The sequence below is a fragment of the Pinus tabuliformis genome, chromosome 8, assembly GCF_031772625.1.
Source record: "Pinus tabuliformis cultivar Carrire ecotype Pingquan chromosome 8, CPIR1, whole genome shotgun sequence".
Taxonomy (NCBI): domain Eukaryota; kingdom Viridiplantae; phylum Streptophyta; class Pinopsida; order Pinales; family Pinaceae; genus Pinus; species Pinus tabuliformis.
In genome coordinates, this window is record NC_142294.1 from 135,053,614 (window position 1) to 135,197,792 (window position 144,179).

The 144,179-nt window shown below is 38.2% G+C and overlaps 1 protein-coding gene across 2 annotated transcripts; it reads left to right on the forward strand.

The window, feature by feature from the left end:
- The first annotated feature begins 11,110 nt into the window (after nt 1-11,110).
- Nucleotides 11,111-73,030, forward strand: LOC149234478 (uncharacterized). 2 transcript variants are annotated; one of them, XM_089371847.1, is made up of 8 exons: nt 11,111-12,266; nt 12,844-12,960; nt 14,430-14,656; nt 14,840-15,051; nt 15,172-15,274; nt 15,388-15,758; nt 15,900-16,407; nt 71,765-73,030. In XM_089371847.1, exons 1-8 carry the CDS (start codon nt 12,062-12,064, stop codon nt 72,902-72,904), a joined length of 2,883 nt encoding a protein of 960 aa, XP_089227973.1. In that variant the 5' UTR covers nt 11,111-12,061; the 3' UTR covers nt 72,905-73,030. The 2 variants fall into 2 exon arrangements, with proteins under 2 accessions (XP_089227973.1, XP_089227974.1); XM_089371848.1 differs by lacking the exons at nt 11,111-12,266; nt 12,844-12,960 and adding an exon at nt 12,982-13,943.
- The last annotated feature ends 71,149 nt before the right edge of the window (nt 73,031-144,179 follow it).

Genomic DNA, 144,179 nt, shown 5'->3' on the forward strand with positions numbered 1-144,179 from the left:
AATACATTTTACCAAATACCGATACCTAAAATAATTTTAGGACACTCACATTTCACTTATATAACATATATACATAATAGAAAAATAAACATCTATCCTTAACATGTTGCCAGGGAATATTATTAAAGTCAAACTCATCATCCTTTACGCATAATTTTTTTTTAAAAGAGACTTGTACTCCAAACTAACTTTAAAATTAACACAACATTTTATACACAATACTTTCTCACAATTTTGATTCCATATTTTTATCTAGTAAATTAATATAATAGTATTATTTTAAATTTACATTCCAAAGAAACTTTCTAATTTTAATTTTAAAGATTTTTTGGAATGTAAATTTAAAGTAATATTAGTATAATTTACTAGATAATTAATTAGATATTTTACTAAAGCCAATGTTTCAGTGTATTACAATTGGCGTCAATAGAAATTACTACAGGGACATTCCTCTTTTATTACTCTCATTTCTTATTTCACTTTTATTTTTTACATTATTTTAAATTTTGATAAAATTTTCAATAAATATAAATATATAATATTTTTACAAGTTTTTTTTTATTTTTATATTATTTTGAAATTTGATAAAAATGTCAATAAATATAAATATATAATATTTTTATTAAGTTTTTGATTGGAAGTTAAAATAGATTTAAGGTTATATATATATATATATATATGGGGTAAAATCAAGGGTTATTAAAATCTAGAACATTTATGATCTTAATTTTATCTGAATTACCATAATAATATTTATTTTAATTTTGTTTTAAATAATTTGAATTTCATTTTTTTTATTTGATAAAGTCAAAATGTTTACATATAAAGCATTACAACATCTCTCATACGGAATTAGAAAACATCTCTCAACATAATAATTGATAAAAATAAAAATAAATTATTTTTCTAGTTGAATGTCGTGAATGAAACTTTTTATCATACTCATTGTTTCATGCTCTATTTTATACTTTTACCACTACTTTTTTATTCATTATCCTTTTTTAACGATCATAAAATACTTTTTATTTGTTTTAATAATTTTTTTATCCAAATTGAGATAATATTCTTATTACAAAAATCATATTAAATATATAATATTATGAAAATTTTAAATTAATACATGTAAATAATATTATATAGGTTGAAATATGTTATAGAAATTAAAATAATTACTATTATTTGACAATATATTTTTTGACTTATAGTAGTCTTGAGGGTTAGCTCAATTGGTTGAATCTTTGTCATTAAAGCGTCTTTATTATTGAGAGGTAACAGGTTCAATTTTCTCGACACTCTCGAGTTCAGGCTCCATGGTTGACGGTAGGAAGTGACCCCTTTAGGTGGATGTGCCTAGTACAAATATTCCATGGATGTAGTGATCACCAATCTTCGAGATCCATGAACCACATAGAAAAAAATGATGTATAGTACTTTATTAAATTTAATATGTATTATATTATATGTTTTGGTTACAAGTATACACTCATAATGAATTAAATATGGCACATGTGGCAAGAATTGAATTCCTATAGAAGGAGGATCTCAACATTCCTCCCAATCACCTTGAGTTACATTTATTAACACAAAAAATGTGTTATATATTTATATATATTATTATTATTTCTGATTATAGGAATCAATCATTTATTAAAATGATATAGGTTAGGTCCAGTATCACATTTATTGATTGTTGTTATAGCTTAAGAATATATTGAACAATGTGTAAACCAAATATATCAATAATTTGTGACTTCACAAGGTCCAAGGCATCTTGAGGCACATGGAAGTGGACCTTTATCCTAGAGTGTCTACACTTGGAACATTATCATAACAAGTCAACATGTCATTTTAACAAATACTCCTTTCAACCACTTAAACTAAACCTTTAACATTTATATTGTTTTTTATTTCAAATTTGTTTTTTTCCCAGTAATGGTGAATTGGTAATTTTGGAGGACTGTTCTGGGAAATATCCAAGATAAAATCACAATAACTGTCATTATTCACCTCAATATCAAGATATTTAAATTTTCCTACCCCTTCGGGCTGATAGGAATTACTCATCACGATTTTCAACATGTTCAAAATTTTGCCACATAGGTTAACATGTCTCTAGAGATAGAACTTGGGTGGAGGGGGAATTAAATCTACTAGCTACCACTCGAGCAATTGTCCTTTGGCTTAATTTAACAAAATATTAACCCAAAACCAATTCATTAGATATTAAATTTTTTAATGTTGTTGACATATCATCTTTAGTATCATATAATTCAAGGCTAATAACAAGTTTGCATTTATTCGAACAATCTTCTTACCTCTTAAATAACTAAATAACTTAATTCCATCATTACAATCTAAAGAAATTAAATTATAATCAATCAACCATATCTTGATACTTGTAGTCTAACTAATAGATGAAACGACCCCTTTTGAAGCATTTTTTTTTTTTAGTCAATTTTGCTTAAAATCTAGTGTATATTTTTAAAAATCATAAGCTTAAGTTGTTTATTTTTTAGACATCGAGTGCCTTAAGGTTTTTTCAAGGCGTTGAATCTTTTTATGCATTCAAAAGTGCATTTTAAATAAAAGAAATTGCAATGTCATTATAAACTGTATTGCTGGATTTTGGCCAAAAAAGTCATTTCTTCTATTAATTATATTGTCATTTTATTCATCTTTGTTCATACTTTTTAAAGATAAAGCACCCCCCCAAACCCACGAAAAAAAAAAAAAAAACAAAAAAAAAACAAAAAAAAAAAACAAACAAACAAACAAAAAACAAAACAAACAAACAAAACAAACAAACAAACAAAAAAAAAAAAACAAAAAAACAAAACAAAACAAAACAAAAACAAAACAAAACAAAACAAAAAACAAAAAAAAACCAAAAAACAAAAACAAAAAACAAAAACAAAAACAAAAAACAAAAACAAAAAACAAAAGACAAAAAAACAAAAAACAAAAGAAAAAAAAAAACAAAAAACAAAAAACAAAAACATAAACAAAACTAAGGAGTTGTCTATAATGCGACTTTTTGGAGATTCCGGTGACGGAATCCGGCGGAAGAAATTGAGGTTAAATCTTGATTTGTTGCAGTTAAAATGGTTTTTTAACTGCATATTTGGATTCAGCACCCTGGAAAACCCCTCTGACGCTTTCATTGTGCAGAAACTAGCTATCAAACTTGCGATTCCAATAAATTCCTGCCGGATTTCGACCGGAAAAACCCACCGGAAAGGCTTTCAAAAAGTCGCGTTATAGACAACTGCCAAAACTAATACCACATCACAAAAAGGCAATTAAATAAAAAATATCATAAAATTTTTAATTTAATATATGTAGTTAATAAACCATTTTTGCGCCCCCCCTGATCGGGGTGTGGAGAAAAGTAGGTGAGGGAGGCAGGCAGAATTATGATCATGGTAGGACAGAGGGGCTAACCCATACGTACGACGTCGTCCTTCCAGCCAGAGCAATGAACTGCATGTCAGCGCACTTCTCAAAAAACTGGAGTGGGGGAGGTGGAATGAAAGGGATTAGCAGTAGTGGCGGCGGTAGTGGAAGAGGGAGAGGGACAGATGTATTGTATTATATGAAGGTGGTGAAGTTTAGAAGGAAGGGTAAACTACGCTGGGAGGAAGAGGAGCAGGGTGCAGCGCAAATAGAAGGAGCTTCCAAGGAGATTAGCGATTCCGGGTATGTTAACTCTGAGACCCCTTCAATCCTTTTCTCTGTCATGATTGGTATAATGGATAAATTTAATACATTTGAAGCCTCTGAGGAAGAAAAGGGTTGGCGTGAAGTCGCTCTTCACTTAGCAATGCATTGTGAGGGTGAATTGGGTCAGAATCAGGGAAGGGTTCTTGATGGGTGGAGGAATTGTTGCCATAAGAATAGTCTGGGAAGAAACTTGGGGGGGCGTATCAACCAACCCACTGCAAAGGTAAAGTGGGAGACTGAAGGGAGTGATACAAACATCTTGTTCCTAGCCCAACAATTGATCTGAATGACTGAAGGCCTTCTTAAATTCTTGCATCCCGAAAACGACAAGCATTGCAACACCCAAACAAATGGCGGTGATTGTAGTAGGAGAAGAGGAATAACCACCAAGAAAATTGAGGAGGAAGACAGTTATGCTAAACTTCAAAAACTGACCTTTGCGAATGAAAATTGTCAACAGGATAAGGTAAAAAGCGGGATGGCGCACCCGGGTCGTGGAAGCAGAGGACGTCCGAGACAGGGGAATCAAGAGGACCGGCCAACAAATGCTGCAAGTAGCCAAAGCAGAGGGAGAAGATCTACTTTGAAAGTAGTGCAGGATGCTGCCAGAGCTTATAGGGAAGGCATGAATGAAGATATTCATAAGATCATTCAAGAAATGGAAGCTAGTGTGATGGAGGAACACTCTGATTCCGAGACAGAAGAGTGGGCAGAAGTGATCAGAGATCCGGGGAATATGCGAGGAAGGTTGACACTATATAGGCAGACTCTTCACATCTACTGGGTGTTAAAACACCTTCTTGCAAAGGCTCTGGAGCAGGTGGCGAAGGAAATGGCCGAAATTGCAAATGGCATGCCAAACCTGCAAAAAGAAATGAAAAATTTCTAGGTTATCATGATAAGGCAGAATAACAAGCTGGAGGAGATGCATCAGCAGCTATCTCGGATGGCTCATACGACTTCAAGTCAGGCTGAACCAATGGATACTCCCATGGATATGGACCCGAATACTAGTGGTAGAAAGGAATGATCCTTTAGAGTCTCTTATGTGCTTCAGTGAACCTTTTTGCTTTTACTAGTTTTATGCATGCTAGTAGCTTACTAAGTAATTTTAGATGTATAGTGCATATCGCCAGGATGGAAAGACTTGTTAAATTTTGTTTTTGGAATGCATATAGCAAACTAAGGTGGCCAACAGACCTGGTTTCCCTTCGGGGTAGGTTGAGGCCACCAACATGATGTATCTGGTCTCTTTGGTTATTATAAATAGAAAAGAAAGGCACTACCTACACTTACAAAAGAAAAATAAACCATTTTTGCGCCAATAGACGCATTCTACAACCCAATATGAGGGAGATGTATAATTCCTTTCATGCTCAATGTCGAGTTGACACGCGTCCCGTTTAAAATTAAAAATAAATAAAATTACCCTCTAAATAAAAAATGTCGGCTATAATAAACCAACCTAGATCCATCTCAACCCGAGATGTATCAAGTGTCGAGAGATGTCAAATCTCTAGAGGTGCAAACCTTTTGTTGAATGCAAAACTTGAGGAAAGGTTTGTACTTTGAGAGATTTGATCCCTCTCGGTTTTGTTTTCAGTTGTGTGCGACCATGGAATATTCGTTGAACATATAATTATTCTGATCATTTTAAATATGCTAAATATGTGTAAGATTAGTCTAGTCAATTTAATTTTAAATTTTCTCAGTTACCTCAGTTATTGAGATGATAGATCCTGTTAATAACTTAAATGACGAAATATGATGAAATGAATTTTTTGAATGCAAAGTGGCAATTTAATAGTGTTGAATGATAGAAAATGTGAATAATAAGGAATGTAGGCAATTACAAATAGTATTCATTGTGATCAATCTCAAACTATTTTCTTTTATTTCTCTTATTGTCACACCTAATAGTTTTGTCATCTTTTCATAAGGATTATATGACAAGGGTAGTTGAAATCGTAGACCATTCAAATCTTTAACTTGATCTATTGTAGTAAACATCATACCTTCTCTCTCTAGCTCTCCAATATTAATCATAGCCTTCTCTAAAGTCATTCATTGTGACTTATGGAGTATCAAACCCCAAGTATGTTCCATTGGTAGTTGTTTTCTATTACATTGTTTGAATGCAAAGTGACTAACAATGATGAATGATGGAAAATAGGAACGATAAGAATGTAGTCAATTACAAGTAGTTTTTAATTTCAAGAAGAAAACTTTTCAGGTAAGTGAACAATTTATTTAAGATGAAAATTCAAGCATCTTATTTATGCTTGAATTACTGTAACACCCTCAGTATTTTTTTGTGCTTACACTGAAATCAATGCATCTAATGTAAGCATTCAAATAGGATTAAAAATGAACATCTACACTGAAATAATACATCTACTGCAAGCAATAAAATAGGATTAGAAATAAATATCTACATTAAAATCATTGCATCTAGTGTAAGTAATCAAATAAATTTAGAAATCAACAACTACACTAAAATCAATGTATCTAGTTCAATCAATCAAATAGGATTATGAATCATCATCTACACTAAAGTCAATGCATCTATTTCAATGAATAATACTCTCTCTCTCTCTCTCTCTCTCTCTCTCTCTCTCTCTATATATATATATATATATATATATACCTTTATTTCTCCTTTGTATCTCTATCTCTCTATATACCTATCTATCTCTCCCTCCCTTCCTCTCTTTATCTCTCTCTTCTTCCATCACCCCCCCTCGATTTATATTTCTATCTTCCCCTTTCTCTCCTTCTTTATCTCTTTATCTCACCCCCAAACATACAAACTCTCTCTCCATATCTTTCTCTCTCACCCTCCAACTCCATCTCTCCCCCCTCCCTCTCTCTCTCTCCACCTTTCTCTCTCAATGTCTTTTTTCTTCCCTCCCTTTCTCTCCCACTCCAACTCCATCTCTCCCCTCCTCCCTCTCTCCTTCTTTATCTCAAGTCCTCTCTCTCTTCCTTCCTCTCTTCCTTTATCTCACACCCCCCTCTGTCTCTCCCCCATCCCTCTCTCTGTCTCTCCACCCTCCAAATCCATTTATCTACCTCCCTCTCCCCTCCTCTCTCTCTCTCTCTCCACCCTCCAAATCCATTTATCTCCCTCCCTCTCCCCTCTTATCTCTCTCCCCTCCTCTCTCTCTTCCTTCTTATCTCCCCCTCTCTCGCCCACCTCTCCCTCTCCCTCTTTAGATTTGTCACTATCTTCCGCTCTCTCGCTCACCTCTCCCTCCCCCTCTCTAGGTTTTTCACTATCTCCCTCCCTCTCTCTTTCTCTCTCTCCTCTCTCAATCTGTGTTTCTCTCTCTCTTCCCCTTCTCTCCCTCTCCCTCTCCTCTCCTTCTCACTCTCTTCCCTCCTTTGTCCCTTAGTCTCTCTCCATCTCTCCTTTGTCACTCCCTCTCTCTCCACCTCTATCTATATATGTCTTTGTTCTTCCCTCCCTCTCTCATTCTCTATCTCTTCCTTCCCCTCTCTCCCCCCCATCACTCTCTCACTCTCTCTCTCCATCCATATGATCGATAATTGTCACTGTGTAATCAATAATATATGTAAGGTCTAATATAATAATGCTTACAATGGAGATTATTATTATTATAATATATTCAAATAATAATAATCAATATTATTGATTATTATAACAATACTAATATATAAAGAAATAACCTGTTAAAAAGACAATAAGGTGTTAACTTAACATTATAGACAGACCAATTTCTTCTCATCAAATTGGTAGCTTTGTGCTTTACATTTTGCATTTTATATTTAACGTTTATAATTACATTACACTTTACATTTTACATTTACATATGTTTTGTCCACTTGGGGTAGCTCAATTGGCAATGACTGTGGAAATGAAGTCTCACTAAACTGGAAGTCTTGGGTTCAAATCTTGTGCTATCCCCTCCGATCGGGGTGAGAAGTTGGACATATTGAAGATGTAGTCCTACCAAGCTTACAAAAAAAACATTTACATATGTTTTAATTTGAATATTAATTAAAACATATGAAATCGAAATCTATTTTTATTTTTTCTTTTTTTCTATATATATATATATTTTTTTATTGACATTTAAAAAACGTTGACAAGCATATTTTCTTACATTACAGCTACACATCTCCCCTATATTGGGATGTAGAGCACCCCATGGTACAAAAATAAAATGGATATACATATTTGGTCAGTGTTAATTAAAAATATTATAAAACATTAATAATATCATTCTCATTGTGCTCGTTTTTTTGTTGATATACCTAGTTTAAAAAAGATATGGGAAGTAACATAGTTTAATATTAATTTTAAAATGAGATAAAGTAATTAAAAATAAAAATAAATTTTATATTTTCATTTTTTATTGTGCGAGAAATATGTATAATTTTTTATAATTTTTAAAAATATTTCAAAATAAATTTAGCCTTAAATTATTTAAATATGTAGGTTAATTAAATAAATTATTTGAATATCCATGTTAATATATCTATTTCAATATAAACTTATACATAGATAGAGAGAGACACCATAATAAAATATTTTATTACCAAAAAAAGGAGTTATTAGATTATTAAAATAAATAAATAAACTTAAATATTTGAGAAATGTAAAATTAATTTAATTCTTAATATAAAATTAATATGTATCATTTAAATAATATTAATGATAATAAAAAAATCAATGTGAGTTATAAATAAAATATTTTAATATATAGGTTTAAGTAATATTGACATGTACTTAAAAATATATTAATAACAAAAAAACATTTTAATGTAAACAATGTGGTTTATAAATGAAATCTCTATGTGTGTGTGTGTGTGTATAATTCAATTTTAAGGTCACGAGCAAGATAGACACCAAATTGGTGTATGAAACATCTTTATTTGTGGAAGAAGGGACCCATCTCCACACGATGATTTAACTGCTAAAGTCTACAAAGACATAAATACTCTACCCCCATTTGGATTTGAATGAATGACCTCTTAGGAGGAAACATATGCTCTTAACCATTAGACCCATAAAGGAATTAAAAAACATAAATTCTTATGGTTAAAATATTTATAGTCTCACTAACCTACATTTTTACCATTTTTCATGTGTGTGTATATAACATCTATGTAGATCCATCTTAATCATAGCAAGCGCCAAGAGGGATCAAATCTCTCTAGGTGTAAACCTTTTTTCAAGTTTTTTTTTACTAAAAACGAGGTTTGTACCTCAAAAGATTTGATCTCTCTTAGTGCTTGCTAGATTTGTGATTAAGATGGATCTATATATAACAAATATAAATTTATATTCACAAAATCTATTTGACTATTTTCTATTCATTTTATTAAGAATATCAACATGGTAATTTATAATTTAATATATAATTTTCTCCCCCGATGAAAGAAATTAACTTCCCTCTCAGCTCAAAGGCTAGAGTGAGGTTGTTGATACCAGGCTAGCCCACAGGTATACTCACTTAAGAGTAGACTATATATTCCCAACTTTCATATAAATAACCTATCATCTTCAATATCATATGACTGATTCGTGATAAATAACATTTTTTTTTCTTTTTTCCTTTTTGTGACTACACTGACTCGCTTATTGGAGGGAAGAAGAACAATAATCCATAATGCCATGCTATCATCGGGATTGTGTAAGGGATGTTATCGCTGGGATTGTGTGAGGGATGTTACCGTTGGGATTGTGTGAGCTTCGATTGAGCCTGAATGCCCCTTGGGATAGTTTAACTCCCCAAAAGTGGCTTCCATCCCAAGCCACTCCCCATGAGATTTGAACCCAAGACATGGTGGGGACTAAACCCCACTCATATCAATTGATCTACACCTGATAGATTATAATGGATAACAACTTTATACAACATCTAAAAAACTTCTAGACCTTTCAAATAGCCAAATAACCTAATATCATAAGTACAAACTAACAACTTATACAAAATTGAATCATAATATCAACCAAAAGCAATATCATATATTTAAAATTTCATATTCAAATAAAAACCAACTTATATGATGTTAAAATTTTAATATTATTACCTTATCAGGTTCAATATTATACAACCTATTCATAAATAATAATAACTTTACACCATACTTACATAATCTTCCACATCTCTACACCACATAATCTTCCACATCTTTCAAATAACCAGATAATCTAATTACAATGCAAATAAACATGTCTAGATCCATCTTATTTCTGAATCTACCAAGTGTCGAGAGGGATCAAATCTCTTTTCACTCTAAAAGAGGTTTGCACCTCAAGAAATTTGATCCCTCCCTGTGCTTGGTAGATACAAAGTTAAGATGGATCTAGGTTGGTTATATATATATATATATATATATATATATATATATATATATATATATCTTCTCACATAAGAATATCATTAGCAAGCCTATAGGGTTAGCTCAGTCAGCTGAGTCCCTATCGTTAAAACACCTTTGTTATTGAAAGGCCACAGGTGCAATTCTCTCGATACTCTCAGGGCGAGGCTCTGTGGTTGAGCTGACAATAAGTGATCCCTTTGGGAGATTTGTCCGCTACAAATATTTTGTGGGCCTAGTGGTCATCGATCTCCGAGGACCATAAACCACATCAAATAAAAAAGTTGTCAAAACCTGGAGCCCAAAAATTGTCAATAAATTGATTATTTCACCTCAATTTTATTTTAGTTATTATTTTTTATTTATTTTATTTTTAATTTGATGTAATTTGATTGAGTCAAAATGAGTGTTTATATAACATCACTAAGACATGATAGAATATTACAACATCTCTTCCATACTGGGTTGGAAAGTTCCTCTCAGTGGAACCAGCCTAGATCCATCTTAACTCTGAATCTACCAAGTGTTAAGAGGGATCAAATCTCTTGAGATACAAACCTGTTTTAGAGTGAAATGAGATTTGATCCCTCTCGATGATTGGCAGATATAGAATTAAGGTAAATCTAGACTAGTTTATCTATATATATATTTCTTCTCACATAAAAATACCATTACCAAAATCACAAATTTTCAAAATATAAAGCTCAATCCATCAACCATAAATTAACTATTTTATATCAACCCTATTCTAATTATCAAAATAATAATTTAATTTTAAAACTCATATCATATATATTTATTTCTAATTTTTATATAATTCATATAATAAAAATACTTATTATTACTAAAAATATTAGACCATATCTTCTAAAGTACCTCTACACCTCTAAGAAGCAAATTACTTATATAGTAGCCCACGATAAAATCAATGTCAACCCAACTAACAATGCTCCCACATCCTCCCACTCTTTTTCTTTTCGCTCTTGTAGAGCAGGTAATGATAAAATCAATGTGAACCTAACAATCCTCCCACTCTTTTCACGGGAGCGAAAACAACTTGGGGATGCCATCCGTTCCTCCGCTCTCCAGGAAGTAATTCGATGCCTGTGCACATTTGCAATGGCGTCATATATTTTGCTTATTGTGTTCTGTTGACTGATTGCATCACGCCTTCCTACTCATCGGATTTTTTTACAGCGCTATTTATCCCCAAATAAAAAGAGCCCAACATTATCAACAGTATCACTGAAAAAACAGCATCCAATTACCATCCCCAAATAAATAAAAAGCACAGCAGAATACATGAAAAAGCTGTATCCAAATACCTATTACAAAGCTTCGAAGTTTATATCATTGAGGTAGGATGGACATAAACAGGCATAATAGAAGTTCATAAAACCAAATGGAGAATTATTCATCCAGGTATAATCCCATACTGAACTTCAAGCTTCAAGGATATATGCTGTTTAAGTGGTTTTGTATGACTTGTTACCCACCATAAGCAATACTACGAAGAAGAATAGTCAAGTTCAGCTACCGGTCCACCCAGTTGATTGGTAGGTGGGAACAGACGGTCTCTTCTCCTTTGGTAGTTGGCTAATCGTGATCTAAGTATAAATGTAGATCGTCCAAATCTTGCCTGCGCGCATTTATGATGCAAAATAGTCCACAACTTTAGTTGCCTGATAAATCTAATCCTGACTACGTTTTATCGACATGTGAATGAGCTTAATCAGAGGGTCGCAGCTATATAGAAGGATTCGATCCTAGTGAAGCTTTAAAAATTGATGTCTGTATATGGGGATGTCCGGATATGCTCTGTACATAGAATTAGAGTACCCAATTAGAATGGAGTCCATAATTAGGATAAAAACGAAATACCCACATAGGATGAATTTCAATGAAATGAAGGGCTGTTTGAGATTTCTGCTGATATTAAGATCCTGATCTTGAGGCTGTTTATGTCCTCGAACTGGTTTTATGTTCCAGCATGGTGTTTAAGGGCATTGGCAAGCTTTTAGGTGTCAATGGCACCCCACAACATACTGCCCTGGGTAGTCCCGAGGGCAATTCTACTGAACAGAGTCTACTGAGAAATCAAGTGCCTGGCAGATGGCATGATCAGAAAGCTGAGGAGGAGAATTCTGGATATAAGCGAAAGCTTTTCAGCTTTCTTGGTAATTGCATTCCAGGAGGTGAGTACTGAAAAGTCAAATTCGATGTACCATTACAATTTTCAGATAGGATGGAGATACTCAAAAAATATTTTGACTCTGTTGAATTTACTTGCAAATAGGACATGCTGGCTCTCCTTGCCTATGTAGGGTGGATAATTGGCATGTTCATTGGTGCGAACGCGGATATGCTGTCTATCCTTGCCTATATAGGCAGGGATAATTGACATGTTTATGATTGGCTTTATTGAGAAGAGATATTGACTGTTAATTGATGCCAAAGCGGATATGATGGCTCTCATTGCCTATATCAGGAGGGATAATCTACATGTTTATTGCTTAGCCTTATATAGAAAACTTATCAGATGTCTTGAAATTGATACCAAAGCGGATATGCTGTCTCTCCTTGCCTGTGAAGGGAGGGATAATCGGCATCATCACGCCTTGGCAAGCCGACAACGTTTTATTTTATGTGCATCAATGAAAAGAGATGTATCTTTAAAAAAATATTCAATTATATTCAGTTATCCTATGAGTCATATAATCTTCACATGTTCCATGGATGGTTTGTAATTTTTTTCCAATGTGCTTTGAACAGCTAAGTTTTCAGTAGACATAAAATATGATGAGGAAGAGAAGGTGCATCAGTGGTTATCCACCATGGCAACGGCAGACAAGAACATGGTGTTTGAGTATGTGCATTCAACCGAGAGAGGTACCTTCTTTTATAATTCAGCCAATAGGGGGATAAAATATAGATACATCAAATTGAAAAAATTGGCATTGTATTCTTTGTTCGTGAGTCCAGTGTTAACTTCAACCTCTGATTCCTGTCCACACAAGACTGCCCTTAACCTATGTGCATATCAATATACTAATTGACAAAGTGGCCCCTGGAATTTATTGGTTAGTAGGCTTATTATGGTCTTCACCAGGATCAGAAATTCAATACCTGAAATAGGCAAAACTGAATGAAAATGTATCATTAGTGTTGCATAAAGAACATTTTAGATCTTCCTTTTTTTACATTAATGACACCACATTAATTCGTAGTTTAAGAAAGTATGCCTTAAATCATCTTTGCCAAGGTCTGTCCCCTGCTTAACCAATAGATTCAATAATCACAAAACATAAATCTTTATGATGGTTCTCATCTTGATTTTCTTCATCCAATTGCTTAAATCTGCACTTAGGTGGTTTTCCAGCTTTAATCATTGGTTATCAGATAGTTATCAATGGGCTCATCTTTTCTTGCAGAGGCCCCAGAATACTACATTCTTCTCTTTCATATTTCCTTTCGTAAACGTATCATTTATTAATAATTAGTGTATACCATAAATAAGTAAAAGGATACCCTTCTTTTTGAAAAGAGGTTAAAAGAGATTATTACTGCATTAAGTTATCCAGAAGAATCTCACTGATTTGACAATCATAATTTACATTGGGACACCAACAGATATGCTCTGAACCTGTCAGGTTGTTTATGTAACAGTAAACCAGTCTGTGTCTTCAGATACTTTAATTGCATATACCTTCATTTTCTATTCCTCTCCATTCGTTAAATCATTCATCTTTCCTTTTTTTGTGTTTGGTGAAAATTATGGATGTTCATCTTGCCCATCAAGAGAAAGTCCAAGGTCGAAGTTCCAACATATCAGTAATACTTGCATAAGTTCAATGCCAATGAGGTCTCACCAGGTAAATCTCATTTGCCACAAAATATTTGAATATAAAATGGTCAAAATTTTAGCCCACTTAGTTCGTCTTTCTGTTATATGTATGATAAAAAATTATGTTAACGACGCAAAAACATATCCACCATTTATGTTCCCTGCCTGGTTACATGCAAAATCTTTGTCATCTTGATTAGTTATGTTGGCTGAATTTGATAATTGATTTTTAAGATGCAATTATTCTTTTCCATCTGATTTTCACATGGTCACAAAATCCAGTCTCTTGTCTATTGTATTGTAACATTTTCTATACCATTTAATGCCTCAACCAAGTAGCTGCAGTTAACATGATTTGCATTCCCCAAGAATTTTTAAAACTAGGTACACAGAAGGATAAATCTCTGAAATGGGAGATGAGGAAATAGTTAATTGTTCCACCAGAATCTTCAGCATGAATGTCGAGGAATCCAAATGAAAAAAATCTCAGAAACGCAATTCTTCTTATGTGCAGGCCTCAGTTTTAAGGAAGCAGATGAGCGGCTAAAGAAAGTTGGGCCAAATGTCCCTGTGGGGAATCTTTATTCACCTTGGTGGGAACTCTTCCGCAATGCATTTTGGCATCCCTTCAATATCATTCTCTTTGTCTTGTCTGCACTTTGTTTTGTAGCAGGCGACAAAGCCAATGGAAGCATTATGGTTGTTATGGTCATCGTGAGCATTAGTCTTCGGTTTTACCAGGTAATCAATCTATGGTTGAATGAAAATTGTGACTCTCAATCTTCTAACACTGCTTTTCAGTTAAAGAGCTATAAACCATTTGTATAGAATCTGGGGCAGCTTATTTGGAGATTGTTTGGCATCATGATATTCCTCATAATTTGTTCAGCAATACATAATATCATGTACTGTACCTGACATCAGGAGTTCAGTAGTTCAAAGGCAGCTTTGAAGCTATCTGAGCTAGTCAAAGCATCGATAAAGGTGCAACGATGTGCAGGAAGAGTTGTCCAGACAGAGTTGCAAGTTCAAATTGATCAAAAGGATGTTGTGCCAGGAGATATCATAATTTTCAGCTCTGGGGATCTTTTCCCTGGTGATGTTCGACTGTTATCATCCCAGGCTCTTGTTGTGAGGTATAGTGGACTCATTCAGCATTTGTAGAATTTACATATTTTGATCTTCCATTTGGTTTTCTTCTCTTACTGAAATTTATTTTTTAAAGACATAATTGACCCTACTACTCTCTGCTGCAGTCAGTCTTCACTGACAGGTGAATCTGGGATCGTTGAGAAAACGGCAGACATAATAGAAGAACCAAATACTCCCCTGCTGGAGCTAAGAAATATATGTTTTATGGTAATATTCCAAGCGAAAAAGAATTTGGACTCTGTAATTTGTCTTTTTTTAAGTCATTGGTCTCGTTATGAATTTTGAAGCTCAATTGACGTGTGATTTTATTTATTTGGCAGGGAACGAGTGTAGTTTCTGGCTCTGGTACTGGAGTAGTTGTGTCCACTCGTGATAAAACTTATATCAGCACTATACTTTCTGCTTTAGGAAGACAAAGTCCACCAGATGCTTTTGAGAAGGGTGTGAAGCGTGTTTCCTATATGCTCATTTGCTTTATGCTTGTCATCGTCCCTATTATTATCACAGTGGATTATCTTACAACACATGACTGGGGACGCAGTATTCTTTTTGGTATTACTGTGGCAGTTGGGCTTACACCGCAGATGTTACCATTAATTGTGAATACCAATCTGGCAAAAGGAGCATTTGCTATGGCGAGAGACAAGTGCATTGTGAAAAGACTAGTTGCAATACAGAATATGGGATCTATGTAAGTGCTAGTTCATCCCATTCAAAGTTATAACAATTTTGGATATCATCTATCACCTGATAATCTTTAAGGTCATAAGTCGATGAGACAATCATCAGACCTGCATTTGCTTAACCTGTTCTTCATTATGGTATTATCCAGGGATGTACTCTGCACTGATAAGACTGGTACACTTACAATGGATCGAGTAGTGATGGTTCATCATCTTGACAGCTTGGGCATGTCCAGTGATAATATTCTGTATTTTACATTTCTTAATTCATATTTTCAGACTGGGTTCAAGAACCCTTTGGATGATGCAATCTTAGCATATGTTTACACTGGTGGGTATAAATTTGAACCAACAAAATGGATCAGGATAAATGAACTACCTTTTGATTTCAGTCGGCGAAGAATGTCTGTCATACTAGAGGAGATTAATCATAATCATGTCCATAGAAATAAGCAACCACTCGTACAGAGAATTATGGTGACAAAAGGAGCGTATGAAGAAGTTCTAAAAGTGTGCAGCTTTTTTCAAAAGGATATTCATGATGACAGTCTGGAGCCCTTATCTTCAGAGGAATATCAGAGACTCTTTAACATGGGTGAAGAATTGAGCAATGATGGGCTGCGTGTTATTGGCGTCGCAAAGAGGAAGTTGAAACCAGTATGTTCAGATTACCTTAAAATCCTCAAGCAGTTCTTTGTATTGCTTTGTGTTGCTTAAGCTCTTTCTCTCACTCTCTCCAAAGATTGCTAATGGTCTGTTAGTTTATTTTGTGACCTTGTCTTTTCTTTATTTCTAAATGGTCAACTTTCCTGAAATGCTTTTTAAAATTATTTTAGCTATTACGTGGATTCCTTTTAGCACATTTTCCTTACCTTTTTGTAAATTAAAAATCTATTTTTTATACTAATATACAGAGTAAACAAAATTTGCAGTTCAGTTTCGGGTCTAATGATATTCTTGTGAGACCCGTACTTGTCAAAAAGACTTTTATTATACTTTCAATTCAGAAGTTGCCCTATTCTGCTATCCGTTTCTTAAAAGTTTGATTTCTGGCCTTCATGGAGGCAGAAAGCAGACAAAAAGATTGGATGAACATATTTCTAAGGAGAGAACTTATAATATCCAGTAAAGCTAGCTTTGTGCCTTTCATAACTATACCTGCAGACTGAGAAACTTGGAAAAACGATATATGAATGTTTCCAGATCATAAATAAATCCAGAGCAGACTGAAAAATTAGCTGGTGCTTGTGCGTCTTCAGTGCAGGATCAGAGGTGAGGTGTCCCTGGATTGGCCGTCCTAGAAAACAGTGTCATTCTTCCCGATTGCCTGGTGGATGATACTTCAGGAATCTGATCTCTTGAATTGGTGTGTGCAGGCAGTGGTTGATTTTGACACTATGCTCCTCGATAATGTCATACCATGCCACGTAAGCTCACCAGCAGCTGATATAAGCTGGCCACCTTCAACAGTGATGATTTTATGGCCTGAAAATCTTGGTGCAGGGCATCCAGATTTCTGTTTATAGTACAGCTATTACATTGTTTACCATCCATTGTAATCCATTGGATGCCTTGAAGGCAATTCCCCAACCTCATGTATATTTCGGGCCTTCTGGTGAGAACTAGGAGGGGCCTTGATCCTGCTGGCCTACTCCCAACTCTCTTATGGCATTACCGTCTTGTATCTAGTAAGCTGTTCTCTGAAGGTAATGTAAATGGAGGCCTGCTCATTGCTTCAGGAAATGTCCTCATAATGAAGTTAGTTCTCCTAGAGTTCCTTCTTCTTTTATTACTCTCAGAAGTTTCAGTCTCTTGGACAGAATTCCTTTTTATTCCTGAGAAAGATGCAGAAGAGTGGCCTCCTCTGCATATGGCTCTACCTCTCCTGGAAGTTGGAGAGTGCCAAACAAACTTCCCACCTTTCAGAGGTGGAGTGCACAAGAAGCAGATAAAGAAAGTCAACCAGACAAGGGATGATGGAAATCATCTGGAGATAGGCAAAGAAATTAGAAGAAAACAAACGGTTGATGGTCATATCAATAAAGACAGGATATATGTTCTAGTCATTACTATTTCACCCACCTCAAATATCTATCTCTCCTTTAAACCATGTTCAACTCCAATTCGAGAACATAATTGAGCCATTCAAGGAGCTACTCATCAAGACCACATGTATCCATGCTGTCCAAGATTCTTGTAGTTGTGATTTGGTCCGCTTTGCAGTTGATGGCTTGAAACAACATCATTGCAGCTTCTGGGTTAACCCACTTCGTCATTGTAGAAAACTCGTTGTGCTTCTCAATGTAAGATCATTGTTTATATTTTGTCAAACCTTTTGGATAATGATCCTGATTTGATCCTTAATCTGCTGTAGTTGACCATCCTGCCTAAGATCCCACCACATGTTCTATATAACCATTTCTCCCCATTTGGCCTTGTTGCCACAAGATCTAGCAGGCCTAGTGCAAAGCCTCACTAGCCAGATCCAGATTCCAGACCTCAGGTCAACAAGAGATCGACTACCACTGTCACCTCAACAGCTTTTCTCCAGCTATTTAGTGGTATTAAACAACAAGGGAGGCTTCCCTAAAAGGATCACCTAAGAGATATTCAATAAGAATGGCTCAAAGTGATGGATGAGGTCTAATTATTGGGATATAGTACAAGAAAAACCTAGATGGTTGATGTAATCTTTACCAAAGTTCAGAAACTCTATTCTTAGACCAATTATGTGAATTATAGGGCTGTTATAAGATAGGGTTCAGCATATTTTCAATGATAGGGCATGCAATGTCATATAACAGCTGGAAGTAAAAGCGTTACAAAGATAGATCAATAAAGGATTAAGACTTTCAATTAGATATGAATGATCTAAGGTTTACAATGGAAATTTTGTGGCTGAAACATGCATAAAACAAAGAGAATGATGATGTCAGCCCTAGAAATAGGGTTTAACATGCAAATATTGCTAGATTTTGCTTCTAGACAATTATTTTGTGCAATTCCTATTTGAAGACTAATGACAGATCAAAGGAAATTATTTTTTTAGCAATTCATATAAACCCTAACGTTAACCCTAAATATCTAGAATTTAAGAGAAAAGAAATAAGAGAATAGGGTTTGATCAACACCACCTAGACTAGTGCCTTGCTCTAAATGGACAAATGGAGTGTTCTAGGGCAAATTGAATGAGAACAGCTTTGTTGAAGAGGGTGAGATGACTAGTGTGAAAATTTGGATGCCCAAATTCCTACTGCGGCAACTGATTAAGTTTGTCCTACTTGTTAATTTCTGAATCAAGTTACTTATTGTTTCCTACAGTGAATATCGAAACTAATACACTGCAATTTACACCATTTAAATTATAAGCAGAAACAAGAAATTGAACAAGAAAGAGATACACCACATCTACAAAGTTATTTTTGGACAAATGTCCTTGGAAAAACTTAATGCGGGAAAATTGGTGCAGCAGCTGAGGGTTTATTATTAAGCAACAGTAATTTCTAAATACAATCTCTGGATGCCTTCCCGACAATCCAGTTACAAAGAATATCACTGACAGAAGGATAAGTGAGGTTACCTCACACTATCACTGGAAATCTTGGCCGATCTAGCCACTGAATGAGCTGCCCTTGGCTGCCTCTGTACAATCACTGCGTCAGCTCAATGTCACATCCTATGGGGACAACGTCACCCCTTCCGCTGATCAATCTGCTTCTCAGGAAATTCGATTTTCGCCTCCCAGACTCACACCTCGGCTTCCGGCTTCTGCAATTAGTTCCTTTAGCTGATTTTTGAATTGCCTCTTGGCTTCTCCGCTGCCTCTGTGTGGCCCTGTGTCAGCCTCTCTAGCTCTGCACTGCCACTGCTGGATCTCTCTGTGTCTTCTCTGTTGAGTATTCTCCGACTTGGAAAGATCTCCCTTCAGATACTATCCATGCCCCTCTCTACAAAATATCACTATCGAAAACCTCTCTAGCAGCTGCTCTGCTTCAGAAAACCGAACCTCTGATCTTCTCTCTGTGTGTTCTCCAAGTGCCCCTCAAGCCTCTTCTTATATCTTTTTGTTGGACAACCAACAGCCCATATTAACTTCTAATCAATGGCTTAGATCATCTTGGCTTGATCCTCATTTTCTTCTAGAAGTTTCACCCACAGTTAGATTAATACCCTTTAATTATTTAATTTCCTAAGTTTAGACTTAGGGTCCCATTAAAAATAATTAATTATTTTAATAAAATTGTCTCTGGGTGGAATTTCCCAAAACGATTTCTAGGTATTGGAGAATACATGTGTCTAAGCCTCCCTGCAAATTTTGAGACTTACAACACATCTGATGCTACCAGAAATCAACACTCCCTCTTAGCGAGGAATGTGCTCTAGCAATGCACCCTGCTGAAGCATCACCCTGTTCTGTAACATCTTCTGCGCTACTGATGTCTGACATCCTGTCCACCAACTACTGTGCAAATGTTTCATCTGTACTGATGCTAACCCTGTCACTGTCAACATTACATCCACTGCAACTCCCTCTCAAATTCTGCATCCGTGCTGTTGTTGGCACTGCCATTGCCAATACTGCATCTGCACTGCACCCTTCTCCAACTACTGCTGCTACTGCATCAGCAACGGAAAAGCATCCCAAATTACTGAACAAGTGCTCAACATGATGCATCTTGTTGTTGGAGTTTGACTGCTGCTAGTCTCTACGCTAACCCTCTGAAGCCTCTGCGCTACTGCTGACATCTGCTCTATGCCATCTGCACTATTGCCAACTCTGCTTTGCGTTGCTCAGTATCTGGCCCTACTAGCAACTACAACTGTCACTCCGGTACTCCTCTGCGCCAACTGACACTGGTCCATCCTGCTACTACTGATCTGGGCTCCCGTAGCTAGGAATTGATCCGAGAGGTGGTCTGCTCAAGGATCCTGCCCATTTGCAGTCCTTTCGAACTATAGCTCTAGATCACCCTACTTCCCTCCTGGAAATGCCTGGGCTGTCATGGTGAACTCCTCCTCCTCGATCTTCGTGGCTGCAACCTTCAGATCATGCTTCTCATCTTTGTCCTTCTTTCTGAGAGGACACTGTGTTGCGTAGTGACCGAATTCACCACACTTAAAGCATTTAATCTTCGAGACATCCTTCTTCCTCCTCCGTTACTCCTGCTGCCCCTTGGATGCGAGGGCTGCATTCTCTTCCTCCTCCTTGGGCTTTGACCCATTACTGTTGCTTCCGTCAAGTTTACACTTGACCAAGTCTCTCCTCAGCTCCTTATTGGTTCACTGATTTGTCATCATTTTCACTAGTCTTTGTCATTCATTAAGCCATTACTTCCAACCATTCATTGCACCATTTCACTCACTTGCCACCATTTTCACTATAATTCTTTAGGATGTGTCTCTATATGTCTAAGTGGTTAATTAACATCGTTTTCCTTTATTTTTAGTAGATTAAGAAGAACTTTGCTTGGTTTTACTAATGATAGTTTCGCCAGTGCACTTTTCTGCAACTCAGTCAAGTTTCCGCAGCTATCTTCATGGTTGAGGTAGTAGCACCACTCTAGAAGGAAATACGACACATGGACATTGTTTCTAAAAGTTTCAATATGGATTTATATTGGTCAAATACCACCTAGGTCATGTGAAAATTTCTGAATCTCGACACAGAAATCCTACTGCAGTTATTGGTTTAGCATCTCCTACTTGTTATTTCATTCAACAAGTTATTTAATGTATAAATAGTGATGAAAAACACTATTGTAGACTACGCTGACATAAAGATCACAAACTGAAACACTAGATGACACAAACACACAAGGGACACTGTTATTTTTGGACAACACGTCCCCGGAAAAACCCAATGCGGGAAAACCGGTGCAGCAGATACAGGGTTTGTATTATTAAGCAAGCAGAATCTGAGTACAACAGGTTGCCTCTCACACTGGCTAACCTTTCAGAGAAATCACGACAGCAAGAAATACATACGAGGGTTTACCTCATTCCTCAAGTCACAGCTGATCCAATGAGCGATCTAGCTCCTCCCGACAGATACTGCGAAGTCCCTACTTAATCACTCAACATCTTGCCTTTAGAAGACTGCGTCACCCCTTTTACTGGATCGATTTGTTGGAGGAAAACTGTTGTTCAGCCCTCCCAGCTCAGAACCTCGCTTCTCCAGCAAAACCTTGGACTTCTGACGAATACTTTGCACTACCACTACAAGAGACCCTCGTGGCTTGCGTCAGCCCCTCTTGGGCTGCGTAGGCCTCTGCACTGCCTCTCTGCCATGTACTCTTTGGCTCGAAACTCCTTTCCGATCCAAATCTCTTCTTCTGCCCTTCTCATTGCACCTCAGATCACCTATTCAATTTTCTCAGCAAACCTCTCCCCAGAAAAATCGAACTCACTGATCACTTGGTGTATCTCCAACTGACCCTCAAGCCTCCTCTTATACTTTTCCTGTTGATGAATCAACGACCAAAATTAAGTCCCTAATCAACGGCTAAGATTAAAACAGACTTGATCCTCGTCTCTTAGAAGCTTCTAATCCATATTTATATTAATACCCATTAATATTTTTATTTTCCTAAGTTTAGACTTAGGAACCCCATTAAAAATATTAATTATTTTAATAACTCACAATCTAGGTGGAATTTCTCCAAACAATTTCTAGGTCTTGGAAATCTTATGTATTCTAGCCCCTCTACAAAATTTCGGAGCTAGAGCACATCCGATGCTACCCAAAATCAACACTCCCTCTTAGTGAGGAATGTGTTATAACAATACTCCCCAATGAAGTACAACATTGATCCATGACATCGGTCCTCTGCGCTACTGATGCTTGGCCTGCTGCCCTTCATCCACTGCACTGCTGCAACTTGCACTGCTGCAACTTGCACTGCTGCAACTTGCACTGCTTCCCATGACACTGCCACTGTCACTGCCACATCTATACTGCAGCTCCTCCTTAATATGCTGCATCATGCTGTCCATAGTAGTGCCACTGCTAACTATTGCACTGCAACTTAGTTGTTGAGAAGTAAGCAACTGAAAAGGTCACCCAAAGCTGACATGTTGGTCAGTCTGGATACCCCGTGATGCTGAAGCTACCTCTGCTGCTAATCTGTGTTGACCCTCTGATGCTACTGTGCTGCTGTTGTATCTGCTCTGTGCCTCCCGCACCGCTCAACACTCAATTGCGCTGCTTCAGATTTTGGCACTTTAGCTTTGCCACTATCGCTCCATCATCCCTCGCACCAACTGACTCCCGTCATTCTGCTACTGTCATTAAGGGCTCCTGTAGCCGTATGTGATCCAAGAGTTTGGGCACCTCAAGGATCCTGCCTCTGTGTAGTCCTCTCGACTACAACTCGATGTCGCCCCACCTCTTCTCTAGAGGTGCATGAGCACTCATGGTGCAATCGTCATCCTTGCCTTCTCTGTCAGCTTTCGCTGGAGCAGCCTTCGAGTCAGACTTCTCTTCCTTGCCCTTCTTCCGAGGACACTGTGTGGCGAAATGTCCCAGTTCCCCACACCTGAAGCATCTGACTTTGGTTATATCCTTTTTCTTCCTCTTTTGTTGCCCTTGCTGTCCCGATGATGCGAGAGTTGCATCCTCCTCCTCCTCCTTCTTGGCTTTGACTCCTTTGCCGCTACTTCCTGCCTTGGTTAACCACCTGATCTCTTCTTGTCGAAGAGCTGTCCACATCTCCTCCCAACTAGGAAGAGAAGCCCTGCCCAAAATTCTCTGGACAAAGGTCTCCCAGCCTTCAGTGATTGCATGCAGGGCAGTCCTGACCATGAACTCAGGATCTGGTGTAGACCCCACGGAAGTCAACTGATCTCGAATCCTTTGCAACCTGAGAAGGAAGGGATCGATTTCTTCTCCCTTCTGCATCTGATATTGTCTCAGTTGGTTCTCAAGCAACATCTTCCATTGAACGGAAATTCCCTCATACAAGGTGGTGAAGGCCTCTCACATCTCCCTTGTTGTGTCCTTTTCAGCAATATGTGGGACCACATGATCCTTGACCCCGTCCAAAATCATGCACTTCGCCTTCGCTTGAGCCTTGTATTTCTTGAGAGGATCAGCATCGACCGAAACAACAACCACTTTCAAGGCATAATCCTTGATGCGATTCTTGTCCAAGACTGCTAGGATCCTAGCCTTCCAGATGACAAAGTTGGATGCTCCATCCAATCTGTCCTGATCCCTTAGTCCATTAACTACCATCTCTACTCAAATGAGTGTCGAACATGTTCCTTTCTCCCTCTCTCGATGCTGCCCCAACATGACTCAGGTCTGGATTTCTTTGGCATTAGAAATCCTCTAAGGAACAAGTTCCTTCTAGACTCCCTCTGAGTCTTGATTTCCTTCACGGAAATCCTCCCGCCAAATAATGTCGAATCACCCCTTCTCCAATCCTCCTTTGCTGCTGCTCAGCAACCCGGACCTAGATTTCTTTGGCAAGAAATCCGTTAAGGCAATGACTCCCTCTACCTCAATTTCGTCTCCACAGACACTGTTCTGCAACAACAACAACAACATCCCACTAGCACCACAAATCGAATCTACACTGCTCCTACTGCCCCGACAACTCACTGATCTGAGCCCCTCAGGCTCTGCGCTGGCCCAAAGAGCTGACGCAGTCACTGCGTGAGCTCCTCTCAGCTACTGCATCTCCTCCTCTTGGCTCAAAAAGCTGATGCAGGCATTGCGTGAGCTTTTGCGTCACTCCTCTGGTACTACGTCACTCCTTCAGCTGCTCTGCTGGCTCTGAAACAACGTTGTCACTCGGGATGACTGCCTCTCTGCAACAAATTTGTTGGATCTCTCGGCTGATGGCTTCAGTGTCCTATGATCTGCAATGCTTTGATACCATGTGAAAATTTCTGAATCTCGACACAAAAATCCTATTGCAGTTACTGGTTTAGCATCTCCTACTTGTTATTTCATTCAACAAGTTATTTGATTTATAAACAATGATGAAAAACACTACTGCAGACTACACTGACATACAGATCATAAACTAAAACAATAGATGAGACAAACACACAAGGGACACTGTTATTTTTGGACAACACATCCCCGGGAAAACCCAAAGCGGGAAAACCGGTGTAGCAGATAGAGGGTTTGTATTATTAAGCAAGTAGAATTTGAGTACAACAGGTTGGCTCTCACACCGGCTAACCTTTCAGAGAAATCACGACAACAAGAAATACATGCGAGGGTTTACCTCGTTCCTCAAGTCACAACTGATCCAATGGGCAATCTAGTTCCTCCCGGCAGATACTGCGAAGTCCATACACAATCACTGCATGGGCCAATGTCTTGCCTTCAGAAGACTGCGTCACCCCTTCTACTGGATCGATTTACTGGAGGAAGACTGTTGTTCAGCCCTCTCGGATCAGAACCTTGCTTCTCCAGCAAAACCTCAGACTTCTGACGAATACTCTGCACTGCCACTGCAAGAGACCCTCCTGGCCTGCGTCAGCACTGTGTGAGCCCCTCTTGGACTGCGTAGGCCTCTGTGCAGCCTCTCTGATGCTATTGCTGCCTCTCTGCAACATACTCTTTGGCTCGGAACTCATTTCTGATCCAAATCTTTGCTTCTGCCCCTCTCACTGCAACTCAGATCACCTATTCGATTTTCTCAACAAACCTCGCCCTAGAAAAATCGAACTGACTGAGCACTTGGTGTATCTCCAATTAACCCTCAAGCCTTCTCTTATACCCTTTTTGTTGATGAATCAATGGTTGAGATTAAGTCCCTAATCAATGGCTAAGATTAAAACAGACTTGATCCTCGTCTCTTAGAAGCTTCTCACCCATATTTTTATTAATACCCATTAATATTTTTATTTTCCTAAGTTTAGACTTAGGAACCCCATTAAAAATATTAACTATTTTAATAGCTCACAATCTGGGTGGAATTTCTCCAAATGATTTATGGGTCTTGGAAATATTATGTATTCTAGCCCCTCCACAAAATTTCGGAGCTAGAACACATCCAATGCTACCCAAAATCAACAGCTCACACGTGTGGACCTCCAACATTAAATCAAGGGAAAAACACAACATTTTTGACCAGTCAACTTCAAACACATTTTCTGAGCAAATGAAAGCGAATTTCAGAAAACAAAAACATGAGTTTTGTTCAGCACAGGCCCAATTAGGTTCTCTACGAATAGTTTTCTCAAATTCGTAACCATTTGAGATATTTTCGAAGATCTTAGGAGCCTTATTTTGCAAATTACGTGGATATACGGTTTAATTGTCATTTAATGCACACTCAACAAATTCGTGGCAAGAATATCATTATGAACATATTTGGGCTCATCTTTTATCCTAAAATCCTTCAAAACATAATTGATTTTATTCTCAAATTGATTTGTTGAGATCTCATGGCATATTTCATGCAATGAAATTCTGAATTTCTAGTTGCTTCAAAGATCTATAAAACCACTGCAATCTATTTGATGAGGGGGGAGATTATTGTTTGAAAAACTTTGTTTCGCAATTATAAACTTTGTTTATTTCTATTTCCTTGTTGTGCGATTCAAATGTGTGAATAATCAACTCGTGAAGGCATTGTTTTAATACCTGCTTCTCGTAGGAGGCCACCCTCGAGACAATAAGGTTTGCTTCTGATTTTTAATCTAGTATTTCGTTTTATGTTTCTTGTAGAATTTCATTAGCTTAAATTTTGATTTATGTTGTTAATTTTTCATAGCAGATTAATCTAATTGATTTCATCATTGTGAAGATTTCTTATGCACATGGACTAAGTTTAGGTTCATTTAGATTCATAACATAGTTTTACATTACAGTTTTGAATGGAGATGATCTTTCTTTCTGTTACGAAGTAGACTCTTTTACAGTGTGCTTTCAATTTCAGCAAGTGTGATGTGATTTCATTCAAGCAAGAGAGGTTTTATTTTAGTGTGAGCAAGTGTGATTTCCTTCAAGCAAGTGTGAGTTTATTTCAAGCAAGTGTGATTTTATTTCAAGCAGGTGTGATTTCATATTCAAACAAGTGCATGTAATTTCATTCAGAAGCAAAAGTGTGGTTTTGATTTCCTTTAAAAGTAAAGTGTGGATTTTTAAAACAAGCATGTTATTCATTTCTAGAAGAATGTAATCTTTCTTTTAATAATAGGCAATAGAACCAATCTCATAACTATTAGGCAAACATGTGCATTTTGGTATTTCAAATTAACTTAGAAATTATGAGTGATAGAGACTCCTAGCACATACAATGCACATACATTTCATCAGTTTACTAGCCCTAGTCGATAATTCATGTAAGTAATTTAACAATCAATTAAATTACCAAACATTTTGACGTTGTTTCTGGGGAAGTGTATATAGGAGTCTTTTTCTTTTCATTACATAAAAAAAACTTCAATCACCTACAACCCCCACTATATCACGTGGTGCAATAAGAGCCACAGATCCACATCATGAATTCTTACTTTTGCAGGTAGAACAATAGGTAAAAAAGAGGTTGAAGAAATCGATATAGATGATGACAATGAGGAAAATCCTTTTGGATTTCCCATTCAAGAATCTAATGTCAATGCTCATATGAAGAACATCCCTCCATCCGTACTTCCTAACTTTAAAGTTATCAGATCAAAAGACCCGGAAACTTTTCTTTTTGAATTTGAAATAATTTGTAGATCTTATGACTACTCATTACACATTCAAAAATTGAATTTGTTTCCGGCAACATTGAAGGATAGAGCTCTTAGATGGTTCATGACTTTAGTGTTAGGATATTCCAACACATAGGAAATAGTTAAGTATAACTTGGTCTAGTGTAGAGTTAGGTAAAGCGTGTTTCTTTACTATGTACTTTTGTAACTTACAATCCGACAGTCACGATATGTAGTGATCTGACGGTTCATTCTCTCCTTGGTATTACTGACACTTGATCCGTGGCTTAACACCCGATTGGTCCATGATCTCTATTTAAAGAGCATGGAGGGTCATTTGTAGGGTAACCGTTCATGAGAGAAGCTTATGTAAATTTTCATTCTTTTATTAATAAATTGCCTGAAGTGGCTGCATTGGCTCAGGCCGTGGACTGTTTCCCTTTTTGAGGGTTTTAACCACGTCAACAATATTGGTGTATTGATCTGTGATCTATTTGTGAGCGGTGTCCTTTGGTGTTCTGTTTGAGGAACTTACCCTGTAAATTCCTACATGGTATCAGAGCTATTTGAGGGCCGCATCCGTTGGTGATCCAAATCTGAAGCCGGTAGAACTGCATCCGACTGTCGTTTCCTAGATCTACTGTTATTGATTGTTTTCTGGTTGAGAGGACTGCTCTATTGTCTTAGGAGCATCTGTTCCAGTGAGGAACTCCTTTCGTTTGATTCGAAAAGGTTTCCGGTAGCCCTAGTACGTCATTTTTAAGATCTAGAGGTATATAGTGTTTATTTGCAGTTTTTAGTTATTTTCTCTATATTTATTTCGGTTTATTTAGCTCTTTGCTTTTTTTTTTATTATCGGATCTATACCTTTCATTTCTGCGTATGCTCTTTGCCCTGCGACTCTGTGCGATCTAGGCAAATTAGAAACAGAAAGGAAGGATTTTTCTCACGCATATGCTCTTTTCCGTCGTGCCTTAGTGTGATCTCGGAAAACCAGAAACACTGAAGAAAATATTTAGTTTCCGGGTAAAGCTAACTTCAAGCCGTAAGGTTTTGTTTTTTTTTTGTATGTCCGTGTTGGGTTTTGTGTTTTTTGTTTTGTAGGCAAAAAAGAGCTTTCTCAATTAAGCAGGCACCCCAAAGCTTCAGTGACAAAAAAAAAAAACCCCTTCCTCTTTTCAAAAAATTACTAACATTTTAATCTAGTTCACTTGGTCCAAAGCTACTTTATGAGAATAAAGGTCTTGAGTTCAAGTCTTTCTTTTTGTTGAGCTAATTAGATTAAGTTTGGAAAGGGGGCGGATTTTTTTTAAATATAACATTATCATTCATTTCCGCACATTCCCGCACTTCGTCGGCATCTTCAACAACGTTTCTTCAAAAAGCCATAACTTCTTCATCCGGAAGCCGTTTTCAGAGCTGTTTTTTTTTAATCAGCCTAATTTTTCGAGATCTTTCCATTGGAACACTTAGTTTCAGCATCTATAGCTTCAGTTTCTGTTAAAATGGAAAGTCCATACCAAGTTATTCTTGACAACACCAACTACTTCCAATGGTGCCTCTACATTGTGGATTTATTTAGAAGTAAAGGTCTTTACAGAGTAGCCTCAGGCCAAGAAACCAAACCGAAAGATGAAGATAAGGCAACCAAATGGGAAAATAGGAAAGATCAAGCACGTGGGTTGATAGGGATGTCTATTTCTCCAGACCTTAGATTCCATATCGCAGAACTTGATACTCCTAATGAAGCAATGAAATAGATCACTAAAGTTTTTGGAATTAAAAATGAACTTAGAGCCCATCAACTCGAAAATGAGTTTCTTACATTGAACCCCAATAATTTTTCTTCCATTGAAGATTTTTTGTCCAAGTTCAAGACCCTTAGACTTCTCTTGGAAGGTGTTGAGGTTAAGAAAGAAGATGGTAACCTTATCTATTCCATTCTTACTAAGTTGGGACCAACTTACTCTGTGTTTGTTTCCACCTTCCATTCTACAAGAGAAGTCTTCATTTCTCAAGGACGAGACTACAAGTCCCCTTCCTTTGATTCCTTTTGTGATTCTTTAATAAGAGAACAAGAAAAACTCTTACATCTTGGTCTTCTTAATCTTGGAAACTCTTCTAAGAAAGCCTTAGCCGCCCAGCAACAACCAAATTCAAAGAATCCTAAGAAGCCATATCCTAAAAAGAATGGTCCTAAACCAAACAAGGGTCCTAAGCCATTTCAGTCTCAAAATGAAAAATCATTTCAACAAAATGATAAGGCAAATAAAAACAAAGGGAAGAAGACTGATAGACATTGCCACTTTTGTAATCGAGATGACCACTTAGAATCCAAATGCTTTAAGAAGATGGAAGCCTTGGAAGCAATAATGAAGAAGCATAACATCCATTTGGAGCACTCAACAACTTCAATTTCATCTTCCGGAATAGCACTTTATGCATGTGGTTGTCAAGCATCTCGGTCTGGATATTCACTAAATGTATCTTCTTCTCATTCTCATGAGTGGCTCATTGATTCTGGAGCTTCTTATCACATGGCCAAAAAAAAAGCCATGTTTTCTTCTTTAAATGATTGTAACACCAAAAATATATATGTTGGTGATGATAGATCTCTTAGTGTTGTAGGGACTGGAACTGTTCATATAGACAATGGTCAATTCAATGATGTATTAAGTGTTCCGACCTTATCCTGCAACCTTCTATCTGTATATCAGATAACTCATTCAGGTGAAGGTAAAATCGTTGAATTTTCACCTCACGATGTTGTAATTAAGGACCTAAGAGATCCTAGACAGATTTTGGCTACTGGCATTGTTGATGATTCTACAAGGTTGTATAAGTTTAACAACTTTGGGTCATCAAATCTTCCCTCGGTATTTGTTGCTCATAATGATGAAGTGAGCAAACTTTGGCATGAGCGATTTGGTCACTTAAACTATTGCTCCCTTCAGAATCTATGTAAAGAAAATATGGTGATAGGTCTTCCAATAGTATCTTGCAGAGATGGTGTTTGTTCCAGATGTGTACTCGGAAAACATCATCGGGATAGTTTTGAAAAACGTGCCTCTTGGCACGCCTCAGCCCCTTTACAGCGTGTGCATAGTAATTTATGTGGTCCACTTCCAGTTTTCATTCTCTGGCTACAAGTATTTCTTAGCTTTCATTGATGATTTCTCTAGACGCACTTGGGTATACTTCTTAAAACTCAAGAGTGAAGTATTTAACATGTTCTTGGCCTTTAAGGCCTTTGTTGAAAAGCAATTTGGACATCAAATTCTTAAGCCAAGATCTGATAATGGCGGAGAATATGTTAACAACAAATTCATCAACTTTTGCACTGAGAATGGAATTCAAATGCAACATACTGTTCCATATACTCCACAACAAAATGGTGTAGCTAAAAGGAAGAATCGCACTTTAAAGGAAATGACTAATTGTATGCTTGAACCTAAATGACTTAGTCTTAATATTTGGCCAGAAGCAATTAATTGTGCAAATTACATAGTAAATTACACTCCTACTAAGGTTTTAAAGAATATCACTCCAGAAGAAGCATGGAGCTCAATTAAACCAGATATAAGTCACTTTCGTGTTTTTGGAAGTGAAGCATGGGCCCATATTCCAGATGAGAAACATAAAGCTTTAGAAGCTAAGAGTGAAAAATGTATTTTTGGTGGATATTCTGAAGATGTCAAAGGATACAGACTTATTCCACTTAAGTCCAAAAATGCTATCATTAGAAGAGATGTAAAGTTTGCTGAAAATATATTGGCCTACGAGCCTAGTTCAACGCATGTGCCACCTCTCTTTATGCCTTCTATTTTTGGAAATATTTCTTCTTAAGATGATGACAGCGAGGATGACAATCCTCCCCCACCTTCTCAAAATGCTCCTTCAGCTCCTTAGCTTCCAAAATGGGTCTGTGCTACTCGGGATGCAGCAGGTGCTCTTGCCGGTGATCCTACAGATCAGTGATGTACACGTTCTCAGTTTGATAGAGCCTCTTCTTTACTAGCTCAAGCTTTAGCTAATTATGATCCTGACACCTTTGCAGAAGCTTCAGGCCATCCAGATTGGGATGCAGCTATGAATGAAGAATATCGTTCATTATTGGCAAATGATACATGGGATCTTGTTCCCCTTCCAAAGGGACGAAAACTTGTTAGATGCAAATGGGTTTACAGAACCAAGTATGGACCAAATGGAAAAGTTGATAAACATAAAGCTTGTCTTGTTGCTAAGGGTTTTTCACAAGTTGAAGGCATTGACTATACTGAAACCTTCTCCCCTGTTGCCAAAATGAACTCTATCTGCCTTGTTATTTCCCTTGCTGCCTCTTTCAAATGGGAAGTCCATCAGATGGATGTTAAATCTGCCTTCTTGCATGGGGACTTGCATGAAGAAATCTATATGGAACAACCTACTGGCTTTATACAAACAGACTCCAGCCTTGTATGTCGGCTTAAGAAATCCCTTTATGGTCTCAAGCAAGCCCCTCGGGCTTGGTATGCCAAAATGGATAGCTTTCTTTTAGAAATTGGATTTTCTAGGTGTCATTCTGACAATACTGTCTACACCAAGAAAGTGGGCAAGTCTCTTATCATTCTTGTTCTCTATGTTGATGATATTATCCTCACTGGTAGTGATCCCAACCTTATAAACCATGTGAAGTCCAACCTTAAAAAGAAGTTTGAAATGACAGACTTAGGACACTTGCATTATTTTCTTGGTCTTCAAGTCTTGCAATCCAAGGAAGGTATTTCCCTTTCCCAGTCCAAGTATGCATGTGATCTTTTACGCCATTTTCACATGGAAGACTGTAAGCTAGCCCCTTCTCCCTTTCAGTCTGGAGCCAAACTTTCAGTCACTTGTACTTCCCCTGAAGTTGATGCTACCTTATACTGTCAACTTGTAGGAAAACTTTTGTATCTGACCCATACTCATCTTGACCTTTCCTTTGCTGTTGGCATTATTGCTCGGTTTATGCAAAACCCACATGAAAGTCATTGGAAAGCAGCTAAAAGAATATTTCGTTATGTTCGAGGTACAGTTCAGTTTGGGATTCATTACAGTGCAGAAGCATCTCCTTTATTGGTTGGTTTCACTGATTCTGATTGGGCTGGTGACCCTGATGATCGGATGTCTACTGCAGGTTATGTGTTCACTCTTGGTTTAGGACCTATTACATGGGCTTGCAAGAAACAAAGTTCCATTTCTCTTTCTTCAGCACAAGCAGAGTATTGTGGTGCCGTAGAAGCTAGTAAGGAAGCCTTGTGGCTTCTTCAGATCCTGTCAGAGTTTAGCTTTCAACGGTAGCATCCGACTACACTTTGGTGTGATAATCAAAGTGCCATTCAACTATGCAAAGATCCAGTCCAACATCAGCGCAGCAAACACATTGAACTACACATGCACTTCATCATAAAGCTCATTCACGACCATGTTCTTGAAGTGCAATATTGTTCAACAGATGATCAAGTTGCAGACATCTTTACAAAGGCTCTCACAGAGGCGAATTTTACTAAACTTCGATTTATGGTTGGAGTTCAGGAAGTTGTCACTAAGGGGGGATAGGCTCTAATGCCTCCTTCCTTCTCCTATTGTGTCATATTTGTACATCCTTCAATCCTATCCCAAGTTGTTCTTAAGGGGGGATGTTAGGATATTCCGACACATAGGAAATAGTTAAGTATAACTTGGTCTAGTGTAGAGTTAGGTAAAGTGTGTTTCTTTACATGTACTTTTGTAACTTACAATCCGACCCTCACGATATGTAGTGATCTGACTCTTCATTCTTTCCTCGGTATTACCAACACTTGATTTGTGGCTTAACACTCGATTGGTCCATGATCTCTATTTAAAGAGCATGGAGGGTCGTTTGTAGGGTAACCGTTCATGAGAGAAGCCTATGTAAATTTTCATTCTTTTATTAATAAATTACTTGAAGTGGCCGTGTTGGCTCAGGCCGTGGACTGTTTCCCTCTTTGAGGGTTTTAACCACGTCAACAATACTGGTGTATTGATCTGTGATCTGTTTGTGAGCGGTGTCCTTTGGTGTTCTGTTTGAGGAACTTACCCTGTAAATTCCTACATTTAGGAACAAATTTTATTAGAACATGGGATGTATTTTTGGAAAAATATAAAGATTATTGCATACACCATGACCTTAGAAATGAATTATTTAAGATGAACCAAAAAGAGGATGAAAGCCTAGAATATTTAGTGGAGAGATTTACTTATAATATCAAAAGATATAAATTGCATAATTTAGGATCAGACACATTAAAAACTCTCCTACTAAATGCTATAAAGGATGAATGGATTGATCTTCTTAACTTGGTGGGAAAAGGAGATGTCTCTCAATTGTCATTTCAAGAGATTTGTGAACTGTGCAAGAACATATCAAGAGGAAAAGCAAAGTATGGAAGATCCCCTCAGGATTTAGTTATGGAAGGAGTAAGTCGACATCAGTATTGGTAAGTCAAACTAAACTTAACAATTTGCTAGACATTTTTGGTAATTTAAATGAACAAATTGATATGCTAAGAATGCAAAACAAGCAAAAAGTTGAGAATGTTGCTTCATTTATATTTTTCCCTAAATGCATAAAGAAACATGCTTTGCATGAATGTCCACTTGATAACATTAAAATTTGTGAAATCTGTGCAGGAGCACATACTACTAAAGATTGTCCATCATTACCAGGGTTAAAGGCAGTTTACCAGGGAGCAAATCAAACACTGGAACAATCTTGTTATGTAGCTCCAAGAAGACCATGGCAGCCTCATCAACCTAGTATGATGCAAGATCTTATTTCACAATTTCAGGGTTATGCACAACAATCTCAAAGTAATTGGAAAACACCCTTGCCTTGGCAACCTTGGCCATCTCAATCCCAATCTCAAAACCAATCTTGGCAACAAGGTTGGCAAGGGCCTTATAGAGGAAATCCACCATATCCTCAATCTTTCCCTCACTATCCTCAATACCAATATCAATGTTATCCATACCATTCACCTCCACCACAACATCAATTTCACCATCAATTGACCTCAATTCAAACTTTCTCATTACCACCCACACAAACACCCCAAAGATCCATTCCCACTCCACTACCTGCACAACCATTTCGAATTCCCAACAATAAAACACCTCAATCCACTTATAATGTTGATCTATTGCAAAATGATTCACCAGCTGCCATTGAAGAACAACAACCAAAAGAAGAAGATTCAGATAAGGTCCAAGAATCATGGATGCCTGTCGATAAAGAGCAGTTGTTGGAACCTGAGATTGAAAAGTTTCATGCATGCCTATCACCAAATTCTATGAATGGAGATCACATCTCTGAATACTTGCATGGCATGATAGCAGGAAGCCAAGGAAGACAAGATTACATTGAATCTTGGTTCAAGACAGTCATCGGATCCCAATGCTCAATTCTTCAATATTTTTCGACATCATCTCAATCAAGGCAACTAGTCTCTCATATACTGGTACATATCAAAGAGTATATTTCAAACCTGCATATGAGTTTATCTATCATCTTGTTACACACATGGTTCCATTGGAAGTATTCATATACTTGAACGAGATTTCTTTTTCAAGTAGAGTAGGACATATAAAAAATAAAAAATAAAAAAGTAAAGAGAAAAATAAGTCCTATTGTGAAAACCAGCTTGCTGGCACAATTGGACATGAGCTTTGCTTGAAAACTAGGCAACTGGCGAGCAAAGTTCACAATAAGTTCTGCAATTTTATGATGGTTTCAATCTTTTATTATGGTTCTTCAAATCATTTTTGGTTCTATGCTCGAGTTGGCTGATGTGGGATTCCTTAAGGCCCACCTTCCAACAGATCTTGTCCCATCGACCTCAACACCTTATCTGGGATCAAGATCAAATATTATTTGGAGTGCCTTGGAACTTGCATACATCAATGGCAAGCCTCCTCGTTGACAACAATGGGAATACAACAATGTCTCTTGATTGTCAGATCTTGCAGGTGACTCGACTTCAACACATTCATTCGTCCCTGTCAAGATGCACTCAAGTACCTTGACACTCATTTACATTATCGGTGAGTTGTCTCACATTGGTTAATGGTTTTCCTCAGCGATCAGTGATCCAGTGATTTCTTTCCATGCTCGACTTCGACACATTCATTTGCATGGTAAGAATTGTACCATGAATTTTGGTTTTGGATGAAGACTATATGGTTTTATGGGATCAACAACAACTTGCAACAATACATTTTCATTGATAGCACCATTACAACTCTTTTTCATTCATTTCCTTTTCAAAGCAAATCAATAAAATTGGGCCTATTTCAGTCAATATGCATTATGTTTCATGGTTTCTACTTCAGCATGCAGTACACAATCCAAATCAGCGATTCAAGCTCGAAGAAAACAACTTTTTGCAAAAATTGACATTTTCTGCAACAGCGACGGAAAGTTGCAATTTCTATAGTTGTTTTTGTAACAACCTATTTTTACTGTAGCAGCTTGTTCCAGAGGCAGTTTTGGCACAAATATTGCAAGAGATTGGAGCAGAAATAAAAAATTCTGAGCTTTTGGGTTTTCTCAGAATATGGTAAATTGAGTAAGAAATGGGCAAAATTCAAAAAAAGTGCAATTTTCCAGGACTTTTCAGCGGGTTTTTAAGGTGGATTTTCATTTTTCACCATTGTGGACAGATTAGGCCATATTTTGGTATTTTTGCACAATAGCATCTTTTCTTCATCAAAATGGGATTCTGAAGGCATGAGGCGGTAAAAAAGGTAAAAATACACCATTTCCCTTTTGAAGCACTCAATTTGGCCTTAAAATGAGTTTGTGGCATATGTTTTTGTGCAATATTGGATGGCATGAAAAGTCATTTTCAGAATTTTCAAAAGCCCAAGATTCAAGAATCTATTTGCCGGTAGAATGGTTTTATTCCAACATCTACAACCCCTACTTCAGCATTTCAAGTTCTTTAAAAGGTAAACTTAAGGTAAAAACTTGCATAATTCTTTTTAGTTTACTAAAAATTTAAGAAAATGTGATAAATAACCACTTAAATTACCATTCTTACAAACTATCTTCTCCATCATTGACCTAGCCCTCAACCATGATTTTCATCATTAACTTAACCCTCAACCATATTTTCCATCATTGATCTATCCCTCATACCAAATTCATGCTCTATCCACAAGTTTTGTCATCAAGAAATAGTGTGCAATATATTCAAAAGTCATCATGCAAATATTATGAGTATGAAAGCTTGGCATGGCAGTGATCCATAGTAGAAGTCACCATGAATGTCTTACAGTCCCTGAGTTTGAAATATGATATCAATGGTGAAATGTTAATATACTAGCTTATGATGTGTTTAAGAGTTGGGTCCAAGACAAATTTGAAGGGTTTGGAGCAAAGGTTGATTGAAGACATACTTGTGAAGGAATGAAAGCATTAGTTGGTGGTTATCACTTTTATTGTGCATAAATGATAGACCTCATGTCTTATTTTGCGATGTTTTGATCCATTGTCTATTTCTTTAAAAGAGAAAATAGATGCATGCACTCCTTTCTTAGATCATTTGTTGAAAAAATAGAGGTCAATGAATTTGCTATGTTTTGACTCCTCTACTAGGCAAGAGATGGATTTAGCTAAGGTATGACCCCCATTCTGTGGCAAATGGGGTTTTCTTCTTATCTTCCTCGGCTATCCAAATCTGATGATAACCCAAAAAGTAATCTGTATACTGAAGTCTGCACAAACAATATGCCTATAAAATGGAGTATCCTATCGAGAGAGAGAGAGAATTATGAGTTCATCCCCAAAGATCAAAGACAATGTTGTTTGCACCTTTGTATAAATTGCTGCACATTTTTCTCTTCTATGGGTATGAGATCACAAAGATGTTGTCTTGCAAGAATATATGCAACAAACAAGAACAAAATTTGACTAAAAAGTGGAAGAAATTCGAGAGCAGGTCCTTTTGACATCATAAAGCAAATGTAACAAGAGTAAGCAACACAAACACTTTCTTTTCTTTACATAATCAGTACAAATCATTGATATCAACGCTCAAGCAGAGGACAATAATAAGGATTAGGCAGAGGATACTAATATCCTATTTCAACATGTATAAAGAAGGCTTTGAGGCACACCTCCAAACGTATGGCAATGAACATGATTCACATTACAAAGAATTGAGTTAAGCATTGGATATGTTAAGTTGTTACTCCTTTTTATTAATGAAAATCAGTTTGAGTCTGCTTCATGGTTTCTTGTAAGTGTATATCTGCCAAAATTTTTGATTCTTCTTCTTCATATCTTTCACTTCCTCTAGTTCACCTACTTTGGGATGATGTTAGCTGTTATTACTCCAAGTTACCACATTGCTTTAATCATTTCATCAAACTTTTATTCCTCTTGGAATCTCTTCTATGGGTTCATTGTCCCTTGGTTGAAAAATCGTGTACGATGGAGATGGTTTTATTGGTTCAACTCCATTTCTTGGACACTTTATGGTCTAATTGCAACACAATTGGGTGACATGGATTCTAAGATGAATACAATAGAAGGAAAATACAAAAATAGTATATTTTGGGAGAAGCTACTTCTTGGGAGTTGTATTTTACATGGTGTGCATTCATATTTTATTTTCTTTGATGTTTCCTTTTCCATTGAAACATTCAACTTTCAGATTTAGGCATCAAAGAAGGGGGTGCTGGAAATTAGCTTTATTCCATGGAGATGAGGCTTGGTGTGGACTTCAGTAAAGTGTAAAAAAATATTTATTTTATGGAAGCAATCAAGCAATTATCAAGGTTTCATTCTCTCATGATGTTAGCAAGGAGAAAGGACAGGTGATATAAGAAGAAATTCATTGATAAGATTAACCAACATCTTTTAAAGCAACACTCTCCAAGAATGAAATAAGACAACCTTGTGGGGATAAAAAAAGAGAGGCATGAGTTCATTTTTGGGATTCAATTTGCATGAGCACTGATCCAGGTGGATATTGGTGGCCACCCGTCTAATCCACTTGGACCCCCACCATTGTTTCTTTCAGTTTTTCACTTTCCTTAATTGTAGCACAATTTACAATTTTTGGCAGTTTTTCGGGTCCTGAAATTTCGGAGCCGTTTTGAGGCCCTAAACGACGTTTTTTTGGGAATACCACTGGTAGCGAATACAAATTTTTAACTCAGTATTTGCTGTCAGCAGTTATAATCTTTGGATAGATCTTTCTAACGAGGTACCGTGTGCATCAAACAAAGATCATATGCCAAAGTTACGACCCTGGGAAGTTGATGTACCAACGTACCCCAACGGGGCCCATAGTTTGGCGTTTCATCTCCTAGGGTTAGGTTTTTGGATGTTTAGGGTTTTCCATTGTTTCTCAATAATAAATAGGCCTTCAAGCCTCATTGTAACACAATTCAGAGGCATGTAGCCACCACATCTCTTCCTATAGATAAGCTACCATAGCCCGAGCTAGTCTTATTTCCATTCTGTTTGTAAACATATTTCAGTATTTGATATTAATGAAATGAAGTGTTATTTCTACTGCATCTCGGTATTTATGATTTATATCTAAAATTTGTTGCGTTTCTGTTTAAATTTGGTTTAATGGTATCAGAGCGGTCTTCTCTTTCTCTGTTTTTCTTTGCATGTTCCCAACGAGGTCGGGGTATAAGGAGTTAGGGTTCGATCTGGTTGAACTTTTGAAAGATCAGCCTCGCAAACCCCGACAACCATCCATGGGGGAAGAAAAGAAAGATGAGGGAGCAGGAGATCCTATCAAAATATTGCTCAAGGAGTCCCTTGAGAAACAAAGGAACGCGATGATGGATAACTTCGCCCAAATCCTTCAACAGTTGCCCACTAGTGGCGCATCTACATCCAACAACCACTCTGGAGGCGCCACTCCTTTTAAGGTACAAGTAAACTTTGACACTCCCATATTTGAGGGCCAAATAGATGAAGACACCGTAGATAAATGGTTAAACCTGCTAGAAGGATATTTTTCTGTTCATGATTTCTCCAGCCGGGAAAAGATTATTTTTGCTCTTCTCAAAGCCGTTGCCCACATCAAGGACTGGTGGGAAACCTACTGTGAGTAGAAGGATGAAAGTGCGCCCTCACTATTTTCAGCTGCACCCACTTGGAATTTGTTCTGGTATGCCTTCAAGGAGTAGTACTACCCTGTCGAGAGCTATGAGGGTAAATACATAAAGTGGACCATGTTGCGGCAGGGGAAGGGACCAAGACGTGTCAGAGTTTACCAATGTTTTTCATACCCTTCACACGAAGTTGGGTATCAAGGATTCTGAGAAACATTTGGTACTCAAGTACTACGGTTGCCTACACAGGTACATCTAGGATGAGATGGAGTTCTTGGACATCTCCTCGCTCAGCACGACGTACCGATATGTTGTCAAGATTGAGCAGAAGCTTAAACAGAAGAAGCGAGACTTTGGATCTGCGAATCCGAAATAAGGGAAAGGTGCCCCCAAACCACAGAACAAAGGACAAAGCCAAGGCGGGGCGGCCCAGGACAACCCGCCAAAGCCGCAAGCAAAGAACAACACCGTGAAGCCAAAGAAAGACACGGGAAAGTGGTGTGAGTTCCATAAGAGCTCCACTCACAACACAAGTGAGTGTTGGGCCAAGCAATCACTAGTGGCTGAGCTGAAGGCTTTTGAATCAGATGCATGTTCTGACTCTGAGTCATAACTGACAAGGGGAATGACAAAGGGAAGCAGATTATTGATGCAGAGCCCAACGCCATTATTGCCACCACGAAGATCCAGAAGGAGGAACCTGAAGACCCAAAGGAGGAGAAGTGCCTCTTCCACTCCCAGATGTGGGTAAAGGGTTCCCCGCTACAGTTCATTGTCGATAGCAGGAGCCAAAAGAACCTCATTTCGGCAGAAGCCGTGAAGTGGCTGGGCTTACCAACCACAACACCCCCACAACCATACACCATCGGGTGGCTTCACCTAGGACGAGATCTTTGCGTTAGCCAACATTGTTGCCTTCCATACAGCATCAAGCCCTTCACGGATGAGGTATTATGTGACAATGCTCCTCTTGATGTTTGTGATATATTATTAGGCCAACCATACTTGTGGAAGTGACATGCTATGTATGAGTGGAGGCCTCGCGCTGTTATTGTTACCTTGGGAAATAAGTTGTACAGGTTACCGGAGGTAGCACTGCCTACTGCCCTCTCTGTGATTACTGCAAAACAATGCAGTAAGCTCATTTCCAAAATCGGGAAATTTGTTTTCCCGATGACATGCCCTCAGGGAAAGAAGAAGACGATGGCCACGACCTCCAGACATGGCCCCTCCGCACGACAACAACAGATGGACAAGGTCGTGGAGGAGTACGAGGACATCTTTGCCTCCCCTGCAGGGGTGCCTCTACATTGTTAGGTCAAACACTCCATCGATCTAACCCCAGGTGCGTTGTTGCCCAATGGACCCATCTATCGACGCTCTGTTCTGGAGAACGACGAAATCAAGAGGCAGATTTAGGAGCTGTTGCAGAAAGGTCACATTTGGCTGAGTTCATCACCCTGTGGTAGCATGATCGTGTTGGTACAGAAGAAGGATGGAACGTGGAGACTCTGTATTGACTATTGGGCACTGAATAAGATCATTGTTTGGAATAGGTACCCGATCCCACGGATTGATGACCTTCTGGACCAACTCAAGGGGGAAAAATATTTCAGCAAGATCGACTTGAAGTCTAGATATCACTAGGTACCAATCGAACCCTCCGATGTGTGGAAGACTGCCTTCAAAGCCAAGGAGGGCCTTTTCAAGTGGCTGGTTATGCCTTTCAGGTTGAAGAATGCTCCTGCAACCTTCATGAGGCTGATGGATGACATCTTGCAGCCATTCACCAACTCATTTGTAGTGGTATACTTGGATGACATCCTGATCTTCAGCCAGAGTTGGGAAGAGCATCTCCACCACATCCGACAGGTTCTCCAAACATTGCGACAACACAAGTTGTGTGCCAATTTGGAGAAATGCAATTTTGGCATGACCCAGGTTTAGTATCTGAGATACATTATTGATGAACGGGGGGTGCATGTGGATCCAGCCAAGATCCAAGTCATTCGGGATTGGCCAACCCCAACCACTCTGACAGAGCTCCACAACTTTCTGGGTCTTGCCAATTTTTACCGTAGGTTCGTGTTGGGGTTCTCTCATATCACTTGGCCCTTAAGTCAAATCACCAAGGGAGGAGTGAAAGAAAAATTCTTTTGGTCTGAATCTCAACAGAAGGTGTTCGCAGAGTTGAAACATCACCTCTGCTCTACACCAGTGCTCACATTACTAGACTGGCAACAACCATTTGACATCGAGAAGATGCCTCTAGCTATGCTATTGGGGCAGTCCTTACCCAACAGGGGAATTTAGTGGCATATCACTGTGAGACACTCTTAGACATAGTACAAAAGTATCCCACTTATGATAAAGAGATGTATTCCATTGTGCAGGCTTGCCGACAATGGAAGCATTACATTTTGGGGAAGGAAACAATCATCCACATAGAACACCAACCCCTGCAGTTCATATAGACGCAAGGGAAGTTGCAGAATGATCGCCATTAAAAGTGGTCCACATACCTGCAACAGTTCCATTTGAATATCAAGTACAAGAAGGGCAACACCAATAATGTTGCAGATTGCCTCAACAGACCACCGATCATGGCGTTAACCACCGTGCTCAACTCTTGTGGGCACGAGACTTCTGATTTGCCACTTCTCTACAAAAACGACCAAGAATTCGGCCACACATACTAGACGCTCTTGGAGGGTCAGAAAGTGCCAAATTTTCACCTCCAGGATGCACTATTATGCGACCTGGGATACCTTTGTGCTCCTTCAAGTGAGCGTGCCAAGATGATTTGGGAAGTGCACTACAGTCGGGTCGTTGGACATTTCGGGGTCGAGAAAATAGTGGCAGTACTGCAAAAGTATTTCTATTGGCCGAATCTTCGATAGGATGTCGGAAAGTACATCAGATCCTGCATTGCCTGCGCCATTTCCAAACCGACCATCACGAAGCAAGGCCTCTATACTCCGTTTCCTACCCCTAGTCGACCTTGGGAATCCATCTCCATGGATTACATGTCAGGCCTTCCTTATACTAAGCATGGCAACGATTGTGTTTTTGTGGTCGTCGACAGATTCTCAAAGATGGCTATTATGGCGGCCTGCAAGAAGAATATCATAGTAGAAGCCACTGCTAAACTCTTCTTTGAACGAGTGTGGGTACACTTTGGGATCCCACATTCTATCATCTCAGATCAGGATAGCAGGTTCCTCAGTACATTTTGGTCCAGTCTCGGGTCGATGCTGGACACCAAGCTCACTAAGTCCACAACTTTGCACCCCAAACTGATGGCCAGACAGAGGTCGTCAACAGGATGATCGTACACATTTTATGCATGTACAACTCAAAGCATCCACACACATGGGATGAGAGCCTCCCCTATGTCCAACACAACTATAACTGGGCTCTCCATAGCTTGACTGACCACAACCCTTTTCGGTGGGCCTAGGATTCTAGACACTATGTCCCATTGATGTGGCCATACCATTTACAGCTACTCAGGCAGATTCGGCTCATGTCCAGTCCGAAGTCGACAAGGCAAACAACTTCATTGAGCACATTCAACACATTCACCAACAGGTCCATGACATCTTGGATAGAGCCAATGCTAAGTACAAGCAGCGACATGATCAACATCGGGTGCCACACAAGTTCTAGGTGGGCGACAAAGTTTGGCTACATTTGCAGAAGGAGTGCCTTGCTGGGCCCCACCATAAGCTTCACCTACTCCGATATGGGCCATACACCATCACCAAGGCAATAGGGGACAATGCCTTCAAGCTCAGTATTCCACCATTCCTTGGTCTGCACCCAGTGTTCAATGTGGACCGCCTTCGGCCCTACTTTCCACCATTGTTGGACACATCCGACATTGCAGAACAACTCACACCAACAGAGTTAAACCCAGATTGCATGGAACAAGCCACAACTGATCGGATCATGGACACACAAATCAAGAACACCTGACAACAAAGGATCCAACTATATCAAGTTGTCAAAGCAAGCCAACTCCTTCACCAAGGCAAGTGGCTCACCAAGGACCAAGTTCAACAGAAGTTTCCTCATCTCATGGAGGAACTCAACGCAATGGGGACACTTCCTAAGAGGGGAGGAATGATCCAGGTGGATATTGGTGGCCACCTGCCTATTCCACTTGGACCCCCACCATTGTTTCTCTTAGTTTTTCAGTTTCCTTAATTGTAACACAGTTTACTATTTTTGGCAGTTTTTCGGGTCCTGAACTTCTGGAGCCGTTTTGAGGCCTTAAACAACGTTTTTTGGGAAAACCACCAGTGATAGCAGTTGTAATCCTTAGATAGATCTTTCTAACGAGGTACTGCATATGTCAAATGGAGATTGTATGCCAAAGTTACGACCTTGGGAAGTTGATGTACCAACTTACTCCAACGGGGCCCATAGTTTGACGTTTCATCTCCTAGGGTTAGGTTTTTGGATGTTTAGGGTTTTCCATTGTTTCTCAATAATAAATAGGCCTTCAAGCCTCATTTTAACACAGTTCAAAGGCATGCAACCGCTACATCTCTTCTCAGAGATGAGTTATGATCTCTCAAGCTAGTCTTATTTCCATTCTATTTGTAAGCATATTTCAGTATTTGATATTAATGAAATGAAGTGTTATTTCTGCTGCATCTCGGTATTTATGGTTATATTTGTAATTTGTTGCGTTCCTGTTTAAATCCGGATCAAGGAAGCAAAGATATCAATGTGGGGGAGATGTTGGGTCACTGATTTGTCATCATTTTCACTTGTCTTTGTCATTCATTAAGCCCTTACTTCCAACCATCCATTGCATCATTTCACTCACTTGCCACCATTTTCACCATAATTCTTCATGATGTGTTTCTATATGTCTAAGTGGTTAATTAACATCATTTCCTTTATTTTTAGTAGATTAAGAAGAACTTTGCTTGGTTTTACTAATGATAGTTTTGCTAGTGCAATTTTCTGCAACTTAGTCAAGTTTCCGTAACTATCTTCATGGTTGAGGTAGTAGCACCACTCTAGAAGGAAATACGACACATGAACATTGTTTCTGAAAGTTCCAATATGGATTTCTATTTGTCAAATACCACCCAGCTCACACGTGTGGACCTCCAACATCAAATCAAGGGAAAAACGCAGCAGTTTTGACGAGTCAACTTCAAATGCGTTTTCTGAGCAAATGAAAGAGAATTTCGGAAAACGAAAACATAGGTACATGAGTGTAGCAGGGAGTGAATCGTGGTACATGAGTTACCTCGACCTTTGTTTTTCGACCCTTCTTCATATGCCTTTTGCCTTTGATTGATTTTTCTTCATAACTGCCTGGGGCTCCAAGGGATGAGAGCATGATGTGTAGGATATAGTAGTAGGTACCCATTTTTAAGGTTGGGCATTTCATCACTCACCAGGGGCTAGGACAATCATGGGTTTCTCAATGTGGAGGGGGCTCAGCTAGGGCCCATAGGAACCGAGGCGATGGCCATAAATAAGGGTTAGAGCTCATGTTTAGCTTTTGCCCATGTGCTAAATTTGTATGTCTCAGCCATCTTTTACATTTTGTGGTACATTTTCTGTTGAGAGCGGCCAAATTATGCTTTTTCTTTTCTTTTTATCTACATCAATCTCCGGGGCATCGTTCTGGGCCCGACCTAGAGTGTGGACAAGGGGAGGGGGAGGCGAACCCTATGTGGACCTAGTGGAAACATGTGGACCCGAATGGGAAAGGTGATGAATGGGGTTAAAATGAGCGGAGGGGAGTGATGTGTATGGTGTCGGGAAACGAGACCATGCTACCAAAATCGAGATTTCTCATGTAATGCCAACCCTAAAGCTAGTGGTCAATAAAGAAGATTCAATGGGACTAGGATACAAGGCTAACCACCAAATTGGGCAGAGGAGACAAGAGTACAAACCTAGTCCACTCTTTCCGCCAAACCCTCCCATCAATCCTTGCCCAAAAGGGTTCATGATAAATAAGCAAAATCACTCAACTACACCAATGAAAAGCCATACCTTCGGGGTTGGGAGGCCCACCTTCAAACATATGATCATAACAGATGGGCAAGGGACCACATGGTTGACTCAAGTGGCGGAGACAATGGCACATCGAGCCATCTGGTGGCTGCAAGGGGTTGTCGATTGTTGGTTGATAACCATCTAGGAGAAAATATTCTCCTATGCATACTACTCACAGATTGTGGGTAACATCTGGCTCCAACTAGGACATGATCTCTCTCGAGAGTGCACGAATGTACTCGAACGGGGAGGTCATGAGAACACCAACAATCTCTTGGGACCGCATACCTGTCACTTGCACATATCACAAGCTGAGCACACGGGAAAACATGTTTTTGTGGTGTCTAATGATCACCCATGCTAGTAGTAGGCAATAAAAAGAAATAAACAAGAAATAACAATTTTAGTTCTAAATGCAATTTAATCTAGCATGAGAATATCATATGATGTTATTTCTAATGCGAAAACCAATATGCAATGCATCCTACCTAACATGCATATGGTACAAAACTAATACTAAGTGTAATCATAAAGCCAGTGCAACCAACATATCATCAAATCAATATAAATATGCCTGCCTATATGATTACTCATGTAGCAAATCCTAAAGCGAGCATGGACATAATCACATGGAGGATGATGTGGGTCGGAGGTGGGAAAATATGATATACATTCGACATAAAAAGAAGTCCTAGAAGAAGGAAGATACATTCATCTAGAAGTGCGGAGCTTCCCTTCTAAGCACAAGATGGAAGAATGAACGACCGGGCTCAAGAACTCCCTATCATTGTTCAGGATATTATGCTTTGTGGATGCCACAAGGTCATGATGGGAGGGAAAAGGAGAATGGGGAAAGGAAGGAGCACAACAAACAGGTCGCTCAATGTGATGGTCAGGTTGGAGAGGGGTGGTTATGGAGTGATCATAATCTTGAGGGTGTGTCGGTGTAGGTAAACTTTGTGTTGCACGGGTTCACGAACCTGAGGGTTGGGGTTCTCATCCCCAAGAACCAGGTGCTGGAATGGGTACCTTTTAAAAGAACCTGAAAGAACTCGGTACTTCCCATAAGAACCTGATACTTAGTATCTTCCGGTTGGGTTATTTTGATGGGTTCGCCGAACCCCCAAAATGGGTGCATGAACCCCAAAGAAGGGTGCGTGAGGGGTTCTTGATGACATTTTTCCTTTGTCCAGAAATCCTTTTCTTCTCACATTCCATGTAATGGCTTGTCACCGGGTTAAATATGTTCATGGAAGTTCAAAATTCCAGTATCAAACAAATGATAGAGAAACGATTTAGGTATCGGATATCCATATGATATATCATATGGAAGATAATCTCCTCTTGCCCAAGAGTAGCTTACAAATAACTTAATAAGTTTAATGCATCCTTAATTAGCCAGTTCATAATAATGACATTTTTACAATTGAAGTTGGGTTTTAAAGATTGCCAGGTTAATGTAGCTAGATCGATGTACTGTAATTTTATCTAAATATGGTAGAATCATATTGGAAGGGCTATTATGTTATTTTTAGTGCAAACCCTATTCCCAACCTTCATAGTTTACTGGGATATAGTTAGTAGGTCCACTAAATATATAACTAAAGTGCTCATCATGAAAGGATTAGTAGAAAGATGGCATTATGCTACCTGGAAACATTCTCTGAGGGACCGATAATAATGAATTTCTTGGAGGTCAGCTTCACCTATAGGTATTCTTTGAATGATAGGAATTAAATCATCTTTTCTAGCATGAATATGTTGTCCCTATCATTAACTTTATTATAGACCTTAACAACATTGTGTTTCAATTTAATACCGAAGTGTATGTGTATTTTAAAGAATTTTAGTCTACCAGCCAATGTCATAGATGAGTATCAAATTGTTAGGTTTCAAGTTTCAACTTAAACAATTGCTAACATGCATATTGTTAGGTTTCAACTTAAACAAATGTTAACATGTAAGTTGGAAGATTTCAAAATTTATATATATTATAATTTATAAAATATATAGTATATATAAATTTTAATATACCCCTGTCGAACCCACGTACCTTGTTTCAAAAAGTGACGCACATGTCCCAACACCCGTCTCCGAATCCACATTTCTTATCAACACAGGGTAAACTATATCTGATGAGGAGCTCTTCCTTGAAACAATACTCAGGAGGGGAAAAGGGCTCATGGTCACTTGAGATCATATGACAAGGGATGAGGGAATCACTTTTTGATGACTCAAAGTGATGAACAAGAAGGAAAGGCGATTGGGAAGGTGAGGTATTGTATTTAACGAGATTCTTTTCTTGAAAATCATATTCTTAAGACTCAAGTGATTTGAATATACTCCCAGAAACATAAGGAAGGCATATAGGAGCAAGGGTTGTATCAATTCCATCATCATTAGCATCAAAGATAGGGTTTTCCTAGAAAGGAGAATTGATTACTTGCAATGGACCTCTTTCATGCAAGGGAAAATAATGATCCTCCTTCCCAAGGGTATCGATGGATGTGTCATCATAAATAACGCCGGAGTCAAAGGGGAGGCCAATCTCAACCTCATCCTCCTTCTTGGTGTCATAAATGGGAACACAATCAAATTAAGGACCAACAATTTCCCATTTTCCCTTTTCAATATGGAAGTAATCTCCAATATCAACTTCTAAGGGGCTAATGGGATCACCTTCCCCAAGGTTCTCAAAAGGAGAGTCATAAGGAGTAATATGCTTGAGAAAGGTAAGGTTAACCTCAACTTCACTTTCCATAGACTCATCCCTCCTAACACATGTGTCCTCAAGATCATACCTTTCATCATGTGGACCTAGGGAGGACTCATCTTCCTGATCATCTTCTAGATCGTGATGCTTAATGAAGGCTTCCTCTTGAATATTTAGTGTAGCACATATATGAAAATGTCGGAGAAAGCCATCAAATAATTCCTTAATAGATGAGATGCTCCTAGGTTCATGATTATGCAACCATGAATAATGACCATCGAGGGATCTCATGAATAGTAGCATAAGGACATCTTGGTGGACCACTTTCATCTTTGAAGTATGTGTGCTAAATCTTCCTATATGACCAATTGTAGAGAGTGGATCAACATCAAATAAGGGTACTCCACGTACCATCTTCCCTGTGACGTGATTGGGGTGCCCAGGGAGGCTAGTGATGTCCAAAGCAGGAAAATCATCAAAGAAAGACATCCTATTGAGATATACATGTAGATTATGTAGGAGTCGCCAAGGTGAATTTAAAGATGCCTAAAGAAATGCTTGTTTCACCCTACAAGCATTGACCTTAAAGTTCAATGAAGAACTAGGGCTTTGTTCTTCCAATGGAGTCGCCAAGAACGATATACAATAATGTTGTAAGGGAACGAGACACATGCCTCGTGTCCTTGACAACGATGCTAAAGTGTTACCGCTCAAACTAGCAGGGATCCTATAGAGAAACTACTAGGTTAAGGGGCAATGATGGAGCAATAGCCCACTATCACCTCAGCTAAGGATCCCTGCTCTTTACGAAGTTTCATCGATGGGAGGAGTCCTGGTATGAGAGGAATCATAAGAATGGATGGATCAATGAAAAATGTAAGGTGATTCCTAAAGCCTATTCATAAGAGAGGCTCAAATAATTGGCTTGCTTGCATTGAGAGCAAGGTGACTTCTCTCTAAGAAGGGTTATGAGGATACCTAGACCTAGGGTTGGAGGATATGCCTTGACAAGGGGCTTCCTAGGCTTAAGGATTCTTATGGAGAAATGGATTCTATGTGATCCTTGCGGAATTTGAGTTGTAGAGTTGTGGGACCACAAAGAACCCCAAGGACCTAGACTAGGTCAAGGGTATGGAGTTGATCAATCAAAGAGGGTCTTGGCCTAATTAGGGAAGAAAATAGGATCAAAGGACTAATTTTCTTTGAGGGTCGAATATAATGATCCAAATGAGGACACTAACCCAAATCAACCTAGGGCAAGAATTGGTCTTATGGCTAGGGCTTGCTATATCTCAGGATTCCATCATCGGATTTGCCTCAAACCAGGAGGACCTCTAGAGAAAACCTCATTGCAGAAGTGGACCAAAAATCGAGGTGTTTGGATGGCTACAAAGAAGTTCAATTGATACCCTAGGTGACCCTATAGGGTTAGGCCTAAAATTGGGACGAGTCAAGAAAAGAAAGGTAAATTTGACCACCAAGAGGATGTGAGGATCAATGCCTTGCTTAGGGGGCTTAATGGAGTCAAGATACACCTAGATTGAGGAATTTCGTGAGCTAAGGAGCCCTAATTCACCTTCGCTAGCCTACTCAAGGGCAACAACTAGGTTATTAGAGATTTATACTTCAAATTTTCCAAAGAGATGAAGTTTCAAGGTCTTTCAACCTAAGAGGTGCCTCTAGGAACATTCACTCAATCCCTCAAGAGCAACACATGCATGAAATAACTTATTCAAAGGTCCTAGAGGAATTTCGCATTACATTAACCCATACAAGAATAATGATAACAATATACATGCATTTGACAAGTAAGATAACAAGAATAGCATTAAAAGTTCACTTACATGAGAGAGAGAGTATATCCATTCATCAACTTTCCATTATGTTACCCACCACTTTGGGGGTGATATCCTCAAGAGAATTTTTTTCTCCATGATGAGCCTCAGCCGGCAGCCAACAGCGCCTTGATGCCTCCTACTAGCTCGTTGTGCCATTTCTCTGCCACATGGGCCAACCATGTGATCCCTCACACACCTGTATTGATCGTATGTTTGAAGGTGGGCCTCCCGAATCTAAAGGTATGTCTTGTCATTTGGTAATTGAGTATTGGGTTTACTTATCATGGATACTTATGGGTATGGGTTGGTGGGGGGATTTGGCAGAAAGAGTGGGCTTACTTTGTGCTCTTGTCCCCTTGACCCCTTTTGGTTGTTACCCTTGGATCTTAGTCCCGTGGGATCTCCTTTATTGGCCATTTGGTTCTAGGGTGGTACTACTTGGGAAACCCCGACTTTGGGTGCGTGGTCCCGCTCCTTTACCCACACATACTACTCCCTTTCCACTCACTATACCCCCATTCATCATTTCTCCCACTTGGGTCCACATTCCCATTTTGGGTCCACATAGGGCTAGCCTCCCTATCCCCTTTGCCCCCACCTTGGGTCAGGCCTAGAATGATGCCCTGGAGGTTGAAGCAACTAAAAAAGAAGAAAAAGCATAATTGGCCACATTTAACAAGAAATTGTACCACAAAATGCAAAATATGGTTGGGTCAAAAATAATTAGCACGTGGGCAAAAGCCGACACATGAGCTCTACCCCATCCATGGCCATCACCCTGGTTCCATTGGTCCTAGATGAGCATCCTCTATCACTCAGGAACCCATGATTGTCCCAACCCCTGGAGGGCAATGAACCGCCCTACCTCAAAAGGGGTAATCACTGCTATATTATACACATCATGCTCTTGTTTTTTGATCCTCAAGCAGTTAATTAAAGAAAATTCATAAAAAGAAAAAGGCATATAAAGAAGGGTGGAAAAATCAAGGCCAGGGCACCTCATGTACCACGACTGCTCCCTCCTATACATTATATACCCAGGTGTGGGCTTCCCCTTATCTAGCTACCCTTATGCCCCATTATGTGGCCCAAGGCTGCCCCTCTCATTCCCTATTCCATCTCACCTATTTGTCACTTGCCACCCCCATTAGAATGGTGTACCTTGGACATACTATCCCCTTTGAGGGCTGAAACCACCTAATAAGGTACTTGGCTAACCCCCTTTGGAGTTTGGAGGCACTAGCACATGCCAAACCTCACTACAGAAGGGCATGCCATTATGAAGTGCCCACTTTGTTATCCATGGTTTGTAAGCTCCTTTACCTGATTATTCTAATGACTGATTGTACTGGAAGCCTAGGGGACGCATTGGATCTTATGCAGGATTGCAGGTGGTTTCCATTTGGGTTTGGCTTCCCTATATGGGATCCTGACCCCCAGAGGTCCACATTGGCACATGTAGGGTTTTCATAGAGAACCATGGGCCTCCACAGTAGCAGACAACACTCCATGGATGTTCAAAGATTACTAGCGATCCACTTTTGGGACAATGGTGACATAATTGGTACACTATGCCCAACAGGTCCCCACACTCCTGGCAGATGCCCCAACACTTGTACGATGTCATGGCAGCATTCAGTCCACCACTTGGGCCTTTGCAGAGGATCTACAAGCATCTTCGATCCATATGGAAACCCATGGGGTCATTAATGTGCCCTCAGACCCACTGAGAGCACCACAGGTCCATCATATTCCGAGGAATTTATTCCTCAATATGGCACTTCAGTATGTTATTGAGCCTTTAGGGGGCCCTACGACATGCATTTATTTGGTCCCTTGTGAGGCTTGCTTTTACATTATGAGCTAGTATGGTGGGCTTGTCACCATCAAGAGTTATTATTTGCACATTATTTTATCTGTAGGGGCCCATAGGCTAATTTGAACTCATTAGGAGGCTATATATTGATGTTAGATACATTCATTTGTATCATCACTTGACTTGGGATCTCTCTAATCATAGAGAATTTTCACACTTTTTCCTTGGTGGATATTTTTGGAGATGGATGAATTTTGATGTATGGATTTGGGCTATTTCTCTTATCTTGGAGGTTTATTGAGAAAACGAAATGCTGGTTGGATATACTCAATAACGTTGTAAGTAAATTTTGATGCTATTATTCTTGTTGTTGTATACTGCTAAAATTAGGGCTAGTTGTTGCATTATCAAAATGTGGAATTGAGCATGTTTTAGCTAATTTAATGTATGGGCCAATGTTATATGAATGAAATGTCCTAGAGATTTATTTATCTTGAGAAGCTTTCATCATTTTCTTTGAAGTATAAATGCTTGAAGGTCACTTTTCTTTCTTTCCCTCAACATTGGATGAAGTTGACTTTCTGGGCCTCCTTGATCAAAGAAACCAAGTTCTTACTCATCATTATCCTTGACTCCATATCCCCAAGTGAACTAGGCACTGATCCCTCAAAAAGGGTGATCATTTTAACCCTCTTTTTACCCTTTTCCCCTTTTTCCCAAGTCTAGTCCTAGTGGGTCACCTAGGGCATCAATTTCTCGGCAATGGGCCCAAGGAAAAATTTCGATCTCCTCTAGGCTACTGGGCTGTTGGGTCCCCTCCCCATCCTCCAAACTTAAGGCCATTCTGACGGTGGAATCTTCGGGAATCTCAAGCCCTAGCTCTAGGACCGAATTTTGCCTAGGCATCGCCAAGGCTAGACACTAATATGATCAATTCAACCTTTTGAAGTAAATATTCTTGTTTGGTACTTTCCCTGCACTTGTCTAGGATAGGAACATCATTGGTTGCTATATTCCATCCCCGAACCTGGGCTAGGTCCACTTGGCCCTGTGTAGTCCCACTTCTCAATAAAGACTATTTGTCAAAGACCATTTGGGAATCCAAGTTTCCAAGGATTATAGGGATTGAGAAACTCCTTTATAAGCCTATTCTTTCTCCCTCAACCCTCCAATCCTCACCCCTTACCCTTGGTGGACCAAGTCCCTTGCTTAAAGAGCAAGCAAGTTCCATTTTTCACTCCATCCTTGGGAAAGGGTTTTTAGGGTCACTTCTCACCTGTCCATTGACATCTACTTTACAAAGTGATTCCTACACGATTGGGACTCCTCTCGTCAGTAAAAGTCTGTAAAGAGCAGGGAGACTTAGTTGTGGTGACAGTGGGCTAAGCCTCCACTGTTGCCCTTGACCTAGAAGTTGCCCTCTTAGGAACCCCTTTTAGGTCCCCTGCTGGTTTGAGTAGTAACACATTAGAAAGAAGCTCCAAAGACAATAGCGAAAATCCAAATATCATAGTGCATCAAGAAACTCCAAAAAGCTCATCCCAACAAAAAGTGCGAAAATCTTTCAAGAGATTCTAATCCAATCCAAGTGATGATGAGAGGAATGAATGAGTCTCTCATCAATTTACACAATCCATAAGGGAGTTGAAATAGCCTAATTGGCCTAATTGAGCCCCAAATAATAAAATAATGTGCAATAATAACATCCCTTGGTGACAAGCCCACCAAGATAGCTCAATAACATAAAAAGAAGCCTCTCAAGAGGGCAGAATAATCAACATAATGAGTTGTTGGGCCATTGAGAAGGCCTAGTGGAGTCCAAAGTGTGCCATGGCGAGAGAATGGACCCCAAACATAGTGGACAAGGGGTTGGCCCCTTGATATCTAAGCAAGTCACATGTGGTGTCCCCAAGTGGGTGTGGGGGCACTATGACATCCTCATGGGTCTCCAAGTGGATCGATAATGCTTGTAAACCATTTGTAAGGGCTAGGATGATGACATAAGCCCTCCCTTTGTCTTCTGCAGTGAGACACATCCTCATCTAGACCTTGAAACCTCTGCCACGTGTCGAGTCAGTTGGGCGTGGTGGTCCAGGTGCATCATCCTCATCCAAAAGGTGGAACATGAGAAATCATTGAATGGTTTTGGGGATCCATGAAGTACTGTTTGCTATGGTGGACGCCCATGGCTCTCAACGCTCATCCTACAAGTGCCAATGTGGCCCTCTGGAGGGCGTGGACCCCATATAGGGAGACCAAACCCAAATGGAGACCCACCTGCAATCCTGCATAAAATCCAATGTGTCCCCTTTCCCTCCAATACAACAAATCATTAGAGTAATCAAGTAAAAGAGCTTACAAATACTGGAATCAAGTGAGCAATTCATGGTGGCATGCCCGTCCATAATGGGCTTTGGCATGTACAAGTGTCTCCAAGCTCAATATGGGGGTTAACCAAGGACCCTATCAGGTAGTTTCAGCTTTTAAAGTGGGTGACATGTCCATGGTACATCCATCAATGGGTAGGTGGCATGTGATACAATGATGGAACAGAGTGAGGAATAGGGGAAGGATCCAGGCCACATGTCATGGTAATAATGAGGGAAGCCCACACTTGGGTACATGAGTGTAGGAGGGAGCAAATCGTGGTACATGAGTTACCTCAGCCTTTGTTTTTCCACCTTTCTTCATATGCCTTTTGCCTTTGATTGATTTTTTTTCATAATTGCCCGAGCCTCCAGGGGACGAGAGCATGATGTGTAGGATATAACAGTAGGTACCCCCTTCTAAAGTGGGGCATTCATCGCCCACTAGGGGTTGTGACAATCATGGGTTCCTCAATGTGGAGGTGGCTCACTTAGGGCCCATAGGAACCAAGGCAATAGCCATAAATAAGGGGTAGACCTCATGTTTGGCTTTTGCCCACGTGCTAAATTTGTATGTCCCAACCATCTTTTGCATTTTGTGGTACATTTTTTGTTGACTGTGGCCAAGTTATGCTTTTTCTTTTCTTTTTAGTTGCATCAACCTCTAGGGCATCATTTCATGCTCGACCGAGAGTGTGGACAAGGGGAGGGGGAGGCCAACCCTATGTGGACTTCGTGGACACATGTGAACCTGGATGGGAAAGGTGATGAATGGGGTTAAATTGAGCGGAGTGGAGTGATGTGTATGGTGTCGAGAAACGGGACCACGCTACCAAAATTGAGGTTTCCCGTGTAGTTCTAGCCCTAAAACTAGTGGCCAGTAAAGGAGATCCCACGAGACTAAGATATAAGGCTAACCACTAAATCGAGCAGAGGAGACAAGAGTACAAACCTAGCCCACTTTTTTTGCCGAATCCCCCCACTAATCCATGCCCAATGTTGGAAATACTGAGAGGGGGCGGGGTGAATCAGTGTTTCTTATTTTTTATTCTAGTGATTGCCAAAAGCATATATAGATATGTATATGTATACACAGAACACAGAGACCAGCAGCTGAAATAAATGCTTTTATTAAAACTCAAGACAGTACAATGAAATGAATACAATATAAGTATATATCTGACTATGAATAGTTGCCAAGCTCCAACTTGGACTTCAGTGAGGCTCCAACCTCCAGAGCACCAACTCTGTTTTGCAGTGGTTCTGCACTTAGGAGCACCTACCCCCAATGACTTCAGTCCTGTTCAATTCTGAGGCTCCAACCTCTTGGGCTCCAACCCAACCTTGGTATGAACTGTTCTGCTGCTGTTCTCTACTCACAAGCCTGCTAAGCTTTTGCTATTCTCCTGTTCTCTTGCTTCTCTGGCCTCTCCTTCCTCTTGTCTGTTCTTCGGCTTCCTCTCTCACAGATTATACCTGCATCAATCACCATCTCACTTTGTTTTTATGTTTTTATGTATTTCAGATGCCTCTGACTCTTCATTTTTGCTTTCCACTGCCTCTTTGGCTTCCTCCTCGGTCGCTATCGTTTCCTCTGACTCGCTTGATCTTTCAGCTTCCCTATTTGGTCATTATGGCTTCCTTTGTGCTGGCTTTCCATTCAACTTCTTGGCTTTACGGTCACTGTGTGTTAAAACTGTAACACAGGCCCATTTTTTCAATGATAACAGGCATCCACCGAGATTGTTTCGTTTAACGGACATGTTATGCTCCAATCGTAATCTCCATCGCCCTGATACACCCCATGTAACTAACGCTCAACCTTCTAATTCATCAGAACAGTTATCATAGGCCTTTCAGCCCAAAAACCCCGCGCAACCCAAAAAACTTGATTACACAGGAAATATGTGCGAAACAGTCGAAAAGATTGAAGGGGCAGACTTCAGGAAATATTACACCCGCATTTAAACGACATCGGGTCTGCTCCTCCACAACATTATCGCAATCGGCAATCGTGGCTTCCCGGAGTTCTTTATATAGTGACCTCATGACATCGCCGATGGTCGATGGGTCGATCCTCCTGCGGATGCGATATGGCATTAAACAGTAGTTGATATTCTCGTCGGGTCCGCAACCGTTCATCGCAATCGGGGTTTGCCCTTGGCGGAGCTCCGATGCGATATCGCTATCGGCGATCGCAAGTCGCACAGGGTCAGGTCCGATGCGATATCGCTATCGGCGATCGCAAGTCGCATATGGTCAGGGCCTTACACTGTATTACCTCCGCTCCGATTTCTCGATGTGATAATCGCTATCGGCGATCGCAAAGGGGCCGCTTGACACACTGTAACGCCCGCTTCCGAAGTGCCGATGCGATGTGCTAGACCCGATAGGATCCCAAATCTCTCGTGCATATATTTTCAAGTCCGGTTTCCGCTTGCGATAGTGTAACGGCATATATACGTGAGTTTTGGCCTCCGATAGTGTATTGTCGGGGATGCATAGCTTGCCCGTTGATAGTGTTAAGGTCGCTCCCGATAGTGTTTAAATGCATGCATATATATATATATATATATATGGGTTCTGCCTCCGATAGCTCCTCTTCTTTGGCATATATATATGTTATATATATATGGCTCCTTTGTTTGCTCCTCTTGCTCCAATGTGGCTCCTCTGACTTGGTTTGCTCCTCTAATATTGCCATATTGACATCAATGACAATCTGTGTCCAACAATCTCCCCCTTTGTTATTGATGGCAATATTCTTCTGCTCTCTCCCCCTTTGACATCAATGGCAAAGGAATGCATACGGACTTCCCCTGTCAAACTGCTCCTCCTGTCCTGCTACTTCTTTATGAATGAACTTGAGTAATGATAAAGAAATAACCCCCATCTTTTGACGCAAATGTTCAAATGCTTCTCAAGGGAGAGGTTTTGTGAAAATATCAGCGATCTGCTCCTTAGTACTGATATATTCCAGGACGATGTTTTGTTCGGCTACTTGCTCACGGAGAAAATGATACTTGATTGGTATGTGTTTGGTTCTTGAGTGCAGAACTGGATTTTTGCTGAGACTGATAGCACTTGTGTTTTCACAATAAACGGTAATTGGTTGATCTGTATATATGTCGAGATCTTTTAAAGCTTCCTTCATCCATAGTATCTGAGAACAACAGTCGGCTGCAACAATATACTCAGCTTCGGCTGTGGATAATGATATGGATGACTGTTTTTTGCTGAGCCAGGATACCAAACAGTCTCCTAGGAAGAATGCATTTCCACTAGTACTTTTCCAATCATCTATACTTCCAGCCCAATTAGCATCAGTGTATGCAGTTACAGTCAGTGTTGAGTTCTTTGGGTACCAAAGACCGAAATCAGAAGTTCCCTTCAGATATCTGAGAATTCTTTTTAAAGCTAATAAATGGGATTGTTTGGGAGCAGACTGAAATCTTCCCCACCATTCCTACTGCTTGCATTATGTCTGGATGTGTAGCTGTTAAGTATAGAAGGGCTCCAATCATTGACCTGTAATGAGTTGCATCTACTAGAGGGGAGTCATCATCTTTGCTCAGTTTGCAATTTGTGGTCATAGGTGTGCTCATGGGTGCACAGTCCTCCATTCCATATTTTTTGAGCATGTCTTATGTATAGATTACTTCCAACCACTCCCTTTTTGAAGCCTTGTTGTTGTAAATAGTGATCTAGTCTTGCATACCAAGCTCTAGGAGCTTGTTTCAACCCATATAAAGCCTTTTTCAACTTACAAACTAAGTCCTTTCCTGCTGTTAGATCAAAACCTTTTGGCTGCTCCATGTAGACTTCTTCCTTGAGTTCCCCATTTAAAAATGCTGATTTCACGTCCATTTGATAAATTTTGAATCCTCTTGAGCAAGCAAATGCCAAGAACATCCTAATAGCTTCCATACGGGCCACCGGTGCAAATGTCTCTTCAATGTCAACTCCTTCAATTTATGAATAGCCTTTGCAGACAAGTCTTGCCTTGTTTCTAATAACCTGTCCTTCCTCATTCATTTTATTTTTGAACACCCATTTGGTTCCTATTATGTTTTTGTCCTTTGGACAAGGTACCAGCTCCCATGTTTTGTTCTTCTCAATTTGGGACTTTTCTTCTTCCATGGCTTTTACCCAACAAGGATCCTTACTTGCTTCTGCAAATATTTCTGGTTCTATCATAGATAGGAGGGCAATGACTTTTCTCTTGGGTGTGATTGTTATCCTTCTTCGGGTCTGCACACCTTCATCTCTATCGCCAATGATCTACTCTTATGGATGATGTCTTTGGACATACTTCATCTTTGAAGGGGTATTAGGTGGTTCTCTTTCCTCTTCTTCTTCTTCTTCTTCCTCTTCTATTTCTTCCTCTTTAGGTTCTTCTTCTTCAATGAGAGAGTCATCTTCATGTTCTTCAATTTCCCTTTCTGGAAGATCTTCATCAACCTTTACATCAATGCTTTCCACTATTTTCTTCAGTCGATAATTGTAGCACTTGTAAGCCTTGCTCCGTGTAGAGTATCCAAGAAATATCCCTTCATCAACCCGAGAATCAAACTTTCCCGGCGAGCCATCATTTATTTTTATGAAGCACTTGCTTCCAAAGATCTTGAAGTACTTCACCAAAGCAGGTCTTCCTTTCCATAGCTCATAAGGAGTTTTTTCACAATTTGGTCTTAATTGAGTTCGATTCAGTGTATAGATAGTTGTTCCTACTGCTTCTCTCCAGAATTTAGGTTGTAAGTCTGCTGCTAATAGCATAGTTCTTGCCATTTCTTGGACTGTTCGGTTTCTTCTTTCAACTACCCCATTTTGCTGAGGTGTTCTGGCAGTCGAGAATTCCCTTTTAATTCCATGAATATTACAGAACTCACTAAACTTGTTTGATGTGAATTCTCCTCCTCTGTCTGTTCTGAGGCACTTAATTTTTGAATCTTTTTCATTTTCTACAAGGGCTTTTAGATTCTTAAAACACTCAAAAGTTTCAGATTTATACTTTATGAAATAGATCCACATCATTCTAGTATAATCATCAACAAATAACACAAAGTACCTTTCTCCTTGGAGTGCTTGATTTCTAGTTGGCCCACACACATCAGCATGGATGATCTCCAAGGGCTTCGATGTACAGTGTTCCTTTGTCTTGTGGCTGGTTCTGGTCTGCTTTCCATGTTGACATGGCCCACACACTGCGTGATTTGGTTTGAACAGCCTTGGGATGTCTCATACAGCTTTGATCTTGCTGATATTAATTAGATTTTTGAAGCTTGTATGTCCAAGTTGCTTGTGCCACAACCAACTCTCATCTGTCTGACTTAAGTAGCATTTATTTTCTTGAATCTTGTTCAGAATGTAAATGTTGTCTGATGTTCTCACCCCTTTTGCCACTAGTTTCCCTAAGGCAGAGTTCCTTATTTCATAGTCTTTGGTGCTGAAAACGACCTTATGTCCTTGATCACAGATTTGGCTGACACTCAGGAGGTTGTGTTTGAGCCCATCAACTAGCAGAGCATCTTGAGCTTTTCCTTTTCCATTGATCAGAGTAATTGTTCCTTTTCCTGCAATTTTGCCTGATCCGCTTCCAAAGGACACATTCCCTTCCTTTTTACTCAGTGAGACAAACTTCCTTCTGTCTCATGTCATGTGTCTGGAGCACCCACTATCTACAAACCACTGGTTTTCATTATTTTGAGCATATAGAGCCAAGCCGCATTTGTCCATGCTGGAGTTCTTGCTACTCGTCTTTTTTCCTTTGAGTGGGCAGTCTTGTTCATAGTGTCCATTATTGTAGCAGAAAGAGCAAATCAGATCAAATTTGGTCAAGGGATCAAATGAATTGAACGTTTTGATTTGTCCCTGCCTTTTGGGGGCATATGAGTTGATTATTCGGTCCTTTAGCTTTGTCTTTTCACTTCTGCGAGCCATACAATGTCTGGCTTGATGACCGAAGTTTTTACAGTGAAAGCAGTGTCCAAGAAAGATGGTTTTGTACTTGTTGAAGCAACCACGATTTGAGTCGATTTTCATCCTGGGAATTACTCCTCCCTTGTTCTTTGGATTTACGATGGGCCTTTGGTGGAGTACAGGTTTGTATTTGCTGTAGTGTCCATGATTCGACTCCAGATTCTTCTTTGGAGTAATTCTCTCTTCATTCTTGGAATCTGGGATGCACTTTTGATAACATACTTTTTCATCTTTTGGATTGCAGGAAAGTGCATCGGCATAGCTTTTCGCACTATTCTTAGTGCTTGAGGATTCTCCTTTGAAACCTATTCCAGACTTGTCATGTTGAGGTTTTTGATTTTTCAGAATAGTCTCAAGTATTTGAGAGCTTTTACAACCCTTTTTAATTTGCTCCAACTCCTTTCTCAGAGACACTATTTCGGCCTCACGTTCTTCGCAAGTCTCTTCTTTTTCTTTAAGCTTTGCTTCCAAGAGATCTTCTCTCCTTCTTATTTCCTCATTTTCCACTTTGAGAGAAATAATTTTGTTCTGTAGTTTCTCATTTTCTTCAATGGCGCTTATTAACAGTTCATCTACATTTCCTTCCAGCCTTGAGTCATCATCATCTGCGAGTGCCATGAATAATGCTTCTTGGCTTTCATCATGATCACTTTCCTCATCTGATTTCTTTTTGATGACCATAAACTCATCCTCATCAGACTCATCTTGCTTGGAGAAGAAGTTTTTCTTATTGAACCCTTTCTTTTTGTGTGCTATTCTTTTAGAATTTCCTTCATCATCACTGTCATGTTTATGAGGACATTTTGCTGCATAATGACCTATTTTACCACATTTAAAACAGATAAGAGGATACTTGCCTTTAAGCTTAGATCCTCTCTTTAGCTTTCGTACAAATTGAGCCAATTCGGATTCCACATCTGACTCATCACTACAGTCATTCCTTTCTTTCCCCTTTTTTGACTTTGAGGCCTTGAATGCTGCATATTTGGAGCTTGGTCCACCTTTCCTCATTTCATAGGTAGTGAGAATTCCACGGAGTTCATCCATTTTGAGGGTATCTAGATCCTTTGCTTCTTCTATAGCGCTTATTTTGGAGTCAAATCTGTCTGGAAGAGACCTTAATACCTTTTGAACAATGATACTTTCTTCAACTTTTTCGTCCAATCCTTTACCACTTCAGCTACTCGGAGGAGGTATGCTGCAATATCTTCTTCATCTTCCATCCTCAAACTTTCAAATTGTCTCCTGTGGGTTTGAAGCTTTGCCTTTTTGACTTTTGAGCCTCCATCGTACAAGCCAACTAGCTTCTCCCACATTTCTTTGGCAGAGGTACAGTACATGATTTTTGTAAACTCGGAATCAGTGATTCCACTAGTGATGGAGTTCATGGCCTTTGCATTTGCGATGTAGGCTTTCCTCTCGTCTTGGTCTGTTGGAAGAGTGGAAGTACTTTTGTATTCATTTTGAACAAAATGCCAGACTTCAGGTCCAAGGGACATTAAGTAGTAGGTCATTCTTTTCTTCCAAAAACCAAAGTTAGTGCCATCGAACAAAGGAGGTCTTCCTGATGCTTCATGATTTCTCATCATGGCTGCGGATCCTTCTTCAAGCTGTTAGGCTAGTATGAAGAAGCCTGCTCTGATACCAATTGTTGGAAATACTGAGAGGGGGGGGGGGGTGAATCAGTATTTCTTATTTTTTATTCTAGTGATTGCCAAAAGCATATAGATATGTATATGTATACACAGAACACAGAGACTAGCAACTGAAATAAATGCTTTTATTAAAACTCAAGACAGTACAATGAAATGAATACAATATAAGTATATATCTGACTGTGAATAGTTGCCAAGCTCCAACTTGGACTTCAGTGAGGCTCCAACCTCCAGAGCACCAACTCTGCTTTTCAGTGGTTCTACACTTAGGAGCACCTACCCCCAATGACTTCAGCCTTGTTCAATTCTGAGGCTCCAACTTCTTGGGCTCCAACCCAACCTTGGTATGAACTGTTCTGCTGTTGTTCTCTACTCACAAGCCTGCTAAGCTTCTGCTATTCTCCTGTTCTCTTGCTTCTCTGGCCTCTCCTTCCTCTTGCCTGTTCTTCGACTTCCTCTCTCACTGATTATACCTGCATCAATCACCATCTCACTTTGTTTTTATGTTTTTATGTATTTCAGATGCCTTTGACTCTTCGTTTCCGCTTTCCACTGCCTCTTTGGCTTCCTCCTCGGTCGCTGTCGTTTCCTCTGACTCGCTTGATCTTTCAGCTTCCCTCCTTGGTCGCTGTGGCTTCCTCTGTGCTGGCTTTCCATTCAACTTCTTGGCTTTATGGTCACTGTGTGTTAAAACTGTAACACAGGCCCGTTTTTTCAATGATAATAGGCATCCACCGAGACTGTTTCGTTTAACAGACATGTTATGCTCCAATCGTAATCTCCATCGCCCTGATACACCCCATGTAACTGATGCTCAGCCTTCTAATTCATCAGAACAGTTATCATAGGCCTTTCGGCCCAAAAACCCCGCGCAACCCAAAAAACTTGATTACACAGGAAATATGTGCGAAACAGTCGAAAAGACTGAAGGGGCGGACTTCAGGAAATATTACACCTGCATTTAAATGACATCGGGTCCGCTCCTCCACAACATTATCGCAATCGGAAATTGCGGCTTCCCGGAGTTCTTTATATAGTGACCTCATGACATCGTTGATGGCCGATGGGTCGATCCTCCTGTAGACACGATATGGCATTAAACAGCAGTTGATATTCTCATCGGGTCCGCAACCGTTCATCGCAATCGGGGTTTGCCCTTGGCAGAGCTCCGATGCGATATCGCTATCGGCGATTGCAAGTCGCACAGGGTCAGGTCCGATGCGATATCGCTATCGGCGATCGCAAGTCGCATATGGTCAGGGCCTGACATTGTATTACCTCCGCTCCGATTTCCCGATGCGATAATCGCTATCGACGATCGCAAAGGGGTCGCTTGACACACTGTAACGCCCGCTTCTGAAGTGTCGATGCGATGTGCCGGACCCGATAGGATTCCAAATCTCCCGTGCATATATTTTCAAGTTTGGTTTCCGCGTGTGATAGTCTAATGACATATATACGTGAGTTTTGGCCTCTGATAGTGTATTGTCGGGGATGCATAGCTTGCCCGCCAATAGTGTTAAGGCCGCTCCCGATAGTGTTTAAATGCATATATATATATGGGTTCTGCCTCTGATAGCTCCTCTTCTTTGGCATCTATATATATATATATATATATATGTTATATATATATGGCTCCTTCGTTTGCTCCTCTTGCTCCAATGTGGCTCCGCTGGCTTGGTCTGCTCCTCTTGGCTCAGTTTGCTCCTCTAATATTGCCATATTGACATCAATGACAATCTGTGTCCAACAGCCCAAAACGGTTCATGATAAATAAGCAAAATCACTCAACTACACCAATGAAAAGCCATACCTTGGGGGTCGGGAGTCCCACCTTCAAACATACGATCATAACAGATGGGCAAGGGACCACATGGCTGGCTCAAGTGGCGGAGACAATGGCACATCGAGCTATCTTGTGGTTGCTAGTTGCCGGTTGAGGACCATCTAGGAGAAAATTTTCTCCTATTTATACTACCCACAGGTAGTGGGTAATAGGCTTGACCCAAACATGTGGACAAGGGGAGGGGGTGTACTAGTTCCTTGTGGACCCAGTGGTCATGTGGAACCAAAGAGGTAAGATGATGAAATAGGGCTTATAATGTGCGGAGGAGAGTGAAAATTTTGAAATAGGAAAATTGGACTGCACTACCAAAATCAATGTTTCCTAAGTAGTGCTCTCACTGAAGCCATAGACCAATAAGGGAGATCCCACGAGGCTAGGATTGAGAATTAACCCCCCATTTAAGGTGAGGGAACAAAACTACAGTTAAAACCCTTCCTTCTTCCAAGTCACCCAATAAACCATACCCAAAGTGCCCAAGAAAAAACAAGCATAAGCACCCGATTGCACAATGAAAAACATACCTTTAGGATCGGATTGCCCACCTTCAAACATATGCTTTCAAAATATGGACGAGGGGATGTACGACTTGCTCAGGGAGCGGAGATCAAACGACGCAATACATCAACTACACTAGTGGCTATTAGGGGTTTTTGGCTGCTAGCTAAAGACAAATCTAGGAGAAAAAATTCTCCTATGGGGTACACCGACTTTGGGTGGGTAATAGTATGATTGAGGAGGAAGTGTACATAGAACAACCTCAAGGTTTTGAGGCATATGGGAAGGAGTCCCATGTTTGTAGATTGAATAAGCCTTTGTACAGACTCAAGCCCAAGGAGTTCCATTCCACGATTGATAGATACTTAATGAGCTTAGGCTTCAACAAGAGTGTTGTAGATACTGACCTTTATTTCATGATTGTTGATGGTGATTCCTTGATCTTGGTGCTATATGTGGATGATCTGTTGTAAGATACCACTCTGGAAGTACCTTATATGTTCCCAACAAATGACTGAGTTTTTGATGAGATATTCAGTGAGATTTTTGTCGAAACAATGTGTCAACACACTGTGTAGGTGTAGTTTTTATTTATTTGTTTTATACATCAACATGCAATGTCATGGATATAAACCTAGACTTCAAGCCAACGATTAGAACAACACTCATAAATAATATTAAACATTGATATATTTGACACCATTACAAGCTGGAAAATTCATAGTCACCACATTAAATTTTAGAAGGGAAATACACAGTGAGAGTACAATAAAAGAACCTAGTGCAACATAATGATTCAGTCCATAGAATGATTTCAGCAATGAGATAGTCCCTTCATTCCTCCCTCTTCGATCCTTTGTTACAACAACGATTTGACCACAAGAATATACTCAACTGAAAGCAAGCACGCACAACTACAAGACTAACTTCGACCAATAAGGAATATGCATTTGGTGTCTCAGAGAAAACATAAACTCAAGTCCTTCAATGAGTGCAAACATTTCCCTTCCTTCCTTCTTAAATGAGCACGTCCTTGACTATGATAATTTTCAGTTTTGTCAATAGAATGGAAATGTGTCTCTACAGGCCCACGTAGTCAACAAAAGAGGGTAAACTCGACAATCTCAGGTGTTGGAACTCGACCTCATTACTAGATGTATGGTCAGCTAATAAAACCCAGAACTCGACCCCCTTTAAAATCTGAATATGACCATTTTACCAGCAAGGGATCCAACCCACAAACTAATACACATATCCTCTTATTCACTGAAAGTATTTGACCTCTTTGCCTGATAGATTTCGTCCTTTATTTGAAGATGAAATTGTTCTGCTTGTGGCTTAGATTTGGGCTTGGAACCTTGAAGTCTCCTTGGGTATTCTCGGTCTGTCAAAGACATATGAAAAACTTGATATTAGAAGATAAAATCAATTGATAACACCTTTTACCTCCATTATCTTTGTCAAATCTTCTTCTCCTTTGAAACACAATGGCGAAATATGAGTGATTCCACTCTTTAAACCAATTAAGATGTGTAGTTTCAACACCAAAGCTAGCAATGGCGGCTAGGGTTTCCCAAAACTTAAGATTTTCTCTAAGAACTCTCCAAAAGCTTCTTTTCTTAAATTTCAAGTGATAGAATGAGGAGAGACTCCTCACTTTTCCCATTTTATAATTTAGTGCCCAGTTTTGCCACCATTTTACCTTTTTAATTTTATAAAGTCACTTTAGAAACTTTTCACTTTATAAAATGAAAGTGACTTTTTGTTGAAAATAGCAACAAGAAATGATACAAATAGAATCCATAATATTCCAATTTTAATTTGTCCTTGAATTTAAATTGTGAATTAAATTCGAATTTAGTCTCACCAGCTGCTTGGAATTAATTAATTAATTCATTATGTATTAATTAGTTGGAGAAATTCAAGTTAGAAGTCTTTTTGAAGTCATGCAAGAGTTATCCCTTAAATTAAGGAGATAAGCCTTAATTAAGGAGATAAGATTGAATTATATTTGAGTTGTAATTAGTTAGCTCAGTTTACTGAGTTAAGTCCAATTAAATTAGTTCCAAACTGTTTGAGGATCTAATTGTGAGTTATCAGTTAGTTGATGCATGCATGCACTCAACTAGTGTACTCCTCATTGAAGATTCCCTCATCAGAAACTCATGTATGTCTGTTTTAAGAAAGACCCAATTGAGCTAAATGTCAAGGACAGGTTACAATCAGTTGCATGTGTTTTCCTATAAAGGAAACTCATCCATGTAGTCAAGGTAAGGTTCCTTGAGGATTGCGCAGTTCTGATAGGGTATAGGATTAGTGTGAGTGATCAGTCTTCCACTTGGTAATAGGAGGATCACCCAGAGAAACTGTGCAAGGAAATAGGAGCTTGGAGGGCAGAGGAGAAGGCTTGTGATAAGCTTTGATTGTTTGTGAGCATCCAGGAGGATTGTACTGAGCGCTGGCTAGCTGTGAGAGCTAGGGCTTTGTGTAATTCTGATATATTTCCACCTTGTATGATAATACAGATAGTGGAGTTTTTAGCTAAGGCTTTCCCTTGAGTATTTTCTGTGTTTCATGTGCATTGATTCTTCTTCTTATGGTTATATGTGTTCAACTCTGATTCAGCTCGATCTTTAAGCTTCCGCAAGTTTGATAGTAGAAGTAGATTATAGTATTTTGCTTTGGTATATTGCATTATCGAGTTAATCTACAGTCAGATTTTCTACATAGATCTCAAAGGTAGATTTGTAGAGAATTTGCAGGAAATTTCTACACTTTTCATTAGCCTAGGATATATATCCCTTTTCACCCCTTAAGCATTTAAAATGTTTTTCCTAGGCAAATCATGTCCCTCTATTAAAAATTTCCACACCTTAGCCTACAGGGACTTTATTATGCTAGTGGAACCTCGTGTTATGTCTCCTACGCGGTTGGGGACATTACATTTGTTCTTTATTGGGTCAAAGACTCATTCGGGGGCAAGAAGGAGTTGGCCTCGGAGTTTGAGATGAAGGATCTTGGCTTGATGCACTATTTCTTTGGATTGGAGGTGGAAGAGACCTGATAAGATCTTCCCTGGACAAGGGAAGTACATTGTTCAAATTTTGAGGAGATTCAGTGTGATGGACTGCAAGTCCATGGCTACAGCTATGGTAATTAATCTGAAGAAGCTGAGTGGTTTTGTTTCAGATTTAGATTTGGTGGATCCCATGATGTACAGGCAGTTAATTGGATCCTCGATGTACCAAGTTAACACCAGGCCAAATATTTTCTTTGCAGTGAACACCCTGAGCCAGCATATGGTCGAGTTGAGGTAGATAAATTGGATTGCAACAAATCATTGTTGAGGTACCTATGTGGTCCAATTGGATATGGTTTGATATATGTCTCAGGTGGTGAAGTGCGGTTGCAGGGATATACGGATTCGAATTGGACCAAGAGTGCAGAGGACAGAAAGAGAACCTCGGGGTGTTGCTTCATATGGGATCAACTATGATATCTTGGTTTAACAGGAAGCAGACTTTTGATCACACTCAATACAACAGAGGCAAAGTATATCGCAACCAGTGCCCCAAGTCAGGAAGTAGTGTGTCTTTGGAAGCTACTTGCAAGACTATTTGATCAGGAGCTCAAGACGACCTTGATATTTTGTGATAATAAAAGTTGTGTGAAGCTTTCGGAGAATCCAATTTTTCATGACAAGTTGAAGCATATTGATATCAAATATCACTTCATCTGAAACGTGGTGCAAAAGGGAGTAGTGAAGATCTAGTACATATCCACAAACGAGCAGATTGCGAACATTCTCACAAAGTCTCTGTCTAGAGCAAAATTTGTATACTTCAGAGACAAGCTTGTTGTGATGCAGAATGTCTCCCTCGTTGAGAGGGAGTGTTGATATCTTTGCAGGATCGGGCAGACCATCTCCTAAGAAGCCATGCTCATTTGGTTGAGTCATGTTGATTTGACTAGGGGGGATGGATACATTCACCTGAGTAGCTATGATAATTTGGCAAGGGGTGAATGGCCCAGGAGTAGACCTTCTCCTAAGAACCCATGTTGATTTGGTTGGGTCATGCCGATTTGACTAGGGGAGTTGGATACATTTACTTGAGAAGCCATGCTGATTTGGCTGTGCCATGCTAATTTGGCTAGGGGTAAATGGCCCAGGTTACTCACATTGCCTACTCCAAGATGGAGTGATCTATATCTATAGATGTGCATGTGAGGGGACACTACATCAACATAGCAAGCTCATAAACTTTTCTTTAGGAACGAAAAATTTCAACTAAGGAGAATGCCTCTCTCGCTAAGAGGGAGTGTTGATTTTTGTAGCATCGGGAGGTATTCCCACATGGAAAAAGGGGTCTCCAAGTCAGCCTAGAAAAATTAAAATTAAAATTATTTTTGCAGTGACAAGCTGCCCTGGGAAGTCAAGTCGGCCCAACCACTGAAAGGGGGTGTCCCTTGGATTATTTTGCCCCATTCGACAAGTATAAATAGATGATGTGATATTTCATTTCCTCCACCAAGCAAGAGCGATTCGTATTCTCTTTCATCATCATCTTATCTTTCTTGGAGCCACATGTGTCAGAGGAAGGAGGCCAAGTTTGACTCAAGTTGACTGATCTGTTTTTGACCAAGTCTTGAAGGTTGCATGTGTGAATTTGTTTGACCATTGACTAGGCCGAAGAGTTGACTGCAGTATGGATTTGACCGCAGGTCCAAGTTTGATCGCAGGTCCTAAGTTGACTGCAGGCCGAGTTGACCAGCATTGACTTCTATTATTTTGACTAGTTTGACTAGCGTTCATTGCTGCTATTTTGACCAGTTTTGATTGGTATTTGGATTTGTATATTGGCACATATTTCTAGACAAAGTGCTGATTTGTAAACCTTGCTTAAAAAAAAATTCTAAAGAAAAGTTTTTGGGTTTCTCCGAGGGTTGCGTTTCCCAGGGTAAAAATAGTGTCTCTGTTGTGGATGGTTGTCTTTCTATGATCTTTACTATTTCCACTACATTTATTGTTGAGACTTTTTGAAGTGTAATTACTCAATGATATCAAGTGGCATAAGAAAACTGTGTGAAAATCGTTAGGAAGTAATTATCTGGAAAAAAGTTGTATCTATTGTATATCTTGTAGAAAAATTCAACATATTTTAAGGGCACCCTTATCTTGATTGGATATGTTGAGTATCCAATTGGCATGGAGCAAAGTCAAGTGTTGATTTTGCTTTGTGACCATTGGATGCCCAAATCTGGAATCAAGATATGTATTTTTTTGAATTATTGCATTTATTTTGGATATTTGTGATCTGATTGGTTCGTCACTTTCATTATCAAAGATTCGTTGTCTGATCCCAGATCTTTGGCCATTGGACCCTTGGTCAAATTTTTTGTTTCCCTTTGCAATATATCTTTTGGCCCTTGGCCACAACTATAGTGTTGCAACGTATCCCTTTTCTTACCTTTTGCCCCTAGAGAAATTGTTGAAGAGGCATTTCTGGCTACCTATATCCCAAAATAGAAAGAATGATGCCAGGAGTGAAAGTCACGACTTATAAGTTGTAGCCAGAAGCCTATAGGTGATATTTGCACATCCTACAACAGCGATGTCCTAGGCCATCCACTGTCGTTGAAACTTCCTGTCAATTTTGCAAAGAATCCAATCTTGAAGTTCCTTGTATTAAATTTCCAATAACAGTCCAGATTTAAAATTACCAAAACAATTTTATTCCCTGAAAATTATTGAATAAAATTATGAATTGTTGTGAAAATAAAATCACTGATATTTAACTTCTGAAATAAAATATTTGCAGCAGAAAAATAAAATCAGAGAGATCAATCACATCACAATAGTAAGTATACACCCATAACAATTTTCCTTCATTAAAATCCTCGAGAAAATCTGGGCCTAGACCCACAGAGAAAAATACACAAAAAAATGCATTGTTGGAACCTGTAACTTGGCCTCCACTAGGAAAATTGGCCCAAGGAGTTTGGCCCACCAGAAAATCGGCCTCCTAAAGAATTCAGCCCTGGAGAAACTCAACCTCCGCCCCCAGCAAATCAGCCTACTACTTTCTGCTCGTACGACCTTTGCACACTCAAGAAAAAATGAACCTGAATAAATTGGCCTCTCCACAACACGGCCTCCTAGAAATCCTCCCTAAATTTCCCTGCACTCTTCCTCCTTTCTCATCAGTCTAGATGAGCCACTCACTCTAGAGAAAATCGCTTCTTCCACTTGTATGTCTTCACCTCTGCCTTGGGTTTCTTTTATAACTTCATTAAACCAAATCCATAACCCTAATCTCATAAGTGATTGACGATCAAGATTAGATCCCAGCTCTCTTGAGATCAACATTGAAATCATATCCAAGTCACTTAAATAATTAAACTATTTATCCTTAGTACTTTGGCTTAATAGTCCATAATAATTAATTGACTTTAATTATTGTACTTTTCCTAAGTTATACTTAGGAAAGAAGTCATAAATCACATACTCCATCAAGCAAGCACCTAAATATGCTATCAACCAATTTCATGTAGAAGACCTTCCGAAGCTACCAAGAACTTCAACACCTTGACAGGGACAACAATGCTAAATGGAAAACATATAGCGAATAATGTTCATTGACTAAATGAATTTCCATTTCATGTTAAACCAAACAGGTCAGTGCTCTTTCCCTATAAGAAGAACCTCTGCCTTTTCTTCGCTCATGAGGCTGCAACAGCTGTAGCAAGAGTGTTGAGGCAGCAAGTGTGCCTCTCATACTTTATGGGATAATTCTGGAGTGGGAGTCGAATCATCAACAAATGTATATTTAGTAAACTGCTCGCCATTGGGAAGGGATATCCCTTGTATTCATCCTTGTACTATAGCAATTTCAAGTAGATATCATAGAGCATCTGCCACATACGACATAAATGATACTAATAGTAGTTAAATATTTCCATCACATGTCTCTTCTTCATCGCCACTTTTATCTATATAGTATTCTACAAGTTGATGTCTAATTCCTTGGTTTAACTAACTGTGTTTTATGATTATCAGTATCTTTGGGAGCCACTTTCTCCTAATTTTTAAAAAAGTTACATCCACATGTGCATATTGGTTCTAACATTTAACCAGTAGTTAAAGTTTAAACCATCTAATAGCATCCTCATTAGAAGTATAGAAAACAGATTGTTTTAGAGCAGTAAGTGTTGCTACAACATCATTCCAACAATTTCCAAATAAAACCACAAAGAATTGAACTATGATCCTATTGCCATGTAAGATCAATTTTGAAAAAAAAATCACGCAAAAACATTAGTGTGCTTTCCCCCTTGAAAATCACAGAAAAATTTAAGGTTTCAAGGTCTAGATAATGTTCATTGGCTGATGAGGAAACTACCATTGCTATCCACCATTTTGAACTAAAAAATGTTTTAACAAACTCCAGTCTAGGTTAATTACTTGTGAGCATTTATATTAATGACCGTCTCATTACAGGTTGCCACAGAAATTAGCTGCAACGAAATTGTGGAGGAAAACATGGTGTTCCTTGGGTTCCTAGCATTTTTTGATCCACCAAAGGAGTCAGTCAAGGAGGCTCTTTGGCGTCTTGCTGAAAAAGGTGTCAAGGTTAAGGTTTTGACAGGAGACAATCTCCCAGTCGCAATAAAAGTTTGCAAAGAAGTCGGAATACGCACAACAAATGTTATAACTGGACCTGAGCTTGCATTACTTGAAGACAAAATGTTTGATGAAGTAGTTCAAAAGGTCACTGTTTTGGCAAAGCTTACGCCGGTACAAAAGCTGCAAGTAGTTGAATCGTTGAAAATGGGAAATCATATTGTAGGTTTCCTTGGTGATGGAATCAATGATTCCTTAGCTCTCAAAGGTGCAGATGTGGGAATTTCTGTGGACTCAGGTGCATCTGTTGCCAAAGATTCGGCTGATATAATTCTATTGGAAAAGGACCTCAATGTTCTTGTTGCTGGAGTTGAACGTGGACGAATAACCCATGGAAACAGCATGAAATACATAAAATTGGCAGTCACTGCCAACTTTGGAACTGTAGTTTCTTTGTTTGTCGCAACCGCTTGCCTTCCATTTGACCCCTTGACTCCAATGCAACTTCTGACACAATACCTCCTTTATGATATCAGCCAACTCTGCATTCCTTGGGACAAAATGGATCCAGAATATGTTAGAATTCCTCACAAGTGGTCAGCACAAGATATAGCAAGTTTCATGTTGTGGAATGGTCCTGCAAGCAGCATTTTTGATATTGCTACATTCTTCTTTATATGTTGGTATTATGATGCAGCCACAATGGTGAGACAAGAATTCTTTCATGCAGCATGGTTTGTGGAAGGGATTGTTATGCATATTCTTGTCCTCCACATGATCAGAACAGAGAAAATTCTTTTCATTCAACGAAATGCATCATGGCCAGTAATATGTGTGACTGCGGTCATATGTGCAATAGGTATAACATTTCCATATACAGTGATTGGCAAAACAATGGCTATGGACTCCCTGCCATTCTCCTACTTTGGCTACTTGGTTGTAATTATATTGGGCTATATTTTTGTAGGCCAACTGGTCAAGATGGCCTACATTTATGTTTATAAGAAATGGCTGTAGTGGTTCTATTTGTTTTAAGGGAGAAACAGCTCCCTTGATGTCGTCTTATAACAAACCGGAATGTTCCCTACATGTACATTTTTTTGCTTGAGGAGATAATTCTTTTTGACACGTGTGCAAAGATAATGGTTTCTTGGTCTTTTATATCATTTGCTTGACTAATGAATATACAAAATACCGGTGTTTGCAGATCCTCGTATATACTTTCATGTCCTACTGTGCATTTGGCTTCACAGTCCTGCCATCCAGCAAGTTTCATTCCATCTTATTTAGCGGTGATTCCACCTTGGTTTCAATTTCATTTGATGCTTCTCTCTATCATAGTAGCCTGCCAAATAACATATGACACCACAGATCAGGTGCTGGATTTTTTCTATTTCCCAAAAAAACGATTCTAATTTCAGTTTCATGTCTGCTAAATATTGCCTACTTGCTGATAAATTTCTCCTCTCCTCGGCCGTCCAACTGATGTCTTTCATAGGGACAGCTTCAAAGATTAGACTTAGTGACAAGCGTTTCCTCCGGTGCTATACCATTTTTCTATAGCATTTATAAGAGCTAATACCTGGAGATGATCAAGTAACCAAACTGGGCAAGTTTTATATCAATAAGAGTAAAAACCTTCCAAACTTTAACTTTTGTAAAACAGGATCAAGAAACCATATTTAAAATTTTCTATTTTGTCCTTTAATGGAGACTATGACAAGGTCACCCTAAAAGCTATGCTACTTTTAAAAATTAGCTTGGCATACCTGAAGAAGAAACTGGCCCACTTAACACATCCTAGGAGTTTCAATTTCGCAAACTGGCCCACTTAACACATCCTAGGAGTTTCAATTTCGCTCCGGCCACAACTTGGGTGGTTTAACGTCGGAAAAAAGAAACAGCAAAGCAGTGAGAGGTAGTAAATGAAGCTACTGATAATAAGTCCTAAAGTCTATGTCTCATCACCTTGATGCTGCTTTTTCCCAGGGCTGAGAATCAGTTACAGTCTTTAAGTTGCTTTTGTGTCACATTGCTTTCTGGCATGCTGAATCCTAAAATACCTTTGTTTCTTAGCCAAGAATTATAGTTTATTCTATTGTCAATCTGCATGTGTGAGCAGCTTTTTTATGACTCTGTTTGGAGGAATCCGAGCACATAATTGCAATAGAACTCTTTTGTTGGCTTTTATTGGGTTAATTCAAGGGCATTCTTCGACGCAAGTATATACCATAAATAATACAATGACATAGCAAGTGAAATGCAGCAGAGAATAATCCGTTGGACATGATGAAATAAGTATGCTGCTGCAGATAAGGGTGGAGAGTGCGGCAAGTTTTGAACAGCAGCGAGACACTCTTAACAAAAACTTAATAAAAAATGAAAAATGTGTGAATTTTGAAAACACTGTCGCAAAAACAGAGTCCACGGACACAAATTACATGTCAGCTATAGAGATAAGAGTACAACAAAATAGGGCCACAGCTTGCGCAAAAATCCAGCCATGCTAAGCGTTGGTGTGGTCAGGCCGAGTGTGATCCTCGAGTGATTTTGACGGCTTGATGCCCCTGGGTCATGGCTAAAGAGTATGATAAAATTTATAATGAGAATGCTTCTAGCCCGGAGGGTTAGCTCAATTGGTCCAGTCCCGTTGTTAAAGCACCTTTGCTATTGAGAGGTCTTGGGTTCAATTCTCTCAACACTCTTGGGTCAGGTTCCATAATTGAGCCAAGAGGAAGTGATCCCTTTAGGTGGATTTGCTTGGTACAAATATTCCGTGAACGTAGTGGTCACCGATCTCAGGGTTTGTGAACCAGAGAAAAATAAAAATCCTTGAGGGTTAGCTTAATTTGTTGATGGTTGAATGCTGTGAACGTAGTGGTCACCAATCTCAGGGTTTATGAACCAGGAAAAAAATAAAAAATCCTTGAGGGTTAGTGTAGTTTGTTGATGATTGAGTGTAGTGGTCACCAATCTCCAGGATTTATGAACAAGACAAAAATAAACTAGTAAGCCAATATATATATAAACTAGTAAGCCAATATAGTGTGCCTTCTTTTTCTTTCAGACAGAGTTGAATTATAAAGCTTTCGTGGTGAAAAAGAAAAACCAATTCCAGAAATTCCGCCAATGTGCTAAGAGGATCTATTTGTTCATCATTATCAAGCTCGATCATGTGGGTACATAACAAATTGGCATTCCACGTGCAAGCATATCAACAATTGTTGAGACATCTTGGCATGTGTCCATTACAGATGGAAGCATATCAGCCCAGCTATGAAACAACTCAATATTGCTTGGCAAGCAGCTCAATATTGTTTGTTTGGTGGAGAACTGAATGTAAGTTGGATTTTTGTTGTTACTAAGACCCTACAGTTCAGGTTAACAGAGTATCTGTACAGGTGACAGGATCAGAACTTCAATCTGCATAGCCATTGAATACGATCAAATAAATCAGTGGGAGTTCTAACATACCTCCGTGAGAGTTCTATCATATTTGTAAGTGATTATACATCTTTCTATTCAAAATGGTTGTTCATGCATTAACATTTGGTTGTTTATGCATTACCATTTGCGTTCTGTTTCACGTATTTGGCTCAAAACCTGGCTTAAAAAATAATCTAGGGCAAACTTTGAAATAAGTTTATCGATGCTTACAAATAGATATCTCTCGAGATTACCATGAAAGATCAGATAAGAAAAGAATAATTTATGAACTCGGAATGCATGAAATTTCTTTTCCCTTTTTATATATCAGATTGCCAAATCCTGTGCGCACATATTGTGAACACAATATTCTTATTCATTCTCTGCCTGTTTGTCATATGAGAAGATATAATGAGGATGAGTTGCAATTGTTGTCGAGTCTTGCCGAAGGGTTGCATCGAATCCTGCATTCTGAGACCTTACCTGCAATGGAATCTTGCATTCTGAGACCTTACTACAACGGATAAGCATCGCAGTGTCACAAGTGAACACCACTATTTTCTTAGCCAAGTTTTATGGGTTTGTGGGGCTGACGACTCTCGTTAGCAATGACCTGTGTGTTTGAGGCCTGGTATTTTTCTCATATTAATAATATTTTATCTAAATCTATAGTTGCAAGTTGCAAATTTGTATTATTTACTGTGTCTGTTTTTGCACGTAGATGTGGATATGATTTGACTCATATATTAATTTCTAGATGAAAAATGAAAAATGATAATTGATAATGGGGTAATTCTCAAATGCCAATGTCACTCAGAAAAACAAAAAATCTAGCACAATCAGTAAGTTGGATAAGTTGGATAATAGTACTGGATTAGGCTACAGGGTTTTCCAAACGCTTCTAAAACTCCCATTTCTAAAACGCTGAATCAGTAAGTTGGATAATAGTACTGGATTAGGCTACAGGGTTTTCCAAACGCTTCTGAAACTCCCATTTCCAAAATGCTGAATCTTCCCAGAGTTCTGCTTCTTTTAAAAATTTCGTAGAGAAAGTTTCAGCGAAAGTTTTAGCCTCGTCCATGACTTTCTCTCCTGGAAAGGCAATGAGGGAAGCCCTATATAAATTAAATACAACTCTGTTCTCATCCTCTGTCTGACTAGCAGTGCAATCAAACTGCCCAATTTGGTCTTTGAAATGAGATTCAAAACATCTGAAACAAAATGAAAAGCTATAAGACCTTCAAGAGAGAAAAGAACGAAATTGTGTATTTGAATGCTATTTCTGAAATTTGCAAGAAAAAATTCTTAATAGCATGAATTACTTATTGCTACTTATTGTTTATTGTATTACTTATTGCTACTTATTGTTTATCGTAGTTTAAATTTATTTCATAATTTGTAATTTATATTAATTTCAGAATTGTACCTCATGAGGCTGTGAAGATGTGAAGATGAAGCAGGTCGATTGCCGTGACAATAGTTCCTGATTCAATTGAAGCCAGCCTAGGCACTTGAAGAAGCCGCAGCCTTAAGCCTATCCACCTGAATGAAGAACAGGAAGACTGAAGAACAGGAAAAGTGAAGAACTGGAACTATAACATTAGACCATAGTTCCTGATTCAATTGCCTCAAGCCTAGGCACATGAAGAAGCCGCAATAGTTCCTGATTCAATTGAAGCCAACCTGGGCACTTGAAGAAGCCGCAGCCTTAAGCCTATCCACCTGAATGAAGAAAAGGAAGACTGAAGAACAGGAAAAGTGAAGGCCTGGAACTATAACATTAGACCATAGTTCCTGATTCAATTGCCTGAAGCGTGGGCACATGAAGAAGCCGCTGCCTGAAGCATATCCACCTGAATAAGACTGAAGAACAGCAAAAGTGAAGGCCGCTGAGCATTACACGAAACTGGAAATGCATGGTGTGTAGGTGGAAGTTAGACAGAGCAATGCATGGTGTGCAGGTGCATGGTGTGCACGTGGCAGAGCCAAGCTATATGGCATAGCCAATTACCCAATTACCCAAACAAGTATAACATATAACATAACATTTAACACTGGAGACTAATGCTAACATTAGTCTAGGCTGTGAACTTATACGATTAATACAACACCTTTAAAAATAAAATAAGATATGGTTTGTCTCAGTTTTCCTCGGGAAGAGGCCAAATAACATGGTGAAACCATATGTGATTAAAAACTTTGATTATAAGTGATGAGGAACTCGAACAAGCAGCTCAATTAATGCTAAACATCGCGATATCGATTACTATAGTCCCTGGCCATTGCCAGATGGCAGGGACTAATAAAGTCAATTAGGATTTTTTAATAACACTGTCTTCGTAATAATTTTATAACCTAACTCATTTCATTCAAATTAGAGAATTACACATACAGTGGAGGGCATGACATAATTTGTCATCGCATAACATTATAAAGTTAATTAGGACTTTTTAATGATAGTCTTCATAATAATTTTATGATTTAACTCACAACTCCCTTGTTGATATAATAAAGTCAATTAGGATTTCCTAATAATGTTGTCTTCATAATAATTTTATAACTGTTATGTTATACCTCATTTCATTTAAATTTTTATTAATATATATCAAGATTATTTATATTTTTAAAATATATAATGATTTTTTTATATTATTGAAATTAATAAATTTAATTGAATTTCCTCAATAATTTATTATTAAAAAAAGCTAAAGTTATATACATTTTTGAAATAGAAAAAATTGTATAAAAGTACTCATCAAATATTGTATAAGAGTACTTGTCATAAAATTTGAAATTTCGATCTTTATATTTTTTCAAAATAAATTAGATTTATTATTAAAACTTTTGAAGCAAAAGAGACCCAACAAAAAAAACTTAATAGGCATGAAAGGTTAAAAAGACTTAAATTAGCCCAATGTCATTAGGCATAAAAATATTGTCATACACATCTTGCAGCACAACCCAAGTAATCTCAAGTGATTACATCCCACATGCAATTTGAATATAGGTTGTGTAGAGTACATGAAGTCACCTTTTTAAAGATATATAACACTCCATGAATTTAATTAAAGTGATCACAACTTTGTTATTATCACTAAGGTATGAAATTTTGAACTAGATCTAAAAAAAATCAATTTTAAGTAATCTCAAGTGATTACATCCCACATGCAATTTGAATATAGGTTGTGTATAGTACATGAAGTCACCTTTTTAAAGATATATAACACTCCATGAATTTAATTAAAGTGATCACAACTTTGTTATTATCACTAAGGTATGAAATTTTGAACTAGATCTAAAAAAAAATCAATTTTGAAACTAATAGAGGACTAAAAGTAATAAAATAAGTGTAACAATTGTTGTGGAATATCATTAAAAAAAAAAAAAAATCAATTTTGAAACTAATAGAGGACTAAAAAATCAATTTTGAAACTAATAGAGGACTAAGAGTAATAAAATAAGTGTAACAATTGTTGTGGAATATCATATAACCCATAAATAGAAACTTTCATCAGAAGTTATGGATGACAATTCAAAATACTCCAAGGCAATGTGGATGTTGCTCTTAGACTCATAGTTTTGTACTTGGTGTCATTTAGTTTCTTTCAAATTACCTACAATAATGCACTTCAAAAAACAAGCAAAAATATATGACTAACTCATATCAACTTCATCTCAACATAATTCCATTAACTAAAAAAAATTATAAATGAACCCAACAAAATTGGATGGCTCACAGCATACCAATAATTAATCATGAAGTAAGTTATATTTAAACATAAAATCATCCCACTTTCCTTAAATTGAAAGCAAATGTATTGTTGGATGTTGCAATATTGCAAAGCCTCATAGTATTAGCTTGAGCACGCCATTATTCAACATAGAAAAACAACCTAACAACTTTAATTGCAAAGATGAATATAAACTAAACCACTTTTGACAATCAATTATATATAACCTGTGTCATTAACCTGCTTCCTTTTATATCCTTCCTTGCAAAGTTTCCTTTCTATCTCATGTTATACCTTATTTCTTTTGGTTTAATCTTTGTTTGACTTCTATTGTTTAATGCCTTCTTACTCTTGTATCGAAAATATATTGAATATACCTTATTTTTCATTTGTAATATAAAATTATTTATTTTATATTTACCACTTCTTGAATAATATATATTAATATTTTCAGTCCTTATTATTATTATTTTTGGCCTAAAATTTATCATTATCCTAATTGATCATTCCTTAATCTAATTTAAAAGATTTCCTTATATTAACTGAACTTTCTTTATTTCCCAATATCTTTTGTGTTTATGGTCACTTTATATTATATCTAATAATATTGTTTAACATATAATTTAATTAGGATGATATTAACCATTTTATTATATTTTGATTTGTTTTTTTTCTATTTATTCTTATTTTTATAGATAGTAATTATTCAATCATTATATTGATTTTTTTATTAATACTTAAATAGTTTTTTATTTTTTTTATTTTTTATTATCCATTAATATTAATTCATCCGTTCATTGAATAATTTGATTGTTATATAATATAATATTTTATTTATATTTTAATATGCCATGAATATTTTAATGATATGTTATTATTGTATTTCATTTTTATTATTAGATTTTTATTCATCACTTCAACCATATCCAATTTTTATACTATTTTATGATTATTTATTTTTAACATTCTTAACTAAATTTAAATGGCTAGTCTCATCTCTTTTCTATCTATTTTCATTAGTGTTACTTGTCTATTATTCTATGCTTGCTCAGGTTTCTTAACAATGGGTAGAGTGTCCACTTGAAATGTTAGGAATGCCTCTAAATTTTAATATAGTTTTAAATCCAAAAATCTTCCATTATTATGACAAACTATGAAAATCTACATACTTAGCATTCTCCAATGTAAGATCCTCCCATCAAATGAGGATTTTTAGTACTACCTTAGTCCTCAACTTCTTCTCTCGATTTGCCAAAATGCATTTTTGAATCACTCACATATCCTTCGTCATCTAGGAGGCAAATTTTTTGAAATTTCAACATTTTTCTTCCCACTTTCTTCAAGCATGATACATGAAAGACATTATATGATCATCACCCTATTGATACTTCAAAATCATATGTACCTTATGATCCCACCCTTGATATATCTTACAAGGTTCATAGAATCTAATAAGACATATAGTATCTAGCCCCAAATTTCTCCACCCCTTTACTAGAGACCTCTTTTTATAAATGTTACACAAAAATATCGTCACCATGACTATTTGCAGTCAGTATGGGTCTATCATCACTTGTACTATCCTCCTAAGCAAGTCTCAGACCTCAGCTCTTCAAGTCAAGCTTTGAAAATGAGAGAAAGACATTGAAAATCAACAAAGCTCTGGTTCCGACTTTCTCTCACTATTGCCTGCTGTCCCGCACCCCCTGTTAACAAAAACTGCGGACCTGCTCGCTCTGTCCCTAAAGGAGTGGGTGCGGACCCCTGTGAAAGTGCGGAACCAGAGCTTTGTTGATTTTCAATGTCTTTATTTCATTTTCAAAGCTTGACTTGAAGAGCTGAGGTCTGAGACTTGCTTAGGAGGACAGTACAAGTGATGATAGACCCATACTGACTGCAAATAGTTATGGTGACGATATTTTTGTGTAACAGATTGCCCCCTAAAGTGCGAAATCTGTAGTAGATGAGGATTTCATTTATCATTTAGGAAGAGTGAAGTACTTTATCATTTCGAGGATCATCTTGTGGAGAGCCCAGTCAGAACTTGTAAAAATATTCAATGCAAAATATATATATGAGATCATATGATCGCTGAGGTAGGCATTCCCATACTCAGATCAAAACTGACTTAGAAAACTAACTACTGCTCTGATATAGGAATGATCTTGTAATACATCACAATTATAGACACAGTATGGACACAGCCATCTGTTTATGAATAGTCCACAATATAATGAATACAAAATTCCTCGCAGCCTGGATTGTAGAAACTAGATCCAGGGTCTTCATTTCCACTTCCCGAAATAGTACGATTCTAACCATGCGAATGAAATGTGTTGAAGTCGAACATGGTAGAAACCACTTGACTACCAGTCAATGATGTAAACTATTAACAAGTGTGAGAGAAACCACCAGTGATGTCAATGGCTCTCAAAGTACCCAGTACAATCCATGAGATGTGAATAGATGTGTTGATGTCGAACATGTCACGGAGTCCTTTGATCGAAGGTCAATGATGCAACCTGTCGTCAAAGGCGAGAAATCTGCCATTGAGGCATGCAGATCCCAAGGTACTGACGATTTCTAGATCATCTTTCTAGATAATGAGCTGAAGTCGATAGAAAGCAATCTATCGCAGGCAAGCCCACAACACGAAATCATAGATCAAGTTGAAGAAATTTAGTTGCAAGGACTGACTCAGAGATGGTCAAGATGGATGACAGATATTTTGCAGATGAATGGCTTATTGGTAGTGACCTCTTGAACACATAACGACACAACAGATGGTTTGGTGACAATTGACCCAAAGTTAATACCCAGAAACCAGCTGAAGACTTTCAATGTGGTTTGATCAACTGTTAGACAAAGGATTTCCCAACCCAGGTGAATAAAAGTGTCGTGTTCAAGAGTGGTTACAAAGTATGACAAACAGGCTCATTTTTCTCTCTTTTCCCCCACCATTTCTGGCAAGTACCTCTTTATTTTTGACAAGCTTGAGGAGGATAACATTTGCTTGATTATAAGCTCATCCTTCGGATGAGTCCAACTTAGTTTAAATTCGAACCCTAAGAAGGAGCGGTTCGTTCCTGTTTGTAATTGAACAGGTCCTTTACTGTTAAATTTTAACGAGTCCAGTATAGGAGAAACTCGACGTTTTTCATTTTTAGAGAGTCTGAAAAAACTTAAGAAGACTCCAGGGTTGACCTTTTTCGTAAATTTGTGTCTCCCAAGCCCGAAAAAGTATAAAATAATACTTGAGAGAACCGCTTGATCTTTACGACCAAGGAGTACTTTTCTTAATTAGTTCCCCTGATCCAAAAAAGTAAAAAAACGATCAATGACACGTCGTTTTATAACCAATATCGAATTTGAAACAACAAAAATCCGGCAATCTTTTCATGTTTTTACGGTCAGAAAAGGGCTGTAAGTGGACTGTCTTTTTAGTTCCGTTTTAACGAGTTTAAAAAGAAAAACTCGGCGACCTTTTCATGTTTTAGGAGTCAGAAAAGAGCTTAAAGGTGACTCTAAATGTTTTTTCGTCGAAAATGATCGATTTCGCCTGAAAAATCCGTTATCCTGAACAAAAATTGCAAACATTACTCATACCTGTTTGAGATGGATAAAAATGCTGCAAAAGTTACCCTTCTAAAGTGAAACATAAACAAATTTACAATTCATTTATTCAAAAAACTTATAAAAAGGGCTTTCGTCAATTCATTTTTACCGTTTAAGATTTGGGTGAGAAAATAGTGCTTTTGGTCAGAAACTTCCTGTGAAGATTGCGGAAAATCCATCCGTTGGAATCGAACGCTGTCTCCTCTAGGTAATCCACATCATCGTACTCTTCAATTTCAACCGTTTCAATTTGTTTTTTAGGGTTTTATTTCATTTTTTAGAGGGTTTTTAGGCTAGAAACCCGTGCGTGGGGGCCCGCAGGCATAACATTGACAGCCCGCGGACCTCGACTTTTTCTCAATGGGGAAAAAGTTAGGGGTCCACACCTTCCATGAAGGCAAGGTGCGGACCCATGCACTGTCTCTAATAGAGAGGGTGCAGTCACCGCAACAAGGGTTTTTAACCCAAAAATTCTCAAAATTGACCCAAACAATTTAATTTCTTGCATTCTAATTTGCCTTTTTGTTGGATGTAGAGTGTACATCATGCTTGATTGGTGAGAACGGGAGCATGAGGACGTAGATCTTGCCGCGTTAAATCACCAACCTTCGATCAATGCATTGAAGGCATGCGACTTGTACAAATTCTGGGCCATACCTGGCATGAGGGCCCAGGTGGATTTCTTGCAGTGGCTGGTAGACAGGTGGAGCATACAGGACCAGTGCTTCTTCATTGGTGGCCACCAGCTCAAAATTGAGCCGGCAGATATATACTTTTTGATTGGTTTGCCTAAGAGAGGCGAAGACTTGACTCTATTCGGGACTAGGCCAGGTGGCCAGTCTGTCGATAGCCTCCGGCTAGAGTTCTGCAACAACCAGGCTAGAGACAAAGGGATAGACATTAAAACCATATCCCGTCCTAAACTCATGGTGATCGCGTTTACTGTTACCAGGCTTTGCGGGAGCGGCGCACTACATATTGCCACTGGATCCCAAATGCGGATGGCAATTGCTGCTTTCGAGGCACCATCTTCAACTGGTGCGATGCTGTGTTGGCTAATGTAAAAAGCCAACTGACCAGAGCCAAGAACGGACAACTGAAGACCTTTGGTTATGGCACTAGTTGTGAGTTTTGGTCTGGAGAGGGTCCCGATGTTGGTCCTGCAACACGTCACTGTTGGAGCTGGACTTCCTCGAGAGCCCAAACTGATGCGATGGGTTGCAGTTATGGCCCGTCATCCTGACAAGGGGACAGAGGTCGTTCGATTCAAACCTGAGTATTTCCATTGGTTGGAAAACCAGGTTTTTGCTATTCATGACTTTCCTTATGCTGGGGTAGATTTTCGCGGTGACCCAGACATGGCTCTTCCACCAGGAGACCAATGGGATGACTCAGGTAAAATCATTTTCAACATTTTCCTATTTATTTTTTTTTTGTTTTTATGTCGTCCCAAAACTGATAGTAAAAGTTTCCAAGGCAGATGTGGGTCCACAGCGACCAGCCGCTCTCCGGCGTTACGAGAGGAAACAACCAGTTGCAGCGGCGTCAGCCCCACAGGACGAATCAGCAGAGACCTTGGCTGAGTTGGAGAGTCATCTAGAGCGCTTAACAGGGGACATTCTAGAGATCGGCATAGATGACATTCCTCGTCGACTACAGCGCTATGTGATTGGGGTCCCAGGACCTTTTAGGAGGTTCCTTTGTAAGGTGGCCCGTACAGTGGTTTCTTATCGAGATCATCACCAGTGATAGGATGATCGCCTATTGTAGACACATATGAAATTTTTGCTTTTTATATTTATCATTTTTGCTGATCATAAGGTGTTTTTCAACCTATGATCGAGGACGATGTATATTTTGACACACTCCTATATATATCACTATTATCGGCTTATCTTGTAAAACATGTTATGCAATGTTTTTAAATTTACATGTATGATTATTGCAAATGTCTACTTAACATTCGAGAAGCAATTACCTCTGTTAATGTATTTAAAGATCTTGGAATATGCTGATATTCAATATAATCAAATTCACGTTCCAAGAGACGCACTCTCAAAAATAATCTCAATAACACTGGATTTCTAATGGCATACACTCTATTAAGCTGTAATACAATGAGTTCAGAACCTAACCTCACTATCAAACTCCGAATCCCAAATGAAATAGATTCAGATAATAACTCAATCACTGCACTATACTCCGCAATGTTGTTCGTTGTTTGACCGAGGCTTACCCCATGCATAGATACCAACTCGTTAGAGGGTGAATAGATAACCCAAGCTGCGGAAGAAATGTTGTGTATTATGACAAGCACCATCAGCGAAACCAATGTATGTTTGGAGAGGCATCGACATCTGCAATATCAAGAGTAAAATCAAGATAAGCAGGAATAATGACGAAAAACACTCTCTAAGCTAAGCACACTTTTTAAACTAAAACACACCAGCTAGAAAGAAAACTATCCTAACTAAAAATCTGCATACCCATTCTTTAAGCATAATACCTCTTCAGGTAAAGACCATTTGTAGGTTTACCTAAAGAGTCCCCGTCAAAGTCTACCAATTCATAGGCCCCTTTTGCTAGCTTTCGCTTAACAACATAGGGACCATGCCACATAGGAACGAATTTTCCAGCGCCTAATTTATCATTAGCTTGATCGTACAATAAGACTAGGTCTCCTTCCGAAAAATTTCGAGGGGTCACATTTCGATCATACTGAGCTTTAATACGTTTTGCATGAGTTTCGATCGCCAATGCAACATCACGTCGATTCTCATCTAATTGAGCCAAGTATAACAAACGTTTTTCCTCTTCGGAAGTGGCTGGAAGTAACTCGATGGCCATTTGCAATGACGGGATTTCGCATTCAATGGGTAACATAGCTTCCAGACCTCAGCTCTTCAAGTCAAGCTTTGAAAATGAGAGAAAGATATTGAAAATCAACAAAGCTCTGGTTCCGCACTTTCTCTCACTATTGCCTGCGGTCCCGCACCCCCTGTTAACAAAAACTGCGGACTTGCCCGCTCTGTCCCTAAAGGAGTGGGTGCAGACCCCTGTGAAAGTAAAAAAGGCGCAAGTTTATTCTAAAAAACTCACTTTGGGTTAATTCTAGATGATTCTAGAAGGAAACTTGACGTGGATTGGTCGCTCTTAGGTGGTTCATGCATCCCAAAAGAGAAGGAGCTAATCCCTTGATGAGAGGAGCTATCCCTTTGAAGGAGGACTTTATCCCTTTGAAGGAGGACCTAGTAACTTCCCTCCATTGCACTATAAATTAAGGCATTGGGCTGGTTGCTAGAGGGGTTAGAAGCTGAAAATTTTTGAGGGTAAATGCTGGTGGAATTAAGACTTCCTAGTTAAGCTTAAGAGGAGAGGTCACATACCTTTTTGGCTTCATTGGGAAGAGAGTGAAACTTGTCAAAGTAGAGGAGACTTCTTGTTGGACCCTGGGAGGAGCTTGTACAACATCAAGGCACAAGTTGTAAAGTTCTTCTTTGATTTGAATTAATACAATCAGATTCATTTTTCTCAACAAATTGTCTTATGTCATTTGTTTCATGAATTCCTTGATCATCATGTTAAGTATGCTTTATGATATTGGCTTTTCAGGTGCTATTTAATTTGTTTGCTTTTTTGTGTTTGCAGATTCGCAACAAGGGAGTTCATTTGGATCAAAGGAGCGAGGCTTCCACAAACTTGCATTGGACCCAAGGTAGGCCTAAACACTTGTTTGCCTTTGTTTATAAATGCATATTTAGAGAAAGATAGTTTTTTATTGGCTTGCTTGTCACTAGATATCGTTAGATTCTAGGAAGGTCTATCTGGTCCGCAAGATCGACTCATTCCGTGTGACAAAATGGCGACTCTGCTGGGGACTTGATTTTTTCCTTGTTTTTACTTTGACCTGAGAAACTGTGTTTTTGTTTCTGTTTTTGGCTTGTTGTGTGTGGAATTGGGTAGATTTAGTAGATCTAGGATTATTTTTTGTTTTTCATAACTTTGGGAGAGGACCGCACCCTCGGCTTGGTACACAGTGCGGATCTATCTGCACTTTTGCTCTTAGCACAGAGCGATACGACACCTGTGTTAACTGTGGGCCTGCGGACCCTGTCAAAATTTTGGAAAACCTAAGATTTTCTCTGTTAATCAACTTAGTTTTGTTTAGATGTTATTATCCCCTACCCAGACCTGCATATAACCTGTCAGAAGCTTTTCTTAGGTTAATTCCATTGGTGTTAGGGTTTTAGGTGAAATTCCTAGAAGTTTTGATTGTTGGGTTTGGTTTTCATTTTGGTCTTGTAGTAGCTCTGAGCTTAGAAGCTGTAGAAGCCTCAGATCACCTTGGTTTTTACTAGCCTTCTTATGAGTCTGACCATTTGAAAAATCTACCTTTGTTGAGGAATCCACCTTGTGTTTCCTCTTTACGAAACTTCGAAAAAGCTTGTGTTAAAAGTTTGGATTTCATTTTTAGAAAAGAAAACAAAATTTGGTTGTTTTTTGACTGATTAGTGATTCTGGACAAATTAGTCCTTAGTTTTCTTGTAGCTAAGTAAAACATCCTTGAAAAAGACATCTTGTAAGCTTTGACTTCAAATAGTTTTTTATAGTTTATAGATCTCAAGATTAGTCATTTCCATAGTTTTGAGTGTTTTATAAAAAATAAAAAAAATCTCTTTTGGAAAAAGTTTGTTTTTGTAGTATTTGAGTGTTTTGAAAGAAAAGGGAAATTTTTGTGAAAATAACTAGTTGTCTCGTTTTGAGTGCATTGGAAAAGACAAAAAGCTCTTCTTTTAATTTGTTTGTTAAGAAAGATTTGTGTTTACAAGTATTTGCATTCTCAAACTCTCTCATAGCTAGAAGTTCATTGAAGGGAAAAAATTGCTTAATCATCTTAAGTGCATTTTTTAGTGATTTCGAGTTGAGTCTTCACACCACAAGTTTCATCTCCGCACCTCTTGACTTAAACAAAAACCAATAAAAATAACGCTTAAAATAAAATCTATCTAGTAATCTTTTTGTTTCTATGGCTCTGATACACCAACATAGCTTAGGCTAGTGTCTTGGAGTAGGGAGTAATTAACTCTCCAAGACAGTAAAACAAACAAGTAGCTGTATCTTGCGGTAGGAGAGAAATCCAATTGTTTCATTTATGCTCTGGGAAAGCTCCTGTTAAAGGAGAAGCACGAGATCGTGTCCGAACCAGTGTGGGAATCAATCCTTCCTCATTGGGAATGACACTAGATATTCACGTATTAAAAACGGTAAACCTCAGATTAACCATTGTCGAGGAGCCTGGGGTCACTTGTTGGTAAACCTTGGATTATGTCAAGGAGCCTTCAAGGGGATTGAGCTTGTTACTCTGCCCTTGCGTGCGTATCGGATCGTAGACTGTTCCCCCAGGTATATTTGTTTCCGTTAGTAACCTTAGTGACCATATTCTATAGGATTCTTCCTAAGGTGACAGTGGTGGGAAGATCCCACTGTACCTGGAGCAGACGTCGACTTGGATTTTCTGGGGGGTTCTCTTCACTCGAGACGGTTTAGTGGAGGAACTTGTGCCAGTCTATTCATTAAGCAGGTTGCTGGGGTAACTGTTCCAACCGCCATTTCTGTATTGAACTCAACGACGTTGGGCTTCATCACCAACTAGTGTTTTTAGTACAGAAAGTTACTGTTTGTGTGTGGTTTGATCTCCTAGATTCTTTAGGCGTGTGATTCAAATTTATTTGGTTCTTTAGAGGCTTTAGGTGGTTTTCATTGAGATTTTACTTTGTTTTCGTGTGAAGTAGTTAAAATTTTTAATCGTGGCTGAATTACCGAGGAAGTCCCATAGACTTCGGGGCCAACCTCTTGAGTTTTCACCGAGCCAGCCTGAAGGGTTAAGAGCCCTCGTAACTCCTAGAGACAGTAGAGTTGGGTCACCTGAAGAAGGAGAGTCTTCTTTGGTGGTACATCTTGATCTTCAAGCTTTAGTAGCAGATTATAATCCACAATCAGTGTCTGTTTCCGAAATTACTGGTAGCTTTTCATCTACTAGTGATATAGGTGAGGAACCTGAAATATCTGAACCTGAAAGTGAATTCGCTGCTACTCCAACATCGGGGTTTACCTCTCCAACTTCTAGTGGTCCTGGTTCACCCAGGGTAGAAAGAATAATTACCCAAAATCTTCCTTCTGGACTTATAGCTATCGAAGAACTTGCTACTCCGGAAGAAGAAGTAGGCATCCCTATCCCTAAAAATAAACCTGTTATTGAACTTAGGGAGCGTGAATCAATTTTTTACAGTCTACCTAGGAGCAGTGCTTGGTATCTTTCATTGACTAATTTTTTGGAAAACCCGGGACTAAGTTTTTCACCACCTCGTATTCCTTATCACCCAACACCTAGAGGTTACTATCCTCCGTTAAATATGTCAAGACAATCGTCCATGTTTACTTAATCACCAGAATCCTTTTTGTACGGCGGTCCTTCTGTTCCCTCTGGGTATCAGTCTCTTTCTGGTACTTTTGCGGGAGCATCTCCTCAACCCATTGAACAAGGGTTATTAACTGGAAACAATGGTACTAAGCCGTTGAGTGTAGAAGATATTCTCATGATGTCAGGTACTATTCCTAATCCTCAACCTCAAGGTGGCCAGTTACCGCCTGGGGGGCAACCTCAAAATCCTCAATTATCGCCTGGGGGGCAACCTCAAGGTACCCAATTTGCGCCTGGGGGGCAACCTCAAGGACAGTACATACCTACGGGACAGTACGTTCCTCAAGGTCAACCCCAGTATCAATATGTACCTCAGGGTCAACCCCAGTATCAGTACGTGCCTCAAGGGTATCAACCCCAAGGTCATTACTCGAACCAAGGTTTCCAACCACCCTCCGGTCAATCATATGTTCAAGGAACGGGAAATGTATCTTTGAATTATCAACCCTACCCTCAACCCGGTTATGGTCCTCAATATTCTCAACCTGTTATGGGTCCGTACTTGGAATGAACTTAGTTGGGATCCATCGAAAACTCAACAGGTCTTGCAACCTAATGTACAGTTGTCATCTCAAACTCGACAACCCTTAGTTTCTGGTTCACCCCAGCAACCTGTCCAGTCTACTATTCAAACTTCTGTACCTTCGGTAGTTTCTCAGCCTGGGCCTAGTACACCTCGTACTCCGCCTCAAACGGCTGCTGCAACTGTTGCAACATCTGTTCAATCTACCCCACCTACTTCTGGAGTATCGACATCTCCGGTTTCTACTGTTCCCGTATCAACTTCTTAGACATCTTTACCCCAGTCTGGATATACAATTCAAACTTCGATTCATATGCCTGTAGGACAACCTGGTTCAAGTACAGTTGTCACAAGTCAACCACAATTTATTTATCAACCATACCAGGGACAGTACCAATTCAGTCCTGCTGTGCAGCAGTCAGTCTATCAGTATCAACCGTACCCTGGGTATACATATCAACAACCTCAACAACCCCAGTACGGTCCGGTTAATCCTGGTTTTCCGGGAGGATACAATATCCCAAACGCAATTCCAATTCCTAGTTATCTTGGATATCCTCCTCCTGGGGCTGGTCTCATGACCCAGAGTTTTAGGGACCCTAATCGTCAATTACCGTTTATCGCAACTTTGGACTTGCCTGACTTGTCATGCCTAACGAACGATCCCATTAACTATCTTCCGTTTTGGCCGCCAATGCCGAATAAGTTGCCTAGTGATATTCCTAAGTTTGAAGGCAAATCAGGAGAAGACCCGTCGAACCATGTGATGACTTATCACCTTTGGTGTGCGTCTAACTCCATTTCAGATGATTCAATCCGTTTAAGGCTTTTCCAGCGCACTCTAATTGGTCTTGCGGCCAAGTGGTACATTGAGTTACCGCGACCCACTTTTTATAACTTTAGTCAGTTAGCTACCTCGTTTTTAACTCATTTTTAGTTGCCAGTCAGATGTGACAATGGCACGGAATTACTAACTTCATTAAAGCAGTCGACGTCCACTTACATTTTGAATCATATTCATGAATGGAGACGTCGATGGCGTTTATTGAAGGTTTTTATTCCGGATCAGATCTTAGCTGAATGGTTTGTAAAATCTTTATTGCCAAAGATCACTGAGGATGTAGCTAAGGCCGGAGTTGTTATTGAGGAGCAAGTAATTGCTCAAGCACAGTACCTTGACTTGGTTTATACTCAGTCAGGTACGTTACACGAGAAAATCCCCGATCTTCCTAAGCAAAATCAAATCGCTGCAACTCCTTCAGGGTCTCATGCCGCTGATGGTATGATTGGTACGGTTAACACCAAAAGTAAGAAGAAGTCTTCCAAGAATTCTTCTCCTATCATAACCTTGCCAGATTCCCCGACAGGAGATTCTTCTACGGAGATTTCCGCCGATATTCATGTTGTAGAGTCATCTACAGCCAAAACCGGTGGTAAGAAGAAAGGGAAGAAGAAAAATAAAACAGATAAAAATTCAAAAGAGAAACCAGAAAAAGCGGAATCAAATGATGAGAAACACAAACCTCGTTATCCTTGTCTCATTTGTGACGAAGAGCATTTTACAAGAGACTGCCCTCATCATGCAGAGGTTGCGAAAATTGTCAAAGGTTCCCAAACGCCTGTTGTTTTGAAGGATCCTTTTCCAAGTCAAGACGATAAGATGATAGGTTCTTCCTCGAATGCCAATGAAGAACCCATACTGATGATGTCCCATGTTAGGATTGCGACTCGATCGCATGATTATGGTAGTAAAAGTCCTGTTGATGGTAAAGAAGCAGAATCTTCTCATTCTAACCCATCAACCTCAGCTCCTGGTTCCGATCCGCTACAGATCGAGAAACCTAATCCACACTTAGTAATCAAACTGCCCACCAAGGGTATACTTCGAAAGTCAGCTTTCAATCCACATGCGAGAGCGGCTCAAAACTATAACATTGTTGAAGATTTAGCTGTTTCACCTTCGGCAATGTCGGCTTTGGAAGTGCTGCAATCATGTCCAGCACAGCATAAATTACTCTTGTCGGCTATAGGAGCTGTTGACGTTCAGGACCCGAACCTAATAATTTTCGATCTATAAAATAGTACACCGCGTTTACCTCATCAAATGGCTTTCCAGATCCCAGTGATAGTTAAAAACAAACCTATTCATAGGACTGTGATTGATGAGAGAGCTTCAATGTGTATTATGTCGATACAGTGTTGGAGATCGCTTGGTTCTCCTTCACTAAATCAATCCCTGACGATTCTAAAGGCCTTTGATGGCCTTGGATTTCATCCTTTTGGCATTCTACATGATTTACCTATAGGGGTTGAAGGAAAAACTGTTAATCTAGATGTGGAGGTGGTTGATGCCCCTCTAGATTACAACCTTCTCTTGGGTCGTAGTTGGTCTTACGCTATGACAGCTGTCGTTTCATCGGTCTTTCGGGTTATAAAGTTTCCTCATAATGGAAAGATCGTAACAATAGACCAGCTGGCTTACTTTTCGTCCGACCCAGCCTCTTCTGAAAGCATTCAGCATGTCGGTAAAACGACTATCCCATATAAGGATGTTGGAGTAGGACTAGTTAAAGATGCCGGTTTACTGGGAAATTTTCCTTTTCCTCTGATCAACGCATCGTCTTCTTTTGCAACCATTCATATGATTTCGTCAGACACAAATGTTAATGATGATCCTTGGATCGTTCCTTCTGAATCTGAGATAGACTCATTTGGTGATGTTATGCCTTTGAGTCCATATGAAATTGTGTATCAGGCCGTGCAGTCGTTTTTCAACCCATCTTCAACCAAAATTGACTTAATGAATGTGGTCCATGAGGAATCACTTTTCACATCAAACTCAGATTCAATAACGTTTTTCGAACTTGTTCACTCTGATGAGCAAATTCGTGAAATCCTATGTGTCGATGATTTACCATGGGAAGATCTCCATCATAGATCTTCGTTTTTACCCAAGAATGATCGTTTTGAAAATGATTTTTCATCAATTTTTATGACTGAATATGTCAAGGAACCTCAGAATCCAATGAAAAATCTTGATTCAGAGTTAAATTTGGGAAACATTTCTCGAACTATTCCTATTGAAATTTCGGTTAAGCCTGGAATTGTTGAGAACATTCATATAGGTGCCTCGTGTACAGAAGATGAAATTCATATATATAAGGGCCTATTTCAAGAATTCCGCGACGTGTTTGCCTGGTCATATGAGGAAATTCCAGGAATTGACCCCGTAATTGTTGTTCATGAAATCAAAACTTACCCGGACGCTAAACCCGTCCGGCAACGTTTGCGTCAGATTCACCTGAGAAAAGCTGCTGCTATAAAAGCAGAAGTTGAAAAATTACTCAAAGTAGGTTTCATTTATCCGATTTCGTTAACGGATTGGGTATTGAATATTGTTCCGGTTAACAAAAAGCAAGGGAAAATAAGAATATGTATCGATTATAGGGACATTAATCGAGCCTGTCCAAAGGACAATTACCCAACTCCCTATATCGATCAAATCATTGATGATTGTGCCGGTAGCGAAATATTCTCCTTCATGGATGGTTTTTCCGGATACAATCAAATCAATATTCTACCTGCTGATCAACCAAAAACGGCTTTCATTTGTCCATGGGGGACATTTGCTTATTGCAAATTACCTTTTGGGCTCAAGAATGCCGGGGCAACTTTTCAAAGGGCCATGTCTTATGCGTTTCATGACATCAAGCACATTGTGCAACCCTATCTCGATGATTTGCCTGCTCATTCATTACATCGAGCTGATCATCTCATCCATTTACGAGCAATCTTTATGAGGTGTAGGCATTATCGGATTAGGTTGAATCCACACAAGTGTGTTTTCTGTATAGAAACGGGTCGATTGCTGGGGTTTGTTGTTTCGAAAGTCGGCATTCGCGTCGATCCCTCGAAGGTTGAAGCTATTATCAAATTGCCTCCTCCTTCAAGTCTTCGCCAACTCCAAAGTTTGCAAGGGAAAGCAAACTTTTTACGACGATTCATTCCTAACTACGCCGAGGTTACAAAGGGTTTTACCCGGTTGTTGAAACAGAATACTCCATTCTATTGGGATGAGATAGCTCAGAAATCTTTTGATGCACTAAAACACGCGTTGACCCATGCACCGTTATTGCATCCTCCCAACTACAACCATGACTACTTCTTGTATCTCGCTGCCTCCCATTCCACCATTGGAATGGTGTTAGTTCAGGAAGATGAATTCGGTACTGAACATGTGATATATTACCTTAGTCGAACTTTAAATCCAACTGAGCTAAATACTCACATGTGGAGAAATTGGCATTGGCAGCTGTTCAAGCTGTCCAACGTTTTCGTCACTACATTTTACTACGTAAAACTACACTAATTTCTGATTGCAACCCTATGATCTACATTTTGACCAAGCAATTGCTAGGGGCCAAGTACTCCAAATGGATTGTGGTCCTGTAGGAGTTCGACTTGGAATTTGAAAAATCTAAGTCTAAAAAATCTTTAGTTTTTGTGGAGTTAATGTGTGACTTCCTGCGTGCTGACACGGAAACTGTGGCGGAGGAGCCCATTGCGGACGAATCCTTGTTTCTAATCAGCACTTTAGATCCGTGGTATGGGGATATCATCGTTTATCTGCAGACTCAATCCTTTCGGCCAGAAATTTCAAGGTCAGAACGTCGAAAAATACGATTCCATTCCCAACAATTCAGAATTATTGGAGATACTCTTTATCGCCGTGGGCCGGACTCTGTTTTTCGACGTTGTTTAACTCACGAGGAAGATGAAAGGGTTTTAAATGACTGTCACTCTGGAGCGTGTGGCGGTCATATGTCTGGGTATGCCACAGCCCAAAAGATATTGCGCGCTGGCTACTTCTGGCCGTCTTTGTTTAAAGATTGTATTAACACGGTCCGAAAATGCCACAACTGCCAAATTTTTGATCGAAATATGCGTGCTCCACCTGCTCCTCTCCACCCTATAATTGCCGTTCGTCCTTTTGCCAAATGGGGTATCGATTTTATTACATGTAACCCTCACTCGGCCGGGGGGCATGCGTATATCATCCTTGCGGTAGATTATTTTACCAAGTGGGCCGAGGCGATGCCTACATTTGAGGAAGACGGCAAAACAGCTGCAATTTTTGTGTTTAATCATATAATTGCTAGGTTTGGTGTTCCACAAGCGATTATCACTAATCATGGACGTCATTTTCGAAACGTTATGATGACCAAACTTACAGGCCAGCTTGGCTTGCGTCACGATAGTTCAACTCCTTATTATCCACAAGCTAATGGTCTGGTTGAATCCATCAACAAAGTTTTAGTCATCAATTGGGATTCATTAGTCGAATTGGCATAACATGCTATTTTTAGTGCTTTGGGCGTATTGAACCTCAGTAAAAACGTCAATAGGGTTCACTCCTTTCCAACTAGTTTATGGTCTGGAAGCTATGTTACCCATTGAATGCGAAATCCCGTCATTGCAAATGGCCATCAAGTTACTTCCAGCCACTTCCCAAGAGGAAAAACGTTTGTTATACTTGGCTCAATTAGATGAGAATCGACGTGATGCTGCATTGGCGATCGAAACTCATGCAAAACGTATTAAAGCTCAGTATGATCGAAATGTGACCCCTCGAAATTTTTCGGAAGGAGACCTAGTCTTACTGTACGATCAAGCTAATGATAAATTAGGCGCTGGAAAATTCATTCCTATGTGGCATGGTCCCTATGTTGTTAAGCGAAAGCTAGCAAAAGGGGCCTATGAATTGGTAGACTTTGACGGGGACTCTTTAGGTAAACATAGAAATGGTCTTTACCTGAAGAGGTATTATGCTTAAATAATGGGTATGGAGATTTTTAGTTAGGATAGTTTTCTTTCTAGCTGGTGTGTTTTAGTTTAAAAAGTGTGCTTAGCTTAGAGAGTGTTTTTCGTATTATTCTTGCTTATCTTGGTTTTACTCTTGATATTGCAGATGTCGATGCCTCTCCAAACATACATTGGTTTCGCTGATGGTGCTTGTCATAATACACAGAACATTTCTTCCGCAGCTTGGGTTATCTATTCGCCCTTTGACGAGTTGGTATCTATGCATGGGGTAAGCCTCGGTCAAACAACGAACAACATTGCGGAGTATAGTGCAGTGATTGAGTTATTATCTGAATCTATTTCATTTGGGATTCGGAGTTTGATAGTGAGGTTAGTTTCTGAACTCATTGTATTACAGCTTAATAGAGTGTATGCCATTAGAAATCCAGTGTTATTGAGATTATTTTTGAGAGTGCGTCTCTTGGAACGTGAATTTGATTATATTGAATATCAGCATATTCCAAGATCTTTAAATACATTAGCAGATGCAATTGCTTCTCGAATGTTAAGTAGACATTTGCAATAATCATACATGTAAATTTAAAAACATTCCATAACATGTTTTACAAGATAAGCCGATAATAGTGATATATATAGGAGTGTGTCAAAATATACATCGTCCTCGATCATAGGTTGAAAAACACCTTATGATCAGCAAAAATGATAAGTACAAAAAGCAAAAATGTCATATGTGTCTACAATAGGCGATCATCCTATCACTGGTGATGATCTCGATAAGAAACCACTGTACGGGCCACCTTACAAAGGAACCTCCTAAAAGGTCCTGGGACCCCAATCACATAGCGCTGTAGTCGACGAGGAATGTCATCTATGCCGGTCTCTGGAATGTCCCCTGTTAAGCGCTCTAGATGACTCTCCAACTCAGCCAAGGTCTCTGCTGATTCGTCCTGTGGGGCTGACGCCGCTGCAACTGGTTGTTTCCTCTCGTAAGGCCGGAGAGCGACTGGTCGCTGTGGACCCACATCTGCCTTGGAAACTTTTACTATCAGTTCTGGGACGACATAAAAAAAAAAGAAAAATTAAATAGGAAAATGTTGAAAATGATTTTACCTGAGTCATCCCATTGGTCTCCTGGTGGAAGAGCCATGTCTGGGTCACTGCGAAAATCTACCCCAGCATAAGGAAAGTCCTGAATAGCAAAAACCTGGTTTTCCAACCAATGGAAATACTCAGGTTTGAATCGAACGACCTTTGTCCCCTCGTCAGGATGACGGGCCATAACTGCAACCCATCGCATCAGTTTGGGCTCTCGAGGAAGTCCAGCTTCAACAGTGAGGTGCTGCGGGACCAACATCGAGACCCTCTCCAGACCAAAACTCACAACTAGTGCCATAACCAAAGGTCTTCAGTTGTCCGTTCTTGGCTCTGGTCAGTTGGCTTTTTACATTAGCCAACACAGCATCGCACCAGTTGAAGATGGTGCCTCGAAAGCAGCAATTGCCATCCGCATCTGGGATCCAGTGGCAATATGTAGTGCGGCGCTCCCGCAAAGCCTGGTAACAGTAAACGCGATCACCATGAGTTTAGGACGAGATATGGTTTTAATTTCTATCCCTTTGTCTCTAGCCTGGTTGTTGCAGAACTCTAGCCGGAGGCTATCGACATACTGGCCACCTGGCCTAGTCCTGAATAGAGTCAAGTCTTCGCCTCTCTTAGGCAAACCAGTTAAAAAGTATATATCTGCCGGCTCAATTTCGAGCTGGTGGCCACCAATGAAGAAGCACTGGTCCTGTATGCTCCACCTGTCTACCAGCCACTGCAAGAAATCCACCTGGGCCCTCATGCCAGGTATGGCCCAGAATTTGTACAAGTCGCACGCCTTCAATGCATTGATCGAAGGTTGTTGATTTAACGTGGCAAGATTTATGTCCTCATGCTCCCGTTCTCACCAATCAAGCATGATGTACACTCTACATCCAACAAAAAGGCAAATTAGAATGCAAGAAATTGAATTGTTTGGGTCAATTTTGAGAATTTTTGGGTTAAAAACCCTTGCTGCGGGGACTACACCCTCTCTATTAGAGACAGTACATGGGTCCGCACCTTGCCTTCATGGAAGGTGCGGACCCCTGACTTTTTCCCCATTGAGAAAAAGTCGGGGTCCGTGGGCTGCCAGTGTTATGCCTGCGGGCCCCCACGCACGGGTTTCTAGCCTAAAAACCCTCTAAAAAATGAAATAAAACCCTAAAAAACAAATTGAAACAGTTGAAATTGAAGAGTACGATGATGTGGATTACCTGGAGGAGACAGCGTTCGATTCCAACGGATGGATTTTCCGCAATCTTCACGGGAAGTTTCTGACCAAAAGCACTATTTTCTCACCCAAATCTTAAACGGTAAAAATGAATTGACGAAAGCCCTTTTTATAATTTTTTTGAATAAATGAATTGTAAATTTGTTTATGTTTCAATTTAGAAAGGTAACTTTTGCAGCATTTTTATCCATCTCAAACAGGTATGAGTAATGTTTGCAATTTTTGTTCAGGATAACGGATTTTTCAGGCGAAATCGATCATTTTCGACGAAAAAACATTTAGAGTCACCTTTAAGCTCTTTTCTGACTCCTAAAACATGAAAAGGTCGCCGAGTTTTTCTTTTTAAACTCGTTAAAATGGAACTAAAATGACAGTCACTTACAACCCTTTTCTGACCGTAAAAACATGAAAAGATTGCTGGATTTTTGTCGTTTCAAATTCGATATTGGTTATAAAATGACGTGTCATTGATCGTTTTTTTACTTTTTTGGATCAGGGGAACTAATTACGAAAAGTACTCCTTGGTCGTAAAGATCAAGCGGTTCTCTCAAGTATTATTTTATACTTTTTCGGGCTTGGGAGACACAAATTTACGAAAAAGGTCAACCCTGGAGTCTTCTTAAGTTTTTTCAGACTCTCTAAAAATGAAAAACGCCGAGTTTCTCCTATACTAGACTCGTTAAAATTTAACAGTAAAGGACCTGTTCAATTACAAACAGGAACGAACCGCTCCTTCTTAGGGTTCGAGTTTAAACTAAGTTGGACTCATCCGAAGGATGAGCTTATAATCAAGCAAATGTTATCCTCCTCAAGCTTGTCAAAAATAAAGAGGTACTTGCCAGAAATGGTGGGGGAAAAGAGAGAAAAATGAGCCTGTTTGTCATACTTTGTAACCACTCTTGAACACGACACTTTTATTCACCTGGGTTGGGAAATCCTTTGTCTAACAGTTGATCAAACCACATTGAAAGTCTTCAGCTGGTTTCTGGGTATTAACTTTGGGTCAATTGTCACCAAACCATCTGTTGTGTCGTTATGTGTTCAAGAGGTCACTACCAATAAGCCATTCATCTGCAAAATATCTGTCATCCATCTTGACCATCTCTGAGTCAGTCCTTGCAACTAAATTTCTTCAACTTGATCTATGATTTCGTGTTGTGGGCTTGCCTGCGACAGATCGCTTTCTATCGACTTCAGCTCATTATCTAGAAAGATGATCTAGAAATCGTCGGTACCTTGGGATCTGCATGCCTCAATGGCAGATTTCTCGCCTTTGATGACAGGTTGCATCATTGACCTTCGATCAAAGGACTCCGTGACATGTTCGACATCAACACATCTATTCACATCTCATGGATTGTACTGGTACTTTGAGAGCCATTGACATCACTGGTGGTTTCTCTCACACTTGTTAATAGTTTACATCATTGACTGGTAATCAAGTGGTTTCTACCATGTTCGACTTCAACACATTTCATTCGCATGGTTAGAATCGTACTATTTCGAGAAGTGGAAATGAAGACCCTGGATCTAGTTTCTACAATCCAGGCTGCGAGGAATTTTGTATTCATTATATTGTGGACTATTCATAAACAGATGGCTACGTCCATACTGTGTCTATACTTGTGATGTATTACAAGATCATTCCTATATCAGAAAAGTAGTTAGTTTTCTAAGTCAGTTTTGATCTGAGTATGGGAATGCCTACCTCAACGATCATATGATCTCATATATATATTTTGCATTGAATGTTTTTACACGTTCTGACCGGGCTCTCCACAAGATGATCCTCGAAATGATAAAGTACTTCACTCTTCCTAAATGATAAATGAAATCCTCATCTACTACAGATTTCGCACTTTAGGGGGCAATCTGTTACACAAAAATATCGTCACCATGACTATTTGCAGTCAGTATGGGTCTATCATCACTTGTACTGTCCTCCTAAGCAAGTCTCAGACCTTAGCTCTTCAAGTCAAGCTTTGAAAATGAGAGAAAGACATTGAATATCAACAAAGCTCTGGTTCCGCACTTTCTCTCACTATTGCCTGCGGTCCCGCACCCCCTGTTAACAAAAACTGTGGACTTGCCCGCTCTGTCCCTAAAGGAGTGGGTGCGGACCCCTGTGAAAGTCAAAAAGGCGCAAGTTTATTCTAAAAAACTCACTTTGGGTTAATTCTAGATGATTCTAGAAGGAATCTTGACGTGGATTGGTCGCTCTTAGGTGGTTCATGCATCCCAAAAGAGAAGAAGCTAATCCCTTGATGAGAGGAGCTATCCCTTTGAAGGAGGACCTAATAACTTCCCTCCATTGCACTATAAATTAAGGCATTGGGCTGGTTGCGAGAGAGGTTAGAAGCTGAACATTTTTGAGGGTAAATGTTGGTGGAATTAAGACTTCCTAGTTAAGCTTAAGAAGAGAGATCACATACCTTTTTGGCTTCATTGGGAAGAGAGTGAAACTTGTCAAAGTAGAGGAGACTTCTTTTTGGACCCTGGGAGGAGCTTGTACAGCATCAAGGCACAGGTTGTAAAGTTCTTCTTTGATTTGAATTAATACAATCAGATTCATTTTTCTCAACAAATTGTCTTATGTCATTTGTTTCATGAATTCCTTGATCATCATGTTAAGTATGCTTTATGATATTGGCTTTTCAGGTGCTATTTAATTTGTTTTCTTGTTTGTGTTTGCAGATTCGGAACAAGGGAGCTTATTTGGATCAAAGGAGCGAGGCTTCCACAAACTTGCATTGGACCCAAGGTAGGCCTAAACAATTGTTTGCCTTTGTTTATAAATGCATATTTAGAGAAAGATAGTTTTTGATTGGCTTGCTTGTCACTAGATATCGTTAGATTCTAGGAAGGTCTATCTTGTCCGCAAGATCGACTCATTCCGTGTGACAATAAGATTGTAGTCTCAAGAAGATTTGATTTCCCACTTCAAATTCCTACTCACTAAGGTACTAGTCCTATTGGTATTCATCTTGTCTCGGGGCTATACTTTAACTTCTTCAGTATCTACTAGTTTTTCTTCAACACATCCCTAACAACTAGAACTTTAGTGTCTTCAATGTTCAAATCAATCAACAAAGGAGATGGAGAGATTCTAATGGATGCATGGTATGTTGTATTGTACCAATTATTTACCAAGTACAACCATTTTTGCCAAAAAGTTTGTTGTCCTATAGAATAATTTCTCGAGTTACCCTCTAAACACTTCACAATCTCTACATGCCCATGTACTATAGGTTGGTAGCTAGTACTTGGCATGTGGCACCAACACATCTAAATAAATCATTCCAAAAGTTGTTCATGAATTTTGAGTCATGGTTATTGAAAATATTATTTGTAAGCTTGTGTTACCTATAGATAAATTGCATATCAACAACTCTAAATCTTTGGCAACAATATCTATGGAATGAAATGGTCATACTTTATCAAACATCAACTTCCAGATATATGTTATTTTTATTCTAATCAAATGCAACCCTCTAATGAAGTTCATACTAATGGATTTACATTTTTCATTGAGAATAATCAAGGGTTGTAACAATCGGGTTGTAACAATCCTAGACTATTTATGATCATGATGTTTTATTCCTTTTACAAGTTCCACATGAAATAACAATTTGTTTACACCTTCTTTAACCCGTTTTTATATTAATTTGTTCCTATTATAATAGGTCTTAAAGAAGGCAACATGATGAATGATATTTGAGGAAAGATATTATAATTAAACCCTCCCTAAATTTAGATTTCGTCATAAGATAAATGCAAATCTTATAAAAAGTCAAATGAATTGAAAAAGTATACACGGTATCCACATTTTGGTCATAAGATAAATGCAAATCTTATAAAAAATAAAATCAATTAAAAAAGTATACACGGTGTACACATTTTGTGCCCTTATAGGCCTTGTAGCATAGTGACAACCTTCTCATATTTCACATTTTCAATATTATTTTTTCTTTTCACAATGGTTTCATTAAAGATATTGTTTTTATTTTTGGAAATCTAGATAAAGAATTTGAAACAATAATATTTACTCACATCTTGCATTAAATTTGAAGCAAAAATCTTGTAATTTACTTGGCCATTTCACTTGATGCTTATTTAAGTTTTTTTGTGATAAGATATATTTTAAACTTTGTTGGTGTATTCTAATAATGAAACATTGTCTCAGTAAACATTGTTTTAACTTTTATTAAGCATGCATAAGAGATAACGTCATAGATTGATAACAACTTATCCTTATTGGTTAACTTCACACTTTCATAGAAAATTTTCCATTGATCTTGCAATATGACAATCCCAATGTTGGTGTCGAATAGCTCATGTCCAACTATAAAAGTGATGTGAAATATGTAATTACAAGGTGTTATCACCAAAAAATGATCAACTAGTCATTTCTAACTAGGTGGATCGAAATACACCATGTGGATTTAAGTTTACCATAAGAAAATCACTGTGGAAAATAATTTATTAAGCCACTTTTATTAAATTATTTTCTAATTTAAATAAAAAAACCCCATGAGAATAATTAGATAAATTATTATTTATTTAATTTTATCTAGGAATTATTATTAAATCATTATTTAATAATTATTCCTTGTCACATTTGACTAAATCCCTTAGGAATATTTAAATAAATCATTTTATTTGTTAATTATTTCTAAATAAAGGAATTCAACCATTTTAAATTCATTTTCCCTCTCCAATAAATATAATAAAGTATTCAAAGTAGTTAGATTTGAATTTGGTCAATAATATTTTAGTATTCTCCATTTTCGAGATTAACTCCATACTTTGTTATATAAAGGAGAGTTTTTCATCCATTCACCATGATCATTATCATCGTCAACACTGTTGTCATTTTCTTGAGCTCCCATTTGAGTTCTTCATCTTTGTTTGGGTTTTTTCACACAATTAGGAGAGGGAATTCTATTTCTGAAGCATCAAAGATATCAAAGGACTCATCCCATGGAGGGGGACTTACAGACCAATCTATAGATCTTCTTCGCCAGGTGTTATCAATAAAGATTTATTCATTTAAATTTGTCTTTCCAATTGGGTTATTATTCTGGATACATTATTTTGTTGCTATTTGTTTTGGATCTTGTTTTCTTTTACTACATATTTTCCATTTGTATTGCAGATCTAGAATGAAAGCAACCATCAAATTGTTGTTAGGGTCACTTGTCACCTAGTGACTTAAGTGAGAATTTTTGGTACACCTTCCAGGAATTTTCACGCTAACACAAGGGTAAACATCACCACCTATGTCTTGTGTTGAATTTCTATAGCCTAAGTCCATTTCGGTAAGTCCTTTTTAAGAGTTAGTGAGAGAACCCATGAGACTTCCAATTCCCTTGTTAAATTTCTTACAGATGTTGCATAGCCCATTAAACCCTTCCAACAATGTCATATTCATTGGAATGTCCCATTAAATAATTCCTTGAGTCTTGGTTGGGTCAATGTTAACTCCTATCCTAATTAAAATGTAACCCAAGTACACATGTTCACTCTTTACAAACTCACAATTTTTTTTTATTTTTTATTTTAAATAAAGAGTTAAGACAAGTTCTAAAAAAAATTCCAAATGATGCAATGCTTCTCCATATTCTTGTTATAAATGAGAATATATTAAAGAAGATGAGAATGAGTTTTCTCAATTATAGCTCGAAGATTCAATTCATCATATTGTGGAATGTTGTCATTGTATTATTTAGTTGAAAAGGCATCATGCAAAACTTAGAATAGTTATGGTTAGTCACAAAGTTTGCTTTGAATTGGTCACATTCCCTCACACTTATTTGTTGATGTCAAAATCTCATATCAATCTTGTAAACATTATTTACCTAAGTAATTATGTTAATAATTTATCTATACATGGTAAGGGGAATTTATTTTTAATGGTCCTCTAGCTTAATTCCTTCTATTCAACTTACATATGAAAGAATGTATCATTCTTACTTACTAACACCATAAGAGATGAAAATGGGATTTCACTAGGAACTACATTGTGCATGCAGATTGCACATGTAATTACCTTAAAGAACAAAATATAGTTTTTTTGTTAATTTTTTGTGGAAATAAACTTGTTTTCACTAGGTTGCATCCCTCTAATTGTTCATCAATTGTTTTGCTTCTTCAAATTTCATGTACATTTCAATAAAATTAAATTGAAATTTGCTCAAGGCATTCAAGCAAATGCTCCCATGACCATACTAGCACCTGCTAAAAGTATACAACATGAAATTTTAGCCCATCACTATTCAACTATAATTCGAATATTTCTACCACCCCTACTCACTCCATAGTGTTATTGGTGACCACTTCTTGTAAATTTGGTAATAAATTCACTTTCATCCCCATTCGAATCTACAAAGTTATGAACATTGCCATGATCAAGAAGCCAACCACATTTTCCCCTTGACCTTGCTTCTTACCTTCAAGGTATGGTTTCAGGTTATTCAATTTATGCGAGCAAGGGAAACTATTTGAATCTCTTGCTAATTTTTTTTTATCAATATGAGTAATTTATTCATCGTCTTCTACTACTTTTTCTACCTCATTCCCATCCGCCTCGAAATGATCCTCTTCTAGGATCTCAATCATGTTGATCTTCCTCTTGGACCATATCTCTTTCTAGTTAAAACATAGCCCACACATATCCCTTTTGTGCATAAATCAACAAGGATAGTTGGGTATAAGATTCTACCACTAGATTTTCCATTGATGGTAATTATAGGGAAACTAGGTTTTTTAATTCATTTGTGGCCTCTCTGTGTTATTTAGGAGGTTTTTAAATAAATTCATGTTGCAAAGAGACTTCTAGAAACTTTTAAGTAAGCTTTTGTTTATTGGATGGCTTCTTCAATAGTCACGTGTTTTAAGGGTTTGATTGTCTCAAAATGGGCTCTTTTAATCCATCAATATGCATGGCAACTATAAATCAAGGAGAAATATTTCCAACAAGTATGTTGGCTTGGCATAACTCTTTGTAATAATAGGTCATAATCCCTTCCTAATTCATATCTCTAAGGAATAACAGTCACAATTCATCGCAAGTAATTTTTTCATGTTGATGGCCTTCATTCCATTCAATTCCTTCATATTCCACCAATCCGTTGTAAGCTCTTCTTGGTGTAGGGTAGCAAATATGAATTTTGATTATCCTTCGTAGGATTCAGTTGAAAGAAAAGTGAAATATTTTCTATCAAAGGACTTCTTTTAGTCTCATTACTAACCCTTTCATATTCAGGAATGGGGATCCTCTCAAGGATTCATTGATTGATAAATTTTCCTTATTAGTTGTTGTGATTCCCATTGTTCCCATAGTTGGACCTCCTGCCATTAATGTTTCTTACAAAGGGGCTTCAAATTCTTATTTTGTTTATTCACATTGCTTTATTGAACTTGGGATATGTGTTAATGGTTTTCCTGATTACTACACATATCTCTTCATCCCCCTCCACTCTTGCCAATATTAATATACGAAAGGCTTGGTGAATTTATTCCGTAATGTTACTTATCCCATCGAAGGAAATCCTTATGAATTATTCCATCAATTATGCAATTGACTTCCACTTATTTTCTGCATGAGTAGTTTAGAGTGAAGTCATTTTTGGTGTGCATCCACAGGACCAAGAAAGTAGCTCTCATTCTATTTTTATGAGCCAAACAAATATTATACCACTACAATCAAAATATGAAATCTAGAACTAGATGTGAAAAGTCGAAAAACATAAAGCAAATCCAATTATGAAACCGACAAGCTAGTAATGTCATACGTGGTTTACCACCCTACATTAATGTATACCACGGTCATTCACACAACTTATCACATAATACCTAATTAACAAAGCTCAAACATAAGAACATTAAGTGAAACCATCAACATCTATGATACTATGTTAAAATGGTGGCTTAGTAAGCAACTACACTAATTAATGTAAGAACACCACCCAATCAATTTGATTGTGGATATCATTGGTTGTAAAGAAGCCAATAAAGATCTTAGTGCAATCTAGCTATATTAGATCTAATATATGATCCCTCATCCAATTTCATTTTCCTTTAAAATTGAGGTTGATTTATACATAATCAATCACCCCAAATGCACTATTTTTGTCCATAAGTTGGCCCACAAATACATACTAATATAGAATGTGCATGAAAAAAAAAGATAATTTCAAAATACATCAAAAGGTACATAATATAGGGGCATGAAGGGATTTCAACTATGGTGCCGAATTTGGCTCCACATTCTCTGACTCAAAGTGATGCTTCATTGATCTGGATTTGGATCATTATATTATTTGTCATCCATCTTGATGCTTTCAAATTGGAAAAACTGAAGGAATCAACTCACAAGACCTACTAATGGGTCCAAGTTTAGTGAATTGGTGTATGAAACCTTCCAAAAGTAGTTTGAAGTATCATATAGTGATTTTTGGGATCTTTATTAAGCATTTCACCTCATAATGCTATTCTACACATATATCATTCCAACAATGCAATAATTGTCTCAATTGGAGTTTGTATGCAAAAGTTATGCCACCCAAAATTGACCTTCATGTTTTGATCACAATTATTTGAGAGGTTGCCACATTAGCCTCCATTATTCATGGGAAAGAGGACATACACGTGATCATGATGAAGAAAAATCTAAGCGAGTCAATATTGTACCTCTATTTAAGAGTTGAAAGAGTCAAACTTAACCACTAGTAGGCTATCAGGTTGTGTTATAATGTTATGGATATATTTTATAGTAAAATAATAGAAAATAATGTAAACAATAATAATCATAATTAATGATTAATTAATTAAATAGTTAGTAATGAAGAGGTATGTCCCTAAGGACATAACCATTGTGAAGAGGTACCTGTCTAGGGTATATAATCAAGCTCTCACCCTCATTGTAATCATCACACATCAAATTTTTTATAATATACAATATACAATTACTTGTCCTACAATGGATGTCTTTGTCTCCGAAGTATTCTGAAGATTATTTTGTTGCGTATACAAAGTTTGTTCATTACATTGGTATCAAAGCATTCCTCTGAGTATACGAACTTTATTTGTGAAATTGTTATCAGATCCACGTCTGATCCGACCTTTGGCCATTAACCTATCATCAACTGTGTTGTCGTCGTGATTTAGGCATTTCACTGCACCAGTCTTGGAGATTCTCCTTTCTGTTGTATTTGCCGCCGGGCCTTTGGACATTAAAAAGGAAAATAAAATAAAATAGATAAATAAATAAAAATTATATAAAAAGAATAACAAAAAAAAAGTTAAAATAAATAAATAAATAAAAATGTATTAAAAAAATAAAATAAAGGGGAAAAAGAAGAGAAGAGGAGTATATATAAAAGGAAAAAAGAAAAAAAGATTTAGAAATATAAAAAAAATTAATAATATAGAAGAAAAAAAACAAATATATATATATATATATAAAAAAAAAATCATATAAAAACTGTTATATAAAAACAATTATCACCTAAAAAATGATCACCTAGCCATTCCTAACTAGGTGGATCGAAATACACCATGTATGATTAATTTTACCATATTAAAACCACTTTCAACATGGGAAATAATTTAGTAAACCATTTTTATTAAATTATTTCTGATTAATATTTAAAAACTCCATGAGAATAATTGAATAAGTCATTATTTATTTAATTTTTTCTAGGAATAATTATTAAATCATTGTTTGATCATTATTACTTGTCACATTTGGCTAAATCACCTAAGAATAATTAAATAAATCACTATTTATTTATTATTCTTTAATTTTATTTTTGGAATAATTGTTAAATCACTATTTAATAATTATTTCAATTTCATACCATTCTTAATCCTCGTGAAATAATTAATAAATCATTTTATTTTTTAATTATTTCTAAATAAATATATTTGACCATTTTGAATATATTTTCCCTCTCCAAAAAATATAATAAAGTATTCCTAATAGTTAGATCTTGATTTGGTCAATATTATTTTATTATTTTCCATTTTCGAGATCAACTCAATACTTTGTTATAAATAAGAGGGGTTTCCATTCATTCTTCACCATGATCATTATCATCGTCACCACTATCGTCACTTTCCATTAGAGCTCCAATTTGAGTTCTTCTCTTTTTTTTGGGTTTTTCACATATTGAGAGAGAGACACAGATTGTTGAAGCGCAAGGACATCAAAGGACCCATCCCATGGAGGGGGATTTGCAGACCCATGTTGTAGATCTCCTTCACTAGGTGTTTTCAATAAAAAATAATTCCTTTAAAAAAGTATTATTCTATTGGGTTATTACATCAGATATTTCTTGTTTTTTCTTGGATTGCATACAATGTTTTTGCCATAGGGTTTTCTCGTTTTATTATTGCAGATCTGAAGCGTAAACAACCACATATTGTTGTTAGGGTCACTTGTCACTAGTGACTTAAATGAAGTATTTTTGGTACACACGCTAAGAATTTTCAATGTTGAAGATGCCTCATGTAGCTCATCTTCATCATGTGGCCTCTCTTCCTCCAGTCCTCCCATCTTTCATTATGATGAAGACATCATGGAAGCCATGACCACCCCTGATTATCCTTAGGATGATATGCACCATCGTACTTACTTCCTTCTGCAACAAACTCATGATCAATATGTTATGGAGCCCAAAGACTTCATTCATAGTGAGGTCGATTGGTTCCATCCCCCCTTACTTCAAACCCATAAATTCGAACCACATACAATTTGTGGCCATTACTTTGCCACTCAATGTTTGGGTAAGGGGGCATCTATTTTCGTGAGTCCAGGAGATGCCATTCTCCCCAACCCTCATAGTGCATCTGGTAGTGTCGACTCTAGTAACATTATTCTTCCCCATTTTAAAGAACCTCTAGAGTCTCATATCACTTCAGATCACTCTAGGGATGATTCACTTAATCATTCCTCCATCTTACATCAACAACCCACTCCCTTAAACATCGTTGTTGTTTCACCCATGTGTTGTCTAATTGAGCATCAACTCATTATATCTGAAGCCACTCTTTGGTATACTGACACCGTGTATGTGAACCCATAAATTCAGTCCATTTGATTCATATATGAAATACCAATCGATATTGGTAATCCACCATTTCCTTTCTTCTACTGCATCCACTAGTGCTTCCCATAAGAATACATCCATAAAAAACAAATGGAAAACCACATCATCAAAATGTGTTTAGAGTCCACTATTCTAAATATGTTTAGCATTTCCATATCATGCTACATCCATCCATCCAAAACTAGGGGGCGCATATGCTTCTACATCTAATCATCATCTGCTGGAGGATCTCGTGCCATTCAGACCAACTGTTTGAATCTCTTATTTGAGCACTCGAAACATAATGGTGCTCTACAAACTCATCCATCTAGGGGCATCATTCCTACCTTTTCATACCAGATCAGTCCCCTCCATCACATATTATTGAGGGAAGTATCTCATGCTTGGGGGCATGATGGCACCCTTGGCCACCGTCTCATTTAATCACATAAGTCTCAGCCTAGTTCCCAACGGTCTAGGTATGGTCGATTATACTTTCATTTCTTGGATATTTTGTCCTACTGGCCTCTCCAGTGAGCCATATACACATCACGCCTTGTAGATGTTTGATACCATACATTGAAACATTCTACTATATGTGATGTCACACTTACCACTTGGTCCCCATGTTTGACTTGGTGGGGGGGATGATCCTAGACCTTCTCTAGCAAAAAAATCATATATTCCTTTCTTACCTTGATTCTTCACAAGGAACTATCCTTCCAAGAAGCATTAAGGCCACTTTTAGACAAGTAAGGCCACCAACCTAAAAGTTTCAGATCTGGATTCTGACGGCCGGTTTTTCTGCTACAATCTCCTCAAGAATTAGGGTCTTCTCCTCCTCTACAAATTCTCCAATAGCTCACTATGCAAATGAATTCGGTTTGGGGGCAAGAATCCTTTTATAGGAAAAACTCTAGTTTTTCCATCGCACATTGTGACCAAACTGTAGCTTGGTTTGACAAACCATCAATACTGTTGGAAAACTCTCATCGAGTTCTCTAATGGGTATCCCTTTAGTTTTGGTAATTTGACACTTCACGAGGAAGACATTTTTTCCATGAGGTCTCACTTCGCTACCTATTAAAATAAACTTTCTTCATTTGAGCCACTCGTACTCTGGTGCCACTTTACTTTTGCACTGGTTGACTCATGTGTCGATTTTCATCATGAGTAACTATCATCTACTCATGTTTTTATGGCCCCCTTCGGGCCTCCCCCATCTGGAAATATCGTCGAGTCACCCTTGTTCAAAACATCTGAGATGAGTCACCGCTATATTCATGGAGTTTGTTCTGAGTCCCATTGCATCCCGTTACACTTTTCCATCCATAATTATGTCGCCTTCATCACATTTTTCTCATTTTTGCCTCCATCTATATTGTTCTATCTCTAAAACACCTTTGTTTGAGTAATTAACCATCCCCTCAGGAATCGAGTCAGTCATTTCTCAGTTAACCATGCATATTATGCTACGATAAGGGAAGTCATCATCCCACCACTCATCTTGTTTCCTTCCATCATCATCCCTGGTGTCAGTCCATCAGTCACTTTACCGTGATCCCTCATGCCTTTGTCGAGGACTCCTCATTGCCTCAACTTTGGCAAACCCTCTTATGTTGATTTCAACAGAAGTGTGGTCTAGAGGGTAGTGTACCTTGGTTCCAACCTTCATCTTTGTTCGGTGCCTTGGATTAAGTGAAGGGAGTCATCATTTCCCTTTGACTTGGTTGTTTCTCATGTGCTCGACCCCAGCTCATTATTGTATGATTGAGAATCATGCACTTGATGGTCCAATGATCCAACAAATTGTACCATTGTTTCTTGGGTGTGTGTGAGATGTTCCAGACCTCATGAAGGGGTGGCCCTTCAAGTATCCCCCCACACGCCTGGATGTGAGTAGGTTATGCTCCAGCCTCAGATGTAGTTCCACAAATTTGATGGGTTTGATTTCAGTCATTTGCAGTTCCCATAGCTTGTATGTCTCCTTTAGATGCTCCATTCAGATATTTAGAGCCCTTTCCTGTTCAATAGGGCTTCTTTGGTTGTGCTCCCCCCTCACCATGTGATATTGAGGGGCAATATGTATCATGTACTAATATGTTATTATATTCAGTCTTGGACTCTATTTTTCTAGGAACATTATGTATATAGGATTAGTTGTATTCTTTTCTGAGCCATTGATTTCAACATATCATGTATCATGTACTTTGTTTCTCAGACCCACATTATTGGGCGTGCCATAATTATTTGTACTCAGTTATCTCGGCAGGTATGGGTATGCCTCCCCTGCCTCATTTGAGATCATGTACTCCAAAATAAAAGGAGACTTATATCAATTTAGTAGGTCTTGCTCCCTCCATTCCTTCGTCCTTCCTTGTATTGCTTAAAATGTATTCGTCTCTCTCTCTCCCTGACTCCCCTTTGGTGTCTCGTGGAAGTGTAACCCACAACGTATTTCGGTTATATGATTTTCTCCTAACACTCATACGTTGGGGGAATTTGTTATCACGTAAAAAATGATCGCCTAGTCATTCCTAACTAGGTGGATCAAAATACAGTATGTAGGATTAATTGTACCATAGTAAAATCACTTTCACCATGGGAAATAGTTTAGTAAACCATTTTTATTAAACTATTCCCGATTAAAATTAAAAAACCCCATGAGAATAATTGAATAAATCATTATTTATTTAATTTTATCTAGGAATAATTATTAAATCATTGTTTGATAATTATTCCTTGTAACATTTGACTAGATCACCTAGGAATAATTAAATAAATCACTATTTATTTATTATTCCTTAATTCTATTTTTCGAATAATTTTTAAATCGCTATTTAATAATTATTTCAATTTCACACCATTCTTGATCCTCGCGAAATAATTAATAAATCATTTTATTTGTTAATTATTTCTAAATAAAGATATTTGACCATTTTGACTATCTTTTCCCTCTCCAAAAAACTAATAAAGTATTCATAACGGTTACATCTTGATTTGGTCAATATATTTTATTATTTTCCATTTTCGAGATCCACACAATACCTTGTTATAAATAAGAGGGTTTTACATTCATTCTTCACCATGATCATTATCATCATCACCACTGTCGTCACTTTTCATTTGAGCTCCCATATTGTGGTTGTTTACGCTTGAGATTTGCAATAATAAAATGAGAAAACCCTGTAGCAAAAAGGTTGTATGTGATATAAAATAGAAAACAAGAAGAAATATTTGATGTAATAACCTAATAGAATAAGACTATTTTTAAATGAATTATCTTTTATTGAAAACACCTAGTGAAGGGTATCTACAACATGGGTCTGTAAATCCCCCTCAATGGGATGAGTCCTTTGATGTCCTTGTGCTTCATTATCATTGTCACCACTATCGTCACTTTTCATTTGAGCTCCCATTTGAGTTATACTCTTTTGTTTTTGGTTTTTCACATATTGAGAGAGAGAAACGAATTGTTGAAGTGCAACGACATCAAAGGGCCCATCCCATGGAGGGGGGTTTGTAGACCCATGTTGTAGATATCCTTCACTAGGTGTTTTCAATAAAAGATAATTCATTTAAAAAAAGTCTTATTCTATTAGGTTATTATATCAAATATTCCTTGTTGTTTTCTGTTTTGGATCGCGTACAATCTTTTTGCTATAGGGTTTCCTTGTTTAATTATTGTAGATCTGAAGCGTAAACAACCACATATTGTTGTTAGGGTCACTTGTCACTAGTGACTTAAGTGAAGTATTTTTGGTACACATGCTAGGAATTTTCATACTAACAAAAAGGATTATATATATATATATATATATATATATATATATATATATATTTTATAAAAGACAATGCTTAAAAGAAACAACTTACCTAGCCACCACAAACCTACCCACCTTCCCCTCAAAAAATGCACAAACACCACCATTGTTGAATCACCGCATAACACCAAGACCAATACCATGGTCGTCATTATCTTTCACCCTGCCACCTGACACCCTACCTGAAGCACTTTGCACCTATTTCCTACCATCACTTTTCCTACAGTCATTGTTCATTCATGCCCAAGCAACAAGCCAAAGTCCGAGTTGATGTCTTGTGGTGCCTCTGCCTCTGTAACTTCTTCCATTGAACAATAAGACGACATCCCTCAAAGAAAAAAACCACAACCACCATTCCCTACACTTTCAACCCTTCTGATCCCCAAGGTCGCCGAAATATTGTAGACAACATCATCCCCTCCACCGACAAGAAACGACCACTGAATTACAGTCATTAGCATCCTCGCACCACGATTCCTAGCAACAGAGAAAATATGACCACTGACATCATTGACTATGTATCTGACCATTGTCTTATGTTACTATCATAGGCGCAATCATCATTGTCATTCCACCATCAGCTCTATGTAATTAAGCACTTTCACTTTTTATCCAACGCCACCCATATTCCAAGTCGTGTATGTTGACCGTTCATGTGAATTAAGAATAAAAGGAAAACATTTGAGTTTTTTTAATCTTATAAATTATATACATAAAGAAATATTATAGTAAGAAAAGTGTCATTATTTAAGAAGTTCTAAATTAAATTCCAAGAACTTTAAAATTTTATTATTAGTAAAGAAATATTATAAAAAAAGAGGTGCTATAAAAAAAATTGTGGCGAGATATTATTTAAAATAAAAATAAAAATTACCTAATATTATAAGTACCAAGTTGAAAGCAATTATTATGTATTTCTGATGGAAGGAAATATGGAGTGAATTGTTGTAAAAAAAAGAACGAATTATAATCATCAAATCAAAGAAGGAAAGATGAGTCTTGTAATCAAGTCAACATTTTGGACTAAATGTTTGTTTTGTAAAACAGAAATTGGGTATTACTGGATTCAAAAAAATTGCAATTTATGTTGTCCCACATGTAGGAAATTATTTAGTGCAGAAGATCATCAAGTTAATATACAAACACAAATAAAAAAATTAGAGGGAAAACTTTCAAAACTACAACAAAATAATGAAGCATCAGAAAATAAATACAAAGAACTCGAAGATCGGTTTCATGAAGAATCAACAGAAAGTAATGAAGAAATTTGGCGTCTAAGGGACCATAATAAAAAAATACTTGAATAGGTCAATAAGTCCAAAGATACTAGAAAATAATTAGAGGAAGAAAATGAATGTTTCGGAAGAAATTCAACAAGAATATGTGAGAAAAGGAAGAAGAAAAATTGTGTTTAAAAACCCTTAATCAAAGGTTATTAGAACAAATAAAAATTTTAAAAGATGAGAAGGATACTAAGAATAAAGTCAACAATTCAAAAATCGAAGAGATTTTATGTCTAAGGAATCATAACCAAGCCCATCTCACACTAATAAAGAAGCTTAATTGTGAAAAGAAGTCACTAAATGACAAGTTAGAACAACTTACTCAAGGAGAAGTATTGAAGCCTCCAATCATAACAGTGCAAGTCGAAGATAAAGGAATAAATACCGACCCAGTCTTTATCACAACTTTAGAATATGAAAATCCAATAGAATTTAAAGCATATTTAGATGTTGCAGTTCAAACAATGGAAATTCCAAGTGATGATTCAGTAGCCAACTCAATAATAGTACTTGAAGTAAATCGGGAAATCACCACAAACAGATTAGGGCGAGATCAAACTGCAAGAACTCCTTATCGACATCTGAATTATAAGAGCATACAACTAAGTCAACCTACATATTTGAACCATTTAGAACGGAAACAAGAGATTTATGTTCCAAGAAATACTGAAGTTTATAGAATCGAGTCCTATGATAACAATTCATTACAAATTTCCAGTGATCGGAAGATTCCACAGAAGATTAATCTAGGATGGTCAGATCCATTCTCAGTTCGACAATTTTGTTTATCACTCAGAGGATCATATTATCATGTATCAACAAATATGAAAGTACTGAGACGAGAGCATGTTCGAAACGGGAAAAGAGATCAAGCCCTTTCATCAATAAGCTTTGAGGACAAAGCTTTTTGAAGAGGAAGGCAATGTTATGAATATAATTTATAGTAAAATAATAGAAAATAATGTAAACAATAATAATCATAATTAATGATTAATTAACTAAATAGTTAGTAATGAAGAGGTATGTCCCTAAGGACATAACCGTTGTGAAGAGGTACTTGCCTAGGGTATATAAGCAGGCCCTCACCCTCATTGTAATAACCACACTTCAATTCTTTCATAATATTCAATATACAATTACTTGTCCTCTAATGGATGTCTTTGTCTTCGAATTATTCTTAAGATTATTCCATTGCATATACAAACTTTGTTCGTTACATATAACTAGGCCACTAGGAGGAAAAAGGTTTCCATTCTATTCGAATGCATTTTGTTCCATAGATGAGTAGAGTAGATGATCATGGATAGAGATAAAGAAAACATTGAGGGTTTTTATACTATAGAAACCCATGGACCATAGGCTTCACTCCTTTTTACTTGCACCCATTTCCATTCAATGAAAGAGAGAGGGGAGAAGTCGCACCTTCCAAATGGGTTTTCTCTTGAAAGGGTTTCCCAAGTCATATATTGTGTTATTGTGGTTTTTGAGTGGTTGTTCTATTTGTTATTATTTTATGCATAATTATAATTTACATGCATATGCAATAAATAGTAATTAAAGAATCCATAAATATAAGGAGAAATTGACCCTCGTAGTGAAATTCATAATTTCTAATATATTTTAGTAAATATGTTGTGACGAATTATCAAGTGGAATATCCATGGCAGTTAACTGATCATATTGGTATCAAAGTAGGTTTCTTTGTATATATTGTGGGGATTTTTAGAGGATCCAAATAGGTTAAGGCCAATTCGTGAAACCCCAACCATGGGTGAAAAATATTTTAACAACCCTCAAGATCCCATAGACGAGAGGTTTGTGCGGGTAGAAAAAAAAGTCATAAAAATAAACCATAAAGTGAGCCTCCTCATGGTGGACTTGAAAAATAATCTTGGGTTATTGAGAGATTATGGAGGTTATAATGCACATTTCTGATCAAGGGGGACTTTAAAAGATCGAGAAGAACTAGAGAGGGAGTCTAAGAAAGAACCTGAAAATGATAAACCCAATTTGAGTGTCACGATCCATTCATAGTCCCTACTCAAGTGGAAGTGACGGTCAACATAAATTGATATCAAGGTGAGATTGATGTTTTCAAGTAAAACCATTGGTTGTGTTAGTTAGAAGTTTATTTTGTTTTTCATTTTATAGAGGAAGACCAGACAATTGCATTTGCTTGTATGAAACTAGAGGGCCATGTGCCTAGTGGAGAAGCCACATAGAGACCCTGAGGTTGGAGGGAGACCTTCCAATGTTTGTGGGAGGATTTAAAAACTCACAGAAAGTCACAATTTTACCTTGTTGGGTATGTATCAGACCATTGGATCCTATGGCACTACTTCAGGTGGAGATAAAGGCAAAGTGTACAAGAGTACACCAAAAAATTTAGAAAGATGGCCATAATGTTGGGTATTTCCCCAAAGAACCCAGATGTACTCCTCATGTATTTGGGGTTCTACATAGTTGATCTAGGTGGATATTGGTGGCCACCCGCCTATTCCACCTAGACCTCCATTCGCTTTCATATGTTTCCTTGGTTATAACAACATTTACTATTTATAGCAGTTTTTCGGGTCCTGAACTTTAAAAGTTGTTTTAACCCCCTAAACGACATTTTTTTGAGGTTCGCAACAGACCCGTAGCCATAAGTATGGGTCTTCAACAAATCCTGTAGTAATTAAAGATATATGTCCAAGGAGGTATCATACGCGCCAAACAGAGATCATATGACCAAGCTACGACCCTGGGAAGTAGGTTGCCAAACTAATCCCAATGGAGCCCACAAACTCTTGGCATTCCATCTCCTTGGGTTAGGGTTTTGGTTGTTTAGGGTTTATCCTTATTTTTCAATAATAGAAAGACCCTTGATCCTCATTGTAACATAGTTCAGAGGCATGTATCCACCTCATCTCTTCTCAGGGATAAGCTACCATCACCCGAGCTAGTTCATTTCCATTTTGTATATCAACATATTCTAATGAAACGAAGTTTTATTTTTGCTGCATCTCTATGTTTATGTTTGTATCTATATTTTGTTGCGTTCATGTATAAGTCTAGATCAGTGGTATCAGAGCGGTTTGATCTTTCTTTGTTTTTCTTTGCATGTCCCCAACGAGGTTAAGGTATAAGGAGTTAGGGATCGATCTGGTTGAACCTTTTCAAGGCTAGCCCCACAAACTCTGATGGCTTCCCATGGCGGAAGAAAAGAAAGATGAGGGAGTTGGAGATCCTTTCAATATATTTCTCGAAGAATCCCTCAAGCAACATAGTAAAGTGATGATGGATAACCTTGCCCAAATCCTTCGTCGACTATTTATAGGTAACACATCTTCAACCAACAGCCACTCTGGAGGTGTCACTCCCTTCAAGGTACAAGTCAACTTTGACATTCCCATATTTGAAGGCTAGATAGATGCAAATTTCATAGATAGATGGTTAAATATATTGGAAGGATATCTTTCGGTTCATGACTTTTATAATCAGGAAAATATTACATTTTCACTTCTCAAAGTCACCCCACATGTCAAGGATTGGTGGGAAACCTACTATGAACAGAAGGATGAGAGGGAACCCTCACTGTTTTCAGCCGCACCCACTTGGAATTCTTTCTCAGACGCCATCAAGGAACAATATTAACTTTTTTGGATCTATGACGATAAATACATCAAGTGGACCATGCCGTAGCAGGGAAGAGACCAAGACCTGTCTGAGTTGAAAAATATTTTTCATACCCTTCACACGAAATTGGGTATCAAGGATTCTGAGCAGAATTTGGTACTCAAGTATCGTGAATGTCTACACAAGTAAATCCAAGATGAAATGGAGTTCCTAGACATCTCCTCATGTGGTGCCACCTATTGATATGTTATCAAGATGGAGCATAAATTTAAACTGAAGAAGTGAGACTTTGGATCTACGAATCTGAAGAAAGGGAAAGGCACCCCCAAACCATAGAACAAAGGATAGATCCAAGGCTGGGTGACTAAGGAAAACTCACTGAATCTGCAAGTCTAAAATAAAAACACCATGAAGACAAATAAGGACACAGGGAAATGGTGTGAGTTCCATAAGAGTTCCACTCACAACACAAGTGAGTGTAAAGCCAAACAATCATTGTTGGCCGAGCTGAAGGATTCTAAATCAGATGCATGTTCTGACTCTGATTCAGAATATGACAAGGGGAATGACAAAGGGAAGTAGATTATTGATGTGAATCCCAGTGCCACTGTTGCCACCACCAAGATCCATAAGATTGATCCCAAAGATCCAGAGGAGGGGGAGTGACTCTTACACTCATAGATGTGGGTGAAGGGTTCTTCGTTGCAATTCATTTTCGACAATGGAAGCCAAAATAACCTCATTTCAGCAGAGCTCGTGGAACAGTTGGGCCTACCGACTAGAAAACACCTACAATAGTACACCATCAAGTGGCTTCACCATGGATGAGATCTTCATGTCAGCAAGCAGTGTCACCTCGCCTACAACATCAAGTCCTTCACAGATGAGGTATAGTGTGATGTTGCTCCTCTTGAAGTTTGTGATGTATTATTAGGCCAACCATACTTGTGGAAGCGTCATGTTGTGTATGATTCTAGGCCTTGCATTGTTATTATTTCTTTGGGAAATAAGTTATACAAGATACCATAGGTAGCATCACCTACTACCATCTCTTTGATATTTGAGAAGCAATGCAGTAAGATCATTTCCCAGATCGATAAATTTGTCTTCCTTATGATTCACCCTCAGGGAAAGAAGAAGATTGTGGCCATATCCACGGCCTCCAGAAAGGGCTCCTCCGCACGACAACAACAGATGGATAAGGTCATGGAGGAGTACAAGGACATCTTCACCTCACCCATAAGAGTACCCCCACAATATCAGGTCAAGAACTCCATCGATCTGTACCCAGGTGCGTCGCTACCCAATGGGCCAATCTATCGATGTTATGTTCTAGACAACGATGAAATCAAGAGGTGGATTTAGGAGTTATTGCAAAAAGGGCACATCAAGCCAATTTCATCACCCTGTGGGAGCCCGATCATGTTTTTGCAAAAGAAGGATGGGATCTGGAGACTTTGTATTGACTATCAAGCATTGAATAAGATCATTGTCTAGAATAGGTATCCAATCCCATAGATTGATGACCTTCTAGACCAACTCAAGGGGGCCAAATATTTCATCAATATTGACTTGAAGTCTTTTTATCACCAGGTACCAATTGAACCTTCTGATGTGTGGAATATTGCCTTCAAATCCAAGGAGGGCCTTTTTGAATGGTTGGTCATGCCTTTCAGGTTGATGAATGCCCCCACAACTTTCATGAGGCTAATGGACAACATCTTACAACCCTTCACCAAATTCATAGTAATGTATTTGGATGACATCCTGATCTTCAGCCATAGTCAGCCAAAGTTGGGAAGAGCACCTCCACCACATTCGGCAGGTCCTCCAAACCCTGCGACAACACAAATTGTGTGCCAATTTGGAGAAATGCACTTTTGGTATGACCTAGGTTCAATATATGGGGTACATCATTGATGAGAAGGATATGCATGTGGACCCAGCCAAGATATAAGTTATTTAGGATTGACTAGTCCCAACCAATCTAACAGAGCTCTGCATCTTTCTGGGTCTTGTCAATTTCTACCGTAGGTTCATGTTGGGGTTCTCTCATATCACTTGGCCTTTGATTCAAGTCACCAAGGGTGGAGCAAAATCAAATTTATTTTGGTTTGAATCCCAATAGAAGGTGTTTTTTGAGTTGAAGCGTCTCCTTTGCTCTCCACCAGTGCTCACATAACTAGACCTACAACAATTGTTTGAGATTAAGACAAATGCCTCTGACTATGCTATTGGTGTAGTTCTTACTCAGCAAGGTAATCCAACGGCATATCAAGTGAGACAATTTCAGACAAAATCTGAAAGTATCTCACCTATGAAAAAGAGATGTATTCCATAGTGCATGCCTACTGACAATGGAAGCATTACATTTTGGGGAAGGAAACGGTCATCTACACAGAACACCATCCCCTACATCTCATATAGACACAAGGAATTTGTGGAATGATCGCCATTATAAATGGTCCACATACCTACAACAACTCCATTTGAACATTAAGTACAAGAAGGGCATCACCAATAATGTGGCAGACTTCCTCAACCGACCAATGGTCATGGCGCTGACCATTGTGTTCGACTCTTGTCGACATGAGACTTCGGGGTGGCCACATCTTTACAAGAATGATCCATAATTTGGAAACACATACCAAATGCTCCTGGAAGGCAAGAAATTTCCTGATTTTCACCTTCAGGGTGCATTGTTATGCCACCTGGGACACCTCTTTGTTCCTTCAAGTGAGTGTGCCAAGATGATTTGGGAGGTGCACTATAGTCGGGTTTGCTAGTGCTCAAATCGTCCCCACATATGAATGTATTAAATACACATTCACTGAGGACTCAAAATCCTTCCCACTTTAGGTATTGTAGGTTGACCACCTATATGCCACAGGGGGTAACTCTAACAATAGTTGTATGATTTTCAATAAAATGAATATAATAAGGTCATATAAAAGTAATTTATATGTTGTAGTAATATCATGGCATTGACAAAAGGAGTTCTATTAAAAAATAATCGTTGAAAGATGCAACTCATGTGAATATGGAAAACCTTGCAAACTTGAGTTAAAATAAAATTAAAAGAACTTCATAAAAAGGAAAACATAACAAAACACATGCAAGTATACGAGATAACAAGATGGCTCAATAATAATTCAAGATCATTGTACACAGAAACAAATATTTCTTAAGTTCCCAATTCAATTATCTTATGATGGACATATTCACTATTAAATATTAAAACTCTAAAATCATATAGACGAATGAGAAATTTATAAATTCTTGAGTATAACTAATATCATGTATAAACAAATTACAGAAGATTCAAATAACATAACAATCGTAGATATAAAACAAAAATTTCTGTTAATTTTAGAGACAAGTTTCTAAAATTACCGTCAACCAAATGATCATCATCTAATCACTCAAGTCGATAATATAGATATCAGAACATAAAATATTGAATGGAAATAAATACTAAACATGAACAAGTCCTAAATTTTGTTCTTCGATTGTCATGCACGAGAAAATATACACAATAATTTTATAAAAAATGTAGAGTAGATTTAGTCATACGATAATGGTATGTGTAACATGTACAAATATATATTTTCAAAAAAGACAAATTGTCTCTTATATTAACAACCCCTCATTTACGGGAAATAGGGTCTTAAATAACAAATTTGATAAGTAATGGTTTTGAGTAACTATCTTAAATGTAACAAATTGAAATTAAATAACTTATCTTCAAATAAAACACTTAAACATTATGACTTCCTCCGTGGATTCGAAGTTTTAATTTTCTTCAACATGCTCATATGGGAAAAACTATGGGCCCCATGCATCCTGACTATCGGTGCTTGAGTGGTGATTAAGGGAATCTCGCTCCAGTCCTTTGGTTGTTCCATTATAAATTTCATCGATGGAACAGGTTGGACTACCTAAGTTGTCGAAGATTCTTGTTTCATAATAATATTTTGTTTTAAATGTTTTCTTGCCTTAGCCATTTTATCCCATTCGCAGTCGATAACCAGGGCACACTTTTATACTTTGTTATAACCAAAACTAGCCAAGATCTAATTTGGTATCGCAATATAGGGAGATTTTGTGTCATTTTGTTAATCCCATCTAGAATAGTAAAGTCCCTGCAGAGATCATTCACTATTGTAGCTGTTGAAATTGATTCTTCACCTTGTATGGCTAAGAAACCGAGGTCTCAATCTGTATTATTTAAATTTTCACATAATTCTTCCTAGGATATTACCTAGTTTTCCTTTCCCTAGAATGAGGGCACGCCAAATCTCCTGGGATAGTTCAAGTCATCTCTAAAATTATCTATTTCCTTAAATGATTTTTCAAATTATTCCCACATAAGCTACATCATAGTACGCTTTTCTTTTAACATAAAAAGGGAAATAATGCATTGATCTCTAGTAGGAAAACCCAATTATCCTAATGTTTTGTCTTCTAAGGTGTTGATAAGATTGGTGATTGAATCCACATCTTTCAATATTTCCTCTAGGACTGTAACTATGCTTTTTTCTTCTATATTGACACTTTTAACGATGCCCTTCTCACAGTCCAAGATGATTTCCACATAAGCTCTCATTGTAGAGATTTTATATTTGATTTTCCTCCAAACCTCTTCTTTAGCTTGTATTAGAAACTGATTTTCTATGAGGGTGACTCTAATTACCTCTTGTAGAGTTTTAACCTCATCATGACTTTCTTTAAGAGCATTCTGAATTTTTTCAGCCTTGTCATTTTTTTGGTTTACTAAATTCTGCCCCCTATGCTCATCCCTTTTCTTCTCTAGCATGGCCTCTTCTAGTTCTTCCTCTAACTGAGCTATTTTGATATGAAAAAGCTTTGAATCCTTAGCTTTAGTTGCTTGGGAAGTATTGAGGGCTTGATCAATTGTAGCTTTATAATCTGCTAGAAGCTTGAGGTGGTGTTCCTCCTTTTTATGGTATTCCACATTCAAAACTTTCATTTGTCACATCTCTTGAAATTCTTCTTCTTTAAGACATAAGGATGTCTCCATCTTTTGCAAGTGGGTCTCGAATTCTTCGTTTCATTCAAAATCTTGGATCAGAACATGGGGGTCATGATCTATTATTTTCAGAATAGCCTGTATGCCTTTGATTTCCTTTTCCCTTTCCTCCAGTGACTTTTTAATTGGCTCGGTTTCTTTAGGTTGACCAGACTGTCGAATTACTATATCTTCTAATTCTTTAATCTGATTCATATTGGTTCTTAGAGCTACCCATGCTATATGCAACTGGTCGGAGACCTTTTCAAACATTGCTTGCATCTTTCTATTTCTTGTTGTTGATTCAAGCAATATTCTATCGACAATCTCCCCTGCCTATCAATGTAGATTGATAACATATATATCAGATAATTTCCCCAAATTAATGGCTAGGGAAGAAGTCTGGGCTCCCAAGACATATTGATTCTGTCTAATTTATGGCTAGAAAACTGTGAGGTTCAGAGTATTCATTTCAAATTCAATGGCAAAGATAAATTGGGGTCCACCCATAGGAATTATGTCTTTAAGTGTTAGAACCTTTGTTTATTGAGACCGTACAAATAATAGATCCAACTCTATATCGGTTGTCATCACTAGTCTCCCTTATGTGAAATTGTGTTTAATGTTAAGGTTCTATGCCCCTGAATCTCTATGCCTAATGTCATTGATATTTTGTTGCACTTCTTTACCCAACTATTTTATCTCTCGCTCAAGCGTCTCATTATCAATATCATCCACTTTTTCTTTCACCCATCATGATACTTTAGCCAGAGCTAAAATCATCAACTTCCTTTTTGTTATAGAGGTCAAAGAGGTAGGAGTCAATAATTTTGTATTGATTTCCTGCATTTGCATTTCAGAACAACTTGGAACAATTCAATTTGTTCCTTTGTTCTCTGTAGGTGCAAGTGACACCGCTTGTGTGTTATCGTCCATAGGTAATAATTTTTTTCCATCTTTTCCTCTTTAGGATTACTTTCATGTATATAGGATGACAATCCTACTTGTTTCTTTTATCCTGAGATAATTCCCAAAGAATCGTAATGCCAAATGTTTTCCTAGAATAGTCCAAATGATATCATTTTCATTTCTAGGGTGTTTATAGCATTCTTATTTTTAACAATTAGGGGAAAAATAGCATATGGATAATTGAATAATGATCCCTTTTTATTAGAAATGAATTGCAAATCATTTACAACAATATTCTATCTAAGTAATTCAAAAGAAAACAACAAGGGTGAAACATATTTTAGTAATTGAAAGGGTTGCTTTTCAAAGCCATATAGATGAATTAAAGTGAAGTTAGGGTATAGGAACCAACTCCCTATACTTTTCTCTTTAGTAATCCTGAGCGTTCTTCTTTTCTCTTCCGAAATTATATATACATTTGCTTTAGTTAATTTTATTTTCAAATGATATGTGAACCAATCTATATATTGAGCATATGAATTAGGGAGATGCTTTGGATCAATAGCATTCTTATTTTTAACAATTAGGGGAAAAATAGCATATGGATAATTGAATAATGATCCCTTTTTATTAGAAATGAATTGCAAATCATTTACAACAATCTTCTATCTAAGTAATTCAAAAGAAAACAACAAGGGTGAAACATATTTTAGTAATTGAAAGGGTTGCTTTTCAAAGCCATATAGATGAATTAAAGTGAAGTTAGGGTATAGGAACCAACTCCCTATACTTTTCTCTTTAGTAATCCTGAGCGTTCTTCTTTTCTCTTCCGAAATTATATATACATTTGCTTTAGTTAATTTTATTTTCAAATGATATGTGAACCAATCTATATATTGAGCATATGAATTAGGGAGATGCTTTGGATCAATTACATCTGTCCACCTGTAAACTTATTTTTATTTATTGTTTACATCTGTAACACTTAAAAGGAGATTGGTAGATAGAAACTAAGAAGTGTAATTGAACAGGACTAGATGGATTAAATATGTGTAATGGTGGCATGAGCTAAATGGAATAACAATAGAAAGGTCAACTATGATGGCTCATATTAGATATTTTGGAAAACTAATAACCTAACAATTTGGTTGAAGAGTGATGATTTGAATGACCAAGAATACAAATTCATCCATTTTGAATCATCTACTAACCCAAAAATAATAGCAAAAAGAGAGGTTAACGTTTAATAAAAAGGTTTCAATGAATGGGCCAATATGGGAAATTGAAATTTTAATTTTGGGTTAGGTATTTCAAGCAAACTTTTCAAGAATTCTAATTTATCCTCCTTGTCCCAAGTGATAAACTTCTGGTCTAACCCTCTATTTGTTATATCAATTCCTTGGGCAGAAATGTCGAGCATTTGGCAATTATCTCTTCGTTTAATCTCAAGAAAACCTTACGATTGGACTGAGAGAAAATAACTTGTTGTTCGATCTCAAAGTTTCCAACAAGTAATAAGATGGATTCAAGGTAAAAATGGATTGGAGGAAGCATAACGTCTAGGACCCCAAACTTATGCTTGAGGAGGAGGTTAAGGTTCATTTAAGTGTAAGAACATCTGTCAGATAGACCTTAGTATCCCAGACTCTAGCTAGCTCATTGACGAGAGCTTATTTAAGCAGCGAATCAAACATTATAAACCCTTGTGATTAAATTACCAATCAGGTGAAAAGAAAAGCAACCAAAGGGGACTTACTGTTTTGATGGAAGAAAATTCTAGACATCGATCTTACACAGAGGTTAAATTTCTCCATTGATGAGTTCTTCAAATGACATGCATAAGAAAAGGAAAATGAGAATGAATCATAGGAGGTTGGTGGCATTAAGGTTAAATTAATTTAAGAAGTTAATTAATGCTCTATAACACTTATCACACCATAATTGGTGAACTGGACAACTGAGAAGATGGGTCCCGCCCATCGGGTGTACGCCTATGATTAAAACTCAAGCAGGTATGAACAAGAAAAATATAGATGATCAACAAATTAATTTAAGAAGTTAATTAATGCTCTGTAACACTTATCACACCATAATTGGTGAACTAGACGACCGAGAAGATGGGTCCCACCCATTGGGTGTACGCCTATGATTAAAACTTGAGTAGGTATGAACAAGACAACTGTAGATGATCAACAGGTCGGGGGGCTGAGATCGCATTGGTTCTGCGGGATATGTTATCTCCCTCGCATGTTCAAGCCCGATGTGACTTGACATCCATTGTATCAATTTAATTTTAACGGCTGTGATCTGTCGGGTAGGAATCCAACCTTTAACTTCTGCACATATTCGAATGCGATAGAGTAAATCGAGGTGTTGAATTCACATCGAATGGCTAAGGAGTTATAAAATTAACTAGAGATTACGTCCATCGGGTATTTAAGGGGATATTAAAACTTAAGTATAATCCAACCCGATGAATCACTTCCCACCATTGATTTTAAAAGGTAGTAAACCAAATGGCCACATCTACGAACCCGATACCATATTCCCCAATCATAAAAAATTTAAAGGTCATTTCCGTTGATTTCATTATTATTACCTTATAGGGTTTAGGATGGGGAAAATTTAGTGTATAACATAGGATCCATCTGGGGATGATTCTCCTTCGTGAAAAATCAAGAACGAAGACCATGTTCCTTGGCATTGGGTTATGGAGTCTAAGGGAAACAATGACAGAGAGCTTTCCGATGGGATAGCTTTGTACTAAAACTAACTTCATACGAATGTGGCACGAATGATATTTTGGAGATGCGATATTAAAAGGTGAGAAATTAATGTGGTAATTAGGCGAGATGATTAAGGGGAATATAACGAAACTATCGTCTAAGTACAAGTCATTATCCATGATTGTTTGTGATAAGTTGGCTTTGTTCCTTGATGGCTGGTGTTGCAGGAAGAAGTGAGGGAAGGTGCGAGACTCTACACAAAAAAATAGACAGGTTATTATGTTTTTGGCAGAAATGGATGAGTGTGTGACTCGAATTGAGGACAAGTTGGCCCTTCTCCATGGAATTTACAATATCGTCCAGGGGATACGTGTAGGGGAGTCCGTTGGAAGCACACCTACTCTGGATTCTGATAACTTCGTGAAAGGCCTCATTTAGGTTTCAGATGGATAATTTTATTTATGATACAATCAAGCAACTCTTAAGAAACTATGTTATGATATTGATTTTTGTATAAAATATAAAGATGATGGAGCTATATGACTCAGTTTTTGTTTGTTTAATGGATTATGTATTTCAAGATCTCAGTATATTATATAAATTGACTCGTTAAAATATAACATCAACATGAATTGTTTCCAAGAGGGTGCTTGTTCTTTAAAGAATTCAATGTTTTAATGATTTATCGATTAAAATGGAGAGTTTTACAAGGTTAAAGAAAATGAATTTCTCTCGTATTTTCGCTTGTAACTTCATTGTGATATTTCCTTTGTATTCCCATTAGTTATCATTTTTTTGTTATATTTATTTTTTAATTTTATACGTTTATGTGTTAGGATAATAACTCTGCAACTTATTAACTATGTAATAGTTCATAAGAAAAACTCACACAGATTGAGCAACAAAACAACAAGACATAGTTAGTTAAGTTAATAATTGAGATGTAATTAGCATCGACTAGAGATATGACATATGTTACGTGATTCAAATGTCCCTGAGACGACTAGCATGTTGCTATAAAGGATTTATGGGCTGAAAAGACACAAATGATAAAACCTTTGAACACCCCTTCATGGTAATTGTCACCTAACATCACTTTGTTTCCAGTGAGCATCCATCGCCCTGACAGAGTCATTTGCTGCTTCACAATTGACGTTTTCCTCCCCTTGACTTATTTATCCTTGTAGTTGTGCTTTCCTTTGAGCTTCAACTTTTAAATTTTCATTTCTTTGTAAGCACTATGGGAAGAAATCACACTGGGTAATCCTAGTGCCACTAGGATCGCTATGTTACTAGCGAGCGTCCATAGCTTCAACAGAGTCACTGGCATACCCCACAAAAGTCACAACACAAGGGAGTGGGTAAATTACACAATTAATAACCAGCACCACTAACCTTGCTCCACTATCAGCGAGTGTCCATAGCCTTGATGGAGGTTATTGACATACCCCACTATAAGAAGGGTCTATTATAGATTGTGAAAGACAATCTGGTGGTGGAACTATCCATGATGGAGGAAGAAAAATCATTTTACAACTCCAAGATTAAAGATCACAACAACACAAGAAATCTCATAGGATTTTAAAGATATGTAATTATATAGATAATCTCAAGGGATTATGGTACTGTTCATAGGAGGTTAAAGAAAAATATTGACTTAAGCAAAGTCTTTCGGTAGAAATCACATAAGAGAAATTTTTGGCCGACGCGTTTCAAACTAACTAGTGTGGTTCATATATTATGTGATTTCTACCGAAATACTTTGCTTAATTTATTATGGATCATAAAAGCCTGGAAAAAAAAAAAAAAAAGAAGAAGAAGCGAAATTTACAGCCCTGAAGAACTATACACTAAAGGTTTGCAGAGTCATTGCATAGATATCACCTATGATTGAGTTTTCATTATATAAATGTAACGATCTTATGTAAAATACTATACAAACTTAATTATTTAATTTTTTGTTTATTTATATACACACATATACATATATAATATTTATTCTTATTCTTATTATATATATCTATATATCTATATATATATATATATATATAGATAGATAGATATATATAATTTTTTTTAAATCAATAATACTCAGTAGGTAAGATAATGTTTGAGAAATTGGCCATTTACGGAATGACCAACTTCCTCTCCTTCAAAAATTTTAAGGGAAAATGAATTTTCCCCTTCTACCCAATCAATAAAAATGGGCCGAGCCATAAGTTGTCAAATTTTCTGTGTTTACCGGGATCCTCATTCTTTTCATCCCACTTCAAGACCCAATCTCCAGGAAGAAAATTTTTGTTTTTGGCACATTTATCAAATATCTTTTTAATTTTTGCTTGATGTTTGTTAATCCTTTCGTATGCTTGCTCTCTTTCCTGTTGTAATTGGATCATCTGGTTAATTCGTCCTTGAAGGTTGTTAGGTTGTTTGTTTATTTCTTGCAAATTCTTCATGACCTTCGTACCTAGATAGAGCGGAAAGACAACATCTAGCCCATAAAGTAATTGAAAGGGGGAGGTACCAATAGAATTTTTAGTGCTAATTCTATCTACCTGTTATCACTCCAGGAAACTCTCCTAGGTTGTAGCTCGGAGATGCCTAGTAACATATAATCTTCAATATTGTTCTCTAAACTATTGGAATGGATGATGGTTTGGATCAAGTTAGATAACCATTTCAGCTCTATTCTCACTCAAGACATGCATGAACACCCTCAACAATACAAGGCTTTAGACCACTAATGCTCAATAGTTTATAGATTCAATGGATAGATGGAGAATACTGATTGTACCAGCAGATGCATACATAAACACATATGAATGGCTAGCTACAGGAAGTAAATGAAACTTGAAAATCTAATTTATCAATGCAGAGATAAGATGATAGTTATCTGGCATTAGACACAGTAGAAAGCATGAATAACCTATTCAAGTGCAAGGATAGAACAAAAAAGAAAATGGGAATTGAATATGTAACAACAAAAGAAGCTTATATTGTTAGAAAGAAGATGAGAAGCTAGAGGAGTAGAGTCTCCACAGTCTCCAAAAGTTGAACCCTTCATACATTTAGCTTTCAACCTTTTATAGGCGTTTTACAATGCTCCTGAGCTGTTCAAAGGCTCGGAGTGTCTTAGTCTATCCCTTTGTCTGTTTAAACAACTTTGATGCCATGACTAGGCACGCATGGCTCGGAGGTTTCTTTTTATGACAGAAGAGTAACCGCATTTGGGTAGTTTTCTATGCTGGCAGGGAGCTCTCTCGTGCCAGAGATGCCCCATGATCTCTTTTGGGTTGATTCGGCTGTGTTGTGCCATTGATGCTCCATGATCGATTATGTTGCAGGCTGCATCGTGTTGTGCTGTCACCTCTCCCCTTCCAGCCTTTTGTCTCACGGTCTCTGTCTCCTGGCCTCTGCTAGGTGATGGAATGGGTCTTCATGCCTTTTGGAATCCTTTTAAATGCTTAACAATGATTTTTTTATGTTTTATATAGAAAACACTGCAACACTGTAAATCCTGTCAATCTCTGTGCTTTTAGACTTAAAAAGTCCTTAAACATGGCTTATTCCTCTATCGGGTCCACCCTTAGGGTTGCTATCGCATGTCGCAAGTGGCCTGGTCCCTTGCTTCCCTTTGTATTTGGAAATATGTCAAAAAACACTAAAAACCATGAAAAATCGGCTTTGGCGGACTTGAAAAATTATAAATTTTCATTCCCGAACCCTTTCGGGTCCGGGTCTTATCACATCAGCACTGCTCCTTGGTTCCCTTTGTATTTCGTTATATAACGAAAATACACAAAAATGCATTAAAAACGACCTTCCTGCGGACCTCAAATATTATATATTTCCCTTCTTGGATCCTTTTGGGTCTGGGTCTTATCGCATATTGCAAATCCAAGCTTCCCTTTGTATTTTATAAATACGTAAGAAACTGCAAAAATGCATTGAAATTGGACTTTTTGTGGACCTCAAATATTATCAAATAATATTTAGAATATTGTTGGGTCTGCATCATCGCACCGCGCATATGCCTGTATAAAGGCCCTGCTCCTTCGCAATGTTCCAATGCGATATTGCGATGCGACTTGTCGCAATTGCATATCGCCCAAGCCAGAGGTCTTTATATAACACAACATATGTCCCTGCCGATTGCGATCCGCTGATATCAGAGATCGTGATATCACATCAGCCTGGTTCTATTGCGCGTCCACCTTTAATCCGCCGTCTTGCCTCCGCCGATTGTGACCCGCCGATCCGATCGTTGGAGATTACTGATCGGGGGTGTCTTGTGCCCATCCTTAAGTCATCCTCTCTGTTTAGTCGATTGCAATTTTCCGCTTAGATCTGGGCCGTTGATCGGCCATATTTGAAGGTTGTTGTGCAATTGACTGTATACGCCTGTGATAATGGTTTTTCACTATTTTTTTAGTGTTTTAGCCTCCCGGTAGTGTTTTTACGCCCTTCCAAGGGCTCTTGGCATGCGATTGTTTTGCTCTTTGAACGATTCTTAAGCAAGTTTTGAAGACTTCGTGAAGTGTTTTGGATGCATTTTGGGCCACACGCCGATAAGGCTAACACTGGATCCTTTTGGGGATGAAATCCTCCCTGTGAGGTTTCAAGAATCTCAGACCGATGCCTTGCTTGTAACAACAAAATCAAATCTTCCTTTTAGTATTTCATTGGGCATGGAGTCTATATTGCAATGAAAATAAAAATGGGAAAAAAAAGATATTTACAATACCAAGGCTTTAAAGCCTTAAATGAAATAAAGTTTGAAGAACCGCCCATTGACTGGGCTACCAAAAACATCTCCTCCTTCCAAACTGTGCAGAATAAAGGTATTGTTTTGCTGAATTTGAGCGATGACAAACGAACCTGTCCATAAGGAGTCAAACTTACCATGACTACCTTTATTTTCCTTAAATGCATCCCATTTGAGAACCCAATCACCAACTTGGAAATTGTCCACTTTTGCCTTCCTATCAAAGGTTTCTTTGATTTTCTTCTGATGAGCTTTTGACTTCTCAACCAGCTTCTCTCTGATTTGCTGTAGTTCAACCAGGTTATTCATTCTTCTTATCATATCATTCTCTTCATCTTGTTCTTCTTGTAAGAATTTAGCCACAAGGAGAATCAGCTCGTGTTAGGCCCCTATACTACTAGTGTAACCCCTTATTGTTATTAGTACAACCCCCTTATTATATTTTTGTACCCATGTAGTCCCCATATTGTTACTATTGTGCCCCATAGAAGCCCACTATTGTTATTATTGTGCCCTTACATTATTATTGTTATGTCGACTCTGATTATATTATAACTCCTTAGACTCCTATATATAGAAAGGAGGTCTTGTCATTTGTAGCATCGAAGAATAATTCATTTGTGTAATGTAAAGGAGGTTGCCCCCTCGAAGAGGCTGAATTCTAAGGTGTTGATCTATCTTTTCTATCTTTTTGTGAGCTGGTTTCATAACATTTGGTATCAGAGCTTTGGATTCTATGGTTTCGCTGCTCCAAATAGGTCATCATGGAATTTTCTGCGACGTTTCAGAAGTGAACAAAACAACCCATTTGAGATGAAATTGTGTTGAACCTCGGGTCTAAATTTCAGAGTTTTTCACGCTATATTTACGGAGATATGATCTGAGGAAGTTGGTATTTTTGCAGACTCCTGAATTACATTCCAAAACGGTGACCTTGGGAAAATCATCATAACTTTTGTTTTGAGCATCAGATTGCAATTTTGTAAGAAGTTACAAAAAGAGGACGGACTGTGGTTTCTTGTGTATATTTTTTAGACCCAAAGGTAAAAACAGTGAAATGTAGCACCTCATACAAGTTCACTCTTCTGAAAAGGTATATAATTAGGTCATCTTGGGATATTTGGCATAACTCTTTCTTGGAGAATCCAATTTGGATCAGACTGGTGGCATTGGAAAGAGGACACAGAGAGCTACTGTAGGTCGAAATTTCAGAACTGGAAGAACCGTAGTTACAGAGTTATATTCGTTTCAAGATCGAGCTCCTAAAATCAAGAAAATGCGATATGAGAAAGTTTGATGGCAAGGATCTGGTAAATTGGATACCTCATATGGAGCAATATTTTGATCTACATGGTGTACCACTGTTACAAAAGGTATGTATTGCATCTTCATATTTAGAACCAGATCAATTTTTATGGTATAAAGGGCTTTGTTCGCATAAACAACTTGCTATGTGGTGAATTTTCACGGAGGAAATGATAGCACATTATGAGGATACAAAGAGCAACACCTTCTTTAGAGCAACACCACAACAATTGGAAAGAGTAAAAGAGCTTTGTTGCATAGTGGAAAGTAAAATTATGGCAATAAGGAAGTCTACCCCTCACAACTATAATAATGGAAGTGGTTTTTCTCCTAGCCTTCCACAACCTACAAGGGTTACACCACAACAATTGGAAGAGAAAAGAGAAAAAGGGCTTTGTTACAATTGTGATAGCAAATGCACTAAAGGTCATAAGTGTGCTAAAAAGAAATTATTTTACATAGATTATGAAGAGGAGGAAGAAAAAGATCAAGAAACATCAAAAGAAGAGTATGTACACCAGGAACCAACCCTAGAGATAGAAGAAATGAATCTGACCATATCTTGTAAAGCATTGGCAAGAATTACCACTCCTCAAACTCTCAAGATAGAAGGACATATCAAGAAGAAAAAGGTTCAAAAAGTGAAATATCGCATCGAGAAAGAAGAAATGAATCCAACCATATCTTGTAATGCATTGGTCGGAATTACCACTCCTCAAATAATCAAGATAGAAGGACATATCAAGAAGATAAATGTTCAAGAAGTGAAAGATCACATCGAGCATCAAGAAATGAATCTGACCATATCTTGTAAAGCATTGGAAGAAATTACTACTCCTCAAACTCTCAAGATAGAAGGACATATCAAGAAGAAAAAGGTTCAAGCAGTGAAAGATCACATCGAGCATCAACAACAAGTTCTCCAACTTTTAAAGGATAACGCCACTTTGGTGCAAAATCAAATGAAACAATAGGTAGATTAACATTGTAGTGAAAAATGTCTTGATGTAGGTGATTGGGTATTTTTACTGCTACATCTCAAGCAAGCTATTTATGAGAAGGAAATGTTGGAAATACTACATGCACTTAAGAAATGTCGACCTTACCAAATGGGAAGACACTTCAAGGTAAAAATGGATCATGATATTCTTAAATACTTTTTAGAACAAATATTATCTATAGAAGAACAGAAAAATGGGTCACAAATATATTGGGTTATGAGTTTGAAATTATCTATAGAAAAGGGAAGAAAAATTTTGTTGCAGATGCACTCTCAAGAAAGGATGAGGATGTGGAAGCATTGTTTTGTGCTATTTCTATTATCCAAACAGATTGGATAAACAAAGCAAGGGATGAATGGAAGGATGAAGAAGTGTGGCCACTCATTCAAAAGTTGCAGAATATCCCAATTCAAACAATATTGCCAGAACTTGAAGAGGAAGGAAAAATCATATTGGAACCTGGAGCAATCACAGAAACAAGAACCCGACAGCTACGAAATCGATAAATTTCAGAGTATCTCATCAAGTGGAAGAACTTACCTGCTGAAGATTCCACATGGGAGGACAAGAATATTCTACAGAAGTATCAAGAACTACTCAAGTGTTGAGGACAACACTTTTTGAAGGAGAGGGGCATGTTAGGCCCCTGTACTACTAGTGTAACCCATTATTGTTATTAGTACAACCCCTTTATTATATTGTTGTACCCATGTAGTCCCCATATTGTTACTATTGTGCCCCATAGAAGCCCACTATTGTTATTATTGTGCCCTTACATTATTATTGTTATGTCGGCTCTGATTATATTATAATTCCTTAGACTCCTATATATAGAAAGGAGGTCTTGTCATTTGTAGCAACGAAGAATAATTCATTTGTGTAATGTAAAGGAGGTTGCCCCTCGAAGAGGCTGAATTCTAAGGCATTGATCTATCTTTTCTATATTTTTGTGAGCTAGTTTCATAACAGCTAGATAAGGAAATAGCACAGTGCCATAAACCAACTTAAATGGAGAATTCCCTATGGAATTTTTTATGGTAACTCTGTCAGCCCATAATGCAAACCTCAACTTGGAATCCCAACTCTTTTTGTTGTCCTCTAACAATTTTTTGATTACCCTTACCAGACTCTTGTTAGATGATTTTTCCAGGGCATTTCCTTGAGGATAATATGAGGTAGAATGCACCACTTGAATGCCCATGGATTCAGTCATGTCCACCAATTCTTTTGCCTTGAAAGCTGTTGCATTATTAGTGACTAGTTTGGTTGGGAAACCAAATCTAGTGAAAATATTCTCATTCAAGAACTTTATGACAACTTGATGATTGGCATTCTTAGTGGGTATAGCCTCAATCCACTTGGTGAAATAATAAGTGGCTACCAATATCCATTTGTGTTGGCCATTGGAATGTGGGTTGATCTCACCTATAAAGTCCAAGCCCCACTGCTGGAAGGGACCATTAACATGTACTGGCTTCAAGGGCAGAGATTTTAGTTGTTGTCTTCCTGCAAACCTCTGACACTTGTCACAAGATTTCACAAAAGAAAACACATCAGAGAACAGAGTAGGCCAATAATACCCAGCCCTCAGGATTTTGTGGGTTGTGGTTTTCCAATAATGATGCCCTCCACAGATGCTAGAATGGAATTGGTGTATGACTTCCACAGATTGTTATTTATCTAGACATCTCAAGAGGATTCCTGATGGGTCTTTCCAATAAAGTAGATTTTTATTAACACAGAATTTAGCTGATATGAGTTTAATGGCCCGGGCTTGACTTGAGCTAAGCCCTGGAGGGACTTCTAGCTTCTGCAAAAAATGAACTATGCTGGAATACCATTCACAGGTGGCTAGATTTTTAGCCAAAGACTGATTCTGCTTTTGCTCTTCTGCTGCTTCCTCTATCTGCTCATCATTTGAATTTGGACCCATGAAATTTATGTCTAACAAACTGCAATTTTCCTCAGCCATAAGTTTAGCCAAGCCCTGGCCTTTGACAAGCTTAGTGGGCTTCACCTCTATGTTAAACTCTATGAATTTTGCAATCCATTTAGCTCTCTTTCCATCAATATCTGGCTGAGTTAAGACATCTTTTATTGAAGCTGAAGGTACATATGCAACCACTTTGGAATGAAGAATATAAATTCTGAATGCCTTTAAATTGGATGTACAACAATCTGATTGTAACCTAAAAATCCATCTAAGAAAGACATGACTCTAGCCCCTGAAACTCTTTGCAGCAAGTGTTCCATCTTAGGCAGGGGGTAGTTATCTTTTTTAGAGCACTTGTTCAGATTTCTGAAGTCAACACAAAGCCTAATTTCTCCATTTTTCTTTCTTACTACCACAAGGTTAGCTATCCACTTTGAATACCTTAGGGGAACTATGATTTTGGCATCCAATAGGTTCTTGCTTTCTTTCTCAATCAAAGGTAATAAGAGAGGGCTGATAGGTCTTAATTTCTGCTTAAAAGGGATGGTGTTCTTTTCCAGTGGAATCTTATGCTGAATGATGTTTGTGTCATAAGTTTTAAGATCATTGTATTCCCAGGCAAAAATATCAGCGAATTTCTTCATGAGGGTGCAATACTCGGAATTCTAGGCAGAAGACAAATGAGTGGACAGATTTATGTATTTCGGATGGGCTGGGCTCCCTATATTATGTTTACAAACAACAGACTCATTTTATTTTTTGGCAGGCTTATAAGGCACATAGTTATGATCGAACAACTTCTCTAGAGGCACCAATCCCTTGGGTATATGGTTACTAGGCAACTGGACAATGCTTCGTCGACCGATCTCGTCCTTTAGCTTGGACTGGCCACATTCTTCCATGGTTTCATTTTCTTGGTCGATGTGCGTTTCAGAAAATTCTTCAACGACTTGTAGAAACCTATTTATTTCATCAACGTCTTCAAAAACTTTCCAATATTTGACATTGTCAGGCAGAGACAGTATATATTTCACTTGAACTTCATACGTCAATTTAGGAGGCAAAGGAGGAATAAACGTGCTAGCAGACACAACAAGGGAGTCGGCAAGTTGGTTCTTCATTATCGGAATGTAAGAAATGTTGAAATTATTAAAAGAATCCTTGAGCCTCCATACGTCATCTCTGTATACTTTCAGCCTTGGATGCTTTTCTTGGAAATTTTTATTGACCTATTGAATGATGAGGTCTGCATCTCCAAACACTTTTAGGCCATTGATGCCCATTTCTTTAGCAGCACTTAAGCCCAATATCAAGGCTTCGTACTCTGCTATATTATTTGGGACTTGAAAAGTTAATTTGAAAGATAAATGAATGTATTCCTATGTGGGGGACACAAGGACTACACCTGCCCCTGCAGCTTCCTTAGAGCAAGCTCCATCAAAATCTGTGGGACTTCTTCCTCTGTGATCTGGCAAACTGGTTTCTTAAGCTGCATGGAGGGCATCTGAGATCGTTCAATCTGAAGAATACAAGCTCCAAAATTAGTGTCGACAGTATAGATGGGATGATTAGTGGGATTCTTCTCATCACTTATGATATAAGCCAACTGAACCTCTCTGTGCAATCTCCTATTTTCACCTCCAAAAACTAGGACAGTAGCATAGGACAGATCATTTTTCAATGTTCCACCTAATATCCTGATCCAGCCTTTAGAAAGTAACATGCCAAATTTGGGGGGTACATCTGCTACCACGATATCCATCATCATGCTTTTCATGGGTAGCTGAGACAAAGTGATGGCTAGGTCCTTGATTAATCCTAAACATTTCACTTTTCTAGTGTCAAAAGAAAACAGGTCATGATAAGGCTTGGTAATGTCAAGACCCAACTCATCCATGATAGCCTTAGGCATTAGATTATGGTTGGCTCCAGTGTCTAGAAGGCAGTTGTGAAGGATTTTATCATGAATAGTCAGAGAGACATAGAATGATGGGGAACCGTCTTCACAATTTTCAATCATTGGGCTGAGAATAAAAATTGGTTTGTCATACTGCAGATTTACATAGTCAGTGGAGGCTTGGATGGCTTTAGGCTCAAGGGCCTCGAGGATGGATCTTTCGAAGGACTCATTCTTCACTAGTTCAATCAGAGGCATAGGTATTCTTAGCTTCTGAATTTCTGATTGAAAACTGAAAGGAGAAGGAGACTTGTCAAGGCCTCTTACCTCATGAGCTGGAGCTTTAAGGATGATAGGATCAACTGCTGGTCACTTCTGGATTTTAGCTTGCTGTACTGCAGGGAAAACAACTCTTTGAACAAGAGTTTCCTTGGCATTATTCATCTTTGACCTCAGATTATATCTGTGCCGATCTTCAGTTTGCAGAACAGCTTCACCATCCCATTCTTGGTTAATCTGGTCATTGAATAATGGATTTTCATAGGAAGCTGAGGTCAAAAAGGAGGCATTACCTTTGTCTTCCAGACAATGGATCTCATCATCTTCTTCAAAATGTTCTTCTTCCATGACTACATTCTGGAAAGGGGTCTTCATTGTCATCTTTGCTTCTTTGCAAAATCTGCAACTGCTCATTAGCTCTTCTATATGGATTTGGATTTGGATTTGGATTTCTAGGAGCAAAGGTATTAGGAACTCTTCCTTTCCCAGGGTGCCTCAACCTTTAATTTGGAGATTTCAGAGGGTAATGACTCTATCATTTTTGTCATTTTATCTATCTTGGGATCTGAAGATGATGAAGACTCGCCCCTCTATCTTCTTCTATCAACATTTCCCTTGAGCTTCTCTGCAACCATGATGTTTGATTCCACTTCCAAGGTTGCATCCTGCATATCAGCCAAAGTAGCACATCGCCTCTCCCTCAACAGTAGGTAGAAGTCAGAATCAAAAGCACTGGCATAGGTGAGTTTAGCAAAGGTAGTGGTGGGTTTTACTTCAGTTGGTATCTTGCAGTACATGCGGTTAAATCTCTCATTGAAATCAGACAACAACTCACCATTTTCCCTTTTTAAGCTCTCAAACTTAGTGTGGTAGTAGAGGAGATCCTTCTTATCCCCCCACTGCTTTAGGAATGCATCATCTAAAGTCTCAATATCTGCTATAGACCTTGGGGTAAGTTCTCTGAACCATTTTCTAGCCTCTCCATCTAGGCTTTGGACAAAGACTCTCATCCAGACATCATCTTCACTAATGTCCAGGTTATCAACATAGCTATAGAATGACTCAAGATGTTCCTCAGCTATAACACCTTCAGTCCCAATGAACTTAGGCCTATATTTATGATATTCTCCAGTAGGCATGGCATTCAAAGGAGTGGGAAGTATTAGAGGTCCATACCTAGCAACTACGATTCTTTCCATTTTGGTGGGTGCTTGTGGTCCTGCCATGGTTGTGGTGGCTATAAGAGTACTGGCATTCTGAATGATAGAGGGCTAAGGAGTGACTGACAAGACTAAAGGAGTATAATGGATAGGAGGTGAGGTTTCCTTTGGGCTTACAACAAAAGGAGAACCCAAAGAATAAGGAGCTTTATGAATCTCTGAGAGTTTTTCTTCATTGCTAGTATTCGATGCTATACTCTCAACATGTATTTGTTCTATTTCAAGATTTTCTTGAAGAGATATATAAGATTGTTTAGGTTTACCTGAACCTGATGCTCCTTTCTACAATACCTTTCTTTCTTTGATGATTTTTTCAAGGTCAGATATTGGGTCAACTTGTGGCTTTTAAGGATTTCTCCGAGTATGCCTCACAAACTAAGCCAGAACTATGAAGTGGAGTTGCCAAGAGGTTCAGCCTCCAGTAGAGTAGCCATATAGATGATTACAACCAAAAAAGTGCCCAAACTTTGTCTATCATCAAAGCTGGATCTGTGTCGTCTCCCAGGGAAGCTGAGCTTCAATTTCCTGTCCATGGTAGCGGCGTCAATTATGTTATCACTCTAGGAAACTCTCCTAGGTTGCAGCTCATAGAAGCCTGGTAACATATAATCTTCACTATTGTTCTCTGAACTATTAGAATGGATGATGGTTTGGATCAAGTTAGATAACCATTTCATCTCTATTCTCACTCAAGACATGCATTAACACCCTCAACAATACAAGGCTTTAGACCACTAATGCTCAATAGTTTATAGATTCAATGGATAGATGGAGAATATTGACTGTACCAGTAGACGCATACATAAACACATATGAATGGCCAGCTACAGGAGGTACATGAAACTTACAAATCTAATTTATCAATGTAGAGATAAGATGACAGTTATCTGGCATTAGACACAATAGAAAACATGTATAACCTATTCAATTGCAAGCATAGAACAACAGAGAAAATGGGAATTGAAGATGTAACAACAAAAGAAGCTTATATTGTTAGAATGAAGATGAGAAGCTAGAGGAGTAGGGTCTCCATAGTCTCCAAAAGTTGAACCCTTCATACATTTAGCTTTCAGCCTTTTATAGGCCTTTTACAGTGCTCTTGAGCTCTTCAAAGGCTCAGAGTGTCTTAATCTATCCCTCTGTCTGTTTAAACAACTTTGATGCCATGACTAGGCACGCATGGCTCGGAGGTTTCTTATTCTGACAGAAGAGTAACCGCATTCGGGTAGTTTGCTGCGCTGGCAGGGAGCTCTCTCGTGCCAGAGATGCCCCATGATTTCTTTTGGGTTGATTCAACTGTGTTGTGTTGTTGATGCTCCATGATCGATTCTGTTGCGGGCTGCATCGTGCTGTGCTGTCACCTTTCCCCTTCCAGCCTTCTGTCTCACGGTCTCTGTCTCCCGGCCTCTGTTAGGTGATGGAATGGGTCTGCATGCCTTTTGGAATCCTTTCAAATGCTTAACAATGATTGTTTTCTATTTGATACAGAAAACGCTGCAACACTATAAATCACGCCAATCTTTATTCTTCCGGACTTAAAAAGTCCTTAAACATGGCTTATTCCTCTATTGAGTCCGCCCTTAGGGTTGCTATCGCATGTCGCAAGTGGCCTGGTCCCTTTCTTCCCTTTGTATTTGGAAATATGTCAAAAAACACTAAAAACCATGAAAAATCGGCTTTGGCGGACCTGAAAATTTTTAATTTTCATTCCCGAACCCTTTCGGGTCCGGGTCTTATCGCATCGACACCACTCCTTGGTTCCCTTTGTATTTCGTTATATAAAGAAAATATACAAAAATGCATTAAAAATGGCCTTCCTACGGACTTGAAATATTATATATTTCCCTTCCCAGACCCTTTTGGGTTTGGGTCTTATCGCATATCGCAAATCCAAGCTTCCCTTTGTATTTTATAAATACGTAAGAAACTGCGACAATGCATTGAAACTATACTTTCTGCGGACCTGAAATATTATCAAATAAAGGCCCCACTCCTTTGCAATGTTCCGATGTGATATTGCGATGCGACTTGTCGCAATCACATATCACCCAAGCCAGAGGTCTTTATATAGCACAACATATGTCCTCGCTGATTGCGATCTGCCGATATCGGAGATCGCGATGTCACATCGGCTCAGTTCTATCGTGCGTCCACCTTTAATCTGTCGTCTTGCCTCCGCTGATTGTGACCCGCTGACCTGATCTTCGAAGATCACTGATTAGGGCTGTCTTGCGCCCATCCTTAAGTCATCCTCTCTGTTCGTCCAATTGCGATTTGCCGCTTAGATCTGGGCCGTTGATCGGCCAGATATGACAGTTGTTGTGCAATTGATTGTATACACCTACGATAATGGTTTTTCACTTTTTTTTGAGTGTTTTAGCCTCTCGGTAGTGTTTTTCTTCCCTTCCAAGGGCTCTTTGCATGTGATTGTTTTGCTCTGTGAACGATTCTTAAGCAATTTTTGAAGACTTCGTGGAGTGTTTTGGATGCATTTTGGGCCACATGTCGATAAGGCTAACACTACCCATATGGAATATTTCAATGCCACGTGCCAATTACGTTTCTTAGAGTGTAAATATTTCTTTATAATTTTAATAATTTTTTTATTAGTGGACTTGACAAGCCCGTTTCCCTTATGGTAATAGGTTGTCGAATGACCAAGCCTAATTTTGTAATTGTCATAGAAATTCTAAAAGGCTGCTAAGCAGAATGGTTTAGCATTATCGGCTATAATTTACTGAGGGCCACTGAAGCGCGAGAATAAATTTTGTGTTAAGAAATCCATTATTTCCTTATCATTAATCTTCCTTAACGGGATGACCTCAACCCACTTAGTAAAATAATTGGTGGTTGTAATTATCCAGTGGTGTTGGACTGCTAGAAGGAGGGTGTATTTCTCTAATAAGATATAAACCCCATTGTTGAAAACTAGTTTTAGTTATGATGAGTTTCAAAGGTAAGGTTGTGAGATTTTTTTTACCTGCAAAAATATGGCATTGGTGACAGGCCCTCACTTTCTTATTTACATCACAGAAAAGGGTGGGCCAATACAATCCACTTATAAGGATTCTATGAGCGGTGGCCCTCCATGCAAAATGACCACCACACACTCCACTATGGTGTTGGGTAATCAAATAATCTACTTGAGAGGGTAATATACAATTTAGGAGTATTCCAACTAGGTCTTTCTAATACAACTTACCATTTATAATACAATCATTTACAACTTTCAATTTTTAGGAACATCGAGTGGATTTAATCAGGGAACTCGACAACTGCCGGGTTTGAAGATAGCTAATGATGTGTCTATACCACTCAGACCCAAAAAAATCCGGGTGAATAGTGGTAGAGACTGAGTAAAGTAGTAGCAACTATGATTGCTTATCCTGCTACTCTTCAGGTGCTTCAGTTGGGGTCACGAGAGTGTACTTATTGATGCCTAAAGCATCGAAGTTTGCTTCAGTCAATAATTTATCCAATCCTTGTGCCTTCATGATTTTAATAGGTTTCAACTCTAGGTCATATTCTTGGACCTTAGCTATCCATTTCCCTCTCCTCCCTTAAGTATCATGCTGCAAAAGAATGTCCTTTATTGCAGGGTGTGGAAGATATACAATTGACCTAGCTACTAAGATGTATTCTCTAAATGTCTTAAGGGTTTTAACCAAAGTGTAAGTTTGTTTCTCAATTATGTTGTATTTAAGTTCTGAGTGTTGAAGGCTTTTGCTTAAAAAAGGCGATAGGTTGCTCATACCCCTGTTGATTCTTTTGTAGAATAATGACAACTATGGTATGTTCAGAAGTAAATGGAAAAATAATAAAGTCTTCTTATAATTAGGGCTAATAATTACTTGCACTTAAATAATAACATTTTTTATGATTTCAAAAGAGTATTTCAATTCTTCATTCCATTTAATATCATTCCCCTTTTTAAGCATATGTGTTATGTTTTTAATTATTTCTACAAAATTAGGGATAAATCTTTGCAAAAAAATAATCTTACCCAAAAAGGCTTGAATTTCCTTCTTAGTGCAAGGAAGTGAGATTGTCTGGATTGCTTGTACCCTATCGGGATCAATCTTGACCCCATCCTATGACACAACATGCCCCAACAACTTACCCTAAGTCATTGCTAAGAAGAATTTTTTAGGATTTAAATATAGACCATACATTCGATATTTTGGAAACAATATCTTTAAATTTTTTAGATGTTGATCATCACTTTGGGAAAAAGAAGTCATGTCCTCTAAGTAGATGACTATAAAGTGATATTTCTCATCAATAAAGGTGATGTCCATCACTCTTTGGAAGGTTTCCCCAACATTCATTAATCCAAAAGGAATTTTCTGATAAACGAATGTTCCCCAAGGAGTGGTAAAGGTAATTTCTTTCATATCATCCTTATGGACAACAATCTGGTTATACCCAGATAATTTGTCCATCATAGAAATGTGTGTTTCCCCTATACCTCATTGAAGGATAGCATCAAGTTTTGGCGAAGGATAAATATCCTTTAAGGAAGCTCGTTTAAGATTTCTGAAATATATGGATAACCTAATTTCACCATTCTTTTTTCTAACTAGGATCAAATTGGCTACCCAACCGGAATAATGCAAGGGAAAAATTATCTTAGCATCCAAAAGTTTCTTAATTTATTTTTCAATAGGATGGAGGAGGAGAGGATTGATATGTCAGATATTTTTCCTGAAAGGCATAACACCTTCCTTTAGGGGAATGTGATGTTCTATAATACTATGCTCATACGCTTTGAGGTTGTCGTAAGACCAAGTGAAACCATCAATGTATTTGGATATAAGTTTGACATATTATTCTTTTACTTCAGGGGGAAATAGTCGAGATAAATTAACTAGCTTGTCTTCGCCTCCATGAGTAATATTTACTGGCTCTATATCAATATTAGGAGGTTTTAATGCCAAGTTGGCAATATCATCATTCCGGTAAAAAAAAATCTAAGGGGATAAGTCCTCTAGGGATATAATTCTTTTTTAATTGAATAACGTCATGTTTGCCAATTTTAGTTCTGAGGTGTGCAGTATCAAGACTTGCTTGCCCCCCTTCTTCGTCTTCTTCTATGCAATGTTCAAAGAATTCACTGATTAATTCAATAAACCTTCTTATTTCCTAATCATCTTTGAATACCTTCCAATGCTTAATATTGTCAAGTATGGAAGGTTGACAGAGGACTTTAATTTTTAATTTTAATTTAGAGCCAGTAGGGGAAACAAAGGTGGCTGCAGTAACTAAAATGGCATTTGCTAATTGGTTTTTCTCCCTAAGCACAATAGCGAAATTAATAGCGGAGAAATTTTTTTCAATAAGGTCCGAGACCTAATTCCTGTATGCACGCAATCAGGGGTTATTAGTTTGACATTTGTTTGTTACTTATTTAATTACTAATTCAGAGTCACCAAAAATCGATAAATTATGAATGTTTAATTTTCGTGTTGTTTGTAGTCCAAGTACTAGTGCTTCGTACTTG

What these genes read in the sequence shown, in the direction of transcription:
- LOC149234478 (XM_089371847.1), top strand. Translation starts at nt 12,062, where the DNA reads ATGGTGTTTAAGGGCATTGGCAAGCTTTTAGGTGTCAATGGCACCCCA. An exon ending in TGGTAATTGCATTCCAGGAG is followed by an intron (nt 12,267 to 12,843) that starts GTGAGTACTGAA and finishes TGCTTTGAACAG; the next exon opens with CTAAGTTTTCAGTAGACATA. An exon ending in ATACAGAATATGGGATCTAT is followed by an intron (nt 15,759 to 15,899) that starts GTAAGTGCTAGT and finishes GGTATTATCCAG; the next exon opens with GGATGTACTCTGCACTGATA.